We start from the raw sequence: 117528 nt of genomic DNA, 5'->3' as shown, positions 1-117528 counted from the left end.
TTTTGTATACCTGCTTCAAGAGGCAGTTTAGCTCCACTCTTCATTAAATAATGGGGACTGAAAGGAACAAGTATGACTTATGTTTTAACAAAAATCCTTTGTATGATGTAATTTAATATGTATAGAACGATAAAATTTAAGGTCTGAAAATCAACAAGAAAGAGTTAATTTCGCATGCTAGAGATAAATAATGTGATCGCAAGAAGGTTGTCTAATTTCATACGCGTACTATCTGAATGTATGTTACAATATCGGTAGTGAGATCTATGTAGGTGAGTTGTAAATTGTAATAGAGGAGAGTTGTGTGTGACATTGTCGATTTTTTTTGAACTTATTATCTACTAGCGCCCGCGACTTCGTACACTTGGATCCCGTTTTACCCTCTTAGGAGTGGAGTTTCGTAAAACCATTTCTTAGCGGATGCCTACGTCATAACATCTACCTGCATGATAAATTTCAGCCCGATCCGTCCAGTGGTTTGGGCTGTGCGTTGATAGATCACTATGTCAGTCAGTCAGTCAGTCACCTTTGAGTTATACATTATATAATTTTAAAGACAAGCGAGCTCGTAACAGTGCGCATTTTTTAGTTCAAGACTCAAGCTACACCCTGCTGCGAGCTCCCAGAAATTTACAATGTCACAATTCTCCGCTGTTACAACTCTCCTCCTACGCTAGTATAAAATCAAGTTACTTGATTAAATCAACTATGTCCCTCAGCCGAACAGATATTGCCTTTATTGCTTCTCGATAAGTATTCAACTGGGACGACATTTCTGTGGTATCCCTTGTTTATGTTGTAAGTCGTAGTGACCCGTGAATATTAATATTACTGGCTTTCTGGAAGCCGTGAGGAATAATAATCGGACTGGATTGAGATTTTGGGATATTCAATATATTTGTAATCTCACCAGCTTATAGGACCTCTATCTGTCAGCAGGTAAATTTCTTCTTACCTGGGATGCTGTTGCATGTCCAATGACCAAACTGGCTCTTATTTAGAATATTAGCAATTTGTAGATACAAAATACCAGCTAATAATCTCGCTAACCCCTCGTGGTAAGCTAAATAAAAATATGCTTGTGTTACTGACTGGTTTCACAACAATACATAATCGAGCGGTGATGGGGTTGGAACCCGCGTTCCTTGGATCACGAGTCGGGTGGGCCGTGGCTGTCGTGGCTTCGGCTACTAAGACTTTTTGGGGGTCAATCCTGGCTACACAAGAGTTGCAGCGATGGGAAGAGACCCCGTCATCTTGTCTTGGATATTATAGTTTTAATTTGTTGTTCAAAGTGTCTGAATGAACACAGAAAGTTTTAAATCGATTGTAAAAAGTTCGTTGAAAGTAGTATTATAACATAAGAGAAAATGAAGATAATAATATTTCGAGTTCATCATGAGGATAAAAAAGCAAATACCTAATAATTGATTACCTCTGTATCTCAATTCAATTTAAACGAAACACTGAAACGTAATCACAATCCAGATAAAATTTGTGGTTCACAACCAAATTGGAGATGTTTCAATTGATCATTCGGAGTTCACTAAAGCTTGTGTTTAATTTAAATGAATTTCATTTTTTTTTATTTTGTTTGTATTTCCGTAGTGCTGGGGAGAGCTTAATTTTTTAAAATAATTTTTTATGTGACTCTACTCAAAAATATTATTTATTTTTAAGTGCCCGTCAAAACTGATTTTTTTGACAAAAATTAAAATTCATTAATTTTTTTAAAGTTTTTTGTTTTTTATTTTTGTGTTTTTTTAATGACACATATTATTATTGGCTTACAAATGCAATTTTTTGTTTATCTGTAAGACGGGCACATAAGAAATACAAACAATTTTTATGTAGTCAAATTATAAATAAATTTGAAAAATTAAGAACCCCCCATTCCAAGAGGAGGGGGCATTTTTTTCAATAAAATTGATATTTGTGATGTCATAACATCGCCTTAAATTATCGCTAGCCCTATCCCAAACACACTGTATAATATTATATCCTCACGCAACAAGCCTTAAAAGGACCGGGCCACTTTTTACAGCTCCAAAGCATACAAATAATATATACTAATTACGAGTATGATAATTGTCACCGTTCTAGTTCACCTGCCCGTTACACCCTATATGATATCAAAATAATCTGCGCATAGTAATATTAATCATAAGAAAACTATGCGACTTTAGCGATAGTCATCTGGACAATTTCACCGATAAAATCCCAATCCTATTAAGTACAGCCGACCGAAAATTGGGATGGATAAGATTTGCCACAGTGTACGTGGGAACGGTGTCACCAACAACTCTACATTTTTGAGGCTCTACAACTTAGTATTTTATACATTGCTGTTACCACATTGTAACCTTACTTTTAACTCGTCAACGGGCCTAAAAACGGTGAAACTTTTAAAAACATAATATTTTGTCAGTTAGCACTACAGGCGAATAACAATTCACGTGCTAGTGGTTAAACCAGTGCCGCCAACTAATCAGTGCTGATACCTATTAGGGCTTGTTCTTACGGGGACATCCCGTTTTTAGCAGGATTGTCGATCGATGCGTCTTTTAATATTAACATTGTGCTGTGTTGTGTTGTGCCAACGACCCCTAGTGTTCTTTATAGTTTCTTTATAAAGTACTGAATAAACTTTGGCACTGCGAACCTACTCATATTTATTACTTTATTCCACTATACGCTTTGCCCAGCATTTTCTGCTTGCGAGGTCGAAACCTCGTATGTAATAGGTTTTAAGACCCTAATCTCTTTACAAGCCTTCGATATGATCTTACAGCTGGGGTTTCGGAGTAATAGACCCGAATATACTAGGTTTTACCGAAATTAATAGTTTTTTGGGCACAGAATCGTATTTAGAGGTAGGTTATATTCGTTAGTCCACGTTAAAAATGATAATATTCAATGAGGTTAATAACACTAGTAAACCATTTATGTAATTGTTTATGGTTCCTAATAAAATATAGTCACTTTTTAAAGGTTATAAAATAAATAATCGAGCCACTATAACCGCAATACAGAAGAATGATCACGAAATCTAATAATAATTTAATGTTAGTTCAGGGTTAATTAATGGATTAATAATTTGAATTTTACTCAACAGACGTACTCTCAGACTCGTACTTTTTCAACAGAAAAACAATTAATGGTGCTTTGTTTTTTTATTAATTTAATTGGATCTCTTTATTATTTTCCCTGTTATGTTATTTTAACTCACGAAAAAGGCAATTTCCACGCACTAAAGGATAAAATATCGTGGAGTTAACAACACGGCAACGAAAGAATTTTCTGAAAGCAACTATTACCTATCTTAAACAACAATACGCCCCATTACTTTAACTTATTTTGTTACAAAAATAATATAATATTTTTAATAAACGATTATTATTTTCATAAAGCTTAATTCTTTAATGTGCCTTAGAAATGCTTATACTTGCCTACTTAATCTAATACTTTCGATAATTATTATCGCTGAAAAGTGTTTTTTTTTTCTTCAATCGCTCCTTCTTAGTTAGCCTAGGCGCAGACCACAAACTTTTAGTTGGCTGGATAGTTGGTCCCGATTCTAATTTGCATGAAGAATCGACCGATACCAAATCGGTGTAATGTGCGCACTTTCATACATTTCCATACGATTAACAGCCCGACTCAACTATCGGCCGACAAAAAGTTTGCAGTCTGCGTTTAGGCTAAAGCGTTTTTTTAGCTTCTACTTAGCGTTAAAATTGCACCTATCTAGACATTTAAAAAAAAATTATTTTTTATTATAACCTTTACCATGTTTTTATCCGATAGGATAGCCGGAAAACATAAAATCTCAATAATCTGTAATTTTATATTAATCCCAAACCATATTTGCCACAATGTAAACACCTTGTCAAAGAGAAATACTATAAAATCGACTTTTACCACTCTGCAATAAACTTACGATAGTTGGCAAATTCTAGCTTCGTCTGCAAACTTGTACTCGTTCGGAAATAGTTGAAACGAGGCGAAAAATGTCACGTTCCCGACCGTGCCGTAATGAAGCCCCTTGAACGTTGATTTCACGATACCTTCATAAATATTTAAGTTATTATATTTTTGCAACCTTCTTTATATTTTTCGGGCTTTCCACTTCATTGTCGGCAATAACCTAGGTTGTGCTGCGTAAAAGGTCTGCAGAATTCAATATCAAATAAAGATAATAATTATAATATAATCTTTTTTAACCACAACGGACATGCCTAAACGCTCTTAGAGATCTCATTTGATGGAAAATGATTTTCAGGGCGAAGGTGGGCGCGAGTAGGTATTTAGTTTTAAAAAATAGTCTAAAGTTTTTTTTTACTTTTCCCTTCTTTTTGGCCTTGCTAACCACTAGTAGTTATTTTTTGCAAAAATATGTTTTACAACGAAATTATTGAGTCTCTTGATTTTTTCCTTGCACACAAAATTGGAACTTAATCATTACAATATTGCCTACACCGAGACGATAAGGCGCTTTGTCATGTTCGAAGCAATTTGGGCCTTAAGATTTGCGAAATTATGGACTGGGAAGAAAATACCTACTTACTCTACCAACCCTAATATTTCTGGGTAATTTGCCAGATAATCAGCTTTTTTATTGGAAATAGGATGAGGAACGGAGGATACGAGTAGGTACAAGGTATGTTATTTTATTTTGTGGAACCAAAAATGCCATTATTCTAATACAAATTTTTCTCTTTCTTTCTTTGTTTCTTTTTCTTTACGATTTGAAGCACTTTTCATTCTTCTATAGATGTAATCTTGCAAAACTTTCATAATTTATTTATTTTAAAATATTTAAAATTCTTTCATTCTTTGTTTCTAAAGATTTTCAAAGAGGAGACGCCTATAACAACAGAAAATAATTAAACTCGTAGAATATTTAATAAACCTTTTTATTTTCATCAATTTATTTTTCTCTGTTATATTTATATATTCGAAATTTGTAATTTACAGTGGTCTGTTATTTCCGTATAATTTATTTTCTCGAATCATATAATTGGTACTTATATTACAACCTCCACATATATGATAGAACCTCTAGACACACACACGATTTGTATATTTATACGAAATTGTAAATAGGACGAAGTAATTTTTAACAAATAAATATATTATTTAGTTAACAATACATATTTTATCATTTTGGCACTACTTATTAATAAATAATAACAGTTATCGTAACTTAATTAAAACATAAAAAATAATGTCAAAGAGCGAGATATTTTATAGATATTACATAATAATTATTTCATAAGATGTTTTTTTTACAAATAGAGTATACAGGAACTCAGTGATTAGACTTATCATAAATATATAATGAATGAATGAATCAATATGTGCTATACATAATTTGTCACAGATATCTAATTATTTATTATTATTATATTTTATAATAGACTTTCCCATAGTACTTATACATACATTAGATAGAGCTTTAGACGAAAATAATATTAAACATATCGGAATGAAAATAAGAATCAGTCTTTAGAAGTGTACCTACTATACAATAATAGATAGACATAATAGAAAGATAATAGTCTGAAAAGCCCACAGAAAAAACAATAGGTAACATAATAAAACCATTTATTTGACATTTGTATGTACTTATTGTTTTACAAGTTCAATATTATTATTATTAACATTCATTAAAGTGTAAGACGTTTGACTATCTATTTGGTGTTTTTATATCTAACATTTACATAGATAATTTCAAGACAAAAATATAAAAAATTTACTCTGTTTTCGAATTGTCTAAATTGGCATCGAGTCCATACACAGAATTGGTGCTATGTATTATCTACACTCGTTTTGTTTAGAATTGAGCTTTTATTTTACACATGTACACACATTTGATTAGTCAGTAGACGAAACGATTACGACTAAATTGTTAACCTATCTATCCACTACGACACTGCTACGATTCACTATGCACTTTAGTTATATCTTGATAGAGTAGATATTCGCTGGAGTACGGCGCGGATATGTGTACTCGTAGGACGCGGGGGGCGCGGGGGCCGAGGGGCGGGCTCAGATGGCGGGCAGCAGGGGGCTCGGCGAGCGCGGAGGCCGCCGCACGCCGCCGCTCCAAGCCTCAGCCATCATATCCTCGTCTCCCTGCACACGCGAACTCGACATACTCTCAGCATCACACTCCTCAACTTCCCAACTCTGAGTACGAGATGTTGATATCATTTAACTTAGAGTAGGGCAGCTATGGAACCACTAATCTGGACGTCGCTAAACGCGACGCTTCATGCGTTACTAGTTCTATCTACGACTCGCAGGGGAGACTAAAGGGTATACGTGCGGGGCAGTGCGAGTGATTAAACCACGTATTACGGTGTGAACACTTACATATAAGAAGTAATTACCATCATCGTGTGAGGCGTCGGCGGCCCCATCGGGGGGCCAGGGACCGAGGTGGCAGGAGGGGCCATTGGGGGTGGCGGCGCCGGCGGCGGCTCGGGGGACGCGGCCGCTGGCGAGAACGAGGACGGCGCTAGTGGAGATTGAGCTGGAACAAAACACTCCTCAGATAGCCTGATCTCAATGAGCCAAGGTAAGGTAATGACAGAAGAGAACCAAATAGAAGTAAGAACCAATCTGAGCCGCTGGAACGTGGCAGATGCAGAAGACTTAGTGCATTTTTTTTTCATTGAGCGGCTATTCTAGTTCTATGAAGTCCCACAATTACTACGACCGGTACCGATCTATTGTGATCACCACTATTTTTCTTACAGTTCACCTCAAAGTCCTAGAGCATAGTGCTACACCTCTTTTACCGATCCTTAATCGTCCATAGATGGTTCAACTAATATTAAAGTACAAAGGTCAATTAAAACTAACCCATTACAGTTAGTTCCATCACAAATTGACTCCAACTGCAGCTAAGCTGGATATCCACGAGCTTTTTTTAGCAGCACCTTAACCTTTCATGGGATCAGCTCTCAGTACAAAGTTAAATAAAACTTACCCGCAGCAGTGAGTGCCAGTACAAACTGACTCCAATGCACGCAGCAGCCGCAGCACAGCTGCAGCGCAGCGCGGCGCAGCGCTCGATGCAGCGCCATGAACAGCAGCGGGTTGACTGCCGCGTGCACGTACGATATGTGCAGCGTTATTTGGAAGTACATCTGATGAGAAAATAATACATTATTTAGATGGGTATTTTATCTGCATACAGTTTTACATATTATCCTAATTGGAGAGGTATCCCTGCCTACAGTTCTGCAGATTTTGCAACTGCGCTATCAGTACATTTGCTTCCTCATCAGTTCTTAATTAATTTGACCTCTCTACTTAAAGGTTTTAAAAGGGCGATTATTTGTTCCTAGTCTTGTTAAGATATACATGCCAGAAGGAACCTGATTGTCCCAAAAAAATTACAAATCTGTGCTTCAAAGGTTACAACCCTCGTATTTTAGAAACAGCGTGCCAAAAAATAATCAAAAATGGACTTGCAATTTTCAATCTATCCTAGTGCAGGAAAAATGAATAAAAATTCACGCAGCTTGCGTTCGTTATTAAACTGTGACACGAATATTGACGACGCATTTTGGCATGCCATTCCGCATAGTGGTTAACTGGTATTATACGAGTACATGTACAGTCGATAGCATATCAGACTTTATATTTTTGTTGCAAAAGAACACATAATACAACTTCTACATTCCCGTTTTGCGATGGTGTTGGTGTGTGTACAACTATAATGTAGGTAAACGAAACGACTGTACTCGTATATCGCTGGGCAAACACACATAACTCTTAAGACGCCTGCGGCGTCTAATCTCGGTTATATCACGCGTGGCACGTATCGTTTACGAGACTATTAGAATTTCATGTAGACTTAAAAGGTCTTTGTTGTAACATTTAGGTTAGAAATCTACCAAGGTTGTTTGGTAAACAATTATTACTTTATCCATTTAACATTACTTAGTATGCTGTATCATAGTACCCATTATATCGACTCCAACAAGGCTAGGCGACACCAATTTTGTGACGGAAAAATAGTTTCTGATTTCAAGAGAACGCTAAAGAAATTCGGACATCCTTAATGCTCTTTTAATCCTTGGAATTACATACACACTTCCCGCGAAATACGAAAGCGAGAAAGTCATAAAAGATTATTGCATAGTAAATGTCTTCAGTAGCTTCAACTTGGAAACTGAATACAGCGAAATGTAAAACTAGTTATCTTGTAAAAAAGGTATTTTTGAATTTCGTCAAGTAATCTTATTTCTTTGATGAACACTTGAGTATTCTCATACTAACCTCATAAGCAACGTGTGACGTCAAAGCCGGGTGATGGAACAGCGTGATTATAAACAGCGGTCCCCAGAAGAGGACATACGCTGCCGTGATGACCAGAAACATGCGGACTCGCCTCACTCCCTCCCTTTCTACCCTGGCAAGGTACCCTCGCAGACGACGGCCTCCTCCAAGAGGCAGGTTGGCACTAGCTCCAGACCTGCACTGGCCATCGGCTAGCGCTCCGTCAACAGTCTGCGCAGAAAGAAAAAGTCTCAAATCGAACTGGCCACAAATCTTTGTCAAGGTTTCATGTCAAGAATACGGAGTTAACAGAATTTTCTAACCTCTTGCATCCAATATACTCACAAGCCCATGAGGTTCTCATCAGGGTTTGCGATATCTGTATTAATTTTGTATAATAATTTCTAAAATTCTATTTAAAATCTTGAAAATGTGTAGCCGGGGCAAAGGGGAAGAGAGCATAGTTGTTTTTAAGAAAATTCAAGGGAAAAAGGATGATAAGGTATTTGTGCTCCAGTTTTTAAAGAAAGTGCCAGCTAAATATCTGTTTAGAGATGCATTCTGTTTAAATTCTGACTTTGAAAAGACAGGTTGAAGAAACAAGGTTTGATCAAGTTATACAAATCCAAGAAGCTACACTACGATACAAACTACAGCATCTAGAAGAGTATCCAGTGGTTGCAAAACTAAATGTCGTGCATGATACGTACCCTGGGTCCGACGCTGTTGGGCAGAGAGTCCATGCGCCTGTTGTCGCCAGCCATGCTGACTAGGGTCGTCACTAAACCAGCTACTCGAACTGCCTCTACGTTAGCCTGCATGCGATAAGATTTAAATTTATCGAAAACCCCTAGCAGACAACAGCTTTTCAATGAAATGATGCAGTACACATCGCCCAAATCGAATCCCGAAAATTTAAATCTTATTTACGAACGCTGCGAGATATTGGCAATGTACCAACAAATATTCCTAGTCCGGCCAATGGACTAGTGTATGCACAATATTGCAGCAACTCCAAATTATGTGGATGACTTCGTGAGTTTCAACGAGTTTCGGGCTAGTTTTGTGAGTGCGCGTAAGCAGAGGCGATGGAATTGAGAGCGTAGGAAAGTACTTCATGCAAATAGGGTTCGTACATCGCAAATTTCGGGTTGAGTAGATAAACTGTGCGCAGAAATTTAATTCTATAACTTGGCTCAATGAAATAAATGCACGTTATGACTTCGGTATTCGGACTCCATTTCCTTGATTTTGAGTCTTTACTTGTACTGCTTACGTACACTCCTTCGCGTTGTGGACTAGCACGTCTACGGAACTGTGTCATTCAATGTCTGCTATTGCTAGATTTTTCACAAAGCTGTGGATGGTTTTATGACCATACAATGATTTCAAATATCATGGAGAAGTTTATGGTATAATTCTCGTTAATGGAGATGGATATGATAAGGCAAACGAAGGAAACGAAGCACGTACATTATTTACTGCCACGAGATCAGAGAAAAAGAGACGTTTTAGACGTAACGATAAGAAAAAAGCCTTTTTGTAAGTATTAAGACAATCTAAATTCCGCTCACTATGTTTCACTTTCATTAATTTACAGGTAGTGAAAGAAGCGACTACCTATAATTTTCACCATGACGTCATAAGGCGAAAGTTTAAAGTAAATTCAACTTTGATTTTAAAACAAAAAGAGTTTCATGAAACTGTTCTTCATGAAACTTTCAGAAATAATATTAGTTAGTACCTATTAATTTCTTAAGTTCTCGAAAACAATATCTAATGTTTTTCCAAAAACATTGGTTCGTTTAGCTATAATTTACGAGTCCTTGTATTCTATTATCACTTATTATTTTACCAAATTTCTCTGGTCTCGTGGCTTTTAGTATACATTTCAAAACCTCTCCATGCCATCTGTTCGGAAAATTCTGGAACAAATCAAATCATGGATACCTTTGTAAGATCCCTGTGGAGTTTCTTCAGGTGGAAGAGAGTCAGGCCGACGCAGACGGCGTTGACCCCGATCCAGAGGGCATTCAGTACGTAGTGCCTGAAGGGTCCTCTTACTAGGGGGCAGGATGGGGACGGACCATACGACCCGTAAGACCCGGCGCTGGCAGCCAACGCCCCGGATAAGAATGTAGGCCCGAGGTTTATTGTGATCGACGCGAACCATATCATGAACGTTCCGAAGAGGACACACTGCAACAAAATTCTATCTGTGACTTATGTAACACACATTATTATTAAATACATACTTCAATACATGCAAACTTAAGGACTTAGTACACTTATCTACATGATTTTAAACCTTTGTTTGTCACCTGTCATCCGCTTTGCAATGGAGGGAAGTCGAACCTTAATTTCGAACTCCTCCTATGTTCTTCTGATTAATTTCGTTGCGGGTCCAATGACAGTTTAACTTTCCCCCGGGACAAACTTGCCCTTCATTGGTTGGGTTTTTGTGGCGGTCAAGCTGTAGATCCTGGCTACACAGGAGTTGCAGTGGTGGGAACGAGAGGTGGGAATAGTCCCGTTATCTACATGATGATGACAGCTCGTGAAAGGCGATACGGTGATGATCTCTTTCCGAGTTGATAAGTCTACTATGACCTTTATATGTCATTATTCCTGTAGTGATTGCAATTATAGGACAGCAGGTAATTAAGTATTTGATCTAATTTAAACAGAATATCGCAGTTCGGAAGATGGCACATCAAGCTAAGCACTGTGGCAGTGCGAATAAGTACGAAACAAAAACGTGTACCCTGATGTGCTGTCGACCATACATTTTGCACAAAAATAGGTACGGTCTGTACGGTAAGTGTTTTTGTAAGACCATAAAGAATTGCCAAGATTCCCTTTATCACGTGATAAAGAGCATTCTGGCAACCCTTTTGGAACTGTAACCATAAAACCTCATTTCTCTTTAGGTATAAAAGTGTTTTAGTGCTCTCGTGTCCAGCCAAGTTCCAATTAACAAGTAAAAAAAAAGAGACATAATTATGGAATAGACGAAGCGGCGGAGCGGAGCTGTGTGGAGCGGAGACGAGAAGTGGCAATGATGAAATCTGATTGGTTATTCAACACAATAGAGATATAGAGAGATGCCAACTACGGTGCTGAGTTCGAAACTCAGTGTAGCATTAGAAATTCACACACACAAAGCAATCAAATTATGTGCTCATTATCCAGTTATAATCAGTACCATCTCGAGTTTTAATCAGACTAACGAACATCAATTCATTTTTATTTATATAGATAGATAGATAGATAAACACCTTCGCATTCATTCGCACACTCACCTTCTTTTGTACACACACAACCTATACGCTCACACTCATCATACACACGATGACACGACACACACATTCACACTTCAGTCTTCTCTGTTAAGCTATTAATATGTAAGTTTAATGCATGCTCGTCTATGTTATTACCTTATATAACGCCATTCGTTCCGGGGGTGAGGCCTGGTGACCCGTAGCACAGGTTTCTCTTTTGAAACCTATTTCAGGCACCAGTCCCTCGCACTTTAGGTTAGAAATCCTTGGCTTAGTTTCTATTGTATTGTGTACCTAAATTGTGAAGGGTAATAAATATTTTTTGATTTGATTTTTGATTTTTTTGATCCACTGCGGTATTACTCGTAGTAGGTACTCAACATTCGAATAATCTTTAGTATTACGCAAGCAATGTAAACTGTTTACATTAATGACGTCGCTGCTGTCATCATTGCTTTTACGAGCAATGTGTTCTGTTTTTGGGCATATTGCTGCGACACCGGCCCCGCCCCTTAACACATCTCCCTTTATGTGATCTGTTTTCAACACACTTCTCTGCTCCACTCCGCTTCGGTGGAAACCAGGCCTTACCTGTGGACTGTCCATCAGTAAAGGCGCAGACAAATCTGCTTGTTCTTCTTCGTTCTCGGGGAATATAGGGCTGTCGTTTAGCACCGTCGTTAGCATATTCACTGTGGACACCGTCACCTACAAAGATAATACAAATTAGTAAAACAATTCAAATAACATGGCGGCGAAGCAAGAACTAAAAGTATGGACTCTAATTTAGGTACTTTGAAAATGGGTAATTTGGATTTAAACATTCAGGATAAAAAAACAGTTTAAGGCTGGGTTGCACCATCTTACTTTAACTTTGACAAACGTCAAAAATCTGTCAAACTCCATACAAAAAGCACCGGTTATCGTTATAGTTACGGTCAAAGTTAGGTGGTGCAACTCAGCCTAAATATTTTGACAATCTCCAAAACATAATGGTTCACATAACATTAAAAGTAGAGAACGTTGGTGTAGATCTAAAGTGACCTTTATTTTATTTATTTATATAATTCACTGTGGATATTACAGTTTTACCCAAGACGTTTATCAATTAAAAAGGCACTATACTATAACGACGAATATCTATACAATGTCCCACCCATATGGTTTCCATCTTTAAGTATTACAAATTGTGGGGGAAAAAAACTGGCTATCATACACATTGCGTTACCCTGAGCTATGACTGACGACTCTACTTTATATGGCACTAGGAATCCTTTTATTTCCATAATACTACATACATGGATATAAAGCATCAATGGATCATTTCATATAATAAATTGGGGCCCTAAATGTCTGAGAACAAAAGGTGGGGCTAAATTGCGTTATTATTCAGTTTCATTCGCGTATAAGAATTAGGTGGAGTAATTCGTCTGTGTGGAAATTTATTGCAAAAGTAACGGTTTATCATACAGGGTGTGCAAGCCGAGCAACTCAATGAATAACCCAAGGGAAGAGGGAAAATAGTTACCATCATAAATATTTTGAAGTATATTTCCTGGTCTTAAAGCCCAAAAACAATGAAAAATTTAGACTTGCTATGGAAAAAGGTGGTCATCAAAGATGGTCACACATGCTCATTACTAGCACAAAAGCATGCTACTATTGAGCAATTGCTGCTAAGTAGCATGTATGTCGAAGCACTGTTAATAATAAGCATGCTCATTTCGAGTTGTTCGAGACACGCTTGTTTTAAGCATGCTAATACGCATAATATGTTATGTGCATGTGTAACTCTAATTTTTTTTAAGAATCATCTCTAAAGATTCACAAACCTTTCACAGAAAACTGCTCCTAAAGTGGTTAGACCGTTTTAGAGACAATGGAAAGTTTAGCACCTCTTTGTTCTTTCGTACCTAGTAAAATAGGTATCATAAGATTAGGTTGGAGTGAATTATTGTTATTATGTCATCATTTTTATTATGCTAACGTTCATTCACAGGTTTTAAGCTCTTTTAAATAAAAATCTTCAAGACAAAGTGTATCTTGCGAAGGTACTTATAGGGTTATAGGTACTTTACTGTCCCAACAATTTAATTGATATTTTGAATTAATTTAATCCTCATTTACTTGGTCCATTAACTCTGAGACACCCTGTATTATTTTAAGCGTGTTTTTCCCGCGAAGCTCAGAAATTAACGATCCAGTATGATGAATAGCGGATTATAACTTTGCTTGGGTACGATTAAGTTTGGATATCCAAAAGCTTATAGAACTCTCTATGTACTCTGTTGATTTTAATTAAACGTAAAGATTAGAACCTATTCATAAACTTAAAATACGATCCCTTTTATGAAGACTGGAAAATATATTAACAAGGTATGTATAAACTTTATACATTTTTGTATTTGTGTAACTCTATATAATTTAGTCGAAGGTACATATCATAATAAATTATCATGCATTTACGTTAATTTCTCTTTTTTTAAGCTTTAGTAAATAAAGAGTCTCAATGATAATGAATTTTGATTTCATTTGATTTTTTGGATAGGTAGGTATAAAACAGTCCAGCGGTGGACGTCATTTGGCTGAAACGAACGAACAAAAGATAGAGAATTTGACCCTTTTCTGCAAACATTTCTCTACCACCTTCGACTCTTAACTTCCATGCTAAGATACCTGTATTAACTGCCAGCATTATTCTCGGTTTCTTATCCGGTGGCAACGCGACGTTAAGTGCCGATAAATCAGCGGTGGCCTGCCCTTAATTTGTCACTAAGCCTGCAGGCGATGGATGCGTTTCCCCATCTTACCCGGGTGTATAATTACTGGGTATTTTTTACCTTCTTGAGACAAAAGCCGGTGTCATTAAGGCTGAGTTGCACCACCTAACTTTGACCGTAACTATAACGATAACCGGTGTTTTTTGTATGGAGTTTGATAGATTTTTGACGTTTATTAAAGTTAAAGTAAGATGGAGCCTAAGAGTGCTGGTTTGTGTATGTTCCACAAGCTTGTAAGCAAAAGGCGATGAAAGCTTTTCTGAATAGATTTTGCATTATTATGTATCGTAAGTATTATGTAATAACGATAGATTGACCTAACTCTTAGGTACATGATATAATAATCTAGGATTAAGCTACCCATGTCAATGTCAGTTGAAAGAACATTTAACTATTATAAAATGACGAATTTTCCGAAATAGAGTTAATAATAAACTGTAGCCTTGAAAGGATACAAAATGTTATTTTGTGTTAAAATGTTAGAAAATAATGTTTTTTGTACTCTCGTTTCAAATGTCGCTTTCGTAAACACGTTAAAAAGCACCACAAATCATTAGAAACAAAAGCTCTAAATTAATTTTGTAACACGGACGTGATAAATTAAAAAAAGAAAACGTCAAATGCAGGAAAAAATTGTGAAAGGTTTTTTAAAAACTGTTCAAAGCGAGTTTTTCGGACGTTTCCCCGCTTCAAGCTACTTTTTTACGGGCAAACTGTAGAGTTCGCTGTAATTATAACTCCTACTTTTCTATCTATCTATGTAAGATGAAAAGTAAATGAATAATTTAATCAAATAAAACTTTAAGCCCAAATAAATAAAAAAGTATTCAATAAAGTCAATCAGGAAAACTTTACTTCAAATCTCACAACCTAAAGACAAAGTCGCTCTCGCTATTATTATTCTGTAATTACGACTATAGTTAAAAAACGGTTTTAAAAATAATAACAAATTACCATTGTTAATGGCTTCCGACCAACCTACATAATTGACACTGAAGTCTGAACGTGTGAATTTTTTTTTTCAGGAAACAATAAGGCTGGGTTGCACCATCTTACTTTAACTTTGACAAACGTCAAAAATCTGTCAAACTCAATACAAAAAACACAGGTTGTCGTCATAGTTACGGTCAAAGTTAGGTGGTGCAACTTAGCCTAGCTAAGTGAATTTGATACATACCAATAAAAGAAAAGCGGTTTCAACCAGCGAGCACTTGTACACCGGCTGGCATCGAAACACGGCGATGCCGAGTGGCAGCAAGATGGCCGCTCGCGCGCAGTCCACTATCGCCTGGTGGAAGAGCAGCCCGTGGGACCATCTGTAGGGAGAAAAGTATGTTTTAATTTATAGTTACAACCTGATCGAGTTACCGATCGTTTCATCCATGAAGACGCGTCCCACCATTCTTCCGCTAATGTCTGAGGTGGTTTGAGTGTTATCGGTACACGCTAAATCATCCATGAGCACACGCAAACTACAATAATGACGCTCGGATCAAACTCCCCGCACCCCGCGCTTCCCTCGACAAAAATTGGTGGGGCGCGTCTTCGTGGATGAAACGATCTATACCTGTGTGCCTACCATGAGTTTACGTTAGGTGAGCTCGCTAGCGAATACGTCAAAAAATTATATGAAGATTTTATTTCTTGAAAGTAGCCGCTAGGGGCGCTGCACAATATGTCATACATTTAAATGTCATTTTTTTACGCAGTCGCTAGCGAGCACACCTAACGTAAACTCATGGTAGGCACACTGATGGCTGTGATGTCACATCGACGTTCTGAGGGCCTAGTGCGAGTTTACATCAAACGTCTTCACTAGTGACTGTGTAAAAAAGTAACATTAGTACGACGGATTGTACAGCGCCCCTCCCTAGCGGAAACTTTCAAGATCTAAAATTTTCTTTTTTTTTTTGGGTTAGTAGTAGTTTTGCACGAAATTCGTTCGCACGAATGTGCGAAACGTCCCCTTTCAATAATAACAATTGTAGGCGTTTCGCCCGTATGTATTAAAAGTATTAAAATCGCGTGCGAATCGACTCCTTCGAGAACTAGTAATCTCATACTATTAATTCTCGAAGAAGTCGATTCGCACGCGATTTTAATACATCCGGGCGAAACGCCTACAATTGTTATTATTGAAAGGGGACGTTTCGCACATTCGTGCGAAACTACTACTAACCCTTTTTTTTACGCGCTCGCTAGTGACGACGTTTGATGTAAACTCACATTAAGCCCTCTATACGGATGAAGCGAAAGCGGAGAGGTGTGCGAGTAAATGAGAGGGAGAGTCGCATTCCAGCGAGCTACACAGTTAGCTCTATCGGGTTGATTTTTTTTCTTCTGTTGCTGTATTCGAGAAGTAATATGCGTACCAAGGTGGCCAAGGGAAAGGCAGCACCCTCTCTAGAAATCGTATGCTCTACACCACATCTTATGCTTAGTGTAGGTGTATTTGTATGACAAATAAGCGCGGAGGATCCAGACATGGGTTAGAAGCCATGCCCATGGCGTTTAGCTACAATCACCATCATCAATCATTATTTCAGCTAAAGGACATCCACCTTTGAACATAGGCCTAATGATTTCCAGGTTGGCTGATGGTAGGGCGACTGCATCCAGCGCCTCTGTTATGGGATCGTCTACCCGCGCTGCGTTTACCACATTAGTTACAAGATAATTGGTAATAAGATCCAGGAAGGAAGATAAATAAAGATCTGCCTGGTACAATTATAGTACACCACACAAAACTAAGGCTGGGTTGCACCATCTTCTTTGACTTTAACAAACGTCAAAAATCTGTCAAACTCCATACTAAAACACCGGTTATCGTCAAAGTAACGGTCAAAGTTAGTTGGTGCATCTCAGCCTAAGAATTACATTAAAAGTCCACCATCCTTGTAAATTAGTCGGAAATTATCATTCTCATTACCATCTACTGCATTATCTAAAATTTCTATTGAAAATCGTTAATAATACCAGCATTCCCATAATACCAGGGTGGGAATTTAGCATCTGTATACTCAGAGGTCACATTACCATAGCCGGCATGGACAAAGTCGGCTATGAGCCATGAATAATTACGACTAATTTACTGGCTTTACTGTATTCTTGTTCATTTGATTTTGATACTTATTTACATAATACTACTTTAGTACAGTCCATGAAGTCGCGAACATAAATAGGTATTGTTTGTTATAAGAAAACGACAATCTAAACAAAAATTTAAGCTACTCGTACACGCTGAAATCGAACGATTTTGGTCTGATCATGTTACCCCGAAATAGTGGAGGTTTTTATGAAACGTCTCAGATGCCCTAATGTTAAAAAATAAAATCATTTAGGCTGGGTTGCACGAACGATAACCGGTGTTTTTTGTATGGAGTTTGAGAGATTTTTGACGTTTGTGAAAGTCAAAGTAAGATGGTGCAACCCAACCTTAATGTCATGTATTTATATGCGTGCTTGATAAGATCACGCTATTATTTTCGGAAACTTTAGAGCAGAGTACTCAGAGAACAGTTCTGCCAATTTTAAAGTTTAGAAGTATTTCTATTTAAGCAAGGCTTTTTTAATTTATGCTTCACAATGTTTAAATCCTCACACAATTGCTATAAAGCCCAGCAGACATAAACACAGCAGTTTTACATTTTTACTGCCAACTATACGCGGAAAGACAGACGCCGGTAATGCTGAAATAACTGGCGCAGCGTCGGTCATTTGACTTACAAATTTCCGAAACGACCCACCTACATTGTAGTAAAAATACACAGAAGACGAATATTGTTAATCAAAACATGAGGAAGTGGCGCATATTTTGTGGTAGTTGTAAGTGGAATATTTTATTTCCAGTAAAATGTTTAAGAGAACTGTTTTTCCTAATATTACGTCACATTGATAAATGGTATGGTATTTACCCATCCGTAATATGAAAGAACAATCAAGTAAGACTAATAAATATTGAAGAATATATTAGAGCTTGCTAGTCCCTGGTATTTTCAAATATTCTTACATCTTTTATTGAAGCCAGAAGCCCAACATAGGTATCATGAGTAACCTGTATGTAACTTATAAAACTTTGTTCTCAGTTTCAAAGATTTCCCGAAATTCCTCCATTTATGTTACCTCTATTAATCTTAAATCATAAATAAAGTATCAATTGACAAAATCTTCAAACTCCGCAGTTATCAATCGTATTCTCTAAATAAAGCCTATAAAAATAAAATGCGCCACTAATATCCCCTCGAAAGTCTTATATCACGTAAAATATCGTTGAAATTGAAAAATGTTCTCGGGAATTATAACTCACTCTGTCAGAGGGTAAGAAGAAAAAAATATATTTGATATTGGCAAGCAATTTATCAACCGCCCACTGACAAGCCGCAGCCCTAGCAGCGTGAGTGACGACCTTAAGTGGCTGGCAAAGAAAAAGTTACAAAATCCAGGCTTCTGAAAGATGACGTGATTTTTTCAACTGCTTTTTTAGGGTTCCGTACCTCAAAAGGAAAAAACGGAACCCTTATAGGATCACTTTGTTGTCCGTCTGTCCGTCCGTCCGTCCGTCTGTCAAGACCCTTTTTCTCAGGAACGCGTGGAGGTATGAAGCTGAAATTTATATCAATTACTCAGGTCTACTGTCCCTTGAAGCTGTGAAAAAATCAAACTTCTAAGCCAACGCAATCAAAAGATACAGCCGTTTATGCCGCAAATTTTCGACACTTGCAAGGGAATCAAAACCTACAGGGTGCTTCCCGTGAACTCAGAATCTTGAAATTTGGTACGAAGCAACGTCTTATAGCATAGATAAAGGAAAAATTACGAAAACCATAAATTTTTAGTTACATCACATAATATATTTTTTTTAAATAATTTTAAACTTACTACCCATTTCCTCATAAACGCGTAGAGGTATCAAATTGAAATTCATACCAAATACTCAGGTCTATAATACCTTTAAGCTGTAACAAAATCAAACTTCTATGTCAACGCAATCAAAAGAAACAGCAATTTAAGCTGCATATTTTGAAACTCGCAAGTACTCGCAAGGGAATCAAAACCTAAAAGGTACTTCCAGTCGACCTAGAATCTTGAAATTTGGCATGAAGCAACGTTTTATAGCACACATAAAGTAAAAATTCCGAAAACCTTAAATTTTTAGTTAGATTACAAAATATATATTTTTTAATAAATATAAACTTATTACTTTTTTCCTCATGAACGCGTAGAGCTATCAAGTTGAAATTCATATCAAATACTTAGATCTAATTGCCTTTAACCCGTGAAAAAAAAAACATAGTTATGACTCGATTGTCGTAATGAACGAACTTTGTAAACCTTGCAGGTTTGTACGGAACCCTCGGTGCGCGAGTCCGACTCGCACTTGGCCGGTTTTTTTCTAACTTCTACACGAATATTATAAAGATGAAAGATTTGATTGTTTGTTTGAAATGAATAGGCTCCGAAACTACTGGACCGATTTGAAAAATTCTTCGAATTCGAATCCTAGTAGGTACATTATTCCTGATGAACATTGGTACGAAGTTCGCCGAATTCGCTTCCTATGTGCTATACTTATATTGAATTAAGGTTTTAGGTCCTTATGTAGCAGAATTTCATCCCTTACAGTGACAATTTGGATTCAATAGTGTTAGTTCACAAGTAATCCGGGATTCCTTTCGGTTCCTATTTATTGCTTATAGTTGCAAAGTTCAACCACGCACACTTTACTAAACCTAAACGTAACTGAAATTCTTAATAGCTCACTTACGGATATTATTCAAATTTTACCCTCTAATAAACCCTCCAATGGAGTAGTTAGCTTGTTTCAATAATATTCCCCCTACATCCCTCCCCGGCCAATAATTAGTTTGTCTACCGCTTACCAGCAATTCCGTACTTGATTATGTATTTATGGGTTTATTAGTTAACTGCTACAGATTCCGGATTTGGTCTCAGGAGGGAGTGGTTCCATTTAGGTAAGATCATCGTGGTATGGAAGTTACATAATATTAGAAACTATTTAGGTAAATTGTAATTGAAGGGTCTTTTGGAAGAACAACCAATGTCAATTTTGGTAAATTTTATGGTAGAGACAAAAAACTTTTTTCGGCAACATGTGTGTAGATGTATGTAATACACATAGTATACACAATGTATGCGATACATAGCTGTGGATAGCAAGATTTATGTAAAGTTTAACTAATGTTATCTCTTGACTAAGACGCTTCAACAAAAAACTATTATTTACAGACTAGCGGCCGCCCGCGACTTCGTACGCGTAGATCCCGTTTAACCCCCGTCATCTATTTTACGCGGTTTAGATTTTTTAATACAAATATTTTTTCCCGCTAACTCTCATTCCCGTGGGAATTTCGGGAATTCCTTGTTGTAACTAAGCTTTAAGTTTACTAAGGTACCTACATGCCAAATTTCAAGCGTCTGACTTAAGCGGTTTAGATTTTTCATACAAAAGGATTTTCCCGCTAATTCCTGTCCCTGTGGGAATTCCTAAGTATACTATAACCTGCCCAGGAGTATGAAGAATAATTGTACCAAGTTTCGTTAAAATCCGTCTAGTAGTTTTTGTTTCTATAAGGTTAAGGAACATACAGACGGACAGACAGACAGACAGACAAAAATTTTACTAATTGCATTTTTGGCATCAGTATCGATCACTAATCACCCCCTGATAGTTATTTTGAAAATATATTTCATGTACAGAATTGACCTCTCTACAGATTTATTATAAGTATAGATGATAGGCAACATTAACATAAAAATTACATTTACATTGGTTGTTCTTCCATATGACCCTTCAATTGTAGAGCACAAAAGGTGCCGTACATCAGACATATTTTCAAAATGTTATGTTATTGTATCTTAGATTGAATTTGAGAAAAAATGTTGGCCTAATGGTTTTTTTACTGGACTACATAAAGTTGCGGGTTTGAATCTCGCTGGGAACATACCTAATGGTTAAATGCACCGTTTTAGGTGGACATAAGAAATTTTCCGTTCCATTAACAGCGAAAAAATTATAACTTTAGCAACTAGACTGACGCCCGTATTCACAAACGAAGCAGCAAATCGAACGCACAGCTTTTGTCACCCTGTGCGTCCACGCGCACTGTAAGACCTCATAGTAATGTTTGTGGTGAAAAAACGTCACTCATTAGATACAACGTACACAGGTCCCTTACGGTAATAGATAATACATATGTGAAAAGTTCATCCTCTGCATAAAAAATTAAGCAAACTCTATCTATCTCTATCTAATTATTAACAATTTCAAAATAAAGTTTAGGACATACCTATTGTCCCAAAATCAATATTCAATCTGTATAAAACTGTTGTCTCTCCCCGGGGCAGTCTTGATTGGAAAAGGCTGATTAAAAAGTTATTTGCAGACCAAATTAATTGTTAGATTGGTCCAGATAACGTTTATCGAATAAATCCTGAATGCTAGTCAGTTTCATTAATTAGTTTGCGCTCGCGTTCCCTAGTGAGAACCAACGCGTTCTATTCGATTATGTGTTAGGGCTCTTTCCCATGGACCGCAAAAAAACCGAAATATGATCCGAAACCATATCCGAAACATACATGCGTAAGGCTTGTTCCCACGGCGCACTATGGAGCGAAATTGCGATTTATGGACATAGCGATTTTTTTCACAATTTCTATTTGAAAAAAATACCTATCGATAGGTTACGTTATTCTGATGAATAAATGCTGCACAAGTTTTTCTCTAAAACCAATAGTTTGACTGGAAAAAAATATTTTCCATTTTCGTTGTATGGAATGAAACATAAAGTGGTCGATTTCGACTAAGCCTTGACAGATCTTGCTTTGAAACTACTTGAGCCTTGTTCTATGGCTTGTTGACTGTAATCCTACGCTATCAGCGCGCATCCAAAGTTGCCCGTTCACAAGTTATGAGTTTCTGAAAAATTAAAAAAAAGTAAGTAAAAGTGACTTTTTTTTTGGAATATCTTTAAAGATTTAACAAAAATATAAAGATTTTATACGTTAATAATGTAAATTAACCTTAAATTACTGCTAAAATCACATTTTAATAAACTTAAAAGGAATTTAATCAGCGATTTTTTTTTCACAATTTCTGTTTAAAAAAAACCTATCGATAGGGTATGTTATTCTGATGGATAAATATTATGAACGTTTTTCTCTAAAACCAATAGTTTGGCTGGAAAAAAATATTTTCCATTTTCGTTGTATGGAATGAAACATAAAGTGGTCGATTTCGACTAAGCCTTGACAGATTTTGCTTTAAAACTACTTGAGCCTTGTTCTATGGCTTGTTGACTATAATCCTAGACTAACAACGCGCGCACAAAGTTGCCCGTTCAGAAGTTATGAGGTTCGGAAAAATGAAAATTAAAGTATAGGTGTACCAGAATCTCATGGCAAACAAAAATATTGGAAAAGTGTGTTTTTCATATGGCAATTGTCTATGGTTTAATTGTCACCTGTCAAAGAAAATTATGAAATCTGTCAGCCGCTGCAAAATTTTTGTAATCTCTTCTTGACTATTTGTTATTTTTTTGAAAAAGTCGAAAAAGTTCAAGCAAGGCATATTGTTTTCAATGTGAATTGTAAAATAAGGCATAATTCAAAGTCAATCTTTGATTCTAAAGCGCGTCGTCGAGTTGACAGTAAGTTGGACTGAAATGTTTTGATACATTCGTCGGCCGTTTGGTGTAGTGGTTCGAAACGGACTACTATTTCAGAGGTTGCGGGTTCGGTTCCCGTACAGTACAAACATTTGTGTGCATGAACATATTTGTTTGTATTGGACTGGGTGTTTTCTATGTATAATAGGGTGGTCCTTATTCCTACGAAAAAAATTTTTTTTCTTATATTTTGCGGGGCACCACGTAATATGAAAATATACCTTATGAAAGTCTTTCATTATTTTTTTTTTAATTTTTAAGAGACATTTAGGGGTCGCTACCAAGGTTTGAATTTTAAGTAAAAACAAAATCTGTATTTGTTAGATTCATTTATTTTTAAAGCCAAAGCCAAATAAAAATATTACAAAATTATTGTTGTTGCTATGAACTAAGATATTATGTACAATGTACATATTTGAATCAATTATTTTTAAGATATAAGAGTTAACTTGTTAGTATCTCGACGCGTCGGTACCATGGTCGGTACAGAAGAGGGGTTGAGGGGAGAAGGGGACAAGAAGCGATTGTCTATTCTATCTATGCGATGTTCATTTGCACGTAAAATGTGATATAAACACTTAAATAAAACATTTATGAAACCATGATTTAAGATCTTCAAAGCTTTTGTAAATATTTTGACAGCTGGTAGCGACCTCTAAATCTTAACCAAAAAAAAAATACAAAAAAGCTAATTTCATATTTAGAGGTATATAATCGAATGAGAAAGTGCCCCGGGAATAATTCAAAAGTCGAAAAATAAGGACCACCCTAATGTATAATGTATGTATTTACAAAAATAAAGTATTTAAGTATGTTTATATCCGTTGTCTAGTACCCATAGTACAAGCTTTGCTTAGTTTGGGACTAGAAGCGTAGTGTAAAATGTCCAATGATTTAAAAAAAAAATAGTTTAAAACTAATAATAATTGTGAAATAATCATGAAAATATCTCTACAAATAAATAAGTTACATAGCCCTAAAATTGCGCATAACTATTCACGCCATTTTGATCGGTGTATTCACGACAGTCATTCGGAGTACAAACAGTAAATCACCCCTGATCCAGCCAGTGCTGTTGACAGGTTCATTTTTTTTAAATCTAGCAGTTTTTAATTTTTCAGCTAAGGTCACTCAAGATTCTTTCTTAGTAAAATTTTGTAACTTTTTTTAAAAATATCCCAGACCTGGCCATATTATACAAAAAGAACGGCACCGCCTATGTTTCAGTTCCACGCGAAAATATGTAGGTGATTTAAATAATTTATTTCTCAGACATTTCTTGATCGATTTCAAAAAAAACTTCACCGTCTTTTTAGTTTTGGTATATATTTTAATCCCATTCAGAGAAATATAGTGTTTTTAACATCAGGAACTTCTCCATTGAAATGCTGGAAGAGCAATTTATTTACAATACCTCTTTATCTTGATCATCTGTCTATTGAATAACAAGAAATGCAAGTGGAGTTCTTAGAATCGTTATCTAGTTCTGAATGAAGTGATAAGTTAAAAGTATGATGCATAATAAAATTAGTTACTTAAAGTAATATACGATTTATTTAATTTCCCAGACCTTTTTTCTATGTTAAAAACCTTATGTATTACAACATTCTTCATACACATACCTACCTAAAATGTATATTCGTACTTCATGTTCATTAATATTAAAGTCATAAAAGTAAAAAATTAAACAGTATCAAGATCGTTTATTCCAATTTCTCTAGTATTGCTCTCAACAAAGTTTATTTTCCCTATTTGCCATGAGATTCTGGTACACCTATAAGTAAAAGTATCTTTTTTTGGGTATAAATCTTTAAAGGTTCAACTAAAACATGAAAATTATATACTTTAATAATGTAATTAACCTTTCTCTTGTCGTCTTATCTAAAGAAAAGTCAATTTTACTTACTTTAATTTTCATTTTTCGGAACCTCATAACTTCTGAACGGGCAACTTTGGGCGCGCGCTGTTAGTGCAGGATTATAGTCAACAAGCCATAGAACAAGGCTCAAGTAGGTTCAAAGCAAAATCTGTCAATGCTTAGTCGAAATCGACCACTTTATGTTTCATTCCATACAACGAAAATGGAAAATATTTTTTTCCAGCCAAACTATTGGTTTTAGAGAAAAACGTTCATAATATTTATTCATCAGAATAACATACCCTATCGATAGGTATTTTTTTTAAACAGAAATTGTGAAAAAAAAATCGGTGATTTAATTCCTTTTAAGTTTATTAAAATGTGTTTTTAGCAGTAATTTAAGGTTAATTTACATTATTAACGTATAAAATATTTATATTTTTGTTAAATCTTTAAAGATATCCCAAAAAAAAGTCACTTTTACTTACTTTTTTTTAATTTTTCAGAACCTCATAACTTGTGAACGGGCAACTTTGGATGCGCGCTGATAGCGTAGGATTACAGTCAACAAGCCATAGAACAAGGCTCAAGTAGTTTCAAAGCAAGATCTGTCAAGGCTTAGTCGAAATCGACCACTTTATGTTTCATTCCATACAACGAAAATGGAAAATATTTTTTTCCAGTCAAACTATTGGTTTTAGAGAAAAACTTGTGCAGCATTTATTCATCAGAATAACGTAACCTATCGATAGGTATTTTTTTCAAATAGAAATTGTGAAAAAAATCGCTATGTCCATAAATCGCAATTTCGCTCCATAGTGCGGCGGTCTAGTTTTGAAGAATCCAGTAATGCATGCTGTCGTGTGAACATACCTAGTTGGAATTACAAATTCGAATGAATTGGTGTTTGCGGGACTGCAAACGGGTTGTTCGTGTGAACTGTGAACGTTTGCTGAAAAAAATTGTTCCTGCAATAAACGGGATGTCTCCGTGGGAACAAGCCCTAACTTTTTAGGTACAGTCGTGAGCACTACAGTCACATTTTTGTAACAAAATAACACCTATCACAACTGCACAAGATAACGTGCCGTTGTCTGTAGGTACATTGCAGAGAAATTAAATATCTATGTATCTATCTTCTATATAAATAAAAATGAATTGATGTTCGTTAGTCTGATTAAAACTCGAGAACGGCTGGGCCGATTGAGCTGATTTTGGTGTTTAAAAATGTTTGTCGTAGTCCAGGGTAGGTCTAAACGGTGAGCAAATAAGGAAAGATTTGCTTATTTATTGCCTTTATTAAGGCGGAACAGAGTTCGCCGGGTCAGCTAGTATGGAATAAAATAATGGTATCCTTTTTGGGATCAAAACAATGTTTTTTTTCCCATTCTAATTCTTAATTAATTTTCCAGATATTCACGTTCGCTTGATTTCCTTTGGGATATTCCGCGTTTTATTATGATTTGTGTTCGTTATCTTGATAAGATTTCTTTGTTAAATAAGTGAGTGTTAAAGAGAATATGAATTGTGGGACATGTTCCAAAATAGGCAGGTACACATGCCATTAGTACTTAGGTATATCATAGTTAATATCGATCAATCAATTCAATAAAATTATTTCGCGATTTGCGTTAAAAGGCAATAGAAAGATTTTCTTGGCCTTTCGCCAAGTAGGTACATAATTGTGAAATGTACCCCGAAATGGCCATTTTACACATTCGCTGGCCACTTTATCTGAGAAAAAAACGGACGAATAACTCAGGCTCTCCAAAAATAATTTTTATTTGTACTGCAATTCTAAAACATCGACAACTCGTTCTGTTTCACAAAACTTTCTAAGATTGACGTCGAAACGAGAGGAAAATGCAAGCACTATTTCTGTAAGGTCGGGGCATTAATAATGAGCAGACAAAAAGTAAGGCTCTCTAAAAATAATTCTTGTAACTGCAATTCTAAAACATCGGCTACTCTTTTTGTTTCACAAAACTTTCTAAGATTGACGTCGAACCGAGTGGAAAATGCAAGCACTATTTCTGTAAGGTCGATGCATTAATAATGGGCAGACCTGGGACTGGAAGGTCCAGCTATAGATTGGCCTTCAATTTGTTACAATGTAACTGGGACTATAAAAATACATGTGCACTGTAGAATGGACTGTCGTCTGCGGTGTTTCGGGACGGATACGACCTGCAAGCTTTCAAGAAGAGAGCGTATCTTCACCTTAAAGGCCGGCAACGCACCTGTAACGCCCCTGGGTCTGCGGGTGTCTATGGGCGACGGTAATCACTTACCATCAGGTGATCCGTCTGCTCGTTTGCCTCCTGTCACATAACAAAAAACTGTGCAGCTTAGAGATTTCTAAATTCAGAGGATGGCTTCTCTTAAATCCAGGGATAGATTTTAGTGCTTTTCGGTTTATACATTTATTATGGGTTGATTCTGGGCAGCACCAGACCACCAACCAGACCCTGGTTAGTTAGTTTGGTTGCTAATAAAATGTTTAAACTTGTAGAAAATTGCATCATAATATTATGAAATAACATGTTTTATAATGTCGTCAAAAGTCTGTCAAACTTCATACAAAAACACCGGTTATAGTTAAAGTCAAGGTTAAAATAAGGTGGTGGAACTCAGCCATACATTTTTTTAAGAAAATCACACTTATTAAATTAGATGCCAGTTTTAAGCTTTAAGCACAGTAATACGTACTTTTTAATTACTTTGGAATAAAGCTAAAACTTCCTTTGAAACCAAAAATGAAGGAAAGAAACAAAATGGTTCCTTCCAAAAGAGTGTCGTTTTCAAAGGAAATTAATATGTCTGAAGTCCCGAACAGTGATCGCCTTTGTATTTAACAACTTTTGTAATTTTACTGAAACAAAAAAGTTATTTCTTAAAAAGGAGGTTTTTACGCAAATCTTTTTACATGAAAGTTGATTAGATTTTTAATGAGTGTCCAACTTCAGATTTTTTCAAAATAAAACTTAAAGCAATCTTAAAAAATATTTTGACCCGCAACCTTAAGTAATTCATACTCAGATATTCAAAAATAGGACGTCCACTTACAAAGTGGACCGACGACCTTATATTAGGTGGCAGGAAGGCGCTAGCTAGATGCAGGCCGCCGTGGAAATCATTTTGGGAGGCCTATGTTCAGCAGTGGACGTCCTATGACTGAAATGACAAAACACTATTTTTTCTTAGAAATAGTTTTTACAGCGTTAACTGCATACTACAGTTTAGTTATCAGAAATCAGACTTCAAATGATGATCGTTCATTCGGACAATCGTTTAATACTACTAACTGCATTAATAACTAACCAAAACATACTGTACACTGTGTGTGTCAGTTAAACCCTCGCTAAAACCAATTAGGGAGTTGCTGCAACTTTTAACGTTTCTCTAACTTTTGTTTTATCGACAGATGTTCTAACCGGTTCGGATCGCATCTGTTATTGAGTTACTATCAGAGGTGATTGGCTGACGAATTTAGTCCAGTGCCAGTGAGAATCTTGAATATCGAGAACGATGTTGTGTAAAAATAACAGCCAGTAGTAAGAAGTAAAATAAAACAGTTCTTAAGTCTTTGACTGACGAGATACTAGATAAAATCGATTTTTTTTTGTTCGAGGCTCATCACTCAAACTCATCAGTGAACCGCGTGGCATGGATCTATGGATTTATGATTGAAATGGTATAATTAATTATGTACCATAATTATTTTTATGAGCGAATCACCGTCATAATACTTCTAAGGGCTTACTACATAAGACCATAGCCACAAGGTTAGATATTTTATTATTTCTTGTTGAAAAAAAAAGAGCAATGCACCGCATGAAATAATCTGCTCGTAGCAAACTTGTTCGAACATTAGATTGAAAGATACGAGTAGTTCATTATCAATTTTCGGCACCATGTAGTGGTTCAGAACAGACTACTATGCCGAGAGGTCCCGGGTTCGATTCCCGGCCGGGCAGAAATTGAAATTATGAATTTTAATTTCTGTGTGTGACGTGTCTGGGTGCTACTATGTTCGAGTATAATACAATGTATTTACAAAAAGAAAGTATTTAAGTATGTTTATATCCGTTGTCTAGTACCCATAGTAAAAACTTTGCTTAGTTTGGGACTAGAAGCGTAGTGTAAAATGTCCAAGAATATTTATTCATTATTTATGAACTTTGGGTATAAAAAACACTCGTACAATAAGGCTATGTTTGAGAAACCAATAATTGGGTATTGCGTATTAAATCATAAGCCTTAATAATATCCAACTATCGTACCTTTTGTCCAGAAATGCTGGTAAAACATAAATAAAAGTTTTCTTAGCCGTTATCTTTCAAATATTGGACGGCAGAAAGATTTCCTATTATTTCGCATTCATGAATCATTCCATATAATGGGAGACCTTTTTTTAATAAATAAACGTAATATTTCTCGTACAATATTTTCCTGCGGTCCTTAGATTGCAAGGTACAAACCACGGAACGACAAGCCAAACATTGCCGTATCTTATGTATTTGTAATAGGGTTCATTTTGGAATAAAAATGTATAATCTTATGTGCTGTCGTCTGTATAATTCTCCTGAAATGAGATGTTCTAACAAAAGTATAAAGATTATGTTTTTTGGGACGTTGTTCTGATTACACCTCATTTTGCGTAATAAATGGAGAGTTGTTAGTTGTTCTTTAGAAATCAGAGCTTTTTCCTAATGAACTGCGTCTTTTGTGCCCTTACTTTGGATTTCGGCTGTCACCAAAAATATAAATTATCTGGACCCGGAATTAGGAAGCGGCTTAACATTTTTCTACATGTACATAGTCTGCTGACTGTATGTAGAATGATGCATAGAAATTAGAAACTAAATGTATTTATAACTTTCGTCAAGTTCATAGTTAAACTATTTTTCATTGAATTTGTGCAAAATGCATAGGTACCGCCCTTTGTAACGGTTTACATAATGTGCATCTAAAGCCTCGATCTTTTAAAGTTCCGTCGAAGTTATTCATTTGATATTTAAAGGTTTTTTTGCTGCCAAACTCATAAAACTTTGGACTCTGCTGTGCCCGTATAATAACACCAAAATCCCGCACACATTCGTGATGCAGAATAGATTCGCGTCAAACGACGAGTTACGGTTACGACTGTCGTTATGCGCGAGCGACTTACGACAGCTTGTCGCTCGTAAATTTTGTCGATGACGTCATAACGATAAACACTACCGGAAATGCGGCAAAGGATTTTATTGACAGCGGCCATTATTGGTCTGTCACGGTACCCGGAGTGTTCCCAAGAGTCTCTCTACCAGCTTTAATTGCAAATGTCGGGACTTATAAGATTTAAAATGAGAAATATTAAAGCGTTCACGAAAGCTATAAGAGGAAAAGCATTTTTTTTTATTTTGAGCTAAATAGAGGTAGGTACGATATAATATTGGAAACGTTATCCGCAGAAGTATTACACTCTGTACTACGTCTATGAAACAAAGCAGATACTAGTAACTCCTATTAAATAAAGAAAAATTATAAACCCGCTTTACAGGATATCGTTTTACAAGGACCAATTTGTATCGCAATTGAATAAAGATTTTTATTTCATTGATCTGGTTACAACTGGTTCATTATTGGGACTATTCAAAACACCTATCACAAAATAAATTTTCGGACTGCTGAACGGGACATCGTTTTTTAAAAGCATGTGCAGGCAATGTAATTAAAAACAAACACAATGGTAAATGATTGCGTTTACGTCCCTGTTGATGGACGTACTTAAATTTCACCGTTTTCTAGACACCTATTAACGAAATGCATGATGTTCATATTGAACAGACTTTATTGTTGTTCATTTATAGAAAATGGTATTAAAAAACAACCCTTTTGTGTAGGAAATAAAATGCTTAGATTTCTTTACACAACATGAAGTTGTCACTATGATCAATAAGAGTGTCACAGTATGAATATATGAATAGGCAACGCCGAACTCGCATCATTTACTTGCGAGCGCCGCACTGCCGGATAGGATTTACTTTGCCGGGTGCTGATTTGAATTTGTATTAGTGATACATACAACACAACTTGTGGGAAAATAATGTCATCGTATATCTTTATAAGAGGTAGAAAAATAACCCTGTTTGATCTGACATTATTTATTACGGTGCTGAAAAACAAAAACTCCGAGTACTTTCCCTTTTACATTATAGTAACATTAAGTAACATGAATTCATTGATTTTTAAAAAGAATATGCTATGGTCAAGAAACTGAAGACCCTCGAGCCAGAACATAATATGTCCACAATCGTATTTTTCGCAGTCTTTTATCACAGAAGACCAAATATGACCAAGCAGCTTTCTTTCTTCAGCTATAGTTAAGTTAGAATACACGCACACTTACCTTGTCTATCATCAATCAAAAAGCAATGATACTTATTTTGTAACATGCCGTGCGCTATAAGTTCACTCACACTTACCTTCTCAACTGCTTCTTGCTCAATATGACAGTCATCAAAGCCAAGTTAGCAGACATGCCAAGTCCAGATAGCGCTAGTAGCGCAGCAGCGCTTGCGGCGCCGCCTGGCGGGCAATGCCGCGTGTTGTTCAGGATGGTGGAGTTGGTGGCGCCGGCGGACCCGAACCGGAGGTTCGCGCCAATCATGGCGACCGCTGACCCTGTGTGGAGAATAGGTTTTAGAATTCATATTGGTAAGTGTATCGGTATAGATGCAGCGGGTCTAGACAAATTGCAAATTATAATCGCAAACCAGTCTAAAAGTGGTTGAAAAGCCCTTTTTTTGTAGTTTTGACGGATTCGATTTTCGATTCGATCAAAAAGTGCATTTCTAGGAGGGCACTCGTACCCAGCGGCTCTTCTATGAAAGTTGCGATTTTTCAGTTCCATACACGCCGTACGCCATTTGAAGGACTAGATATTAACAAGTTAAGGTTAGATTTTTAGTGGTTCTATGAAAACTGAACATTTTAGAAGTAGGTATCCATAGTACTTCCATCTCAAAAAGTTGCCGACCCAGGCGTAGACCATACGGTGGATTTTTTTTGTGTAAGACAAGGCAGGTATTTGACCGCAATCGCACCTGATGTTAAGTGAGATGCAGTCTAGGATTATTCGTGTAATATAAATGAAAGCCATCTCATTACAAGAATAAATTTAAGGTACCTACTAGTTGTAAAAATTAGAGCCTAATTATTTCCAATATCTATCGGAACATGTTAAGTGATATTAGGGTCCAGACCGATAAGTACCTCTTAATATTCTTTACTCTTTTGAAGTTTAAACTTATTCACAGTTTACCTGGTTCAAGGATACTTGAAGATGCGAGTGTTCTCGAAACTTTGTGAAATTTCGCGAAAACTAGCTTCATTTAATCAACCAAACACGATCTTTGGTAAAATACTGCTTCGAATACATTACAAACTTCGAATATACCGAGTTTCGGTAATGATCCCATAGTTTCAGTTGAAAGTTTCTTCATAGTTCTTACAAAGTTTGTATTTTATTACAGTCTTAGCTGTCATATTGTTATGTTTAATATTATAAAGTTTTAACATTATCATTTATTTTAGCACAGTTAACTCAGTAGGGGTTAGGGGATTGAGGATACACTAAGTTTCAAGTACCTTACTTTGTTTAAAAAAATATTATTAATTGTTTTGTTCAAGAAGACAAACACGATAATATTATTTAAAATCATAGATTTGGAACAATATAACGAAATTTTATGAAGAAATTAATATCAATAAAACCAAAATTTACCTGCCGACATTTTGACCGCAGACGTCCGACCTCAATGAAAGCTGACACCCGAATGCGATAAATCACCGCGACATCCAATCAGCTCGCCTCCCGCCCCCCCACCAGCCCACTGCATTTTTGCGTCAATCACGTGGTTATTCACTGACATCACAATCGCAACACTATGGTATTGTCCGGTTTATATTTGAACCACTATTTATTTTGATGATGCACTTTTATTGTTTCGTCTTCTTTCACATTGCTGCTGAAACAAAAACTTCAAGTTAGTATGAACAACTTTAAACTAAAAAAAAACTACTTTTAACAGTAGTTTATTAAGGCTGAGTTGCACCACCTAACTTTGACCGTAACTTTAACGATAACCGGTGTTTTTTGTATGGAGTTAGACAGATTTTTAACGTTTGTCAAAGTTTAAGTAAGATGGTGCAACCCAGACTTGAAAATGTAAGGGGATTATCACATTGCGCCGCGCTCCGCCGCGGAGCGCGTGATTTCATATAAAAAATTCCGCGCGCAGACGCGTTGTCAGTGTGTTGTGCCGCGCGTGTTTTCTATACAAACTGAGGTATTTGCATACAATGATTAAATCTGTCGTCCCGCGTACCGCGGCGGAGCGCGGCGCAGTGTGATAACCGCCTAAAAGTACCTATTTGGCATTGTCCACAACAATATATTATTATGGTCAGTCGTTCTAAAAAATACGAGTATCTTGACATTTACTGGAAAATATCTACAGTCGAGGCACCGAATGGAAATTTTTCTGCATAAAAATATGCAAAGATGATTTCAGTATCCACTTGACTAAATTAACAAAATGTAATCTAGACTCTAACTAAAGTAATTCATTGCTATGGACCGGATCCACTAGAATGTACATATTATAGTTAATTTATTGTAGGAAATAAGACATAAGATGTGAATTAACATACGAAAATTCCCCTAGCATTTCGAAATAAGTTATTTGACAAGGGTTCTGGGCCCTTTAGCTTGCCTCGTGGATGATTGACATGATAGTCTCATGAATATTTTTGTATAATAAAATAATAAGTGTGTCCTGGTTAAATAAAAACGTGGTCTAATAAATTAATTTTATTGTTATTTATAAATTGTTAAAGATAGTAATAACATGAAATGTTGAGGAATTTTTCAACCTCCGAAAAACATTCATTTTCATTTAGTAACAATCAAAATTTTAGTGTCTAACTTTATTGAAACTTTCAAAAATAGTAATTAATATTTCCATAACAAAAGACGTCTTGTTTAATATCAGGAAGATCTAAATAAAACAGATTTACAGGAACAAAATTTCAAACTAGAAATTTAACAGGTTCACTGCCACCAAAAAATAATAATGTACTAGGTACTTGCTCAAAATGCACGTAGGTGAATAAGGAGGCAAGGAAGATTGCCTGGTTTCCTCGTTATTGTTTTGCCTTATTTTGCCTTTCGCCTTTGGACAAAGATAAGCCGACTTCCAGTCTTCAAAATAGAAATTGTGTATTTATTTTTAGGCACAAAGAATTGAGGGAAGAACCACAAAAACGTCTATTTTAGTTCAAAAAATTGGACATTAAATTCGTGTCCTGTAATACATATGTCGGCGCCGGACACAGATGCTGCAAATTATTATTGATGATTAATAGTACCAATCTTAATATTATGTTATCTGTAGAAATCTGTAGAGCAGAAGGTTTGTGATTCCTAAACGTAACACCCGACTGATGCGCAGAAAAAGATAACTGTCAATTAGTTGTGTCATGTCAAGTGTGAGCAGGCGGCTGCGAGGTTATCTTTGAGAGCGTGTTGAGTTTGGTGGAACGTTAAATTGTAGGAAAAGTGGTTGTCAACCATCCAAGATATTATCTCCTTGCCCGTTAACCCACGCCTATGGAGATTCCACCCCTAGAGTTCCTTCTGATAGAGACCCAGTGCCTTTATCAGAAGTGGGATTCGAAGGGCACTATTCAAAGGAGATAAATCTTTCAGCATGCACACCTACGCTACGCAACTCATCAAGTTTTACATGGAGGATGCTGACTCAGACGTTGAGAGTTGGTGCAGGTTGACGGAAATTATTGTGATTGACGTGGACTGGAGAGGCTTTTGTGAGTGAGTGAGTTGAGGGGGCCGGGCCAAGGGCGCCCGGGCCACCCTGTTGCCGTGGTTGAAGGGGCTGTTTACGCCCGGGCCACGCTGATGTAATGTTGGTTTCCTGGTCGCATGGCTGCATGCCTGGATCAGCAGTAATAGTGGTAGTTGGGTTTGAGGTAAATGGTTGAAGGAGCCTTGGCTTATGCCTTGCGCGTCGGGCCATGTTACCTAAACCCTGGTTTCCTGGTCGCATGGCTGCATGCCTGGATCAGCAGTAGTAGTGGTGCGGTTTGAGGTAAATGGTTGAAGGAGCCTTGGCTTAAGCCTTGCGCGTCGGGCCATGTTACCTAAACCCCGGTTTCCTGGTCGAAGGGGCCTCACGCCCGGGCCAGCTGTAATGTTTTGGTTTCCTGGTCGGGCTTCGCGCCCGGGCCAGCTGTAATGGTTTGGTTTCCTGATCCAGGGTCATCACGCCCTGATCAGCTGTATTTATTGTGATTCTACGATCTGATATTCGCACGCTCTGTAGTCAGGAATGGACGAGCTGTGATAATAAGAAATTGAATGTTTACAGATGGACAAACCCTGGAGTAAGCGCACGAGGCCGTGCGATAGTCAGGCTGGCCGTGTCGGCGCCGGACACAGATGCTGCAAATTATTATTGATGATTAATAGTACCAATCTTAATATTATGTTATCTGTAGAAATCTGTAGAGCAGAAGGTTTGTGATTCCTAAACGTAACACCCGACTGATGCGCAGAAAAAGATAACTGTCAATTAGTTGTGTCATGTCAAGTGTGAGCAGGCGGCTGCGAGGTTATCTTTGTGAGCGTGTTGAGTTTGGTGGAACGTTAAATTGTAGGAAAAGTGGTTGTCAACCATCCAAGATATTATCTCCTTGCCCGTTAACCCACGCCTATGGAGATTCCACCCCTAGAGTTCCTTCTGATAGAGACCCAGTGCCTTTACATATAATGTTGGTGGTTCTAGTGTGGGTGATTTCTACGTAATAACAAAAATAAATTATTTGAATATCCATATTATGGTTTCCATTAATAGATTTTATTGGAATAATAATTTTATTGTAATTAATGTGACTATAAAACATGTAAGCGCTTTGGTTTTTCTGTAAGCTTATTATGTTGCTCATTGATAAATAAATAAATAGCATAAGAAAGTTTGCTTACTCTGGGACTAAAATATGGCACCGAGTAAAGTATTTCAATATTTTTATTGGAAATTTTCCATTTCATTAAACACTTTATAAAACAATGTTCAGGAAAACGTTGGTACTTATATAAATTGAAGGTTCCCGTGTACATCATAGTACCTTAGTAGTACCTTTTTCTTGAGGAAAATTGACAAATTACATGTATTATTGGACCTTTCTATTCCGAGCATCCAAATGTTTTCATGATAAAACACAATAACATTTTATTCATTTTCTTTTTGGCAAGCGTTTGGTGAATGTTATAAATCGTAGCTCATTCATATTTATTATTCTATGAATGTTGAACCACCTGAAAAATCTGACACCAAAACTATTATTTATTTACCTACATAATGTACTTACCTAGTATGGTTATAAAACTCCAGTTGCATTTCAATTCCATTCCCTTTGCCTTACAAACCAGCTAAAAAAGAAAAAGAAAAGCAAAGGCTTAAAATTAATTTTCCAACATTAAAATCCTTACATTTCGTTTACTAAAAGCCGCGTAATTCGACGTTACACGGCCTCGCGCCGCGTGTGAAATAAAATTAATTAAAAAATATATCCGAATCAGGTGAAAGGGTTAACCACGGCGCTTTAGAGCTCTCGGTCCGACCTAGTAACCCCGCGAGTGAGAATGCGATATTTAGGTGAAATAATCCGAAAAATACCGGTTAAATTTTGGTTTTCAAACGGTGAAAAAGTACAACTTTATGTTCAAAGTTAAACTTTAAATTCAAACAACGTCGATAAAGTGAAAAATAATATCGGCATTTCATGCCTCATTGGTAGGTAAGGACTAGGTACAGAAGTAACACGTAAAAATGACGAATTATATCAGTATTCTTCATATAGGTAGGACACCTATATGAAGAATACTGATATAATTCGCTAGGAAGTGATGCTCTATTTCTGGGATTTGGCTTGACACTACTTTTTGGGACACCCTGTATAATTTATTTATTTATTATAAGAGCAAATAATATTATATGACAAAAAAGAAACGCAATTTCTGTTTACATCCAAACTAACTTACGAGAGAAATTCTTAACTAAGTATAAGAACACCAAACATCAAATTCAATGAAATAACACAAACTTTCCAAATGTTAACAGACTTTTAACTACAAGAACATTGTGTTACTTGAAAAAGAACACATTGTAATAAATTATTCCGAAATTACTCCGTACAAGTTCTTTAGCAGCCCGCAGGTAGTTCGGCAAAGTTGTACATGATTTAGGTGGTGTAACTTCGTGTTTACCTTGTTGTGTTATAGTTAATAGCCCAGCCCACTCGGCGAATTTACGTTTATACCCGTCAGATCGCCAGTGCGAAGAGAACAGCCACTTATACTTGGACTGACTTCGAAACTTAAATCCCAACTAATATTATAAATGCGAAAGTAACTCTGTCTATCTGTCTGTCTGTTACGCTTTCCCGCTTAAGCCTCGCAACCGATTTCGATGAAATTTGGCAGGGACATAGTTTGAGTCCCGGGAATGGACATAGGATAGTTTTTATCCCGGTTTTTGAAACAGGGACGCGCGCGATAAAGTTTTTCTGTGACAGACAAAATTCCACGCGGGCGAAGCCGCGGGCAGAAAGCTAGTTAATCATAATCAGGTCAGATCTACTGAAGTAGAAGTTTCTGAAACTATTACGCTTGTCATAATCTACACTCAAGAACTGATTACCTAAAGGCGGTGATTGATATAAATATTGAATTAACAACTTAGGTTGGGTTGCACCACCTAACTTTGACCGTAACTATATCGATAACCTGTGTGTATGGTGTTTGACAGATTTTTGACGTTTTTCAAAGTTAAAGTAAGGTGGTGCAACCCAGCCTTAGTGTACACTTGAAACTACGCTTGAGAATCCTTTTTTCGTCCATTGGACGCTATTTGATTCTAATCATAAATTCAATCATAAAAAGCCTTTAAATTCAACTAAAATAGCAGTTACGAGCATATTATGTACATAGTGCTGCATCTAGAGAGTACAATGTGGACAGTAAGTCGACGTAAGGAAGTAAGTAAGTACGAAAAGCAGTAGACAGACAACTAAATCATTAAATATGAACTGTTAATGCTGTGCTGTATAAAGACTTTACAGTTTTACACGATGCGTTTCAATAAGCTCCGTTGCGCGCTGTGCAGACTAAAACGTACATAAGAGGGAAGCTCTTCTATTTTCTATACGTAATCGATCAGCACTTACTCTCCGCGACTCTCGTGTGCGATAACTGTAAATCTTTCAGACAATATCCGACCTGAGATGCTGTTCCCGCTCAGGTTCCATCGGGGATTGTTGTTTATGCTCTGATCTTCTGTAAATAACTGCTAGATATCACGCTACTTGAGGAAATAAGACTTGGTACTTATTTCTAGAAAGAAATAAATATAGTGCAACTGTGGAAGTAATAATGTTTTTGTGAAGTCATAGGCTGGATTGCATCTGTTTACTTCAACAAACGTCAAAAATCTGTCAAACTCCATACAAAAACACCGGTTATCGTCAAGTTACGGTCAAAGTTAGGTGGTGCAACTCAGCCATAGTCTGAAAATGTTGTAAGTTGTAACCCCAGTCTGATGTTACGACCTGCAGTGTAGAGGGAAGTCAGGAAATCATCATCATAATCATCACTTAATAAGCGAATAAGAGTTCATTCAACGAAGTGGAGCAAGGAATGCCTGAAAGCACAATCGACTTGATTATCACTTTCCATCAGGAGAGATGCAGACCATCATTTTCCTCGTTGTGGCAAAAAAAATCACCAGTTTTTTTATCCAGCCACTGCCGCCGCTATTATCTTGAGATCATCGATCAATTAATCAGGTATATCTTACGCTACGTTTCTTGACATTGATTTGCAAATTATTTTATCAGTGACACGGATAAATTTAAGTATTTATGAGTTACCATTTACTTACTTATTTCATTTATTTATTACCAGATAAAATAGGTAGATATCCCTCTTCTCCTTAAAAAAATTTAGCTTCGTATGGTAAAACTTATATGTCTTTTATTACGATCGACGGCGAAGCAAGTTCACGAACTCACTCAAATTGGTTCTCGATACACTACACTTAAGACACTGATATTAATCGTTTGACTGACCATTCGTGGTGTGTAATGAGATTCTATAGATAACAATAAAGAAGTTAAGTAAATCAATGATAAATCTTTCAGTTTTCAATAAATTAACACAGGAGTTAGAAGACTATAAGTGTTCTTTCTTATTATGGTTTAACCAGTTGCATAAAACTCATGTATACAAATAAGATATGAGTACCAATCAAATCTTATGTGTAATGGGTGTCTAAACAGTCAATCGTTATACGTATCACTGTCACAAACAATCCCATTACGTCTAGTCAACAAATGATAGATTAAACTCCCATACGCTCCGACATTCCGACAGCCTCATTAAAGTAAGTAGTACCAAACCAACACTGGGCGCTAAGTGCATCAAACACAAAGTCGATTCGAAATGTAATCACAGTAACATAATTATGTCATACGCTACGTTTCCTGACATGAAATAATTTTCATCGGTGGTCTTAAGGGTGGATTAAAATATTTACTAGTTGCTATTCTCCTTATAAAAAGGGCTTAATTTGTCTGGCAAGACTTTAAATAACTCTTTTATTACGTTCGACGCCGAAGCACGTTTTTGTGAGATGTGAAATTTTATTTAAAAATACTCGATTCCAGATAAGACTGGATTCCAGATTCAAAAATGTTTTCTTTTTCAGTTAGCCAGTTGAATAAAAATTATGTTAACCTCAATTCAAGGAAATCCCAATAAAATGTAACTAAGCACTAACGGTCTTATTCATAATAAAATGCTAATATAGGTTTAAAACCTACATTAGCTAAAACGTTTGATAGGCTTAAAACACTCTTATAAACCTCTGATAAAAAACGTTATTCATAATCGTTTATAAACCTTTGATAGCTAAAACAGAGTTTAATATTTTCTTTCCACAGACTATACAAAAAGAATGAACGAAAACAGCTTTTTTGGTGATTTAACTTGATGGACCATGTAAAATCATAGACAAATCGCAGAAAAAAAAAAACAAAAAATTGGCAGCTGTGACGTTTTACTTACTGACATTGACATTTGGCACGAAAATTTAATAAAGTTTTCGGTTTTTTCGATCAACTCCCAAGTTTTATCAAACTTTTATAAAACTTGGGATTGTATGTTCTGGATTCTGTACCTCTTACCCTGTACTCTGCAATAAGCTCTTACGACGACCCGGCTAGTTACATCGGATACTAATTATGTCCATGACGAAGGAGAACAGACCGCCTAAAAGGCAACGATCAGAAAACTGGTTGGAGGAAGATAAGGTAGTACTTATTTTTAGCCTGATAAAGTGCCTACTAATTTTTGTAGCATGGTTTTATTTATGTTTGACGCCTAGTGTTTGCTTTTCAGTATTTGCTGAAAGAGTTGGTGAAAGAAAGAGTAAATGCAATCGAAAATAAAAATACAGACACTAACACGAATAAACGGAAGGTTGCGGCTTGGGCTGATTTACAAACAACGTTGGTACATCTTTTGATTTCTGCCTTCAATATAAAATTTTGCCTTTACCTGTAATTCAAAATCCTGTCATTTCTTTTTCAGGTTTAATTCAATGTGCGCTGGTATGAACCGCTCCATTACCCAGTTAAAATCGCAATGGAGCCTCATAAAAATCAGTGCGAAGAAAGACAAGACCATTGCTAGGCAGGCTCAAATTAAAACTGGCGGTGGTCCACCATTATCAGTGCCTGACGATAGGGCTGATGATATAGCATCTTGGTTGCCCAATGAATTTGTAGTCGATGTTAACAGATTTGACTCGGACTCAAATAAAAGTGAATTAATTAACATTCAAGAGGAGGAATCAACTCAAAATACGCAAGATCAGGAATTGATAAATAATGAAGAAATCCAATATGAATTGGTGGTACTTGATGAAGAAATAGAAGATACACATGCTTGTACTACTAGAGGCATATTGGAAGATAAAGAAAATAAAAAAGTAGAGGCAAAAGAAAATAAAGCAAAACCTAATTTTAAAGCACCAGCAATCAAAAAAAAAAGGAAACTGTTAAACAAAGAAGGCTTAATTGATTTAAGCAAAGTTAGGATTTCCGAAATTGCAGAAACAGAATCAAAATGCCGGATTGAACTGCATGAAGTTCAAATGGAAAACGAACGGAAGAAAGGGAGAAACTTGGATCTTGAGCATCAATTATTACAGGAAAAACTTAAATATTACACTCACATTAATAAAGAATAATAAGTCTTTTGATGTTAAAGTTTTTCAAGTACTAACAGATTCTAAATAATAAGTTAGTTCCTCCCTTACTTCTGTTTGTTTTTAATTTGTATTTTATGCAGTTCCAATCCGCATTTTGATTGTGTTTCTGCAATATATTTAGACGGCTATGAATATGTTTACTAGTCATAACTTAATAAGAGTTTGAGATTACTATTAACTAGCTGTTGCCCACGACTCCGCCTGCGTAGACTACTATTTCTGTAACCTACAGGATCTGTGCATTTTTCCAGGATAAAAAGAAGCCTATATGTTATTCGAGACTATATAATCTATCTGTTTTAGCAATTTATTTGTTTATAAGAATTGAACTGTGATTTTTAGTAAGTAAGTTTAATAATTGTACTTAAATTAGTGATATAAAGTAAATACACATATGCCTAGTCACAAACATTCGCCTTTATAATAATAGTGTAAATTATGGTTATTTTGTTTTAAATGTAGAAGGTTGATAACCTCCGAATAGAAACGTTTATACTTAAGCAATTTCTTTGTTTTAAAGAATTGAACTGTGATTTTTAATAAGTAAGTTTGTTGAAACTAATTGTACTTAAATTAGTGATATAAAGTAATTTGTTTTGAATTTTTGCAGAATAATTGCTTTTTTAAAGAGAACTACAGGTTTTGTTTTTGTGATAGTAACAAATTGGACTGAAAATTGAAATACAGGTATTTTTCAATCAAATATTCTTTTTATTTTCATTAAGATGCCAGGAACAGTATCTGAAAAATTAAAATACAACATTTTCATGAACTCAAATGACATTACATAAAAGTAAATCGTTGGAATTTATCAAAATGTATTTTAGTACCATTCAAAAATGTTGATTTATAAAATTTTGTAGTATCAACTGCGACCTACGCCTCAACAATGAAGGTCGGTTGTCGTGAACACTGTTCTCCGTCGAAAGTTGCGGAGTTACAGGGACCTGCTCCATATGTTGTTCTGAAAAATATTATGAATTTGTCAACATTTTGTCATAAAGATTTGTATTCCTTATGTACAGTCAAATTGATAACATTTACCTAACAATGTGTCATTCATATCAATGGCTATATTATGTAATACAGCCAATGCTATGATCACAGCTTTTCCATTTTGGAGGCTTACTGGTAAGCCATGGAGTAGGCATTGGAACCGCTGCTTCCACACCCCAAAACACCTTTCAACAGTGTTCCTAGTTGAGATGTGAGCATTATTGTATGCTTCTTCTTCTGGACGACTAGGCCTTAAAATAGGTGTAAATAGATATGGCAGAAGAGGGTAGCCCGAATCGCCAATAAGGCGTCCTCTAAACTGCCTATCCTCAAATCGTTGTTTTATATTGCTCTCCATAAAAATTCGACTGTCATGTGTACTGCCTCGCCATCTAGCCACTATATCCATTATTTTGAGGTCAGCATCACAGACAACCTAAAATAAAAAAAACAGTATCCTGTAGGTAATCCATCAAATAATATAGTGTTGAATGTTGCTAAAATTTAGATCATACAAAGTAAAAATTATAGACATTATTAAAACAAATCTTTCTCTGTTGTAAACTGTATAAAATCAAAATATATTTTACCTGAACATTCAGGGAATAATAGCCTTTTCTATTAATATAGTACTGGGCCATGTCACCTCCGGTTTTTTTAATTTTAATGTGGGTGCAATCTATGGCTCCTATCACCCCAGGAAAATTTTTAATTGCTCTAAATTTGGCACTAATTCTTTCCTGCTCTCCTATAGTGATAGGCATTTTGATGAAGGAATTTGCCTTATTCGCGATTGCATGCGCGACTCTGGCGCATATCCGGCTCACTGTCGGCTGACTTAGGCCATGGAGGTCACCAGCATCATCTTGTACCTGAAAATGTATGAAAATAATTATAGCAGCCACGACAAAGGGATAAAATAAAACACTTTTTTGTGCTTACCTCACGACGTCCCCAACATCTTATGGCCACTAAAACTTGCAGTTCAGGACACGTGCCACCACCTCTAGCGCTCTGAACCAGATCATCTTCCACCAAATCTATGATGGTGCGCACTGTGTCCTTATTGAACCTATATTTTATTTTAAAATTTAGGTCCCGCAAATCGAATGGGTTGCTTCGTTGGCGGTAGAGCTTTCTACGTCGCGCTGGGTCGGCATTATTGGCTAAATGCACAATTGCATTTATAGCATTCATTTTCACAAGCAAGGATCACAGCAAGGATATTTTGAATAAATAAACCAACGAAGTGACATTCATATGAAATGACATTTATAAAAGTTAGGTTAAAATAGGTTTATTAGAGCTTTAAACAAGGCCCGAGCTCTCGATAACTTATCACACAGTTATAAGAGGATTTTAGCGCTAAATGACGATTATGAATAACAATTTTTATCAAACGTTTTATAAACCTCTAATAAGCATTTGATAAAATGTGAAAAATGATTATGAATAAGACCGTAAGCATTCAATCGAAGTAAGCAGTCAATCATTATACGTATCGCATTCATAAACAACTCAATCACAATCAGATTACGTAGGTAGTCAACAAAATTAATGATAGATTAAACTCCCATACGCTCCGACAGCCTCATTAAACTAGTATCAAACCAACACGGCGCTAACTGCATCAAACAAACTCGGTTCGAAATGTAATCACAGTCACATCAAATGAGACGCAAACTTAATGCAGCTGCCGTGTTGAGTACTAACTTTTGGACGACTGACGCGTGAAGGTATAGGTTTAGTGCTAACTCAGTCAGTGTTTGAGGTTACATGGGAGCGACACGGGAGGGGACTTGACATAATAATATTGTGATGTGACAAAGCATAATAATTCTGAAGGTGATCTGAAGTCTCACTGACATTATTCCGTGGTAGGCAGTAAATAAATGTACTGATTTTAACAACGAAATTACTTAAAACTTACTATGAAATTGGCAAAAATATACAGGATGGAAACTGTACTAAATGTATGGAAATTGGAAACATTGATTTTTTTTCTGTAACCTATTATTGATACCGTTTGATAGAGCTCGAGCACTTTCAGGATCGGTAACCAGTTCGTTCGATATCTTGTATAGTTTACAAATACTTAATCGTGTGAGATCACATCGTTTCCACCCTGTATGCAACACACTCCCTTTTTGAAGGTTGTAAGAGATTCAAAATATTGAACCTAAATCATTACAAAAGGTAAGTAATAGTTACCGTCATCTATCAACACAACAGTTCCAACCAATTTAGATCGCAGATAGTTATTATGACACTGGCATCGCTAAGAAAGTATTTTCAAATTCAACCCCAAGGGGGTAAACTTGGGTTCAAATTTTGTACAGAGAAAAAGAGATTATAGTCAACCAAAGCGAAGCAGTGTGGGTGGAAAGCTATTCACTACTAAAACTAGCGTCACTAAGTACCTACTTCTTCTAACGTATTGAACCAAGTTATTTGTCCAATGAAGTCAAACGGAAACTTGCCGAATGCAACAACAGCGTCTGTCTCCTTCTGACAATTTACTTTCAGGTGGCTTGGGGAATCGTGGGCGTCTTTTGAGGTCAGATAAGGTCAAATGACTCACCTTACAGGGTTGAAGGTGAAAGTCAAATGCACTTGATAGCCTTCATGGGTCAGATATGTACGAAATATAGCCATGATTGGTGAAAGGAAAAGTCATCGGTTCTATGATAATAATTAGTGTTATTATAAAGAGGAAAGATTTCATTGTTTGTTTGTTTGTATTGTAATAAGTAGGCTCCGAAACCACTGATAACTACCGATTTGAAAAATTCTTTCATCTTTAGAATCCTACATTAGGTATTTCTGATGAGCATAGGCGGTACGAAGTTCGCCGGGGCATTTAGTTTCAGAGTAGTTAAACACAGAATCATCGTCATCTACGACGAAATAAGACGATTTCTTCGAGATGTGCATATTTAATTTGTAAGCATAAAAAACAAAAATTGGACTTACGAGTTTATTGGTCTACTAATTGTTACAAAAAATTCATTAGTTATTCCTCAGAATGCATTAAATTTTGAACGCTCAGTTTGACAATAAACAACATTTCAAAGCAAATTCTAATGAATCAAAAGGACTATCTACGCTTTTTTCGTCATCGGCCTCACGTCCTAAAATTAATTACATCGTAAAGCGGGCAAAACTTCCTCCGAGGACGATATAACCGGGTGATAACCGGGGAGGTCAAACAGTTAAACCGTACTTGGATGATTGATTAGTTAAACTGGGACAACATTGTTTTTCTGGTAAGATATTAGCCAGAATCCTATGACAGTCCGACAATCATCATTATTTCAGCCATTAGACGTCCACTCCTGAACATAGGCCTCCCCAATGATTTCCATAATGACCTATTGATAGCGGCCCAAAAGGGTAAAGGTGTTGGACTGACCGACTCGTGATTCGAGGAACACGGGTTTGATCCCCGCCGCCGCTTGACTATTCTGCTATTGTGGTGAACTACTTACTAGTGGGTAACACGAGGGGTTAACGGAGTTGCTAATATTCTTTAAAAAAAACTGCTTTAGTACACAATATTCTAGTTCATGTCGACGTATATGCTTAAAAGCAAACATTTTATAGCAAAATATCTCTATCCGTACCCATTGTACAGATAGCGTAACCGTATAGGTATACGCTGTAAAAGGTATTTTTCGTTTGATCTCGACTCACGGGTTTCGATAAACGACAATGTACGGTCTGTTTATTGCGTAGACAAGCCACCGGAATTCCGTATAGCTTGACAAATTACGGCACCCATAGCGTGTTTCCGAATGAACTGAGAGGCCACTACAATTTATAATGAACGATTGATAAGGCGTGATAAATTGGAGGGTTAACGATAAAAGGAAAACTAGGATGACGTTCTAGAATGTTTTCTTCTTTCTCCATTTTTATTGGTTGTTGAGAGGTTTCTTTACAAAGCAGTAGAGACTACAAGATCATAATGATGATGATGATTAAAATTACATTTAAAACTATATTTTCAAATCAAAGGCTTATTCCATATTAGGTCCTGAATTATTTGAAAAACATAAATACTTACACAAGACACATGGCCTACAATAAACGTAATATAATAATTTAATCATCATCATCGTCAGCTCTTGTAGTCTACAGCAGGAACACGACTCTCTCCAGTTTTTCGCAGGAAAATGAAGGACTGACTTATCTTCCTGCCATGCTGGAGACGGGTTGAGAAGGTATATTTCTCCCAATATTTCCTGTTTCCATATTTAATCAATTGATAGAAACAAAGGGAAAGCGTAGTTAAAATAAAGAGGTATCCTTTATTACAAAGAGCTGCCGCCTCTTTTTTACTTTTATTTATATTTGCCAATATTTCCTTTGTCTGTGCTTATTCTTGTTTAAATCTATAATTTTCGTTTCTCATAGGAGGTAAGCGTTCTATTCTAACATACTCATTAAAATCATTCGCTCAACGAGTCTACAGTAAGATCTCTACATCTTCTTGAAATACGTAGAGCCAAAATACATTTATTTTTAACAGGTTTACGTAACACAGTACGAGTACTATTTACTAGAGCAGGGTACATAATTTTAAGCATAATGTAGTATAGGTATACTTGAAACGATTTTCAACTAGCGAAAACGAAATCTTAATAAACATCCAGCATTTTGTTCTTTAAATGTAATTTTATTGTCTGCTATGAATTTTGAGTAACACTAACAAGCCTAAACTTTAACTTAATGTAGTTATAAATAACTTCTTTGCGAATCCAATTTCATTAATTGTAGATAGGTACGTGTAGGGCCTATAATATAGAGTTGCTATTCTCAATACTCTTCACTAGCTATTGTTGTATACCCGATTTCGTTGTTATTTTTATCTCAAGATCAATTTTCTCGTAAGTTACGTATTCTTTAAAGGACTTCGAAATTAAATTAAATTAAATAAAAACACTTTTAATTTATTTCTTACATCCAGGCCCAGACACTTTTTAAGTTTTTCTCTTAAAGGGACTATTCCCACCGCTGGAACTTCTGTGTAGCCTACAGTAAGGTCTACAGCTTGACCGCCAATTTTCTCTTAAGTTAACGTATTTTTTCTTGTGTAAAATCAAATAAGTATCTTCTCAGCATACTAAAGATATCTCAACTAGTCCGTCGAATTCCAAAGGCATCGTCCCAGCGTCTATGCTAAGTATACCTAAGTTTTTCCGACTAGCAGCTGTTCCAGATATAACAAAATGGCGGCGAAGTTCCCGCGTAAATCAAGATAGCGGCTGATAAGCGCAACTTGAGCATATAAAACGTTCTAATGGCTGCAAAAGTCAGAAATAATATTAGGATGCTATTTTAAATCTTGTGAAAATGGTTTAACATTATTTTACATCTAACGGTCTTATTCATAATAAAATGCTAATATAGGTTTAAAACCTACATTAGCTAAAACGTTTGATAGGCTTAAAACACTCTTATAAACCTCTGATAAAAAACGTTATTCATAATCGTTTATAAACCTTTGATAACTAAAACAGAGTTTAATATTTTCTTTCCACAGACTATACAAAAAGAATGAACGAAAACAGCTTTTTTGGTGATTTAACTTGATGGACCATGTAAAATCATAGACAAATCGCAGAAAAAAAAAACAAAAAATTGGCAGCTGTGACGTTTTACTTACTGACATTGACATTTGGCACGAAAATTTAATAAAGTTTTCGGTTTTTTCGATCAACTCCCAAGTTTTATCAAACTTTTATAAAACTTGGGATTGTATGTTCTGGATTCTGTACCTCTTACCCTGTACTCTGCAATAAGCTCTTACGACGACCCGGCTAGTTACATCGGATACTAATTATGTCCATGACGAAGGAGAACAGACCGCCTAAAAGGCAACGATCAGAAAACTGGTTGGAGGAAGATAAGGTAGTACTTATTTTTAGCCTGATAAAGTGCCTACTAATTTTTGTAGCATGGTTTTATTTATGTTTGACGCCTAGTGTTTGCTTTTCAGTATTTGCTGAAAGAGTTGGTGAAAGAAAGAGTAAATGCAATCGAAAATAAAAATACAGACACTAACACGAATAAACGGAAGGTTGCGGCTTGGGCTGATTTACAAACAACGTTGGTACATCTTTTGATTTCTGCCTTCAATATAAAATTTTGCCTTTACCTGTAATTCAAAATCCTGTCATTTCTTTTTCAGGTTTAATTCAATGTGCGCTGGTATGAACCGCTCCATTACCCAGTTAAAATCGCAATGGAGCCTCATAAAAATCAGTGCGAAGAAAGACAAGACCATTGCTAGGCAGGCTCAAATTAAAACTGGCGGTGGTCCACCATTATCAGTGCCTGACGATAGGGCTGATGATATAGCATCTTGGTTGCCCAATGAATTTGTAGTCGATGTTAACAGATTTGACTCGGACTCAAATAAAAGTGAATTAATTAACATTCAAGAGGAGGAATCAACTCAAAATACGCAAGATCAGGAATTGATAAATAATGAAGAAATCCAATATGAATTGGTGGTACTTGATGAAGAAATAGAAGATACACATGCTTGTACTACTAGAGGCATATTGGAAGATAAAGAAAATAAAAAAGTAGAGGCAAAAGAAAATAAAGCAAAACCTAATTTTAAAGCACCAGCAATCAAAAAAAAAAGGAAACTGTTAAACAAAGAAGGCTTAATTGATTTAAGCAAAGTTAGGATTTCCGAAATTGCAGAAACAGAATCAAAATGCCGGATTGAACTGCATGAAGTTCAAATGGAAAACGAACGGAAGAAAGGGAGAAACTTGGATCTTGAGCATCAATTATTACAGGAAAAACTTAAATATTACACTCACATTAATAAAGAATAATAAGTCTTTTGATGTTAAAGTTTTTCAAGTACTAACAGATTCTAAATAATAAGTTAGTTCCTCCCTTACTTCTGTTTGTTTTTAATTTGTATTTTATGCAGTTCCAATCCGCATTTTGATTGTGTTTCTGCAATATATTTAGACGGCTATGAATATGTTTACTAGTCATAACTTAATAAGAGTTTGAGATTACTATTAACTAGCTGTTGCCCACGACTCCGCCTGCGTAGACTACTATTTCTGTAACCTACAGGATCTGTGCATTTTTCCAGGATAAAAAGAAGCCTATATGTTATTCGAGACTATATAATCTATCTGTTTTAGCAATTTATTTGTTTATAAGAATTGAACTGTGATTTTTAGTAAGTAAGTTTAATAATTGTACTTAAATTAGTGATATAAAGTAAATACACATATGCCTAGTCACAAACATTCGCCTTTATAATAATAGTGTAAATTATGGTTATTTTGTTTTAAATGTAGAAGGTTGATAACCTCCGAATAGAAACGTTTATACTTAAGCAATTTCTTTGTTTTAAAGAATTGAACTGTGATTTTTAATAAGTAAGTTTGTTGAAACTAATTGTACTTAAATTAGTGATATAAAGTAATTTGTTTTGAATTTTTGCAGAATAATTGCTTTTTTAAAGAGAACTACAGGTTTTGTTTTTGTGATAGTAACAAATTGGACTGAAAATTGAAATACAGGTATTTTTCAATCAAATATTCTTTTTATTTTCATTAAGATGCCAGGAACAGTATCTGAAAAATTAAAATACAACATTTTCATGAACTCAAATGACATTACATAAAAGTAAATCGTTGGAATTTATCAAAATGTATTTTAGTACCATTCAAAAATGTTGATTTATAAAATTTTGTAGTATCAACTGCGACCTACGCCTCAACAATGAAGGTCGGTTGTCGTGAACACTGTTCTCCGTCGAAAGTTGCGGAGTTACAGGGACCTGCTCCATATGTTGTTCTGAAAAATATTATGAATTTGTCAACATTTTGTCATAAAGATTTGTATTCCTTATGTACAGTCAAATTGATAACATTTACCTAACAATGTGACATTCATATCAATGGCTATATTATGTAATACAGCCAATGCTATGATCACAGCTTTTCCATTTTGGAGGCTTACTGGTAAGCCATGGAGTAGGCATTGGAACCGCTGCTTCCACACCCCAAAACACCTTTCAACAGTGTTCCTAGTTGAGATGTGAGCATTATTGTATGCTTCTTCTTCTGGACGACTAGGCCTTAAAATAGGTGTAAATAGATATGGCAGAAGAGGGTAGCCCGAATCGCCAATAAGGCGTCCTCTAAACTGCCTATCCTCAAATCGTTGTTTTATATTGCTCTCCATAAAAATTCGACTGTCATGTGTACTGCCTCGCCATCTAGCCACTATATCCATTATTTTGAGGTCAGCATCACAGACAACCTAAAATAAAAAAAACAGTATCCTGTAGGTAATCCATCCAATAATATAGTGTTGAATGTTGCTAAAATTTAGATCATACAAAGTAAAAATTATAGACATTATTAAAACAAATCTTTCTCTGTTGTAAACTGTATAAAATCAAAATATATTTTACCTGAACATTCAGGGAATAATAGCCTTTTCTATTAATATAGTACTGGGCCATGTCACCTCCGGTTTTTTTAATTTTAATGTGGGTGCAATCTATGGCTCCTATCACCCCAGGAAAATTTTTAATTGCTCTAAATTTGGCACTAATTCTTTCCTGCTCTCCTATAGTGATAGGCATTTTGATGAAGGAATTTGCCTTATTCGCGATTGCATGCGCGACTCTGGCGCATATCCGGCTCACTGTCGGCTGACTTAGGCCATGGAGGTCACCAGCATCATCTTGTACCTGAAAATGTATGAAAATAATTATAGCAGCCACGACAAAGGGATAAAATAAAACACTTTTTTGTGCTTACCTCACGACGTCCCCAACATCTTATGGCCACTAAAACTTGCAGTTCAGGACACGTGCCACCACCTCTAGCGCTCTGAACCAGATCATCTTCCACCAAATCTATGATGGTGCGCACTGTGTCCTTATTGAACCTATATTTTATTTTAAAATTTAGGTCCCGCAAATCGAATGGGTTGCTTCGTTGGCGGTAGAGCTTTCTACGTCGCGCTGGGTCGGCATTATTGGCTAAATGCACAATTGCATTTATAGCATTCATTTTCACAAGCAAGGATCACAGCAAGGATATTTTGAATAAATAAACCAACGAAGTGACATTCATATGAAATGACATTTATAAAAGTTAGGTTAAAATAGGTTTATTAGAGCTTTAAACAAGGCCCGAGCTCTCGATAACTTATCACACAGTTATAAGAGGATTTTAGCGCTAAATGACGATTATGAATAACAATTTTTATCAAACGTTTTATAAACCTCTAATAAGCATTTGATAAAATGTGAAAAATGATTATGAATAAGACCGTAAATGTTTCTGTTATCCATAGGTCTACGTATCTTATTTTCATTAAATCCAGAAATAATTACTCATTAGTATTGTTATTGTTCAAAAGTTTTCTTCAACATTTAAGTATTTTCTGGTAGTAGTAGTCGCTACTACCACCATAATGTTAAACTTTCTGAGCTACTATAACAAACACCGTAAAGTCACATTGGTAGATCAAACACTAATCTGCTGTTTACATTCTTTAGATAACAAAAATGGAAGCCACGAAAATGAAGGATAACAAAATAAAGAAAGATTTTTCGTGTCAAAATACGATGTTCACTTGAAAGCAGAGCCACAGCAGAGCGGAGAAAACATAGTTCAAGGGACAAGGTTATAAATATTTTCATCATAACTAACGGATACCTACATGCGACTTTGTTCAGAAATTATAAGTGCTAGTAAGTTAAAAATAATCAAAATTATTACATGTAAATATTAAAAGAAACCACCAATTTTCAAGATGCAATCATACAAAACAATTTGCAGTAGAATAGTGAATAGACCAAAGAGAGTTGTACAAAATCAATTTCTCTGAACCTATGACATTTATCAAGCAGCTTCTTAGTTTCGACACTCCAAAGTTTGCATGCGATTTTCAGTTTGTCCTAATTGCAGAAATCGGCTTTGTTACACGAGATTACAAAGTCGATTGCCAAGAAAAACATTGATTAATGTAAATAATGTTAATGTAGTCTGTCATGCGCCTTTTACTATAATTCTTCTGATTAATTTCGTTGCGGGTCTAATGACAGTTTTTCTTTCCCTCGTGACAAACTTGACCTTCTCTGGTTGGGTTTTTATTGGCGATCAAGTTGTAGATCCTGGCTATACAGGAGTTGCAGCGGTGGGAACGAGAGGTGGGAATAGTTCAGTAAAAAAAATTTAGCTTTATGCCTATACCAGCTAAATCATACAAACGTGCAAATGTAGAAGCAGCACACCACTCACTTGACACACGCAGCCGCTTTGAAATTATAATGCTGCTTTGTTTCGTTTCTTTGAAGCTCATTCTTAGCACTCGTACAGTCTTTCTGCTTTGCATTATGAATGGAAACGTGGAGGCTTAACCGCGTGTTTCACATCGTGTTTCTTTTTTTTGTATTTTCTTTGAAATATGTTAAAACCTGCCAATATTCTTTTTTTGCTTTGAAGTTTGATGTTTGTTCAAGCGAGCTTCAAATGTTGGATAACAAGATTATTTTGAAACTCGTGATTGAATGTTCTTTTTAACTTAACAATTAGCACCACTGGCAAGATACAGTACAAGATCTAACTCCACAGTAACGCTAACTGGCGAGGGCAAATACAATAGCCTATTACTCTATTCCAAAAGTAATTTATTCAAAATAATAGCACATAACTGTAATTTTCACTTCGTATTTTAGAGAATAATATATTAGCTTTAGTTTACAGATCAAAACAACGATTATGAAATACCAGAGCGCTATCTTTCGCAAGCCACAAGGCAATTTGAAATTACAACGCTAATAATGGTTACAAAAGGGGTAAGATTATGAGAGAAATGCGGTTATTTCGCTTTTAATTAATATTAGCAGCTGTATCGAGATTTTGCGGTTCAAATTATTAGGATAAAGTTTCCCTTCTGTTTTGTTAGGCATACGAAAAGCCTCCGCTAAGAAAGATTAAAGATTTTTAGAGTATTTTTCTTTAAGTTTCTTTTTTCCATTGACATCTTTGGCGGTTTTTGATTGCAAGTTGTGCGCACGACAATTTCTTTTATGATAAATCCACGCGGACTGAAGTTAGTACTTGTATATAAATACCTAATAACACTGGTATTTTGCAGTGGTTTGTACATGCTCAATGTGTACATGATTATGCTAAATGATTTATTTATTCATATAAAATTAGGGAATATGGGCTAAATCTTCTACAACCTTTAAATTAGAGAAAGTCGTGCGTGATGATAATAATTGTGATGTCCATACAAATTTCAAAATAAAAATATGTTAGAACTGTTTACAGTTAAAAAGTTCACACCACGATAACCATATAAAGTTTTTCACTAAACATTTCTTCACAAAAAACATAAGTAAAACTTAAAAGAATTCCTATTAGCAGAGAATTTTTCAAAGTTTTCCCGAAAAATTTAAAATAATGTTATGCTTGGAGCATATACGAGAAGTGTGTTCCCAAGTTGGTGGTTTGCCTTTTAGCAAAGTAAGGTAGATGCTTAGTTTTTCATGTGTGAATATTTTAAAACTTTTGCGACATGCAAAAGTTAAGCCATTTTTTAGTTATTGTACTACTTTTTCTAGTTCATATACAAAGTTGAGGGAAATCGTAATTTCTGTTTTTCATATCTTGTAAGGTAGGTTAACATTATATCATATAGTTTGTTACTTTACGCTATTACGATCTTATATCTGTTGTTCTTATTACCAAACAGTTTAACAAACTTATTACTAACCATCATGTTAATCTAAACATTTACCTATAAGTTGTTACTGAGTTTTTTATGCATAGCAAGGCAGGACATAGGCATCATTGGCCTATGTTCAGCAGTGGACGTTCTGTGGCGGAAATCATGACAATGAAGGCAGGTATTTGACCGCAATCGCACCGAATGTACCAATTTATGAAGAACGAAGGGTTTCCCAACCTTTATTTTGCCGAGCCTCCCCGAACAAAACAAAAGCCATTCACGCACATGTAAGGGCATGTGCATGAAATGCTAATAAATGATCTAGGTATTATTGTCTATAGGTATTTTATGGTCAGTAAATTCACCAAGCACAAAGATTTTAACCTAAAAAATGACTGTCATATTAATCCGTGTCACATTTTATAAAATCTGTAAACAACGAGTCGACTTCAACAATCGATGATTGATGAAGTGTCCAAGTCTATTGAACAAAAAGAGTCTGATAATCTGAACGACACTAGAACTCGATTATCTCGAAAACAATAGCCCGAAGCGCATTGAAAATTATCCCGAAAATGAACGCTGTAATTTTCAACGTTAAATACTGTATTGTGACAAGCCCATGGCATTATTTTTAAGCCAAAATTAAGTAAAGGATAAAGTTAAATGTATTAAATGTATAAATGTATTTGAAATAACTATCACATGTTTATTGAGGTGATTCCCGCGACCTCCAGAAGATTGACGGTCTATCAACAGCAGCAACGCAACGGCATCAGCTCTACATGTTATGCCTTTAAAATAAAATCCTACTTCCTGCTAATACTCATATTATAAATGCGAAAGTTTACAAAGATGTATGTTTCATTCTGGGAGTGGGTAGTAAATGCGAAAAAACGCTCAACGGTTGGAATGTGTTGTTACTCTTTCACGCAAAAACTAATTAAACGATTTGGATGTAACTTTACAGTATTATTGTTCATACATCAAAATTTGATAATGATCAGTGACAAATTTAATTTCACGCGGGCGAAGCCGTGGGCAAATGCTATTGTAATAATATTATAAATTATTTAATAAACTCCTGGGTTTTCGCCAAATTAACGACAACGATGCCATTGCGGTCAGCCGCTGAGTGCGGTTGGCTCGGTTGAATTTTCGATAAGTTACAAATGTGTTCAGCATTAACTCTATACACAGCAAAGCAATTTGGCTGATTAACGAAATTTGATTGATTACAGAGTCCGCAATAGATAAGTGACCACTGTTAAGGAAATCATCAATCATGTTAGTTGATGACATTTTACGATCCCAACAATAATAATTTCATGTAAATTTGGCAAATGTGAAGTTTAATTGGTAACTCGTATGTGTGTTATAGAATGCTGTTTGTTTTCCTAACAATAAAATAAATAAAATATTGCCAAGTCTTAGCAAAATAATGGTCCCGATTTAGGCGTGCAATGTGAAAAAGTTATTAGATCTCATGTAGAGTCAAGCTTCTAACTCTACTCGCCCTAAATCTACAAACCCTAACCAACAAACTACACTTAATATGTCAAAATATGTAGCACAGCCGTTCATCTAATCTGTTGCCTTACATAACCTTACACATACTCGTATGTATTGTGGAGTATTTATTATATCTAGGTACCTGTGATCCCAACATTGTAATCGTGTCAATCGTTTTAACAGACCACTCGTTTATATGTATAAGTATTGCGTCTAGATATACGAACTATACTTAATTACAACTCAAATCATATTCACTCCAAAGCTACTAATATGGGTGACAATCTGAGTGTAGTTTTCAAGTCTTTAAGTATTCTCAGGTAGAAAACGAGACATTACCTTGAATAATATAATACAGTTTAAAATCTAGGAACACTTTTAGTCCTAGATTTTTGGGAGTGTCAATGCCATTTCAAAATCGAGTCCTCATCATCTGAATACCGAATTATTGATCAGAGTGATACGATTAATTCGCAATCACTCATTCCGATTGCCGTGAAATAGATTAATGATTCGGATTTGAATCTAACGTGTTTATGTGAAAATGCGCTTGCTGATTCAAAACATTAGTCGGCTCGAAATTACCAACTCGTTAATCGAGTTACTTTTTTTTTTTTCTCTTATATCCGTGGTCCCAGCGGCAATCTGTAGGGAACTACAATAATCCACTCCTGTGTCCGTTTGCACTGTTCTTTGTAATGGGTAGGGTGGAGTCCAGTGACTCAGTTGCCCTCAGTGGTCATGGTTTCTCAACTGTCCTGGAATCTACTAAGGAGACCCCTGACACTATCTCTCGAGTTCGAGTTACTGTGATTTTAAATCTACCAAAACGTCAAACCTTTGTTTTATGATCAGTTATTTTATGTTTTATATAATATTTCTATGTAATTGTTCCTATCATTATTATCTTGAAAAGTGCTTCCCACGCCTAAAGCAAAAATATAAGTTTCTTTTTCTCCAATTACTCTTTTCATTTCATTATTAGAGCTTTCTCGTTGTGGATAAAAAATTGTCTTTTGCTTTTTAATACAAATAATAACATGGCTTTTCTATCTTGATTTTTGTAGTTTCGTTACAATTAGTTTTCATTTTCAATCATTTCAATAACGGTCCTATCTGTATATCGTTTAGATACCTGTAAGAGACCTAATTGCTAAGGAACCCTAAGCTTAGAAGGTAGGTATCCAATAAACTAAGTGGAACTTTAGCGTGAACAATGGAGCTATAAGTTTTAATCCTAGTGGCTTGCGAGAGGTGTACCAGTATTAGGAACGTAGAGTTAATAGGAGAGTTCGTGTATTTTATATAAACGTCGGAACCTCAATTTTTTAACGATTACTTTAAAATATGGAGTACTAGCTTTCCGCCCGCGGCTTCGCCCACGTAGAATTTTGTCTGTCAGAGAAAAACTCTATGGCGCGCGTCCCTGTTTCAAAAACCGGGATAAAAACTATCCTATGGCCTTTCTCGGGACTCAAACTATCTCATTGCCAAATTTCATCAAAATCGGTTCTGTGGTTTACGTGAAAGCGTGACAGACAGACAGACAGACAGACAGATTTACTTTCGCATTTATAATATTAGTATAGATTTTTAAGGTTTCCAGTAATTACATTCAATATGGGCTATACGCAAACTGGCAATGAAAATCAATATGAATAATACGGTAACACTTGCATGCGATAGCATTATTGTTAATTTTTAATTTGCAATTTTGTGTAGTGTAAGACAACTTGGAGGCTAGTCCAGCTAAGTGAAGTGACTTGTGAAAGGACGTTGGCAAAAGCTAGAAGTTACAAGCCATGGTAAAATAGCACTTATTAGAGGAAGCATTTGTCCAGCAGTGGACTGCTATGGACTGATGAATACTTGTAGTTTCGATAATAAAACAAAGCTCTGTATGAAACTGAACGGCTTATAACTCCGTATTTATTCGAACAATAAATAATGGCTGTATAACAGACGCGTTGTCTACCTCAAGTCAATACTGGGTACATTGGCGGACGGCCAACTGATTTATCGGAGTCAATCAAGCCGCATAGTGGCTGTAGAACGGTTCTAAGAGACGCAGTCATGTGGCGACGCCGAAAACTGTTGTGTGGAAATAAACGAGTGATTGGGTGATAAGTAATGTATATTTATTTATCGTCTAGTGTTTTCTGAAGAATCAGGATCGATTCTTCAGAAAACACTAGACGATAAAACACTTTCATGTAAAATATTGCCAATACTAGACCATATACCGGGTGTTAGGTAAATGGGTTATATGAGCCAACACTAGCCCATGTTAACATGGGCATATACTCGTAAATGGTATGGTGAAGTCAGAAATTTGATATCTTTTTAATTAATTATATTAATCAGTACCGCTCGAACACTCGTTGTCGGAACACGTACACCGGCTCAACAGTCACCCCAGTAGTTGTCAACCTTTTTTGTTAACTTTGTGCTCTCGTTTCACTCTAAAATCAACCATGAAGTGCGCGATGTGCAACTCGAGTTTCAATGATGGAGCGCAGTGTGGATCATGCAAGAGGCACCTGGATTTCACCTGTGCCAACATTTCGGAAACAGCCTATCGCAAATTGCGGTCTGACAGACGAGCGGCCTGGAAATGTCCCGCCTGCAGGAATCCCTCACCCAGCCCTTCACCGGCTCCCTCACCTGAATCGGCATCGCTGGAAGTCATTCTGAATGAGATCCGGGGCATTAAGTTGCAGCTCTCTTCGCTTCCTACTCTCCTCGAAGATGTCAAGACAATAAAAACCGAGATTGCAGATCTCAGAGCATCCTGTGAATTCAATAGCGCGAAACTGGATGATTTCTCTGCCCGACTGACCAGTGTGGAATCGAGGCTTCCTGAAGTAGTAAACATACGGGAAACTGTCACGACGACCCAAGAAGTCTTAAACCAGGTCAAGAATGATTCCTCAGCGCGAGAGCAGTGGGCCCGCCTCAATAACATCGAGATTAAAGGAGTTCCACAAAGGAAGGGAGAAAACCTGTTTTCTGTTGTGGAATCCATCAGCAAGGTCATCAATTACGCTGTCCCGAAGTCGCAAATAAATTATGTGTCACGGATCCCCATACATGACTCGAAAGATAGGTCAATAATTGTGTGTTTTATCAATCGATACATAAAGGAAGAATTCGTGGCTGCAGCACGAGCCCTGAAGACAATATCTGTGGAGGATCTAGGCTTCGCCGGCACTGGACGTGTTTTTATCAATGACCACCTAACCTCAGATTACAAAAAACTCCTGACTAAAACGAAGTCTGTACTCAAGGCTAAAGACTACCGTTATATCTGGGTCAAGTATGGAAAGATTCACGTAAGAAAGAACGACATGTCACACGTTAAGATTATTAACACCGAAAATGATTTAAACAAACTTTCTTAATCTACTTCATACATAGTTTAACTTACTTAACTGTTTGGACTGTTGAATTAATTATCATTTTTACTGTACAATTTTTAATATTTAACGACACAATATTCTTTAGCTTGTCTCAAAATCTAATTAATTTAAAGTCAGACACAATTGTTAATAGGTTTGCAACCTCTGCTTTGCCCAGTGGCCGCAGTCGTACCCGAACACCTCTCTTTTGTTATCTAGTCTACACCAATTCAACTTTACGCAACGGGTTGTTTCTGCTTAGACTGCGTGTCGCCATGCCTATACTTCTCTCGCTCACGCCCACTGTCTATAGATCATGTTGTCGCTTTCCGTTCCGTCGCACTGTCACATTTTTTGCTACAACACTGCGCCTAATTTGCATATCGCTTCTACCTGCGTACGCCGTCGTTCTCATTACTACTCCGGATCGCTTGCGCTCGCGCGTCTGCCGGGTTAGAAATATTCGCTCGCCATTGGGCTGTGTTTTATTCGTTGTGGTCTTAGATTATATTAATCTAATGTTGTGGTGCTATGTTTCTATATGGCTACTAAGCAATTGCTATCAATCGGCATTCTGTAATGAATAACAGTGCTAATTTAAATAGGGAACGTCAACTATCACTTTACTATCAGAATGTGCGCGGACTAAGATCTAAAACTATATCTTTTTCTCGTAACCTACTTTTACAATCGTATGACGTAGTCGTTCTTACTGAGACCTGGTTAGTGCATAGTGTATCTGACACGGAGTTATTCGATAGTAGGTATGTGGTCTGGAGGCGGGACCGGGACTATGCCCTTACGGGACAGGGTCGCGGCGGTGGTGTGTTGGTGGCAACGCGTAAAGAGTTATCTGTTGTTACACAACAGCAATTCCAGTCCTCCGCTGAGGATTTGTGGATAACATTAACGGTTAAATGTAAAAATACCAAAAAAGTTAATAGAATTCACCTATGTGTATTATATTTGTGTAATCAAAACCGTGGCAACACCTTCTCTCTGCAACTATCTAATTTTTTAACTAAATTAAGTGACATTATTTTAGCTCACCCGTTCGACACTTTTCTTATTATTGGTGATTTTAATCTTAGTGGTATAGCTTGGCTCCCCGATGCCATAGGTTCTTTTTCCCCTAACAACTATCGTACTCCGGATGAACAACTATTAATCGACGAACTCAATACGTGTCACCTCCGACAATATAATGGTATTATTAATTCGTACGGAAGAATTCTAGACTTAGTATTGTCGAATGAAGAAGTAATAGTTAGTGAATGTGACGACCCCTTGGTACCTATAGATCCCCACCACAGCGCCTTGACGGTTTCTTTATGTTTTTCAGCCTATGACCCTCTTAAGACATCGCCATCAATACGCTACAGGTATGATAAAGCTGATTATGATTCCATGAATGAGGAGATATCTGGCATTGATTGGTCTGGTAAGTTTCTGGATGTGTCGCTTGAGAGTGCAGTTAGTTCTTTTTACTCGATTCTAAATGCCCTACGGGATAAATATATCCCTCACAAGTTGGTCTATAGCAACTCAAACCCTAAATGGTACTCCCCATCACTAATTAAAGCCATTAAAGAAAAGCGCAAGTATCAACAAAAATACAAAATTTATAAAAACAGATGCGACCTTGAATCCTATAAAGTATTATGTAAAAGAGTAAAAACCATCGAATCGCTTTGTTATAATAATTACATTTCATCTGTAGAAGATTCTATTAGAACCAATCCCAAACATTTTTGGTCTTACATTAAGTCGCGCCGCAACTGTAACTCCATGCCCAGCAGCATGAAGTATGAGGATGCCATGGTCGACACAGGTGAAAATATCTGTAATGCATTCTCGGATTATTTCAAATCTACTTTTTTAGACCCCAACATTCCTTTGTCACCGCTAGACCAACATGTAATGTCCCCAAATGACCTATCTGGCGGTAGTGCGTGCGATGTCTCCTCAATAGAGATCGACCAAACCGTAGTTCAGAAGCTACTCTCAAAACTGGATCCCTCCAAATCGGCTGGCCCTGATCTTCTGTCCGCACCGATCTTAATTAACTGTGCCGAGGCATTATCTTTACCAATTTGTCTCATCTTTCAAAAATCTCTCCTCGAGTGCTCAGTGCCTGGGATTTGGAAATCAGCTTTCATCACACCAGTTCATAAAAAGGGGTCCAAGGTTGACGTCTTAAATTACAGGCCGATCTCTAAACTCTGTATAATTTCAAAGGTATTTGAAAAAATAGTGTACGACCAAATCTATGCTTCACTTAAGACCGCATTTAGTGATTATCAACACGGCTTTCTGAGGGGACGATCGACAGTATCGAATTTGGTCGTTCTTAATGACTATATTACCGAGGCAATGGACAACGGGAAACAGATCGATGTTATATATACAGATTACAGCAAATGTTTTGATCGTATAAACCACGGTATCCTTTTATCGAAATTACAAAAAATCGGCATTAGAGGTGATTTACTCAGGTGGTTAACCTCATATATCTCAAATCGTACTCAGGCTGTGGTAGTCAGCAACTATATATCCAGTTGGGTGCCCATACCCAGTGGTGTGCCCCAAGGATCGCTACTGGGCCCTTTATTATTTTTAATCTTCGTAAATGACATAAACTCGTGCCTCCACTCATCTCGTCTTCTTTGCTTCGCTGACGATATGAAAATTTTTACTACAATTTCGTCAAAAGAAGATGCTGATGCTCTCCAGGCCGATCTGTTGCGCTTGGAATATTACTGCTTTTGCAACCAACTTGATCTTAATCCCTCTAAATGTTTTGCGGTCACTTTTTCCCGTAAACAAGCCATTCATTTGTCCACATATACACTCAAAGGGACTTCACTTGAACGCAAAACCAGTATTAAAGATCTCGGTGTAACGCATGACATGAAGCTATTATTTGACTCTCATATCGATAATATCGCAACCAAAGCCTGTCAGGCCCTCGGATTTGTGATGCGTAGCTCTGTTGGCTTTACTAAGGCTAAAACACTGAAGATTTTGTACTGCACCTTTGTCCGTAGCCACTTAGAATATGCGTCACAGGTTTGGAACCCTAGATATCAGGTGTACATATCTCGACTGGAGAGTATTCAGAGGAAGTTTGTGAAATTTCTCTGCTTTCGCATGAAAGAATCTTATAATTCCTCAGAATACCTACCCCTCTGCAGAAAACACCACCTTCTTCCTTTGGAACTGAGGCGCGAGATAGCGGACGTCACATATTTGCAAAAGATTGCCACAGGTGTAATTGACTGCCCACACCTACTAGCCAAAATATCTCTGAGGGCGCCTCTAAGGCCCATGAGATTTAATCCACTTATTTTTCTTCCGAAGGCGACCACTAACTATAGACAGAATAGCTTTATATGGCGTGCTGGCGACAGATTTAACAGACTGAGTAAGGAACTAGATATTGATTTATTCTATACTAGCATACCAGCGCTTAGGCGGCTGCTGAGCGAGCGTTTTTTCAAGCCTATCATGTAAGTTTTTTTTTTTTTTATCATGTTGTTTATTATAAATATGAGGTAACGGGAACTCTAATATGGTAAAATTGCTATCTCTTTGTTACAACATTAGGTGTATCGTGTATCGTATAAATTTTATCTGTTTTTATAATTTCTTTAAATATCCACCACAATTCTATCTGTGGGGACCTATAAGTGGTTATCAAGTGTTATTAACTGTAAAATAATCAATTATGTAAACCCTGGTCTTCCTAATATAAATAAATAAATAAATAAATAAATAAATAAATTATAATTTTCATACAAATCAGATTTTATAATAGGTATTTATTTTGTATGAATGGCTAGTGTCGGCTCATATACCCATTTACCTAACATCCTGTATTGTTCGCACTGTAAAAAAGTTATCAAATCTCATGTAGAGCCATAAAGAAGCTTCTCACTCTACTCGCCCTAATTTCACAAACACCTTAGTCAAAATATGCGGGTTGGCAGTTTCGCTATCATCACATATGGGTGTATCAATAACTGCCTTTATTTTGGTTATAAATACCAAACTACATTAATTTGGCCTCTACTGCTGAAATAACAAGTCTTACCTACATAATACCAAAATTATTTTAAAGAAAGCAAAAATGAACACTGTATTACGTAACAAGACCCTTTATGAGTTTCTGAGTTTCATTAGGACCATAAAAACACGTTTTTATTTACAGCTTAACAATCTTACTTCCGTAAAATTATTGCTATAAAATCTCCCAACTTTTAACGTCTCATTCTACAACAGACAAAGCCAACTCAAAGAAGATTTAAGAATAACCTTTAAAAATAATGACGTGGAAAATAAAAACGTAAGCTTTACAAAATCTTTTTTGATAAAAGTGGCATCTAAATGTATTACTTATTTTATTATTAGTTTAATGTATTTTATGACTATATTATTCTTAAATTACTAGAATCCCCGAGAAAGAAGGAATAACACAATTTATGAGTAGAAATGGAGTCAGGAGGACACGCCACCGCTATTAGATTTTGGGTGTTTGAAAAATTTTTCAGCACATAAAATAACTACCTATTGTCCTGAAGATTTGCTATCGTGTAAAACGCTGTTTAAACTATATACAGAAAAAAAATCATTGCTCTAGGTACATTTCTCCCATCGATTCTCAGCTCCGCCGCGTAAAAAACGTGCTTGGGATATTCACCCATATAGCTCAACGCCTTGATCGATAAATGGGCTATCCAACATAAAAATATTTTTTTTAATCGGACCAGTAAGTAGTTCCTGAGATTAGCGCGTTCAATAAAACAAACTCTTCGGCTTTATAATATTAGTATACAATATCTGTATAGAACAAGATCTCTTCAAGGCTTCTCTTCTTAAATTCGAAATCGTAGATACAAAATAATTAATTGCCTTATTGGCTTACCTTAACGGCTTATTCTAATGACAAAATACTACAGACAGCGACTCAAGGGTAAATCCTCAAGTTCTTAACTACTTCACGGAACCCCAGGGACCGGATTAAAGGGTCTCTTCATTAGCATCTTTAATTCTTGAGAGCAAAACAAAATGGATGTAAGACTTGAGATGAGGAGACGTTAGCTGGAAGAGCTTATAATATTTTGCTTTAGAAATTCTTGCTAAAAGAGTGTAGCATTAAAGCTATCGAATTGAAAATATTTTCTATGTACCGTCCAATCAAATGATGTAAAAATTTACTTGTTTTTCAAAAGATTTCGTTGTTGTGTAGATCCACCTTGAGTCATTGTCAAGATCTATAAATTTTTATTAAACAAGAAAATGTTTGCTCACTCTAGCCACAAGGGTTGTATCCTTCTGTTAAACATTTAAAGCATTTTAAACGAACACCAAACAGACCTCATTACCAACGTAAAGACACTACATTAAAACTAGATCCGACACAAAATTATAATTTTAGCATTTTAAGTACTTAAATGAATATAAGTTTTGGTTTGCGGTCGTTTCAGACGCGCTTTTGAGACCACTTAAGCCAAAATTACGTTATTTATACAAAAGTTAACAATATTCGACCTTGTAGCACCACTTTAAGCATCATAGATCCCTTGGCACCTATTAATGCTACAGTGCTGCTGACAACGCCACTCTTGTGGCGGAGTTTTGAGCTGACACTGTGTAGGTTTGTTGTCGACACGAAAAAAAGAAGAATGCTACAGTACAGCCAAATTATTTAAATCAAGACTATTTCTAGAATAGACATGATAGACGAAAGGTTTAAAAAATTCTATCATATAAGTAGAGTTATGTAGTGTGTAGTTGCTAACTCTGTTTTTGAGGTGCTGTTTTTATTGCCATCCATTCTCTTGACTTGTCTCTTCTTAGGGTGGGTTGCACCATCTTATTTCAACTGTAACAAATGTCAAAAATCTGTCAAACTCCATACAAAAACCGGCCAAGTGCGAGTCGGGCTCGCACACCGAGGGTTCCGCCGTACAAACGTAGCGGTTTACAATTTATGACGTATTAAATCAAATTACTTACTTGATTCCGTTGCGAGTAGTGGCGAATTTCAAAATATGCGGTAAGTAGTGTATTATTGGGCATTCTGTCCCCCAGTCGTCCGCTTCGCTTCCGACCGTTCGCTGCGCTCACTCTGGTTTGACAGAATGCCCAATAATACACTACGAACGGAGTGTTGAATACATTTAAATAAGTATCTTGATCAAAACATTCGGTTGAAGCCCCGTGGTAAGTAACTTCAGAGAGACCCGTGGTAAGATTCTCTCACCGAACGTTCTGCCTAATATGATACAGACAACTCAGGACCCATGGTAAGATTCCTTTGCTGAATGTATCGCCTAACACATTCAGCTTAATACCCATGGTAAGATTATCTTACTGAATGTCCTTCCTAACACAAACGGCTGAAGACCCGAGGTAAGTATCTTCAGAGAGACCCGTGGTAAGATTCTCTCACCGAACGTTCTGCCTAATATGACACAGACAACTCAGGACCCATGGTAAGATTCCTTTGTTGAATGTATCGCCTAACACATTCAGCTTAATACCCATGGTAAGATTATCTTACTGAATGTCCTTCCTAACACAAACGGCTGAAGACCCGAGGTAAGTATCTTCAGAGAGACCCGTGGTAAGATTCTCTCACCGAACGTTCTGCCTAATATGACACAGACAACTCAGGACCCATGGTAAGATTCCTTTGTTGAATGTATCGCCTAACACATTCAGCTTAATACCCATGGTAAGATTATCTTACTGAATGTCCTTCCTAACACAAACGGCTGAAGACCCGAGGTAAGTATCTTCAGAGAGACCCGTGGTAAGATTCTCTCACCGAACGTTCTGCCTAATATGACACAGACAACTCAGGACCCATGGTAAGATTCCTTTGTTGAATGTATCGCCTAACACATTCAGCTTAATACCCATGGTAAGATTATCTTACTGAAAGTCCTTCCTAACACAAACGGCTGAAGACCCGAGGTAAGTATCTTCAGAGAGACCCGTGGTAAGATTCTCTCACCGAACGTCCTGCCTAATATGACACAGACAACTCAGGACCCATGGTAAGATTCCTTTGTTGAATGTATCGCCTAACACATTCAGCTTAATACCCATGGTAAGATTATCTTACTGAATGTCCTTCCTAACACAAACGGCTGAAGACCCGAGGTAAGTATCTTCAGAGAGACCCGTGGTAAGATTCTCTCACCGAACGTTCTGCCTAATATGACACAGACAACTCAGGACCCATGGTAAGATTCCTTTGTTGAATGTATCGCCTAACACATTCAGCTTAATACCCATGGTAAGATTATCTTACTGAATGTCCTTCCTAACACAAACGGCTGAAGACCCGAGGTAAGTATCTTCAGAGAGACCCGTGGTAAGATTCTCTCACCGAACGTCCTGCCTAATATGACACAGACAACTCAGGACCCATGGTAAGATTCCTTTGTTGAATGTATCGCCTAACACATTCAGCTTAATACCCATGGTAAGATTATCTTACTGAATGTCCTTCCTAACACAAACGGTTGAAGACCCGAGGTAAGTATCTTCAGAGACCCATGGTAAGATTCTCTTACCGTTTGTTCTGCCTAACACATTCAGCTCAAGACCCATGGTAAGATTCTCTCACTGAATGTCCTCCTACCTAACATACACAGCTGAAGAGCTATGTCAAGATTCTATCTCTGAATGTTCTTTCTTAGGTACCTGATTACTATTACCTTTTATTACCGTTTACCATTACTTACCCTTTTACCTTTACCGTTTTTAGCACAACCATACCATCACCTTTATGTAACACCATACCTTGAGATTTTTTATTCAAATAAAACAACCACAACCATAATTTATTATAAATTGAAATAAATTAAGACCTTTTTTACTACGATTATTGATGATATAAATCAATTCTTCTTCTCGTCGAAGTTTCTTATCCACGATTTAATTAGTTTATTAATTAAATCATGTCACTGGGGATCTGAAAAAATAAATAATGCTTTAAATAAATTGTGAACAGTTTAAATACAGAACCGAAACTTCTAACAATATTGCAACGTTATTAATAAATAAAAAGGTTACCTGTTTTAACCAAGATCTATAACGACGTTTTCTGCTTATTATTGTAGATATTTAATTGTCTTGCTGAGCAGTAGGTACTCCTGAAATAAAGAGAACTTTTTTTAATCGTCAATAAAATCTGTAATAAATATTAGCAAACAATTATCTATTGATTTTAGTATTTAAAGATTTTTATTTGTGATATATATTAAATATTTTGAGTAACACTATAATCAAAGCGAAGAAAGTTTTCTTTATAAATCAATGAAAAAATGGTTTATTTATTCATAATTTAACCACGTATAGAAAAGAAAAAATACTGCACTGACCCCAGATAGCTTGGGAACAGCAAGCGAGTGATGATCTTAAAGAGGTATCAAAAAAATAGTAATCTCTCTCGCAAGTTAAACGAAAATCATGATCCGAAAGTTATCCTATAAACTTAAAAGTATATGAAATATATAATTACACTTACATTTTAGGAAATACTGCACTGGTTTCACAGAGTTTTTAAAATGTGCACTTATACTTTTTAATTATTACGTACATGACGAACTTGCACTCGATGAAATCTAATGTCACACTGTACGTTGCATCGCGTGGATCGTGGGAATGTACGAGCTGCAATTTATAGTCCAAGAGTAAGAGTTTTATATATTTATCTGTAAACCTGTTCATTTTAAAATGGTTTTAAAGTTTTGTTTCGAATTTTTGACATTTTGCATTATTGTACATTTATGACTATTAGACATTTATTTATTGTACATTTACTACTATACTACTATAAGTACTTACTCTTTCTAATATTGCAAAAATAAAATAATCTTTTAAATCATTTATTTCATATTTAATGAAAATGTATATCAATATTTAACCAATCTGAAAATAAAATACATTTTATTCAAATGTTCAATAAAACATCGATTTAAACATCTCAGCTCCTGGTCTCACACAGCTTACTTGCAGATTCAGCATTAAATGCTTTGAATGTGTGTGCACGACATGTAACTTTAGATTTTTATTGTTTACTTCGTGTTGCATTGCAAGTTGAAACTAATAATTATTTTTATCTTTCTATGTGACTCAATGGTGACTGATACATAATGCTTCTACCGTTAAATCTACCTTTATAAAGTAAGTCAATTTTTTTCTAAATGACAATGCATTGTAAAAAAGATGTAAACATTGTGAGGAAAAATAAAATCGAATAAAATCGTGAGTAAAATTAGTTGGTTTATTAGTTTTCTGTTGGAAGCAGACTCAAATCAATGTAGCTTATTACAATTTAACTCTTTACAAATAGAATGATGGAAATTCGGTACTTGGAATACTACATAATTAGTATTTGACTAGCCATTTAAGAAATTAACCTACATACTTTAGATTCTGATTTCACTTTTACTGCAACATAGTGTAACACAATCATATTTCCTTTAAACGTAACATCAAAGTATGGGTAATATTTTAATTCAAAAGGTAATACCTACTTGCTAGTGATTTTTTTTTCTGTGCTTATCGAACATAAAAATACGGTCCAAATTTGTATATCATTTTATTGTTACTTTAGTTTTAACTAATTAGCTTAATTTTTGCTGACAATTTATTATTGATCACATAAATACAGAATTTCACCGCAAAAAATTAATTACTTTGTGAGATTCTTTGTGAATAGCAAGAAACAAGCTCCCGATTGTGCAAAATGTGAGTAAGTACTGTTATACATTTATTTTATACTTAGTTTGTTCTGACAAATAATTTTCAAGTAATGTTTTCTTTACTGAGTATTTCTTTACATGTTTTCTTTACTTTAGTATTTGTGTAGAGAACCGCGATGTGTTTTGTTAAGCTAATTGGTCGCGGGTTCGAATCCCGCAACCATCAATATATCTAGCTAGCATAGTATGTATCTTTGTATTTGGTAGTGTACTTAAATGTGTCATTACCGTAATTAGACAGTGGTCATGATTATTAGGAAGATAGACTAATGATGATTAATATTTTATAGGTCGGATTCTGAGTACGCATCCAGCATTGAAGACGTGGCCCCATTAGAGGTGGTGCCACCACCGCGCTCGAGCAAGAGCAAGTCCAAAACCAGCGCGTCGACCTCAACCGCTTCTACGCCTGCGCCTAAGCCGAGGAAGCGAAAGCCTGCCGCCCATTCCGTTGCGAACGTTGAAGCCCTAACTAGGTAAATTTCCACCTTTATAATCTAACTAGCTTTTGGCTGCGGCTTCACCCGCGTAAAATTTAGTATATCACAGATCGCCATAAATTATAGCCTATATTATGTTATTCTGGGTTATAAACAATAATACTGTAAAGTTTCATCAAAATCTGTTCAGTGGTTTTGCATGAAAGAGTAACAAACATCCTCACAGCCAGACATCCACACAAACTTTGCATTAATAATATTAGTAATAGTAAGATTTTAGTAATAATATTACCAAACTCCCTCATAATTATTCTACAAGCACTTAATTTTAATATTCCCTAAAAGGAAAATTTTTAATTTACAATGAGTTTTTACGAGTACTTACATAAAAATCTAAGCGAATTAAAGTAAAATAGTACCTAATTGATTAAAGTACAACAGCTGATCTTTTGACAACTTTTTTGTACAGAGCATTCTTATGTGTTTGTGTGTGTGCAATAAAACCTTTAAATAAATAAAACTAACAAAAAATATATTCTATTGAATAAAATAATCATTACTTAAATAAATGTCTATTGTTCACAGACCAAAGAAAACGAAGAGTTTGTTTTCAATCATTAATAAGGACGAGCGGGCAAGTGCGAAGGAGACAACTCGTAGCATCGCATCGAGCTTTACATCGCGGGTGTCTTCGGGCCAGTGTCGTCGGACTGCAGTCACCAGCGGCGAGTTCTACATAGATTTGAAAGTCTACAACACCGACGATGTTAAGAACGTTCCACCCGAGGAGCGTTACAAGAAAGCGCTTGCAGCGGTAAAACTCCAATGCGGTGAACAATCCCAGGAGTGGGAGGCTCTACAAAGGTTTATAAGTAGCGCTTACGTAATTTTTGAAGAGTGCGAACCGACTTATTACAGTAATAAAATAAACATTAAATAATTTTTACTTGTAAATAAACATACTTATTACACAGTTTTAATATTATTTTTTACATTCGAATTATTCAACATTATTTCTAGTAGGTAGGTATAGAGACTTTATTGTTTATTAACTAATTCTTGGTTCTAAAATGCCTTTCTGTACTATTTGTAACGTGTCCATAGGTTCAACCTCTTGGGTAGGACACTTGCGGAGTCGCTTGCACAAACAAAAGAACTCCACCCAACCACACAGTGATGGTGTGGAAATCGTAGGTTCTGCATTTCGCTCTCGAATCATTTCTTACCGATTAGTTGCAAGTGAACTTGACCAAACTTCTATAGATATTTTCTTTAATTCTATTCATAACAAAATAAAATCACTTTTAGATGATGCTTTAAGAGTACATACTTGCATCAAAGTGAATTTTGAATTATTTAGCATTTTCCTGTTATTCAAAAATAATATGCAGGAAATGAAATCTTTTGTTACAAAGAATTTTATACTTTACCACAACTATGATTTTGATAGTTTATTTTCTAAACTAGTGAGTATATTGAAAAAGAAAATGGAAGAGTTTGAGGAAAGCGATAGTGGTTGGGCTTTTTTAAGTAATTCACATTTAGAAATAAATGTCAATAAGTACCAACCATTAGGTGGGTCATCTTATTTAAAATTACCTAAATTTATTCAAAATAAGAAAGCATGTATAAATATTCAAAATAAAGACCAGTGTTGCTTTTTATGGAGCGTAACAGCAGCTCTTTACCCTGCTCGAAATCATCCTGAACGAGTCTCGTCTTATCCCAATTTTAAAGATGTTCTAAATATCAATGGGATATCTTATCCCGTCACATTCTCAGATATTAGGATTTTTGAGAAAAACAATCCTAAGTTAAGTTTTATCATTTATGGTCTAAAAAATTCTAAAACCATTATTGGCCCCGTATATAAATCTGAAAATACCAAAAACAAAAAAACTATTCATTTGCTAATGTTAGAAAATGACGCGACGTCACATTATTGTCTTATCAAGGACTTGTCGCGGCTTGTCAGAAATCAAATAACAGCTCATCATGGTAAAATTTATTTCTGTGATACATGCTTAGTGTTTTTTACTACTTTTGATGAACTAGAAAATCATTTATGTAGCGGGATCGTCACTGTATTACCTGAAAAGGGGACCGTCATAAAATTTAATAATTATGACCGTAAACAAAATGTTCCATTCGTCATTTATGCAGATTTTGAGACAATTTTAGAAGTGCACAAAGACAAATCTGATACGCAAAATACAAAAACGCTGCAGCACCATATACCCTCAGCGTTTGCGTACAATATAGTCTGTACTGTAAACACTAGCTATAATCGGTATGTATCATATCTCGGTTCTGACTGTGTTTCAAAATTTATATAATCTCTTTACCGTGATGTTCGTGACATTCATGCAATCTTATCTAAAAATTTGCCTATGATTTTTACCGAAAAAGATGCATCCGAATTTTTGCAAGCCACTCGCTGTCATATATGTGATAACTTTTTATTTTCAGACAAAGTGCGCGATCACTGCCACATAACAGGATTATATCGTGGTGCAGCCCACAGATATTGTAATTTACAATACAAAATACCTAAGTTTATTCCTGTATTTTTCCACAACTTGGCAGGTTATGACTGTCATTTGTTCATAAAACAATTAGGTGAAATGCCTGGAAATATTAAGATTATACCTAAAACTAAAGAAAATTATGTGTCATTTACGAAATTTGTTCCGATTTCTGATCAAGAATTTATGCAATTGCGCTTCGTAGATTCATTAAAATTTCTTGGCACTAGCTTAGATAAATTAGCAAAAACTATTAAAAAAGAAGAGTTTGATCATTTACGCACGCATTTTCCAATACCTACCCAATTTAATTTACTTACTCGCAAAGGTATATATCCCTACGAATACATGGATAACTGGGATCGGTTTAAAGAGCGATGTTTACCAGAAAAAAAAGAGTTTTACAGCTCCCTTACAAATGAGCATATTACTGATGAAGATTATGAACATGCTCAATCAGTTTGGTCACAATTTAACATCAAAAATCTGGGTCAATACACTAAATTGTATTTGAAAACAGACGTTCTCTTGTTAACTGATATTTTTGAAAAGTTTAGAAAAACTTGCAAATTTCATTATCAATTAGATCCTGCTTTCTATGTAACCGCTCCTAGTTTATCATTCGATGCAATGCTTTACAAAACTGGAGTCGAGTTGGAGCTCATAGATGACCTTGCCATAGTGCGTATGATTCAATCAGGCATCAGAGGAGGAGTATGCATGTGTTCGCACAGGCATGCCAACGCCAATAACAAATACATGAACGAATACGATCCCTTAAAACCAGATACCTTTGTAGTTTACATAGATTGCAATAACTTATACGGATTCAGTATGTGTCAATCTCTACCGCTGTCGAATTTTAGATTTTTAAACCAGACAGAAATTGAATGTCTCGATATTGTTAATGTTCCTGCTGATGCAGAGTATGGTTTCATTCTTGAGGTTGACTTAAGCTATCCGAAAGAGTTACATGACAGGCACAATGATTTACCATTTTGTCCTGAGAAATGCATTCCACCGGGGGGTAAGACTTTTAAGCTCGTGCCTAATCTTTACGACAAGTACTTCTACGTCATCCACTATGTTCACTTGAAAACATGTTTGAAACATGGGCTGATATTAAAAAAAATACATCGAGTCATAACGTTTCAACAAAGTCCTTACTTAAAACAATATATCGATCTAAATACGAGTTTAAGACAACAGGCTCAATCTACATTTGAACAAGACTTTTTTAAGTTGCTCAATAACAGCATTTTTGGTAAAACCTTAGAAAACAGCGAAAAAAGAGTTAATGTACATTTAGTTAACGAATGGAGTGACCACAATAATGTAACAAAAAAGAAAATAACTGCCAATAAATTAATTGCAAGCTCTAGTTTTCACAGTGTTTCAATTTTCACTGAAAATTTAGTCGCAATACAAACAAAACCTGAACGGGTGATTTTGGATAAGCCAATATACATAGGGTTTACGGTGTTAGAGTTATCTAAAAGCCACATGTATGACTTTCATTATTCAGTTTTTGAACCATCGTATAAAAACAAATTACAAATGTGTTACACGGATACGGATAGTTTCGTTTACCAAATTGAAACCGAAAACTTTTACAAAGATTTAAAAGAAACCTTCTTACATTATTTCGACACAAGCAATTTTTTCAAAGAAAATGTATATGGCTTACCGCTTCTAAATAAAAAGATTCCTGGACTTTTCAAAGACGAAATGGGAGGAAACATTATAACAGAGTTTGTTGGATTACGTTCAAAGTTGTATTGTGTAAAGACCATTAATACTACAATTAAAAAAGCAAAGGGAGTAAAGAAGAGTGTTGTTCGCGATATACAAATATCAGACTATAAAAAAACTTTGTATCACGGCAATATAGTGCGGAAAACAAATATTTTATTTAAGTCAATCAAACACAACATTTTTACTCGCAGTCTCAACAAAGTAGCGCTATCCAGTAATGATGATAAACGTTTTGTTTCGGCTGACAAGGTGTCAACAAGAGCTTGGGGGCATACATCCATTCTAAACATTTAACTAAGCATAACATTGAACCAAGAATTAGGTAATTAAAATTAAATTATAATACTTTCCTTAGTTGTACGATTTTCTTTATTATAATAGATAACCTAAGCTAATTAAGATAATATTAAGTTTCAAATAAATGTAATTAATTAATAAGGTACCTACCTATAAATAAATGATGACAAATTATTTACTTGGGTTTTATTTCTTATACGTAAAGACATTGGTTCACATTAACTCAATAAGATCATGTTTAGACATGTTTTAAAGTGTGATATTAATCATCGCATAGAAACGGTGAGATCGTAATATGACATCGATCACACGTTAGGAATCAATTTACTACATTTATTTTGCAACGCTGAGGAAACTTTTACAGGTTTGGACATGAAGTTAATTAATAGCACGTGGCATAGCCGGTGCGTCTCATGTTACCTATTTGATATAAGCAACCAATAGATTTTATTTAGTTATCAATTCGACTTTGTTGCGTTCAAACTTGTTTGGGTTAAAAGTTAAAATGGCTCAACGTAGTCACAGTCATCTTACCTCACCACAAGCCAGCTACGTTCTTTCAATCGATAGTAGAGTCCCCAAGCACGTAATTAAAATTGAAATTATGGAAGCAGTGGAAGTGTCAAACGATGAAGTGGACATTCAAAGTCGTGCAAAAACTCAATACATTGTGTACGAAAATTGTGATGATGTATATTTTAGCGCGCTGCAACTGATGTCACACATCAGTTCCAAACTGCGAGACCGCAACGAAAGACCTACCTTGTGAGTGGGAAATAATTAATTATCAATCAGGTATGTAGTATTTTAGTATTTTTAAGTGTTTTATTGTGTGGTTAACTATTTACCTAATTATTAGTTAAAGCAACTTTATTACAATTTATTCTCTTACAGAAAATGACTGACGTATATGATGATTTTCCTCAATACGCTCAAGACCCGTTACAACAGTTCACTCAGCAATACAAAGATTTATTTGGGGTGGAATCGACGCAAATTGATCAAAAACGTAAAAAACGAGTTTCTCCAAAAAATAATAAGCGGATAACTCCAAAATCTTTTGTGGTGTGTAACGAACAGAAAGGCTTCAAAATGATCCAGATAAAGGTGGTGGACCTGGTCTGCGAGCGTGACCGAGCAAATTCGAACTCATCATCATCTACGTCAGATGCTGACAGCGAGTGCGTGTTACTTAGTGCCCAATACGTAGTCCATGACGCAGTGGACGAAATAATGGATATGACAGAATGTGTAATTAAGAAGATATCAAAAAAGTTAACTGGTTCTAACTTTTAATTGATTATGTTTTTTAATATAGTTGTAAATGTAATGAAATAAATTATTATGCAAAAACGATGTTTTTACTCAGTTCCCTAGGAATACATATTTAGGTATAAAAATAAACACAAAGTTTAATTCCATATTTCAATTATTTATTACAGTAAAGTGAATATTTATTAATTAAACACATTGTTATCTACACACCATTTCTTTAAACTTAAAACATTTCGTAACGCACAATACTTGTCATGATAAAAACAATTAAATAAAATTTTATCTTTACAATATAGTTCATTAAGACTATTCAAATTAGGAGTACCCTTACGAGTTATATCAATAACACTATTATTATTATTACACAACTCTTGCATCCATTTTACTTTTTCTTCCCCTTTGACTATAATTTTTTTATTTTTCAAAAAACCAGTCATCATTCTATGAAATTCTCTGTAGTCTATGTAGCCCTCACTCCATAAATAGCCTCTATTTCTTTCGATCCAACGAACACATTTCTTTTCTTCATCACTCAGTGCAGAAAACGGATACGGGGGCTTTATTAAAAACACATAGGTATACTCTACATTAGCTACTGCCATTTCTTTAACCAAGAATTTATTATTGCTGTCCTTAAACCCTTGCAAATCAACGATTACTGTATTATAATTATTCATGATAGTTTCTTTACAATGTTACTCAAAGGCTTATATTCGTATAAACAATCGTTTAAAATCAGGCAGTATGCAGCTGTCTTATCTGGAATTTCTTGGTCTGTCTCAATTTCGACTCTCACATCAATAGATCCTTTCAGTGTTTCGTGTTGTCGTGAACAGTCAATAACGAATAAAGGGGCAACGTCTCTAAATTCTTTTAAACTCAGCAACGGCTCTGAACGACGTCCGTGATACGACTGCTGAAATCTTGTATATTGTTCGTATAATAAAGTGAACTTGTCATCTGAGAAACTGATGTTCAACCCTTCATAGGGATAATACGACGAATTTAAAAAGACTCTTACATCACGTACATGACAATGATCAAACTCTGCCATTGACAATTGACTGTTGTGTTTGCGGTTGGTTTGTAAGGCTATTACAACAAATCGCGGTTTCTCTGTTTGGGATGCAGTTTTGATAGACCAAGTATGCTTACGTGTTTGAGGAAGTAATGGGTATTCATACAGATCCCAATTACGAAATGCTAGAGGAATAGCACGATCTTTCTCTAAATGCTTTAATAAATTTATTCTTTCTCGATCTGACACTTTGATATGTGGCACTCTCCAAATAATTTTACTAATTATAATGTCATCTACAACTTCTCCTGTATTTAATTTGATAGAATTAAGATTCGTATTGCTTCTAAGTAACACTAACTCGTGTTTACAGTTCATGATTATTTTTTCATAGTCTTCTGCGAATCCTAATATCTTGTTTAGCGGAATGGATAAGGAAAACGCCCCACCTCCAGTATTATTGGTTCCCATAGTTGACCAACCCCAAACTCGTGCATATTTTGATTCATTTTCATTTAGCGATAGATAAGATTTTATTGTTGTAGTTATACCTGCATTTTTTATTTTATCTATTTCTACTCCATTCAATTCATACCGAATATCTTGAAATAGGAACAATGCCGGATTATTAATGAAATGTACCTCAGATATTTTTGCTTTAGTTGTGGTGTTATAAACATTCACTTTCCCCTCGATATACAAACTACTAAGTGAAGGCAATACGTATAGATCTTGTTGATTAATAGGAATTCTTATTTCATCATTCTTGTTGAAACTTGTCACGTACGGTTTGTATGAATGATATTCGAAACTTTCAATGCTGTTGTCGTATGATGTTTGTTGAGATATATTTAGAATATTCATTTTATCAACCCGATTAGCCTTAGAAATTCTTTATTGGTCTTGGTAAGCTTCTTTTTTAGTTGAAACGGTGTGCTTTTGCGAGATGATCTTCGAGGAATGGCTTGGGTATACGACTGAGGGGGGTTTTTATTGAAATTTATCATTTTTTTCTGAAATGTAAATACAGCTGGACTTCTTCACCTCGTAAATTTATCTCTTTATTGTCAGCGTCCAACAACCGTATATTGATAGCACTTATAGAATTTTGATTAACAGGAAAATAAATTAAGTTTTTAGGTATCTCAATTATTCGATAACCAGGTGGAACATTAGGCACAAATTCATAAATAATGTGACTGGCTTTCCCGTTTACAAAGGAACCACTAACTACGTCGCATTCGATTCTCACAATGGTTGTTGATAGAATGCTAACAGGGTACTGTGAATCAGTACTTATATTAGCTTGTATTGTCTCCATTCCAAAACCTAGTATTTTACCAATTGATTCACTTTTATTAAAATGAACATCTTTGGAGCAAAAAAGGTTTGTCTTCAATGTATTGTTATTGCAAGTTAGTTTTAATACAGTGTTCTTCATATTGTCTTTTAAATAATCACAAATATCCTGAAGCTCATAAGATCCTTCAGGAATTTCGATGATTTCATTTTCACCATAATGAAACTTATTGTTTCGTTTATCGATATTAGGAATAGAGTTAAAAGTTGAGAAATACAAAAGACCGCATTCATATTCTCCTCGAAGTTCCAAACTTGGTGAATAATTTGTTGTTAAAGAGGCTCCACTTCCAGTTAAAGATACAGTGAAAGACATTTTTATACTAACACATTTATTTATTTCGTTTGCTATTTAAATGCTTTTTCCAATAATTTCTTAAAAATTTTAGACACAAATGACCACAATTAGTAGTGCCGTAAGCTTGATGTCTTACATAATTGTAGTTTATAGGCAAGGCATACATATATTTCATTAATTCTAACGGTGGTTTTAAATTACCAAAACTATCATAATATTCTACGTAATTGTTTTGCTTTACAAAGGCTACCCAATGCGTACCTGGATTTATGTTGCTATCCAAATTTAATATTCCACATTCTATTTTTCTAGGTTTCAAAGGTAACGTATCTCTCATGTAAACACCGCGAAAGTAAGGAATGTCATTAGCATGTTCCAAAATATCGAGGTTAGTGAGCGCACGTCTAGGTAGCCGCTTAATCAGTTTTTTGATGGGTTAAGATATAACCCTGCTCCTTTTTTATGAGGTTTAATATATAATCCTTTTCCAAGAGCCACCGCTTCCATCATTCTGTTATGTCTTTCAGATTCCTGAAGACTCTTCTGTGCAGCTTTAGAATCATTCACAGCTTTTGCTATACCTGCTGCTCCTCCAGCTAGTGAACCTAAAGCTGACAATCCCGCAAATATGGGAATAAGTGGTAAAAGTCCTCCACACTTTGGAAGAGGAATGATACGTGGCAAACGTATTCCTTTCTTTTTACTAAACAGTTTCTTTGCAACTGCATAAGCATATTTTATAACAGAGTTTTGATCCTTGGATTTCATTTTTTTCAATAGGGACTGTATTTTTTTCACACCTTTCTTAAATGATTTCATGCCACTGCCTGTTCTGATTTTTGCCTTCATAGCATTTTTTACTATCCATGATGCAATTTTTTCTCCTTTTCCAGCATCTTTCGATTTCAATCTCCTTTGAGCCATATTCAAAAGTTCCAAGTCGGCTTTGCGTCGAGCTCCAGGATCTTTATTATTGTAAGAAATATCGTGGTGCATGCAAGCGTTATCTAATTTGTTAACCCCTCGATCGCCTTTTAGAATCCGTTTTTGAAGTTTCGTACCGGGACCACAAAATTGATACCCAGGTATATGTAACTCGAACGGCAAATGATCTACCAAGCTATTGATTACACCACTGCCTTCCTTCATCGATAATCATCTAGTGTCCCAAAGAGAGATCCTGTGTTATTTATATACTTATCTAAATCACTAATTCACGTTTGTCTACCCAACTGTTCTCTTTATCACTTAGTCCTAACCATTTTACAAAAAGTTTGTTTTCTTTTTTCTTTATAACTTTTTCAATAAGGTAGATGTCTGGAAATTTAGTTTTTTGTAACTCGTATCCATAAAAAGAGCCTAGAATATTTTGGTTGTATTTGTCTTTTATTTGATACGTTTGAGGATAGGTATCATTAATTTTTACGATTTGAAATATTTCCGTAGACCAATTAGGGGTATAACCTTTATAGAAATCTCCTTTGTATTTACTTATACGAACAAAATCGTTAACTTTAAAAGTGGATCCTTGACGTACTGTCTTTGGCTTTCGGGTTTTAATGATATTAGATTTAACTAAAGCCTGATTCGCATGATTAACATCAATCGGTTTGAACTTTGTAATGCGGTGCAAAGTGTTGTTATAGCGATGCACCACGGAATCTAAATTACATTGAAACCATTGATATCGTCCGCACAGACTGAATGTTTTGTAAAGATGTGATTTTATAGTTCTTATAACTCGTTCTACTATAGAGGCTTTTTTAACAGAATATGTGGAATAATGGTTTATGTTGTAATTTTTCATTAACTTTTCAAAAGAATTATTATAAAACTCTGTACCCAGATCTGTTTGTAAATTGTTTGGCTTCCGTGTTGATTCAGATAATATACTTTGCATTGCATTTGTAACATATTGTTTAGATTTTGCTTTCAACGGTCTTACCCATACAAATTTTGATAAAGTATCAATTACTACTAGTACATATTTATATCCTTTATTATACGATGAATATTTTTGAAAATCCATAAGATCCGCTTGCCATAAATCATCTATTCCTTTAATGTTAGTATGACGGCGACAGAAATTTCTTCTTGCTGGCTTGTGGAGCTCGTTAACTATGTCTTGTTTACTCATTCTTATCAAGTTTTGAAGGTAACATAAGATCGATTTCTTTTTTTGTGTAATACAATTTACTGAAATTGACACTAGTTAATTTTTCTAAATTATTTAAATATTTTTTAATGTTGGTTTGAATTGATTTCATTTCATTTTTTAGATCTTGAACATATTTATCGACATACTCTTTATTTACAGCCTCGTCATCCTTTTCAGGAGTTGGTAGTCCTTTTAATCTCGATGATTTTAAATCAAAGTCGCCTGCATCTGACTTTACTAATGTGTTGGTAGGAATGTTATTAGAAAATTCAGATAGTCGTAAACGCTTATGAACGTGATGACCAAATTTATCTATATTCATTGCCGTCTGCTCGGCTTCTGTAGTTTAATGGTACTGTTGAATCCTCCAGATGGTAGCTTTATATATTTTATGTCTTTTATAATACCAGCTTCATGCAGTTCTTCTATTATTGCATAAATTTCATTATTAACTCCAGTGTTACCAGCTGCCCATGACCCGAGTAGTAATTTTAGCCTTTCTACTAATTCATTCGGATCATCCCAATAAACTAAATCAGTATCCTTCTTAACTTCTTTCAATATATCGATGCCTTCACCTCGCGGGAGACTTTCTACACTACTTGCGTGACTTCTAGAGAACTTAAATAAAGGTTTAATCACGTTCATATATTTAAATCCTTTATTACTGTTTATTGGTTTAAATGGATCGAAGTTACGTTTGTGTGCATTGGTATCTATAAGTACTAATTTATAATTTTGTAAATCCTCGTTTGTAATTATTTTTAAATTTGGTGCCTTTTGGTATAATAATTCTTTCAAGCCTGGAGTTTTTTTTAGGCTACGGCTTCCAATTTTCAAAATGCGTCCATCGTCATAAACACGTGTATTACCGAGCATCAATTTTCCATTAACATTTCTAACACCAAAAGGAATATTTTGCATTACTTCAGATGACACAGACCATGATAAAGAATCATTAGCAATACTTGGTGATGACTGAATAGATTTAAATGAGTTGTCATGGACATCGTGTTCATGAGTGGGTGATGTGGTGAGGGTTTTGTTAGGTGTTTTACAATCATCATTTTCTAAAATATCTTCATAATCATTTAAATTTTCCTCGTTGTCAACATCCGTTTTGTAGTAATCAAAGTCTTCATCTGAATTATTGGATGACTGGCTTTCGATATGTTTAGTTCTTTTAACTGACTGGATTGGTTCTGTTTCTTCTTCGTTGTAGCGTTTGCCATCAGGTCTACTACTTAATAGTTTAAGAGGGTTCACAATAGGTTTAAATATTGTTTCCAGTGTCATATCATTTTTCATTTTTGAATCTTTTAACATTTCTACTTTTCTTTTCACAGCTGAAGCTGACTTTAAAATTTGTTCCTTAAGGTTCCGCTCCATTGTTACGAGTTCCACTCTGTTTGACTTCTCAATTCAAACTAGTTTGTTGGAACGTAAGTAACAGTTACTTATATAAGAAATAAATAGTTTAATCTACTTTAATGAATGTATCAAACTTCATTCTATAACAACCTTTGTTTCGTTCACAATCCTTATTTATGACCACATAACTGTATGGCTTACCCCACACAGTTGAACACATTTCACGGAACTGAGTCCAGGTCATGTCAGACCCTACATGCTCATCGTAAATATGCCTTAGATTAATGTTGTCTTGTTTAAATAATATGATAAGGTTAGCATTATCTCTTACTAATTGCTTAGGTATTCTTGAGTAGGTTTGATTAATATAAAAACAGTCAATGTTTTTATGTCGTCCCATAGCAAAATAATCACGTATATTGTTTTGATTTTCACATGCAACATCATCAAATACGAAAATGGATTCAGACAAAGCATCATGTGGACTTAAAATGTCTTTATTATCACTATATTTGAAGTAAGATATGTCTGCAACTTTTTCCAATACTTTTTCCAAAAACTGGTACTTAGGTTGATACAAGGACTTTGAATAAACATATAAGTTGCGAAAACGTGGTCCATCACGGTGTAGCAACAGACTAATTACAAAATTGGTCTTTCCACAATTTGATGGGCCACAAACAATGCTGCGAATAGTATTTGGTAATAAATTACCATGACGTTTAAACTCTTTCGAGGATACTGGACAAATACATTGTAATTTAAGAGATTCTTTTTGTTTCAGAAATCTCATTACAGTTTTTGGTTTAAACTCAACCGTTCTGATTGATAGGTTTTAATGGAATGATAAAAACTTTGTTGAGTTTATAATTTTTATAGGAATTTTGGAAGATAAAACTACTTTCAACACTCCGTTCGTAGTGTATTATTGGGCATTCTGTCAAACCAGAGTGAGCGCAGCGAACGGTCGGAAGCGAAGCGGACGACTGGGGGACAGAATGCCCAATAATACACTACTGCGGTATGATTATTTTTTATTTATTTATTTTTCCTATATTTGCATTATAGGTAGGTACCTACCTCAGCGTTTTGAATTTTTGCGTTGATTTAGAATTTCTCACAGTTTAGAGGCAATTAGATTTTTAAGAAGTGTTTGATATGAATTTCAACTTTAATATCTCTACGCGTTCATGTGAAAAAGGGTAGGTAGTAAGTTTATAATTATTAAAAAAATATTTTGTCATGTAAGCAAAAATAATATTTTAAATTTTATATAACTTCAAATTTATCATTTTCGCAATTTTTCCTTTATCTGTACTATATAACGTTGCTTCGTGCCGAATTTCAAGATTCTGAGTTCACAGGAAGTACCTTGTAGGTTTTGATTCCCTAGCGTGTGACGGAAATTCGTCTAAGGTGTCGGTATAAACTGCTGTATCTTTTGATCGCGTTAACTTAGAAGTTTGATTTTTTTACTTCTTAAAGGGACAATAGATCTAGGTATTTGGTATAAATTTCAATTTGATACCTTTATTCGTTCGTGAGAAATAAGGTAGTAAGTTTCATTTTATTAAAATATTTTTATTATATTATATAACTAAAAAAAATGAAATTTTCGCAATTTTTCCTATATTTGCATTATATGACAATGCTTTATGCCAAATTTCAAGATTCTGAGTTTACGGGAAGTATCCTGTAGGTTTTGATTCCTTTGCGAGTGTCGAAAATTTGTTGAAAATATCGACATAATCGGCTGTATCTTTTGATTGGCTTGGCTTAGAAGTTTGATATTTTCACAGCTTAAAGGGACTATAGACCTGAGTATTTCATGTGAATTTCAGCTTGATACGTTCACGCGTTCTTGAGATAAAGGGTCTTGACAGACGGACGGACGGACAACAAAGTGATCCTATAAGGGTTCCGTTTTTTACAAGCTTTTTACAAGCTTTATATTGACTTCACTTGTTAGTATGTGTGGGACAAATCTTGCAACTGAATTTAAGACCACTTCTCCTCAACCGATTGAGCTGAAATTTGGTATACTTATGTAAGTACGATGACAATGCAATGTTATGGTACCATTGAGCTGGTCTGATGATGGATTCAGGAGGTGGCCATAGGAACTCCTAAACGAAACGGCGGAATTCCATCGAGTTTGGGTTCGTTGGATTTGTCTTCTCGAGCAGTTTAGTGCTAGATGATGTCCAGGGTCATGATGATGGATTAGGGAGGTGGCCATAGGAACTCCTAAACGAAACGGCAGAAACTCATCGAGTTTGGGTTCGTTGGATTTGTCTTTTCGAGCAGTTTAGTGCTAGATGATCTCCAGGGTCCTTATGATGGATTAGGGAGGTGGCCATAGGAACTCCTAAACGAAACGGCTGAAACTCATCGAGTTTGGGTTCGTTGAATTTGTCTATTCGAGCAGTTTAGTGCTAGATGATGTCCAGGGTCCTGATGATGGATTTGGGAGGTGGCCATAGGAAATCCTAAACGAAGAGGCAGAAACTCATCGAGTTTGGGTTCGTTGGATTTGTCAGGCTCGTCCGCGTCGGTCGCAGACTGACGTTCGCGATCGGGCCGCATTGAGCGCATTAGGCGCCCGATCAGTGGCGAACCCAACTAGAGGGTTGCCCACCGCGGTGTTGGACCAAAGTCCAGCCTACGGTGGGCTCACTCTAGTGGGCCCGATCGAGGGGGAGTACGGACGCGGCTTGAGGGCGCCACGGTTGGCTCGGACCTCGGCTCAGGCCGTGTCCCGAGGACGGATTGGGGAGAACCGGCCCGGTACATGTCTGTACCATCCGAAATGAAATGCAGAGCCTCGTACTCGCCGGCGAGTATGGTGTAACGAGCTACTGTGTTATGGAGTAGTTGGCGTGCTTAAGGCAGTGATGTCTGTGTTCAGAAATTCGGTAATAGGATCGTCCGGGTCGTCTAGGACATGCCTAGGTCGTCGGTATTGGGCAGCGACATCTTTCTGGGGTGTATACGTGGCGGCGCTAACGATAAGAGGGTTCTTGTGGTTGATCGCTTTATCAAAGTAGCGGCGAGAGGCTTCTTTAATAAAGTGATCAATCGATGGGATCTCGAAATCTCTATGGAGATTCGTGTTACGCACGAACCACGGGGCATCCGCGGCTTGGCGTAAGAATTTGTTTTAGAGGGTCTGGAATTTCTTAAGGACTGTGCAGAAAGTGTGAGCAAACTGACTGGCGTAAGTCAACACTGGACGAATGCAGGTTTTGTAAATTGTCAACTTATTTCTAAGTGACAATTTACTTTTCCTTCCAACTAGGTGGTAGAGTCGGTGGATGTAGTGGTTCGCACGGCTCAAGACGCGTCTGAGGTGCGAAGCGAACGATAATCTCTGGTCGAGGGTGACACCTAAGTACTTGGCCTCACTCTTCCAAGGAATAGTTTGGTCAAATAAGGTGAGATGGGTGGGGGACATTAGGACGAGTGCGAACCGGAGGACGTTTCGCAGACAAAGCCCTAGAAAAGTACACTGCTGCACTTTCTGAACCATTCGCCTAATTGTGTGACTGCGCGTTGGAGCGCCAAGATGACGTAATTCCGATTACGTCCGGACTTGTAGAGTGCGGTGTCGTCCGCAAAGAGGGCTAAATCCGTATTCGGATATTTGGGGATATCATTGACGATGGGTGCTAGATGATGTCCAGGGTCCTGATGATTGAGTCAGGAGGTGGCCATAGGAACTCCTAACTAAACGAAACGGCGGAATCTTATCGAGTTTGGGTTCGTTGGATTCGACTTCTCGAGCACTTTGGTGCTAAATAATGACCCAGAGATTGAGATACAACTAAAAAGTGTAAAATAAAATTATAATAAAATAATAAAAAAAAACTTTTTTAAAAACAAGCTTTATCCTGAAATGCAGTTGTACTAAAACGTAAAAAATAATTGCATGCTTGGTTCAAAGAATTTCGAAAGCTTGTATCGCGCATGGAATTTATTCCTCTTTTTTTCTGTTTGCGCTACAAGCTTTCGAAATTCTTTGAACCAAGCATGCAATTATTTTTTACGTTTTAGTACAACTGCATTTCAGGATAAAGCTTGTTTTTAAAATTTCGAAAGCTTGTATCGCGCATGGAATTTATTCCTCTTTTTTTCTGTTTGCGCTACAAGCTTTCGAAATTCTTTGAACCAAGCATGCAATTATTTTTTACGTTTTAGTACAACTGCATTTCAGGATAAAGCTTGTTTTTAAAAAAGTTTTTTTTTATTATAATTTTATTCCTTATGAGGTACGGAACCCTAAAAAGCACCGGTTATCGTTATAGTTACTGTCAAAGTTAGGTGGTGCAACTCGGCCTTACTCAGACAATCTTGTCAGAGTGGTCGTGGTTGCGCTGACGAGGTACACGGCAGAATGTTCGATATCCTTTCCTAGGATAGCTCTCTGGCGATGTGCTTCCACTTCTGACGGTAAGAGGCGTCGTGAGTACACTGGACCATGGTGGACTCAGTAGCCTTTGTGATGGCGTCTATCCAGCGGGTTGGCGATCGACCTCGTGCTCTCTTGCCTTCCACCTGGCCCTGCACTACCAGTCTCTCCATCGAGTTCTCATTTCTAGAGACGTGAGCGTGACCTCAGTATTCGTAGTTACATGTAGTTCTTTTTACTTATTTAACCTCAAACTCAGCGTCTTCTTACCCATTATCTGTGTTGTTTACGCGCACAAAAACAACCGAGATTTATAGATGTAACTTCTATAATCGGTTAACTCGGACTTCAATTTATTAGAATGTTTGTGGAGACCAAGAAATTAATCTTAATGGAGTAATCACCCACTTATTAAGTTAGAAACAAAGTTACTCGTAGTATTAGTAAAGTTAGAAAGTTCTAAATTACTTAAGATGTATGTTTTAACACTAATTGATGATTATGAGATAAGCTTATTGTTGTTGTTTGGTTTATATTAGGTAAGTTTTATCTGACTGCAATAACGTGATTGATGAAATATTTTTACGTTATAAATTGGAGTCTACACACCAAACCCAAACTGACCCGTCGAGTCCTTGACTTTTGACATGACAACATGTCAAAAGTCATAGAAAGTTGAGCTGTTTGAGATTGAACTTATTCCATCATACGTTTCTAAATTGAATTCCATTTCTCTTGTATAAACATATGCTTGAAGAAGCTTTTCAAGTAGGGAAAATATGAGGACTATAATATACAGGGTGTCTCAAAACCAATGGAGATAATCTTACAACTATCGATAATCAAGATATCAAAATTTTGACCTTAATAAAAAATAAAATGTCACAGATTTAAATATTTTTGATTTTATTTTTAGAAAATTGCCACCTGTGATTGGTTTTTCTCGTGAAATTCAACAAACTACTTCCAAAGTATTAAAAAAAATTAAAAAGAAGAAAAATAATTCGTAATCTCGCATCGTAATCGCAAGTGTCAATTTTATAAATACACAAAAAAACTTAAAATCTCAAAAACCTTGATATTTGTACCTGGTCAAAATTTTCAATAAAGGGATTATAGTGAGGCTTATCGATAGTTACATGGTTATCCATTGTTTTTGGGACACCCTGTATTTTGAATAGCTGTTTACTCAATGTCAATTTAAAAGACGTCACAGTGAGACAAACTGTGGGTAGATAAACCACTCCGCTCTACGTGACGAGATTGCCTTTTGTATTAAATTGTACTTTAGCGAAAGTCGACTGTCTGCTGTGTCATAAATTATGGAGAAGTGGCTGGGAATCTTTGTTTAAATGTCAGCGAAGGAGAGAGTTTGGTTATTTTGATGTAATTTTATCATAAATGGTTTTTACTTGAAATATCTGCATCGGAAGGCCCTTTTAGGTTTTGCCCGTTGACTTCTGTATTTTTTTAGGTAACAAATCAGATTCTAGGTTCTACATAATGTCAAGAAATCAAAACAAAGGATAAGACAACAAAGTAAACAAGTCCTTTCGTCATCGTAGTGCGCACTCGCTAAAATAAGGTTTTGTATGCCTAGTTAGTTATATTTCTTAAAGTTGTGAATGCTTGCTTATACTAAAACGTTTCTTTTATTTATATAGAGAACAATAGTGTCTGGAAAAACCTCAAGAGGATTTAAGACACTATTTAAATTAAAGATGTAACGGCTCAATATATGTAATAATAAATAAAATAAATAAATAAGTTGAAATAATAATAATGAGTTTAAAGAAGTTGAATCTTCCTGCACATGCTGTTGAAACATTGTTAAAGAAATAAAATAAAATAAACAAATAAAAATTAAGACATTTAAGTGGTTCTTCAGTTTGTTAGGATTTAGCAGGCTTTAAAAGAAGAAAGAGTCTTAACCCATTTAGACCTACCGTACCCTATGTGGTACGGTATATTATTGAAAATATTTTGAAGTACCAAACTGTTGTTATTTTGTAAAAATGATTGTAACAGGAAGCTTAAAGTGATTATTTTACATAAAAATATTTAAAAATACGTTTTAACAGGTAGTTTCGGAAATATTTTTGAAATTTCTCGACAGAAAACAAAAAAAATATTTACAATGTATTCAAGAAGGCATATTTCTTATTATTCATGGTAAATTATATTATTTATCAATTTTATTTCAAAAGTAGAGTACAATAGATATCATGACTACAAAAAAAATATTATTGAGATTATTTTTATATCATTTTTTCTAGTCTAAAATAGGTGTACCCTATAAGGTACAGTAGGTCTATGCATAAGCAAAATCATGCGAGAAAACATAATTAATTTTTTGTTATTTTTCATTGTTTTAGGCTATTGATGCTTCACTGTATAGCCACAACTCCTGAAAAATTTGATAATTTCAGCAAACAAAGCAATTTTGGTATTTTTTTACTGCTTTCTTATCAGATGGCCGCTAATGGTGATCAGACTGACGAAGATTGAGGCGATAAAGATAGTGTCAATGTAAATAATTATCCTCAGAGTTTTCTTCGATGGATTTGCTAAATTTTCGTCGTCGTATTGTTAAATGCGTTTATTGATAGCAATGAACATAACAAGTCAGAAGAAGCCAGGTCTTCTTCAGCTATCCTCACTAACTTTGGGGAAGGTAGGAAAAATGAACCAAATGTGGTTAGTGTCACACAAAACGTCTTACAAGCTATGCCAAGAGTAATACTGGTGATTATGTGATTTTATTTTTATTTTATATTACACAAAAATAAATAAAAACCTTCTTTGAACAACTACCATGTTTTGCATGCATATAGACCTACTGTACCCAATATGGTACGGGCTCCCCACGGCCCCCTTTTTATGGATTATTTTTTAAAATATTTTTTTCATGATTTTTATGCTACCTTTTGTAAATTCTTGCTGAAAAATCATTTTTTATTTACAAAAATAATTATCGGTCTAAATGGGTTAAACCTTATTGTTTGGTATGAGTTAAATTTTAAGCTTAAGAATCCGTGTATATCAGATTTCTGCTACCACGGATACGCATTTTCATTTGTTTTAAACATTACCAAAACAAAATATAAACAAAACACACTAACAGATGTTTACTCTCTGTTTGTAATAGCTACATTACAGTTAGGGCGGGCGGATCTCGAGGGCGGATATACCATTTCGCTACTACGTGCTGAGATTAGCCACTTTATTAAATTCAGCGTCTTTAGAGAACTATTTCTACCTCTCGTTCTCATTTCCGCAACTGTGTAGCTAGAATCTAGAATTTGAGCTTGATAATTAAATAAATAAATAGTATTTATTTTCTCATCACAAACATTACAATGACACAAGTTTTTAAGCACATTAAAATCAAACTATGTAGAGAAGCTTTGGGTTACTTTTGGCATGCCTTTTGGGATGTGCCTGGATGCGAGCGGCGCAGGATTGGTCTTCGTGGAAATCCTTGGGGGAGGCCTTTGTCCAGCAGTGGACGTCTTTCGGCTGAAACGAACGAACGAACTTTTGTCATGTTGTAATGCAGTGATAGACTCTAACAGGTCTCAAAACTCAACTCGGTCTTAAACGTAGATTATGCTTTTCATTATTTATACACCGATTGGTGCTGTGATCACTGGACAAGATATACTTGTATAACTGAGATTGATTAAATTGAGCTTTGGGATTCTTGGACGAAAGCCGGCTTTAGTCAAATTTTGATAATGTTAGTTCGTTCCAATTTTCTTCGATAAAATTCAAAGCGTCATACCGTCATACACATTTCATTCATGAAAAAATAGAACTTTACCACAATCTGAAACGCGAAAGGACATTGTCAGAAACCGCCTCAGATTCCTGGGCACAGCAGTAAAGTATCAAAATTAATCTCTTACTTTTTGAATACTTAAATATTAATTAGATTGTAACGGACACTTGAGGATTAGAAAATGAAATTATAAAAGTCTTTTATATGTATTCCATAATACTATGACGACATCCGGTCATTTTAGGGCGTGGCCTGCTCCATATCCTATGAAGTTCCATAATTTGTGTCGATAAAATCTATGTAAAATCGGCACAAGGCAATGCCGTACTTCATTGTTAGGAATCCATGTAATAGTGATGTTGACTGCGGTCATCATAGACAATAAGATACCGATCTTGTAAATAAAATAAATCGTCCATATTGCTACAGTATGACTAGATTTTAATTAAAAGTTAAAAATATATTGCACGATACTACAAGAAGCTATCTAATGTGTCCAACTGGTCGAAGGTTATAAATAAAATAAAAAGAATTGTGATCATAACACTGATATAGACAATGACAACAATATGGGATCATCTTTAATATATCTGTAACAGTTTCAAAATCCGATGAAAAATCCAATGCCGCTTAAAGTGAGAGAAATGTCTAAAGTTCTAATAGAATTGAAAGTTTTATTCGCTCAAAATGCTTATAACAATAATTGGTAATACATTTCAAATATTAAGTACCTTTATAATGTATCGATAGAACCAAAAAGATGTCCTCTCAGCTTGGAAAGGGAAAACCCAGGATTGGGGGAGCGCTCCAGGCAATGTTCAGAACGTTTCATAGGTAGTAGTAAATAATATTTATTTTATTATTAAAATTGAATATTTTGATATTGATAAAATGGAATATATCTTTCGATTCAAATACCGAATATTTTTCAATCGATAATAATTATCGAGAATTGTTAATAATATTCAATTAAAAGTTGTTCAATCCCTAGTCATGCATAGACTAAGACGGTAACCATGGAGATAGTTAGTTTGGTAAGTCACGTGTTAAATGTCAAGAGTGGAAAGTAAACATAGGATTCATGTTATTTATTTACGTGCAAAATGTAAGTAAGTAAATCATAAAAGTGGAACGCCGAGCTATTTCCAAAACCCGTCCAATATTATAATACAATTTGGCTGCGACAACTACAATACAGAACATCTCCCAAATCGATGTGCATAAAATAATATAATACAATACTAGTAAGTAAGAGGTTATGATAACAATATTGCTATCAATAAGTTTATAGAATTGGTCCGCCAGGAATAATTGTTCTTACATAAAGATTTGTGTCATTTAGAACCTAGAAAGTATTTTTTCGGCACTGTTGATCTAACGGCGAACAATGTATGGAGAACGAACATTGTCCTTTTCGGATAAAGGCAATTTTTGGCAAGTGTAGATGTGGTTGATCGTAATTTCAAATGTTGAAATTTCTTTCGTTCCTTCAAATGTTCAGCAATAAAAAGATTCGAAAGATCAAGAACTAAAAAGCTTCCTGGCCCCCAATGCCTGTCAATAAGCTCTTCTAATAAAGCTCTCGATATTGCTAAACTTTTTACATGTCTAATCTACATGCGGCCCCCGGTTTGTAATCCCAAAGTCCTCAATAACACGTATCATAACTCATTGGCCCGTATAATGTGTTTTGCAGTTCGAAATTCGTTTGGTTGGCCTATCGATTGGCCAAGTATTTGGCAAGTATTGGCGACGGGCTCCCAAATATTTGGATTGGGCGTGACATTTTGCGTTGTATTAGGCCGATGGCTACATTGTACGCACTCGTTTCGGCTTTTGTAAGTAATCAAACCTTTGTTGAGAATGTTTTCATTGTTGTTTTCATCCGTAAAGCTGAGTAAAGTAATTGTTTAAATAGTAAAATTGCTGGGAGATTTTGAGTTGTCTAAGGTCTGTATAGAACCTGAAAGCTCGATTCTCTCATCTCCAACACAAATTAAGGATTTCGATTACTTCAACTTCTTCTATTTTTGCTATTTGTCATAAAAATATTTTGCATCTTACTACATTGTTGTGCATGCTCGATGACCATTTCCCAAATGTATTAAAGTTACATTTTTCCTACTTAAGTAGATATTTCTCATTGTGTTTTATCCTAAACCGTTCAGTGTTGCATTCTTTCCTCAATACACAAAAAGAAAAACATTTCGTGTTTAATAATAAATAAACATAATAGCAAACTTATAGCCCAAACATCTATGACGTACACACAAAGCGTGACAAAACACGGCTCTCGCAGATATAAGTCGTCAAGCTGCGTGGGTCGACGGCGCTCAATGGCCAATATTTTTGCCTTTACACAAACAACCCATGGGATCTGGAGTACTAACTCACATTCGTTGCCAAGACATGTGTCCCGCTAGGCCATCGGCCTCACTTGGGGAAGGACTTAAGGCTTGGTATTTCTGCTAAAGTAGGTATTTCGCGCTGTCAAAATCTGCGCGCGCAATACTTCGCCGAAGACAGCGCGCCAAAGAGCTCTCGCGGCTACACACACAGTATAGAAATACGCAGTTTACAAATACGCAGTTGGTTAGGTTAGGTTGACTTCCTTCCGTTCAAGCGTCACACTCACAGCACTTTCTAATACAAATCATATCCAAGTGATACAAATTAAAACAACTTTCAAAATTTTTGGGAATATATTTTAGAATCGAATAAATATAGAATATAACTGCCAAAGTAAACACGGTTCAAAGAGGCGTGGCGTCACCCGACCTTCCGGAAGTTCCGCGCCGGCTAAAATAATTTCAAGATTACGTCACCCGACCTATCGGTAGATCCTCGGGAGCTTGAGCGATTGGAAAAACATTTTATGATCAGTTACTCGTAGTAGCGATTATTTAGAGCTTGGATAATAAATTATAGTTGTTGCAATTCACAAAGCTTTGCATGTAGTTAATTACATCAGTACACGCTTCAATTTTGTTCAGTTTGTTTATTAATAAATAGAAATATCATACTAAAATTGCATACATATTTGTTTGTATTGGTCTGGGTGTTTTCTTTCCATAATTTATGTATAACGTATGTACGGGGCTCTGTATTGAAAATCACTATGAGCAATGAGCATCACACACGGTTACCTGAAATACATTACCGCAGCAAAATTTTTATAAATGTTGTGCTTTAGAGAGTCGAGAGTATAGCAGATAATTAGTCCATCGTGAGCAGAAATTTGTCCACGAATAGCAAAATTTGTTCGTGTTCCGGTTCTCAAGTTATTTAGAATTTTGCTGGGGTAATGTTTTGTGATGTCCCAGATCTCGTAAATGGCTCAACACAGAAGTTTGAAAAAAATACCAATGATAGACCTTGATATGTCCAAATTAGTTCAAACATTAGTCATTGATTTGAATGATAAACACCAGTGTAATTAAAAGATATCAGAAAATTAGATAAAACGGATTTGTGAGTAAACCAGTACTCTTACAATCGAATAAAAAGGTGTAGCATGTACCCTTGGTACACCTTTATAACCACAGTAAATATAAATGATGTGGCTTTGCGCAAAAGAGAGATTTCAAGAAATCTAATTTATTTTAACAGTCTTACTTTCGTGGCCGAATACGCGATTCCCTTATAACAAGGGAACATGGCATACAATGGACAAATTAAAATGTTCCTTAAATAAGCTATCCTGTTATTTTCAGCTTTATATTACGACTTATAAGAAAGTTATCGAACTGCAAAGAAATATCAGGAATTCTTCTATAAGCCGACCAAATTTTAAAGGTTACAAAAAAGCGACCGTTCCATACATAAGGCTTGCCATCTTAAATGAACGGTATAATATTGAGGTTTCGTCAGTACAGTTGCGAACAAAGGTGTTTGTGTAGTGTAGTTGAGTTGAGAGGTCAGATTATTGAAATAATAAAACGAACATTTTATTTTTTAAATACATTTTAAAAATAATTTACATTACAGATGGTAAAATGGTCCCTCGTGACTTAAAGGTTAAGAACCACTGCCCTAGAGACTCAAAACTACAAGGATACACATGAACTCCAGTTTTAAATCCGTTGATATCTGCTGCATCTGCCATGTTTTTGGCTATAAGATTCTTCTATCTTACGGCTTATCTTTTTGGTTAGAAGATTCTTCCATCTTGCAGCGTAGACCTTTAGCTACAGACCTTAGACAGTATTTTTGTGAAAATTCTTACGCATGGTGGAGGAAGGGACGCTCTAGACACTCAAGTCTACAAGGAGTCACATGAACTCCAGTTTTAAATCCGTTAACATCTGCTGCATCTGCCATCTTTTTGGCTAGAAGATTCTTCTATCTTGCAGCTTTGACCTTTAGCTACAGACCTTAGAAATTATTTTTGAAACATTCTTACGCATGGTGGAGGAAGGGACGCTCTAGAGACTCAAGTCTAGAAGGAGTCATATGAACTCCAGTTTTAAATCCGTTGACATCTGCTGCATCTGCCATCTTTTTGGCTAGAAGATTCTTCTATCTTACAGCTTAGACCTTTAGCTACAGACCTTAGACAGTATTTTTTTATTATTTATTTGTGTCAGTGTGCTCTTCTAAAGAGTGTAAGACAATTGTATGTAGGTACTATTAAAATGTAATTTTAACTCATTGGTTTTGTCTCATATTTGAGGAATGTACTATGTATCATGAGTAGAGTCTTCGTTTAAAAGGATGCGAACGATTTAAATTTCAATAGGTAGACAAAATTGATAATTCTCAATTATCAAAAATTTAAGCTTTCTCCAGTAACACTGATATTATTATACTGTGACTCATCAAAGTCATCATTGTCAAAAATATTGACAAATCGCGAACTGTCACGGCCAAAAAACTGACACGCGTCCGTCCTCCGTAAGCGCCACCGCGCGACTGATTCAGATTGTCCAAGCCGTCATGGACGATTTTTTCCACATTTTTTAACATAGTAACTAAATAAGACGCAATATAAAAATTTCATCCGTTAAAAGCCCTCAAGTTATTTCTGAACTTTAGTTTAGTAAAAGATTTAGAATCTCAAATCGCTTATTTTAAAAATAAAACCATAAATAGAAAACGAATAGAGGTAACTTTGGGAATTTATTCTATCGAGTCAACTTCATCAAATCGTGTTTCCATCCGTTAATAGCCCTAGAAAATATCCTCAACTATGCCCAATAAAAATCTTAGCCTTTAATTTTACTGTTTAGTACCTCAAAAATGAAAAATGAAAACCTCATTTTCGCCATTTTCTCTACTACCCGGCCTTAAGATTAAGATGCAGTAGGGTCACGTATTGGACAAGTTCAAATAGAACAGTAACAGACTTTTCTATCAGAAAATAAGATTAGCTTCGTTATATGTACCCACATAGATTTCACAGAAAGATATCGGTAAGTATTATTTCCTTACTTAGCGGCGTTAACAAGGATATTCGTATTTTTAATACCATAAAAAAGTACCTTAAAGACTAAAAAAATAATTTTGAAAGTTTTTCAAAATAGATTAGATCTTACTACGGGTATGGGGGTCGGGATCTGGACTATTCCCACCTCTCGTTCCCACCGCTGCAACTCTTATGTAGCCAGGATCTACAGCTTGATCGCCAATAAAAACCCAACCAAGGGTGTGGGGGTCTTAAGATGTCTATAAAATATTATACTTAAAAGTTCCGAGCATTTTTCCGTCGCAAAAAAGGGGTGGGTTTACCACCTCCGTCATAATTTCTTAAGGAATCATTATAGGTTTCTCTAGAAAAGTCTAAGGAGCTTCAAAAGAGTCCTTCTAGACATTTTTCAAATGTACAAAGTATAAAACGGATGCGTAGTCCTCTATCTGGGTCACGACCCTCAAACTATCGACGGAAAAGTGTTACGAAACCGAAAAGCGTCCGTTTGATTTAAACTATTGTCATTGAAACGGATTTGTCTCCGGAAAGTTGTGTTGTCTTGGAAGACTCAGTTTGTGAGATCACTTTGGCTGGTTTTAGTGTCACGCGGACTGTCAGTGCGGATCGCTCCGCACAGCCCATCTGTATGAACTGCTAGGGAGCGGAGCGGTTCCTCCGGACCGCATAACTCTAAATCGCTCCCTAGAAGTTCATACAGATTGGCCGTGCGGAGCGGGTCCGCACCGGACGGTCCGCGTGACACTAAAACCAGCCTTTTACTGAGAGAACCGACGGCGTTTGACAAGGTCTCCGTGAATGGTAGTTGAACGGGATTGGTGGTCGATTGGTTTAATGCTTTTAATTTTAAATTAAAAAGCTACAAAAATAAACATTGAAACCCTGAATTTGACTGCGCATCGCGTGTCAAGCGATGGACCCGATGGTATCTCTGCTTACGGGAATAACTTATGCCCGTTTTCACCAACAATCCCTTTTTTTAAGTGACCCCTATGAAAACAAAATTCATAATTATATGTTACCAGAGGGGTCATTTAAAATTAGGGATTGATGGTGAAAACGGGCATGAGTCTATCTACGAAATAAATAAAAAAGCAATACAACATAAACACATCTATGTTATAGACACTGGCACAATACACACAGAAAAGTTCGAGGTTTGATTGCCATTAAACAAAAGAAGAAGAAGAAGAAACCGTTTGACAAGTGGTTTTCTTCTTCTTATTTTATTTATGGCCTAGATGGCCAGTAAGGGGTTTTCTTATTTTCTACTGATAGTTAAACTAATGACGTGTTTCTTGTATTTAATTGTTTGTTTCGTTGTATTTGAACACGGTCTTAATGATGTTTGGAAAGTTTTATTTTGTTGCTCATTATTATTGTAAGCAAAAGTTAGTCAATTTAAGTTTGTGTTATGTTACGCTTGCAAATTGGGCCCTAAAGTTTTAAGTATTTTATTACGCAATTCCTTGTTCTGCATGTAATTAAATCTAAGTTAATAAATAAATTAATTATTTATGTAATCTAAATACAATAAAATATTATTTGCAATTTTATGTAGGTACGTTAAAATACATACAAATTCAAGAATATTTTGAGGTTTTCAAAAAATGCTCGTATCTCCAATCAAACCAACTATTTTCCATTTTCTTACTTATTTTTTTGCGGCAAAAACACCTACACATTCTGTAAATAATCCACTATCCACCTAATACGATTTATTAAATACAGCCTGCTAAGTCAAACAACTTACGATACAGGAAGAAAATGTAGAGCAAAATAAATTGCTAATTAAAGAATTCGCGGTTACAAAATAACTGACCAAAGAATTCGCGGCCGAAATATTATAAATTATGAAAGCCTAACAGACTCGTTCCCACAGAATTAATTGCCAAGCAATCAAACGTATTAAACGGGGTGGTAATTAAAACAGTGAGCTTTGGGCGAAGGCAATTTGGCATACAGCTTACCGCTTGATAGAATGGAAACTTCTTTTGTTTTATAAAAGTTTTTTCTTTTAAAATTTTAAGGATACTTTTTAGAAGCGATTCTATTTTGTTTTTTCTACGATTGATCAGCAAAATTGAATTCAAATCGCATGTTTTGTGACAGTTGCGAACTTCTTTCAAAGGAAAGACCCGTTTTTATCGGGTAAAACGAGTGGATAAATTGGGTTTCAATTGAAAGTTATTGATATGATTATTATGTATAAACAAAAGTAGCCAAGAAATATAATGATCTGAAAATTCAAAATTATTTAAATCGATTAATTTTCATTATCATTGGTACCTACATAATGTATTTAAAAATATCGATATAAAAATCGTAGTTTGTTTTGAACGTTTTTAACTTGATGCAATCCCTTGTAAGAGCAGAAACTCAGCAAATGAAAGGTAGTAGTTTCAAGCCGTTGCCGATTTTTACAGTAAAAATCTACCTCGTAGATCAGTTATTTCCAATAATTTTTAAATTACTTCGAACGGGTGGTAATAAACTTTAGAGATCTTAGAAGAAAGCAATTCGGAAAACAGATATTAACCACTCGACAGAATAATAACCTTACCTTCTCTTTGGTCAGGCGTTTTATTCATTATTTTAGTAAAAGATAATAATTTATGGTTATTATGGATTTAAGATAGATGGAGCGGTTTTTCAAGCCAGGTTGAGAAATGCACTATGTCCATGAGTAGAGTCTTATTTCAAAAGGATGCCAACCATTTAAATATCACCCTGTGTAGTATTAGTGCACGTTACTAGTAGGTGATTAACGGGTTGCGAGTTCGAATGCAGAAAGGGTCAGTTTTGAGTGTCTATGTATGATTTGTATGTAAAGTTGAAAAGTATTGAAAACCATATTTTCATAGCAATGTAAATTGAGTTTAATAAGACTGTTAATAAGTTGTGTTTAGACATTTGAGTGTAAAGTTTTTAATTAGGAAATTAATAAAATACCAGTATAGGTAAGTCGTACCTACTCTTATAATAATAAAAGGTAGGTATTTTCATTTATAATTTATCCTTTGTACGTAAAAAGTCAATTATTACAGACGGAAAAAAACCTAAAATAATAAAAAAAGCTCTAAAAGATCAGCTTCTACAGCGTGCCTATTATTAAAAGTTCATCTATTTTTCTCACATCCCTTTTCCCCTATCCGTCATGTCCCAGAGCACCTGTCGACCTGTGTCTAATAAATATCAGTGTCAAAAATATCCCTGTCATCATTAGCACCTGCGTCAAAAACGTGATATTTTTATGAAAGGAGATAAAATTATGTATAATGCATCACTTACAAGGGTCAAAAACTGGATCGCCTTATTATTAAAAAAGTATAACAAATTATACTTTATGTAATCGTATTTCGAAGTTTACTTAATTAAAATACACGTTTTGTTTTTCCTAATTAAGTTTTTCTTAATCAAAACAAGGTGCCGCAAATTTAATCTCGCGTGTGGTAGTAAACACGGACAATCGTCTGATAAAACGTCGACCCCTATAATTAATTGCCCTCCACTTAATTAGGATCACGGGCTAAAGATCCGGCCACAGCAATGAATTACAACTCCCTTACTACAATGGTACCTCATGCATAATTTATAAACGAAATGACATACCGATCAAACATCCATCAGTGTCATCCAAACTCTTTGGAACGAAAATTAAAAATAATTAGAACTGGCACAAAATGTTTCACTTCAAAATTCAAACTTGTGTTCTGTCAGAATTCGAGAATGGAACGACGAGCGCGGTTGCGAAAAAGGCGGGAGGATTCGCGAGCGGTTGCTTCGGCATTCGGGCGGGTACTGACTGCCGCAGGAGCCTGCGTCACTGGACCTCGCCAGTTCGCCACCTTTTTGCGGGTCCCTAATTAATAAGCAGGCGTGACACCGACACGCTCGTCAATCCGATGATGAGTCCTCGACTTTATCGTCCGAGTTGATGGAACCGTCGTTTGGCGAACTTTTTGTAATCCCGCCTCTATGGCTAATTGGACGCTTGCATGTCCACTAGTTTCGGTAGCGAAAAAGCCTAAGGGTTTTTTCGGGAATAACACGTTGGCATCAATCATGTCGGGGCTTGCAATGAAAAATGTTTGCTCTATTTTATTTTCGTAGCACAAAGACGCTCCATTAAAAAGAAGTACGGCTTAGAATTTTAAGAATATTTTTTTGATTGCTCAATTTTTTTGTCGTTATTAGTCGTTGTTCTAGGGTACCTACTACTCTCACTATTATTTTTAAATGAAGAAAACCATTTGAGAAATAGGTGTACCTACTCAAATCTAATAGATAGTCGTATTAGATTTGAGTACACCTATTTCTCAAATGTTTTCGCCATTTCGGATAAAGATGTCCAATGTTTGTTTTTGTAGAGTTATGAGAGGAAGAATGTAGAGTTATCAATTTAAACTTTTTTGCATTTTCAAATAATTTAAGTACAGCTCTACAATCTCTACTTATTTACTGTCATTACATCTGTATACTGCGTACATTTTATTACACATATTTCAAATATTTCAAAGCTAAAAATCACAGACTGGCGTGATAGATAGCTCAGTTATTTCCGTCATAGCAGAAGTCATCTGAAATTTTAATGTCGCAGGGATCACGGAAATCATAGCGAACCTTATTTTCTTGAACAGTCGGCAGCAGATCAGACTATTTTTTGTTGCAAAATCGCCCCTTTTACCGTCACATAAGGTGCTACGGTGTTTACCAAGATGTAGTATCCGTACGACCATAAAACAGGGGAAATTGAACACTGCGAGAACGGTTGTGGGTGAAGTTGAAGGGAAGAGATGTTGTCATATCGTTTTGCATTTTTTATAATAGTATCATTTTACTTTGGAACTGTAATTGTTTTAAAGATTTTAGACCCAGTCGTTTGGACAATTTCCACGAAAACCTGTCTTTGTATTCGTCTCCTACATTTTTGCAGTCTCCTAGGCATTCGAAACGATTTTGCAACTCGAGCTGAAAGCTTTCGGTTTTATGATATGCAGGTGTACTCTTATTGATAGCCACCTATTTATAGTGGTCTATACTACAACGCACCTTACGGTAGTAAGTTCAAATACTACTAGGGACAAAAAGTACCTTGACGGAACGCCTCAAAACACGATCTCTCGTTTTTCACATCCAGCTATCAGCCATTTTCCTGAGGTCTAAAAAAATATCATTGAAGTGAAACAACCGGAAAAAACACCATTGGATGAACACTCGCTAGATAGACCGATGGCATGAATGAATGAAGTTGCTGAAGCCAGAAGCTAGCCAATATTGAAGGTTTTCGCTTATATTTTAAATAAGTACAGTTAGGTATTTAATTTTCTTCAAACCAGCAAATTATGTCTGTCACTTAATGAGAAAGTTGTTTGACATTTTGACTAAACAAAAGGCTTTGAGTACCTGTGAAATCAAAAGCGTTGCTTGATTTGATTTTAATAAGTAATCGACTCAACTTTGCCCTCAAAGTGTCACTTTGACATTGACATTGACATTCACAAAGAGGTTTCAAGATTCTGTAATTATTTTGTACTAGCTTTCCGCCCGCGGCTTCGCCCGCGTGGAATTTTGTCTGTCACAGAAAAACTTTATCGCGCGCGTCCCTGTTTCAAAAACCGGGATAAAAACTATCCTATGTTCTTTCCCGGGACTCAAACTATCTCTATGCCAAATTTCATCAAAATCGGTTGCGAGGTTTAAGCGGGAAAGCGTAACAGACAGACAGACAGACAGACAGAGTTACTTTCGCATTTATAATATTAGTTGGGATTGTGATATAACAGGCAAGGCCACTGGAGCCTAACTCGTAATATTAACAAATCATACTGTGTACTGACAATCAAGCAAAAGATTATATTCAAGAATACTAGCAAAGACTTATAGGTGACTAAACAAGCTGTTCAGAGTGTCACAGACAGACATTTTAATTATTATTTTTTTATCCACAACGAGGAAGCTCTTGGCCTGTATCTCACCTGATGGTAAGTGATGATCAGTGAAGCGAGCTTCACCCGGAATCCTCAACCACGGAGGAATTACCTAAAATAATTAACTTATTATTCGTAGTTACCTAAAATAATTATTCAAAATGTGAGCGTAAATAAGTAGTGAGAACGTTTTAGAGGCCTCATTAAACGTATGAGAGTTAATATTAAGTCGGCTAAGTAACTAAAACTTACAGGGGAGACCGAGGAGAGTTGTAACAGAGATGAGTGTCAAAGCTGATTTCTTTGCACCTACGACGGTTATCCAGCTGACAATTTCACGCAAACAGTGGAGTGTCAAAAGAGCAACGAATTCGCGGAGTTACTAACTTGATAAACTTTCATAGGTTCAGATAAATTGAGTTTTTCCCAATTCACTTTCGTTACAACTCGCCTCGATCTCCCACGGCACATCTGCTTCTCTCGCTCGCCTTTGATTAAATGCAGTTGCGACTTATTCGCTAACTTAGTGAGCACTGAGTAGTATCTCGGTATCAATACCAAATCGGCTGACATAGCCCGACGGATTAGCAAGCTGAAGTGGCAATGGGCAGGGCACATATTACGCAGAACTGACGGCCGATGGGGCAGCATGGTTCTGGAATGAAGGCCGCGTACCGGAAAACGCAGCGTGAGACGTCCACCCATAAGGTGGACCGACGACATCATAAAGGTAGCAGGAAAGCGCTGGACGCAGGCCGCTACCAACCGGGTAACATGGAAAGCATTGGGGGAGGCCTATGTTCAGCAGTGGACGTCCTGTGGCTGAGATGATGATGATGATGATCAGTACCAATGTCAATAATAATACCGTCATCTCGGTACAGGACAGTACGTCTTACCTACTATACAAAAGCCTTTATCCGGCGAGTGCGATCAATAACAAAATACAGCCTCACTCTTTCTTTCTAAAGGCATATGAATTTTCATATACCTAAATTGGGAATTGATGGGATAAGGACATTTATTTACATTCCTTCTAGTTTTTATTTGCGAGAAAGGTCCCGAACCAATCTATCTCTCGTTAAGTAAATTCATAAAGATTGGCTCAGTGACAAAAACTGACTTGCGTAAGTTATTTATAACATTAGTACAACGTGCAAAAAACTTTCATTATTAACATACTTGTATTTTTATATTACCCAGACTTGTTTTCTTTGAATAAATCTATGATATAGGTAATTGCTTGGTACTTTGATGGGTAGGTGTTGAAAGTTACCTCCGAACAAAACAAATGAATTTGTCACAGAAAAAAAACACGAATAACAAAAACTTTTTCTTTCTCACTTCATTCCTAATGAGAGTTCGCCTAAACTAAGACTCGCTGAATTTCTGGCACTATAAAAGCTCTGTTTCAAAGCATAGGAGTACAGATATGACGAAAAGTGGAACCAACCTAATTACGAAGCAACGGAAAATGGTTTTACACGAATGAAAAATACAAATACCAGCTTGTTACTCGTAGTTCAAGAAAGATAATATCTGAAAATAGGAAAAAAACATTTGGAAAAGTAACGCAAATGGCAATCCCAATGAGGGTAACGTTTTTTCGCGTTTTTTGACGTCACTGGAACACACACGTCATCCTGTCGCGTGGCCTAACTTGCCAGGTGGCGCCAGCCAACCTCCCTGGATAAAGGATAAAGGGGATGATTCGCTTCACTACACTTTATTTTGTACCCAACTACTTCGCTCCATGAAGTGATCGCCAAATTGTATCTGTCACAAATGTTACTAACTATAGTTTTCCTATCGTAGACAGGTTGTTAGGTAAATGGGGTGTGGGCTAGTGTCGGCTTGATACGTCATTTACCTAACACCCTGTATTCACAATTTTTGACACTGTCTATTATTCTACCTCTTATATTCGAAGTATCACTTTCTGCTGCAAATTCGGCTTAGTCATCAAAATGACAACTTCTCAAAATGACAACCGGGATGCAAAATGTCCACTTCTCGAAATTACAACTTCTTAAAATGTCAACTTAGCTAAAAGACAACTTCTCATAATAATATCGTCTATTTCGGATAATTTGATTATTTGTGGACATTTTGCGTCCCGGTTGTCATTTTGGTGCCTAAGCCGCAAATTCTACCTCATAAAAGCTTGACCTCCCGACTGTACTGTATAATTAGACGTGTCGATCGGAGCTTTCAACGGTAATTAACACTAATCAGTTTCATTAGGCACCGAGTGAGACGGAATTGAACGACTGCAGAACGGGGGCTCAATTTTGTTTTGCAAGGTTGCGGTACTAAGGCTGTGTTGCACCATCTTACTTTAACTTTAACAAACGTCAAGTCTGTCAAACTGCATACAAAAAACACCGGTTGCAATGTTTTTGTCACTGTTAAAATAAGGTGGTGCAACACAGCCTTACAAAATCTTTGAGTGTCCAAAGGGATCGATGTTTAGGTAGAAGATTTTAAGGTGTCTATTTTCTAAACGTGTTTTCACATTAGGCCGAAACATTGTGCTTTTTGTGACTCGAAGTTTTATGTTATTTATGGACATCATACACCGGGACAGGGAAAAATTAGTAACAACGTGTGTCACAGCAGCGGAATCCGAAACTACGTAGAATACCGTTGGACAGGTAATAATAAAGTATTTTGCACTAAATAAAATACTTTTCTTTCCTTATTATTAGGTGATACATAGAATCTTCTGTTTAGGTAATATAACGTACTTATAAAAATCATAATAACATGAATGTCTAAGGCTGAGTTGCACCACCTAACTTTGATGGTAACTATAACGTTTTAGTGACTTTAGTGACTTTTAGTGACTTTAGTGAGAACCACCCTTAATTAGACTATTCAAAAGCTACCCCCAGAAAGCAAACAAAGACCACTAAAAGTTTCACTACAATTCGTCACACCCTGACCTATATTCGATATTTTCATAACTTTCTCTCCGATTTGTGTATAAATTATTCATGCTGTCTGAGAATAAAAAGATGATCATTCATTACGTTCATAATAGAAATGAAACTAGTTTAATATTCTTTATTGTCGGCTAGACATTTTTCTTTTTATAGAATAATGTTCTTTAGGGGCCATGCACACCACGTTTTTTTCAGACACCATTGACGCGCGTTTGCTGCACTGCTAAATTTGAATGCTTTCGTTCGTTTGTCGTTCGTTTCAGCCGAAAGACGTCTACTGCTGGACAAAGACCTTCCCCAAGGATTTCCACGAAGACCGGTCCGCCGCCGCTCGCATCCAGGCACCTCTCCCGAAGCTGAGACGTGGTCGCTTACTATGGGCCTCATAAGAAGGCTCAAGGTCACCCAAAGGGCGATGGAGCGTGCTATGCTCGGAGTTTCCCTGCGTGATCGAATCAGAAATGAGGGGATCTGTATTAGAACCAGAGTGACTGACATAGCCCGCAGAATCGTTAAATCAAGTGGGCATATAGGTCGTAGCGCTGATGGCCGCTGGGGCAGGAAAGTTCTTGAGTGGCGACCACGAACCGGAAGACGTAGCGTGGGTGGGCAGGCCTCCCACTAGGTGGACCGACGATCTGGTAAATGTTTTGCTGCATAATTAGATTATTATACAGCCCAGCGTTCCATTGGCATAGAACGCGCGTAGACGGTGCCTGAAAAAACGTGGTATGCATGGGCCTTACCCCGTTCTCTGTTATACCCATTCAGATCTTAGTAGTTTGCTTCTTAGAGCTATAATAGAAGGAAATCGTACAGGTCTATAATCTATAATAATATAGAAGAACATCTTTTAGCTATTTAAAACACATATTTGCAAAGTTTCAGGAGGAGCAAGAAGTGTGCTGTGGACGATGATCTTTCTGAAGTTCTTGCTAGAGTACATATTTAATTATAGTCCAGTCATTTTCAAGTTTTAGGTGGAAAATTTACCGGGAGTTTTGAAACTCATTATCTAAACTAAAATCAATTTTCATAGTTAATTAAAAACTAAATGTATTTTCAGGGTCACAATGAAGAGTTTTAAGAGAAGATAGGCCTAGTACGAATATTAATAGTAAACCTTATAATTAAGTAGCGCAGAAAGATACCCTCGTACGCCCTACTTATACTTATAATATTAAGTAATCCATGACGTCACGTATCCATCTCTAATGAAATTATTCCGCCTTTGACCTCCACAGGCTTTGATCTTGTGTCTCACCAGAGTTATTAGCGTGGGAACGTGAGCGGTTAGGCGCACTTACTCTTCACTTGACTGACGTATTAGGTAGCAGACTATATTCGCGTGTGGTACGAATAATTTTCTAATACATATTTCGTCAAAATGTTCCAAATGATTTTTTTATGCAGGACAAGGCAGTTATTTATCCGCAATCGTACCTGGTGTTAAGTAAGATACAGTCTAGGACGCGGACGGTACATATCTGCCCTGTAAATGCCTATTCACACTCGCCTTGAAAAGGCCCGGATTATAGTGTTCAGGAAAGACAGCCGCAGGCAGCGAGGCACGATTTAGGTAGAGCTCTTTCTCCCGTTTTTTGCAGGATCCCGTTTAGTAGTACTTATAAGTGTTCACACTAAGGCCCTTTTCACACATCCCGGTTGCCGGCTAACCGGCGCCGCGTACCCGGTCGTGAAGTGTATGGGCATGGTACGTAGCTTTCACATGTTCCGGCGTAATTAATCCGGCATGCCCATACACTTCACGACCGGGTACCCGGCGCCGGTTAGCCGGCAACCGGGACGTGTGAAAAGGGCCTAACGCCCGTATTCACAAACGATGCTTGCATAAGTTAGGGACAAATCGAACGCACGGAGTTGAAAAGAGCTCTGTGATTGGTTGATAATCATATGTCACCCTGTGCGTTCACGCGGTGAATTTCAAACACACACTTGTGTGTTCACCCGTCAGTTCAGTTTTGCGGATTATTTGCATTACTGGATCCTGCAAACTGAATTGTCATGGGAAAGTACCCTAAGAGTAGGCGCAAACCGTTGATTTTTAGTTGGCCGATTGTTGTGCCCAATTTTAATTTGTATGAAGAATCGGCCAAATCAAATCAGCGTAGTGTGCGCACTCCCATACATGCCCATACTGATCAACTGCCCGACTAAACTATCGGCCGACGAAAAATCAACGGTGTGCGCCTACTCTAATACGAATTTTATTTTCTTATACATATTTCATCAACATATTCTTCGATTTACATTGTTAATTCGTGAATTTGGATTGGTACGGTCGAGCTTTCGGAAGCTTACCTATTCCATTTGACGCCAAAGCTTGCACAGCAATGAAAAAGCTGCAAAGCTAATCCAAACTATGAATTTTTATTCAGACTGATGTAACATTGTTCAGTACACTATTCTACTACCAACATTTTTTGGGATTTGATATCCAATCATCAATGAATAATTTAAATGTTTTTCAGGATTTTCGAAGAAAAGCAATAACTTAGGAAGAAAATATCTTGAGAAAGCGAATACTTTCTCGCTGTGGGTTCTCGTACTATATATTTTTTAGTTCGTCACGTTGTTTTTTGGGCAGCCTGTATAATTGTATATTGAAGGTTAGTGAGTAATAATCGTAGTTTCCAAATTACGTCTTTCTTATTAACCCCGATTCAAGAAGTAAACAAGCAAAAAAGCTCTAAAAATATCAAACAAAAGCTATCAAAAATATTTTTACGATCATGGAGAAAAAAGTATACTTTAAAGGCCCTTTAAAAATATATCACTATACTATACAAATATCTATCATCTATCCGATCGGTGGTTATTGCGTTTCGGTGGCGGGATGGATTCGTTAAATTTTACGGCCCGTAAAGCTCAACTGGCCATCTAACGCGCGTCTGGGGCTTTCAAACTGTGAATAAACGGTTAACAGTTTTTCAGATTCATAAACAATCGACAACACAGCAGACTACATAACACATTTTTTGCGAAATTAAAGCTGTTATGCTGGGGCCACACTGGCGGCTAACGCCAATGTCCACTAGCGCGATAATTATTGCGACACTGACATAGTGTGGTGTGGCCGCTTCATCGCATTAATTCTCGCGTTAATCTCTTGGAGCTGTCGCCTAATGCTAATACCGTTGTCAAATTATCGCGTTATGTCGTGGCTACACCTACGGTTAACGTTCATTATCGAAATAATTAGTGGCATTTCTCGTTAGTGTGGCCCCAGCATTACTACATTGAGATGTTGCAGCAATTCAGTTGGTATGTTGTCGGCGGTACAGTCAGTGTCAAATAATTCGTGACACCCAAAGTAGCCAAAAACTTAGCAATGCGTTACAATTGAAATAAAGTTGTGTTTTCAACTTTTTGGCCACTTTGGATGTCATGAACTATTTGACGCTGATTATACCTAGTAATAATGTTCGTTCCTACCTACTAATGTTTAGCTATATTTTACTGTCCTATAGGACAGAGCCTAGAACATCGGGCTCAAGATTCCTATTTACTATTTAGGTACCAAACTGCAAGTTCTGCAAAGCAAAATTAAAATAAAATAAACTTTTATCAAACAGACACCAGTTGCTCTCCAAATTAAATAATCGTTAACACGAATCTACAAATCGTTTGAAATGATAGGAATGCTTTATTTATAAGCAATTCAGTGAACAAATACCCAAACAAATTCTAGAAAAGGGAGCGAATAAATTATTTAAAACCTTTTACGAGATGCCAGATTTTAGGGTTCGTCCCCTTTCGTGTTCGGACCGTTTGGGTCTGTTACTACGCACACGATTGTAAGCAATCTTAGACATTAATAAAATAGGAACGTAAGCAACGTTACCTATTTCTACCGCACCAAGTTTCACGTTCTTAAACTAAAGGTACCAATTTTTCTATTTACATAACTGAGAAATAAAAAGGTAGCGGGTTCTATCAATATTCTCTTTTACGTCGTGAACATTTCTAGAAAATCGCTTTTAAAGCATTTACCTACTTCTAAAACGTGATTTTTCATTTTAATACCTCAAAGATGGGACAGAAACCCACAAACTGTCGCTTGAGTTTTATATTATTTTACCCTATAAGCGACGCTGTGAATCTTTCAATGTGAATTTCATCTGTGAATTTCATCAATATAAACTGTAGGCACGTCAATGTAGAATCACTGAATGAGTACGTCGCATAACTTGCGTTTAATAATTACTAAATTAATTAAGGTGAGTAGATACCTGATTCATCAAGGTGCAAGTAAAATCTCCGCGTTAATGCACCAATTATAAAACGGTAGGAAAAGTTTCTAACTAAAGCTTCTTGGAATCTTGATTTATTGTTATGCTTTCACTCCGAGCTGTTATGAAAAGTGATTAAATGATCCATTAGGACGAAGGAGGAGCGAGCAATTAACGACTTGGTAAACACTTTTGTTAACGTTTGCATTTAAATATTATTAAAGAGAATTCATCTTTCAGGACGCTTTGTGTAGTATTAAATAAGCTTTTTATTAGTTGCAAAATGATGTCAAAAATGTACACATGGTGTACAATGTAGAAATAACCACATAAAACAATATGAATAATGATGTTAATAGTTAATTAGGTAATCAATCGACACCAAATGTATTTTACTGAAACACATACATAAACTGACACGTGTAAAGCGTAAAATGGCGTATGGAGGACCGATCTGATATATACCATTAGGGAATACACCTGATAGAGCTTGTATTTGTTTTTATTCGCTATCTTTGCCTCGATACGGGTCCACTGACATTTAAATGTGTTTAATTCGGCTATGAAAATAGAAAACATTTTCATTTGACGATGAAATCCTTTGAGACTGAATAATTTTATGTGAATATTGAATTAAGGACGATAAAAAGGGTACCAAATGCCAATTCATAACTCTATTTTACCTTAACTAAAAGTTTTATTGAAGACAATTTTCTTTTTTCTTTTACACTAAATTGAGAAGTTTCTACTTATTTACGACAGAAAATAAGAAATTGGTATTTCCCCATTAACTGTAAAGAAAACAAAAGAATTTATCATACCACAAAGTGGCATGACAATACAATAATATTAAACAACAGTTAAAACTTTAAGAAAGAGTTTAAAAGCGCGTATAATTTGTGTTGCCAAGTTTCCCCGGGGACTAACTTAACCTTCACTGGTTGTTATTCGCGGTTAAGCTATGTAATATAATCCTTGCTACAGGGTGTTTCAATGGTGGGTGTGAGAGTTGAGCTAGAGAACTAGAGTAATAGTTGTAACTGGTTCATAGATTTGTAAGTGATTTGTAGCTGTATTTTTACTAAATAAGTATTATTCTATGTACTGTAACTGTACCTATTAATAAATAAATAAATAATCCCATTTACCGTTTAATAGACTACCATAGCTAATAAAGACGCAATTCGTGCTTTTTTACGTTCTGCCGCAAACAACGCAACAATGCTAAAACACTACATCATAACAAAGTAGTGATTGTTAAAAGTAGATCCTACTATGAAATAACTACTATGGAAAAAAGTAAAAATCTACGTTCTCCTCTCCTCTAATGTTTGCTGTGCCCGACAGGGTCTAAAGCCCGATCCGTGAGCGACTGTGCGACTGGCACCCGCAGTGAGTGTGCGAGCGCGATAGCAACATAATTACGCGCGAGCGATAAGGATGGGTAGCTTGGGGTCATTGGACAAAATTCTACGTGCTCACGGACCAGACTTTATACTGTACCTATAGTAATCTTAGAACATCCATAAACGTGTGGAATAAGAATTTGAATTTGGATAGTGCCAGGGTCTGGACCAAGTGCTGCCCAGAATCAACCCATAGTGCATTTTGTTCCTCAGACCAATACTAATGTGTAAACCGAAGCGCACTGCAATCTATCCCTGGAGTTAAGAGAAAAAAAGAGTTTTGTTTTGAAATATTTTCATACAAAATATCATCGATGTATACGTACTACGCATAAGATTTCGTGATTTTGGCATTAAATAACACTCGCTATGTTGAACTTAACCATACTGCATCCGTACACCTTACTTTAGTGCGACTTAGACATTCTTTATAAGCGATCTAGCGCTGTTGCAATAGTTTGGTTACTTGACAGAAATCATCATTTCCAAAATGAATCAAGAAGTTTTAGTTCTCTATCCTTGCGAAAAATCAATTTATTGGTGTATTACAATTGATTATTGAAGTTATTGTAAGCTACAACTTCTTGCTCTATTTTGGATATAATTTTTTTTTTTTTTTTTTTTTTATGCATAACAAGGCAGGTATTTGACCACAATCGCACCTGATGTTAAGTGGGATGCAGTCTAGGATGGTACATATCTGCCCTGTAAGTGCTTATTCACTCTCGCCTTGAAGGGGCCCGGATTATTATATTTAATTTCGGTCAACTAACCAAACTACTGCAACAGCGCTTGATCGCTTATAAATAATGTCGAAGTCGTACTAAAGTAAAGTGTACGGATGTAGTATGGTTAAGTTCAACATAACGAGTGTTATTTAATGCCAAAATCGCGAAATGTTATGCGTAGTAGGTATACATCGATGATATTTTGTATGTAAATAATTCCAAACAAAACTCTTTTTTTCTCTTAACTCCAGGGATAGATTTCAGTGCGCTCCGGTTTACAAATTAGTATTGGCCTGAGGAACAAAATGCACTATAGTTTCATTCTGGGCAGCACTTGGTCCAACTTCCATACATGGATTGGCACTGTCCTTTAAACTTTGTATATCGTCATTTTTGGATAGACGGTTAAGGTCTTGCCCTGCTTGTTACCTGGTGGAAAGTATCAGGCTGAAGGTAGAAGGAGCCCACGGAAGAACTGACTAAAGAGAAGAATGCTGTTATCTTTTTTATTTAGCGACAGACTTAAAGCGCTTTCACATTTAGGCGATTTAGCAGCGCGACAAACGCGCGACAGACGCGCTGAGAAGATTTCATACTATGTGACAGCGCTGCAGCGGATGCATGCCTTCACATAATAAATACGCCGCTGCTGGCCGCGCAGCTGTCGCGATTCTAACGCCCTAATGTGTAAGCGCTCTTAGGTAGGTTCAACTTCAAGAACTATCATTTTATGTTTTGTAACATAATAATATGACATAACTGATAGCTCGGATTAAGCATCGACAAACAAAAACAACCTATAAATTCCATCTATTCATGATCCCTCAACCCTCAGATGCGAACGGTAACCAATCCGTCGGATCGAGTTAGTATTCCGTCGAGTAAATCCAATACGGCATCAAAAGTTGCACATAGCAACGTCCATCTGGCCGCTATTGGGGCACGTACTAACTTTATGCAAAGCAGCCGACAGCCCTGCGTGTAGGGCTGCCATGGTTTATGTTATTTGGTTTCTAATTTGAATGACCTACACGTTACTGCCTCATATTATAAAAAAAAAGATCTTTGTCTACTCGGAAATTTACATTCAAATGTTTACTGATAATGCTTTTTTTTCAATATGTTGCTTCTCGAATAAATCGCCTGACTGTGGTGCAAACGAGCCCTTTGCCCATAAGTAATCATCATCATCACCATTTAAGCTTTACTGCTGAACATAGGCTCTTCTAATGAATTCCGTGATGATGATACCAAGAGCATTTTGATTATCCAAGTTCCAAAGCTTGTCTTCAAAATCACACGAAGTCCAGACCATAGCCCTCATCGCCCAGTGGCTCATTTTAATTATGCAGCTGTCAACATCTGTCAAAATCATCACATTATTACTTTGAAATTGCTTTACGTCAGCAACCCTAAGGATCAAACACATTCCTGTCACGTTTTTCTAATGCCACTTACTGCTCGCCAATAGGTAAATAAATTACCAAAATATGCCACTGAGCAATAATAAATCTTATTTCCTGGAGCCTGTCAAACGAATATGGCGGCTATCAAACCAAATGGCGTTGCCAACTTATCGAATGTCTGGAATATTAGCACTATTGGGTGGGAGAGAGTAGGCTCACTACAGCATGCTTTCGGAGCGGTCCTGTAGGCCTAAGATGCGCGCCGTGATAACTTCTATCGGCGTCAAAATGTATGGGCAAAATCGATAAAATGGCGTGATAACCGCTTATCGCGGCGCGCATCTAAGGTCTACTGGAAAATAAATAAAATTATCCATCGTCCGTATTACTCAACGAAAGACCATAGCTGGGCACCGTTAATCAAATAGTTAACTTCGTTAATCGTTAAACCGATAATAAAAAAATTAACTTCGTTAAAAGTTAAAACGTTACATTTCGCAAGATTTAACGCAAGTTAACGTTAATCGTTAATCCGTTAACACATGATAATAAAACGAAAAAACTAATTGAATGCAAGGTTCAAATAATTTCGAAAGCTTGTGTCGCGCATGTTATTTATTCCTCTTTTATATTTGCGCTACAAGCTTTCGGAATTAATTGAACCTTGCATAAGTACAATTATTTTTTTCGTTTTAGTACAACTGCATTTCAGAATAAAAGCTTGTTTTTAAAAAAGTTTTTTAATTATTATAATTTTATTTTACACTTTTTAGTAGCATCTCAATCTCAGAGCCTTGGTTCAATTACAATACAATTTAGCACCAAAGTGCTCGAAAAGACAAATCGAGCAAACCCAAACTCGACAACTTTCCACCGTTTCGTTTAGGAATTCCTATGGCCACATCCTGACTCCATCATCATGACCCTGGACATCATCTAGTACTAAAGTGCTCGATAAGATAAATCCAACGAACCAAAATTCGATGCGATGCCGCCGTTTCATTTAGGAGTTCCTATGGCCACCTCATGACTCAATCATCAGATCAGCTCAATGGTACCATAACATTGCATTGTCATCGTACTTGCATAAGTAAGTATACCAAATTTCAGCTCAATCGTTCAAGAAAACTGGTCTTAAATTCAGTTGCAAGAGTTGTCTCACACATACTAACAAGTGTCGTTAGTGATCTGGTTACAAACAGTTGTTTTGGGTTCTGGAAGTTCTGGAAGCCCGAACGTACTTGTCAGAACGCGTTTTTCAGCGTGCCTGCAGTACCTTTTTGGTAAATAGCAGGTACCGGATTAACGATTAACGGACTTAGGATAATTTAACTGAAGTTAACGAGTCCGTTAACATTTGTTAAAGTTAACTTAAAAGTTAATCCGTTAATAGAAATGTTAACTTCGTTAATTAACGATTAACGGATTAATGAGTTAATGCCCAGCTATGCGAAAGACCAATTTAATCTAATATATCTTTATTTTTCTCTCTTTATTCTCTAATATATCTTGGTCGTTTGAATTTATTATGTACCTACATAAACCACTTACCTACAGAACATTATTTTAAGTATGTTTTAAAATTTGGATCAAGTTTTGAACGTCGATGTGTAGTACATTATCTACAACTACATTTAATACAATTTGTCTATTAGATTATTAAAATACGTATTCATGTCTTTACATAATTCAGAACATTCTTTCCTTATTGTAAAATTCATCCAAACACAGGCTAAATTACATGCTTAAGTTTGAATCTAGGTCTTTTAAATTGCCTTAGTTGTTAGTAACTTCATGCCCTCAGCCTATTACTAGAATGCGCGTAGACAAGAGTACCTAGGTAATCCAATTTCTCTTTTATGACCACAATCGTACGCCATGACCTACTTCTGTAATAAACACGAATTAAACTAGTTAATTCAGTAAGCCTACTCCTTACTTCTACTTTCGACATTTTAATATAACGTGTAGGTAGAGCCATCCACAATAAATAAAAGTTTGCAAACTGTGGACCCGTATGAGAGACGCTAGGGAAACTTTGCTCTAAGCATCGTATTAATATAAAACTTATGCTTTTATAGATAATCCTAATCTATCACTTGTTAGTAACAGCGCTAATAAATCTCTTCTGCGAATACGTAAGATTAATCCTATAGCAGTATATTATGTGGATACAAATGAATGGAGGACTTTATCTATACTATCTTTACTTCTATACTAATATTACTCGTATAAATACGAGAGTAACTCTGTCTGTCTGTCTCGCTTTTACGCCTAAACCACTGAACTGATTTTGATAAAATTTGGCATAGAGATAGTTTGAGTCCCGGGAAAGGACATAGGATAGTTTTAATCCCGGTTTTTGAAACAGGGACGCACGCGATAAAGGTTTCTGTGACAGACAAAATCCACGCTGGCGAAGCCGCGGGCTGAAAGCTAAGATTATATTCTAAGATATAAATCGAACAGAATTTCGTATAGAATTCCAACCCTTTCAAAAGTAAACCGAGGGCTCGAGAAATAAAAACGTAAATGAAGAATGCCGCGGTTTTCCTTGTTTCCTAACAATACAGAAAACATCTCAGACTACACAAAAGGTTGGTTTGGTACGCCTCTGTCAGTTCATTAAATCCGTATACAGTTATTGATCTCAATTGCTACAGTTTACGGGATAAAAGGATCTATTTACAGTAAATTTATCCAATCTTTTACTCCCTTACTATCCCGATTACATGACCTTCATTGGTTGGGTTTTTATTGGCGGCCAAGCTGTAGCTCCTGGCTACACAGGAGTTGCAGCGGTGGGAACGAGAGGTGGGAATATTCCCGTTATCCCAATTCCATGCAAAACCATGGTTCACCTACACAGCAAAATGGTGAAGTTCCCAACTTATCGGAACATTTGCAGCTCGAATATAAATATGGGCGAAGAAATCACGCAGCTCGTAATATTGTGGGCCCAGCGCGAATTTATTGCCAAGCACCCCGATTTTTGCAGGAACATAGAATAAAATTAATACAGTAACAACAGAAGTATTTTATAGATGTAGAAGCAAAAGCGCTCATGGATACCTGCTACATTAAACTTACTTATTGTTTGTCTATAGGTGAGTACATATTAGCATTTTCTCAGGCAATGAGGGCTATCGTTTTTATACTTAACAGTTGGCACCCCTGACGATTGACAGGACCTTACTCTACAGTGGCGCCATCTTGATGAGTGCAAATGCGATAGTCCTCCTACCACTTTAGCACTCACCAGTTGGTGCCACTATCTTCGCAACTAGCAAGTGACAGGACCTTACTCTACAGTGGCGCTAACTGGTGAGCGCTAAAACGATAGCCCTCATTATGCTCGTATGTCATGTAAAGTTCTTACGAATGTTACAATACAGGTAAAATATACCACGACGTTTGGTTCGTGAAAGGGTGCTGACTATATCATTTCATAGAGCGGCTCGTTGTTCTGTTTAGTAGTAAATGCTCCAGTCTATACTCACCTTTTTTTAGCTTTACACTTTTGAGAGAGAAGGATAAACATGGTGCCATCTGACAGGTGACGTGAACAAGGCGTGACATATCCATACCAATTGACAGTCGTAGCGCTATCTGTGGGTGTGGAAGCGTGGCCCAACGCGAAGCGACGGCTGTCAAATTGTATTCACGTCACGCTGCAGCCATCCCGGATCTATGCAGAGGCTCTGTAATGGTATTGGAGAATTTGGAAATACTCTTTTGGACTGAAAAAAATGTTTGGGTATACTATATAAATACTTCAGACTATTGTTTGAAAGCTTCTAAAACATTTTTTTACTTTATAACTTCTTACATGTTAATCGACTTGTTTACTGACATTATGTAACAGATTTTTATTATTGTGCTTTCGAGACTTAAATTACTACCAAGGCTATAAACTCCGACCCCATAAAAGTCACACCATAGTTGAACCCTGTTTTTAACCGACTTCAAAAAAGGAGGAGGTTATATGTTCGACTGTATGTATGTTTTTTTTTTCTATGTATGTTCACCGATTACTCCGTCAATTGTGGACCGATTTTCAAAATTCTTTTTTTGTTCGATAGGGTACACTTCTGAGGTGGTCCCATTGTCACCAAGTCAGGATCTGATGATGGGATCCTAGGGAAATCGACTGCAACCCTCAAATTTTATAGGCACTTATATCGTTTTTCAAACATTTTCTTAAGTTATTCAAGTATTTGCTCCTGGAAATCATCATCTCAAATTCATGAGCTGATGATAGAAAGTAAAACTCCTTAATGCTTAGGAGTTGGAGGATAATTCTTTTAATTTTATAGATAAGTATAGTTTCTAAAGTTATTCAAGTGTCTGCATCAGATAGCCATCATCTCATCACGATGAACTGGTCATGGTAGATACAACTCCTTAACGCTTAGGAGTTGGAGGATAATTCTTTAAATATTATTGGTACAAATAGCCCAACAGTTGTATTCTTTCATGTTTTTAAGGTAGGCTGACGGTTTAAGGTGTTTTTAGGTTGCCGATATGGTAACCTGTATTTTGTAGGGAATATTATTTTACACTTGACATGAAGAATATACTGCCTACCTTTAGTGGTAACACCAAGGTAATAATTAGTTAACTAAAAAGCAAGAAATAAGTTAATTTTTATAAAAAAAAATAAAACCGACTCCAAAAAACATACACTAAAAAGTAGAAAAATAATTACTAATTGCTTATTTATTAGGACGAATTAATATTTATGTATACCATGATTGATACTTTTGGAGTCGGTGCAGGCAAACTTCACACGTTTCATAATCTTGGCACCGACTCCAGAAGTATCAATCATGGTATACATAAATATTAATTCGTCCTAATAAATAAGTAATTAGTAATTATTTTTCTACTTTTTAGTGTATGTTTTTTAAAGTGACGTTTCGTATAATGTCACTTTAAAACAAAGTTCAACTAGGGTGTAACTTTTTATCAATAAGAGGGAGATAGTATTACATCATGCAAGAAAAAGACTTCCCTATGCATGTACAGGAGAAATTGCATCATAACCGTTTCAGCCTGTGGTAGTTCATTGCTAGGCGGTAGCTCAACGAACACCTCCAAAAGAGTGAATAGGCACTTACAAGGTAGATAAATGTACCATGCTAGACTGCATCTCACTTACATCAGGTATGAATGCGGTCAAATACTTGCCTTGTCTTGCATAAAAAAAGCACGCTTACCCTATTTTCTCATCCATTCGGCAGATTTACCCACATTTAGGTAAAAAAATACCTGTGGTAAATCCTCGACGCAGCCGACGGCGCACTTCCATTAGCCCACGAACTGCGCCAAACATTCGCCCACAGAGAAGCGCGAACTTAAAACTCAATGGCTCAGAAAGTCGCTGGAATTCTGAGAAACTTCGAAGGCCACTCGAACTGCAATTTGGTTAACCAAAATTGCCATTTCAAGGGGATTACTTTGACTTAGCACTTTGAATAATTAGGGATTTTATGGATTACAGTAATTTAAAATATTTACAGTCTTACTAATAAGAAATTCCTTAAACAGTTGTTGAACAGCTGTATAGTTAAACCATGAATAAGGTTTAAGTGTAGGTATAGCATATGTATCAACCTGGGTCTAATGGAAAACTCAAAGAAAAATCTAAAAATAGTCAATTTCTTGTTATGTGTTGTGTCTGGAACGGATAAACACATTATAAAAATATTTTCTAGACCAGTGGTTCCCAAAGTGGTCTGGGCTACGATTCATCTAATACAAGTTCCCAAACTCGGGACCCACCTATAGGAAATTTCGCCCGCTGCCCAGCGGTTGGATCGGTAGGGTGGTGTGTCGTTCTACAGGCAGGGCCCACTCAGTGTTCGCTCGCGACCCACACCACTGGGTCGCGACCCATAGTTTGGGAAACCCTGTTCTAGACACAATGCCACAATATGTCCGAAAGGTAGTTGATACAAAAAACACTTACCTATTTTCCAATATTAATCTGTAGCAAAAGCCAAGCTTTTATGTGAATGAAATAAAT

The 117528-nt window shown here is 36.1% G+C and overlaps 5 protein-coding genes and 2 long non-coding RNA genes across 7 annotated transcripts; 2 read left to right on the top strand and 5 right to left on the bottom strand.

Moving 5' to 3' along the window:
• Positions 1 to 6051: 6051 nt before the first annotated feature.
• LOC135071304 (uncharacterized) lies at positions 6052 to 31421 on the bottom strand. Its single transcript, XM_063965095.1, has 9 exons — positions 31366 to 31421; positions 15534 to 15672; positions 12168 to 12284; positions 10246 to 10494; positions 9006 to 9110; positions 8296 to 8526; positions 6998 to 7157; positions 6396 to 6538; positions 6052 to 6192 (listed from the first exon to the last, which is right to left on the bottom strand). The coding sequence occupies exons 1-9, from the start codon at positions 31419 to 31421 to the stop codon at positions 6052 to 6054; spliced, it is 1341 nt and encodes a 446-aa protein (XP_063821165.1).
• A 59-nt stretch (positions 31422 to 31480) lies between these two features.
• On the bottom strand, positions 31481 to 98614 carry LOC135071447 (uncharacterized). The gene is made up of 3 exons (XR_010257247.1): positions 98445 to 98614; positions 32667 to 32907; positions 31481 to 31564 (listed from the first exon to the last, which is right to left on the bottom strand). It is a non-coding gene; the product is annotated as an uncharacterized LOC135071447 (long non-coding RNA).
• On the top strand, positions 39800 to 41566 carry LOC135071446 (uncharacterized). Its single transcript, XM_063965237.1, has 3 exons — positions 39800 to 40330; positions 40419 to 40528; positions 40611 to 41566. The coding sequence occupies exons 1-3, from the start codon at positions 40262 to 40264 to the stop codon at positions 41269 to 41271; spliced, it is 840 nt and encodes a 279-aa protein (XP_063821307.1). The 5' UTR covers positions 39800 to 40261; the 3' UTR covers positions 41272 to 41566.
• Positions 41983 to 43747, bottom strand: LOC135071445 (putative nuclease HARBI1). Its single transcript, XM_063965236.1, has 5 exons — positions 43231 to 43747; positions 42879 to 43160; positions 42337 to 42724; positions 42123 to 42256; positions 41983 to 42033 (listed from the first exon to the last, which is right to left on the bottom strand). The coding sequence occupies exons 1-4, from the start codon at positions 43483 to 43485 to the stop codon at positions 42126 to 42128; spliced, it is 1056 nt and encodes a 351-aa protein (XP_063821306.1). The 5' UTR covers positions 43486 to 43747; the 3' UTR covers positions 41983 to 42033; positions 42123 to 42125.
• LOC135071443 (putative nuclease HARBI1) lies at positions 49854 to 51623 on the bottom strand. The gene is made up of 5 exons (XM_063965235.1): positions 51102 to 51623; positions 50750 to 51031; positions 50208 to 50595; positions 49994 to 50127; positions 49854 to 49904 (listed from the first exon to the last, which is right to left on the bottom strand). The coding sequence occupies exons 1-4, from the start codon at positions 51354 to 51356 to the stop codon at positions 49997 to 49999; spliced, it is 1056 nt and encodes a 351-aa protein (XP_063821305.1). The 5' UTR covers positions 51357 to 51623; the 3' UTR covers positions 49854 to 49904; positions 49994 to 49996.
• Positions 66254 to 67565, bottom strand: LOC135088510 (uncharacterized). The gene is made up of 3 exons (XR_010261049.1): positions 67483 to 67565; positions 67029 to 67108; positions 66254 to 66927 (listed from the first exon to the last, which is right to left on the bottom strand). It is a non-coding gene; the product is annotated as an uncharacterized LOC135088510 (long non-coding RNA).
• LOC135088509 (uncharacterized) lies at positions 68653 to 71487 on the top strand. The gene is made up of 3 exons (XM_063983339.1): positions 68653 to 68708; positions 69013 to 69198; positions 69748 to 71487. Coding segments are annotated over exons 1-3 (543 nt in total). The 5' UTR covers positions 68653 to 68706; the 3' UTR covers positions 70103 to 71487.
• Positions 98615 to 117528: the final 18914 nt, after the last annotated feature.

This window comes from Ostrinia nubilalis, chromosome 4 (assembly GCF_963855985.1).
Source record: "Ostrinia nubilalis chromosome 4, ilOstNubi1.1, whole genome shotgun sequence".
Taxonomy (NCBI): domain Eukaryota; kingdom Metazoa; phylum Arthropoda; class Insecta; order Lepidoptera; family Crambidae; genus Ostrinia; species Ostrinia nubilalis.
Note: the sequence above shows the minus strand (reverse complement) of the source record. Positions and strands in the feature narration are given on the sequence as shown.

Coding starts and splice junctions, on each gene's coding strand:
- LOC135071304 (XM_063965095.1), bottom strand. CDS start 31,421: ATGTCTGCTAACTTGGCTTTGATGACTGTCATATTGAGCAAGAAGCAG. Junction 8,527..9,005: donor CCAACAGCGTCGGACCCAGG/GTACGTATCATG, acceptor CTTTCTGCGCAG/ACTGTTGACGGAGCGCTAGC. Junction 6,539..6,997: donor ACTGGCACTCACTGCTGCGG/GTAAGTTTTATT, acceptor GTTTTGTTCCAG/CTCAATCTCCACTAGCGCCG.
- LOC135071446 (XM_063965237.1), top strand. CDS start 40,262: ATGTCCATGACGAAGGAGAACAGACCGCCTAAAAGGCAACGATCAGAA. Junction 40,331..40,418: donor ACTGGTTGGAGGAAGATAAG/GTAGTACTTATT, acceptor TTTGCTTTTCAG/TATTTGCTGAAAGAGTTGGT. Junction 40,529..40,610: donor TGGGCTGATTTACAAACAAC/GTTGGTACATCT, acceptor TTTCTTTTTCAG/GTTTAATTCAATGTGCGCTG.
- LOC135071445 (XM_063965236.1), bottom strand. CDS start 43,485: ATGAATGCTATAAATGCAATTGTGCATTTAGCCAATAATGCCGACCCA. Junction 43,161..43,230: donor GATGTTGGGGACGTCGTGAG/GTAAGCACAAAA, acceptor ATACATTTTCAG/GTACAAGATGATGCTGGTGA. Junction 42,725..42,878: donor ATTATTCCCTGAATGTTCAG/GTAAAATATATT, acceptor TTTTTATTTTAG/GTTGTCTGTGATGCTGACCT.
- LOC135071443 (XM_063965235.1), bottom strand. CDS start 51,356: ATGAATGCTATAAATGCAATTGTGCATTTAGCCAATAATGCCGACCCA. Junction 50,596..50,749: donor ATTATTCCCTGAATGTTCAG/GTAAAATATATT, acceptor TTTTTATTTTAG/GTTGTCTGTGATGCTGACCT. Junction 50,128..50,207: donor TATGAATGTCACATTGTTAG/GTAAATGTTATC, acceptor AATATTTTTCAG/AACAACATATGGAGCAGGTC.
- LOC135088509 (XM_063983339.1), top strand. Junction 69,199..69,747: donor AACGTTGAAGCCCTAACTAG/GTAAATTTCCAC, acceptor TATTGTTCACAG/ACCAAAGAAAACGAAGAGTT.